Source organism: Uloborus diversus, chromosome 3 (assembly GCF_026930045.1).
Source record: "Uloborus diversus isolate 005 chromosome 3, Udiv.v.3.1, whole genome shotgun sequence".
Lineage (NCBI taxonomy): Eukaryota > Metazoa > Arthropoda > Arachnida > Araneae > Uloboridae > Uloborus > Uloborus diversus.
The window spans coordinates 157,969,313-158,102,616 of NC_072733.1; the positions used below are offsets into that span (position 1 = coordinate 157,969,313).

The window sequence follows — 133,304 nt, forward strand, 5'->3', positions numbered from 1 at the left end:
TTAAGTACTACTGAACAACCACACCGTTGAAATAGTTTTATAACCGTACACAGATAAGGCAAATCATAAATTCAAAAGCAGAATAGAAGGATCAACAGTCGGGGCCCATTCCTTTCTGATTCAAAGAACCCCGTAAAATTTGAATGGTCCCCGACTGTTGATCCTTCTATTCTGCTTTTGAATTTATGATTTGCCTTATCTGTGTACGGTTATAAAACTATTTCATCGGTGTGGTTATTCAGTAGTACTTAATAACATTCTAAACTACTGGATTTATACATTTTTCTTTTTAGTTTTTTGGTTTTTACGTAGTCGGGTTTTTTGTTTTTATTTAATAATTTTTTATTTTACAGTTTTTAGTTAACTTTTATTGACTTAGTTATTATGATTATAAGACGGTACATTTTGTAACCTTGTCATTTCATTGGGAGAGTTTGTTTGTACCGTGAGGTTTATTAAGTAACTTGCGGTGGTCTAAACTACTGATAATTAGTCCCTCTAGGGACCTAACTCGGTTTAAAGCTACATGGGCTTGGTCTTCGGCAAAAATGCGCGAACTTAAGTCAAACATAGCAAAGCTATATAAACAGCCTGTATAACTCATGATGACGTGAAATCGGAAACGTCGTCAGTCAAGTCTTTCTCGCAAAACTAAAAAAGCCTCTCAAGAAAGTACACGTCGCGAAACTCAGTCCCTCAAATCAAGGCAAAAACAACTGCAACATGTGAGAAATGAAAATCGAATGAGTAGACTCTCTTTCATTTGGTGCTTATGGCACGGGTTTATTTTCATGAGGACTACAATCTGAGTGTCTTGCCTTCGTTACGCATAATATATTTTTTATTACAGTACAGAATACATATAAAGAACACATGAAAGAATTTACATCAGAAAGAGGGGAAAGTACATCCGGAGCGAGGGTGTCTTGACCCACCGCCTCAAGTGGGAGAAGCAATCTCTTAGACCACTCGGCCAATGAGACCCCAATTAGTAGAATTAGTAAACAAAAAATTTCAGGCAGCGAAAACTACCTATGTCGCACGCTACCTGCGTGCGCACAGTGTGCAACACCCAACGTGCGCCGATCCCAAACTGACAAAATATGGCAACTCGTTGTTGATATGGTGAATTTTGATAACTATCATGTGTTTAGTGACACTCCCAAGGTTGAGACAAATCGATTGACGTAAGAATTATCAAAATTGGCCCAGACGTTTAGCCTGCAGAATGCCATATAGGAAGACACATACATACATAGACTAATAACACATTACTCTTCTTTACGTCGCGCACGCGCAGTCGGGTAAAAAACGCAAAATACTTTTTTATGTAACATTTATCAGTGATTTATGCTAATATCTTTACCTTCTTTTAAATATATATATGGCCAACTTCTATTTATATTTTATAATTATTATATTTCACTTACAGAAATTTAATTTTTTTCGTATTTATAGTACTTAAATACAACCTTCAGCAAAAAATAAAAGTACTTATGTACTTGCATTGAATGACGAGTAAGTGAAATAATTTTAGTCCAAGCAATGGAGATCTATTTCTTAGCGCAAGAAAAACTTAAATAGAGAGAAAAAGAAAAGAAAATAGCTTCAAAACCCAATTTAAATTATGTGTAAATAAATAAATAAATAAATATATCTATCTATCTATCTATCTATCTATCTATATATATATATATATATATATATATATATATATATATATATATATATATATATATATATATATATATATATATATGTATATATATATATATATATATATATATATTTTTTTTTAAGACATACAAAATTTAAATTATGGGGAAAACAATTGATGTTGCTTACCTGAAATAAGAAATATTGCAAAAATAATCTGGTTAAGAAGAGAAAAAAAATCCACCCTTTCTTCAAGAATTAAAAATTTCCCTGAGTTTTCTTCTGAAATTAAAAGTATCTCTGATTTTTTCAGGTTTCTCAGTAAAGGGACACCCCTATATTAGTACACAAGTTTTAATCAAAAAATAAAAGAACTATTGTTCTGTGTTTCCCTGGGCAACGTGAGGTCATGTCAGCACGTTCTGAAACTAAGGAAGCAGCCTTAGCAGACTACCGGCTAGTATTTCGAGTAGTTTATGTTTTACAAATTTTATGGAGGGGGGGGGGAGGGGACTGTTTCTTGGCCTTGACTCTCGGCGGCCCTGGTGTGTCCAAATATTTATACGCATTCTTCAGTAGAAATCTATCCAACTCTCACTCTTAACAACTGTAATCACAAACAGTTAAAAGATTCTAAAAAAACTGTGCACATCCTTACGCAAGTCAAGTTTTACGCTACTTCTGATCTTAATGCGTTAATAAAATATTCGGAAGAAAACACCGCGGAAGGAGGTAACGTAGTGACGTTGTTCAACGGTAAGAATTTGGCGGCCTTCTGCTGGGATTAAAATGTTTTGGCGGTTTTTCTTTTTTCCATGCCAGTATAAACAGTAACTTTGTCGAGGTCATGGGACGACATAATTTTCGCGGCTTCTGAATATGAGTTATAAAACAGTTTATGAATGAAATCAATTATGTCAGAGTGACTAATCTTTGAGAAACAGAAATTGTTAGCTAATAGTTGTTTTGAATCACATTTCCTTTAAATTAAACTTTCTTCTGCATCCAATGAAGTATGAAGCATGAAGTTCTCAACCGACTAAGAAATGTTAATAGTGATAAATTTTCAGTTTTGAAAGAAGAGAAGTCCGTTCGAAACGTAGTGTATTTTTTGTGTCCCCTTGCGCAAGACGCTGATATTTTTTATTTCTCCGGGCTAACATACAGTTGCGGATCAACAGATTACAGGGGGAAAAAACGAACGTCTATTATTAAGTAAAAAATAGATTTTACTTGCCTGTGTGCACATTTTTAAATCAACAAAATTTCCAATTAAATAAACTTCATCTAATTTTATGAACAAGTGCATTAGATATTATTATCTAACAATTCATGTTCTTATAAACTAAAAAAACTATGACTTTGCTAATTATAGTTCTGTAAAAAAAACTGTTTTCTTCTATTTTTCATTTTTTTTGATTGTTAGAGTGGTATAACTAAATATTGAACAAATTCGATAAAACTTTTTGGGAGCTCTAGCTGATTCAATGGGTAACACTTCCATTGCATGGCAAAACTAATTGTATAATTAATTTTCAAAATTTGTATTTTTTTTTTTGGAAAATAAAAGATTTTTTCGTTTTTGTCTTTTATTGATGCCAAAGTGGCACGGCTTATTATTAAATAAAACTATTGCGTAACTTTTCCTCACTGTGCCGAAACTAGTTTTGAAATTATTTTTCAAAACATTTTTTTTTCTTTTGAAAATCAATAGATTTTTTTCACTTTTTTTGGTGCTAGAGGGACGTGACTAAATACTGAAAAATTGATGAAATGCTTTGAAAGTTCTAACAGACTTGTTGCACAAGTGTCCTACACTAAGCCAAAATTTTATAAAAAAGATCTTCCCACCCTATTAATGTAAAATACATAACCATATATATATATATATATATATATATATATATATATATATATATATATATATATATATATATATATATATATATATATATATATATATATATATATATATATATATATATATATATATATATATATATATATATATATATATAATACAATCTGGTGACATCATTTATAAAATATGGAACTATTGTATTGATATTGGAATTTCTATTTGTTTACTTTTCCCTACGTTATTAAGTTAGTTGGAAAATGCCGTTTTCTTCCTCGATCGGAAGTTTAAAAACGCAATTAAAATACGTGTTTGGCCGTGGTGGCCTGATCGGTATTGGCGCCGGACTTGTAACTGGAGAGCTCTGAATTCGATGTCAGCCGGTCGAAGATCCTCCGTGTTCACTGATGATGACTAGGGCACATTAAATGTGTTGTGGTCATGAAGTCCTCATCGTGAATCAATACGTCGGGGGGGGGGGGTGCTGGGTCAGGAGTTGTTCGACTTCTGGATTGGTTCTAAATTTCGAAATGTTGATGAGAGACATATATCGTGTGCTGTCTGAGCCAATTCGGACTTCCATCTAAATGATAATCGTTAAAACGGAAGTCGTTCCTCTCTGTCTTAAATTGACTAGAAATTTGCTACTCGGGCTCGGTTTACCGAATAGTAACACCAACAACAACCACAGAATATTTCATGTAATGTACTAGTAACCTTTTTCGGCGAAAAATGTAATTTTGATTTTATTTCCGAAATTGCGCCTATTTATTTGAGTGTATTCCCGAGATGACAAGTGAACGCATCACCGTCTTTTGTTCCAAATAAAAACTGTAACAATGATGCATAAGTGCAGAACATTTAATCTGATGATTTAGACGAATGTAATAGTAATTCACAATCAAAAAAGGAAAAATTAAAAAATATGATGCTTTTCATCAATTGTCCTTGCATAACATATTGAGCTACTAAAACTACAGTGAGGCTTTAACTAGACTTGACGGTATTTTAGCACGCAAACGAGCGATGCCCTTTCCATATCCCGTTAACCTGACTGACACAGACGTTGCGGTAAGTCTGGTTTGAGTCTACCTGTTTTTGAACATCGTTAACACAAAATTCACGGGACTATGATATTTATTTCATGTTAACCGAATTTCATCTCATCCTGTAAATTATTAAGTCATTGTTAACTTACGGCACCAAACAAGTATTTCACGGAATGCGATTTCGTGTTAATGAGAAATTAGTATTTTTCGTGTCCACGAAAAATACTAATAGTTCTTCAGGTTCCATGATTCAAACAAACATTGGAGAGCACTCACACAGAACATATACGATAGGAAAAAAAATAACCATAATAATAACAATTATTACTTTTAAACAGATTTTTAAAAAAAATCAGCATTCGTGCAAGGGTTCAGCCACGGGGAGTTGGGTTAAAAACTCCTCCAGAATCCCTGGTTTTAAGCTTTTTTTTCCCAATTCTAACATAGTATTTTATTTACAAGTTGAGACTTATATAGACCCTCCCTCGGGAGGCTAATTCTGGCTGCCCTACTGCATCAGCGTCTATTGGAGAATTAAAATCTTCTTATAATGTTTATTTATGTTCTAAGAAGCAAAAAGTAAGTTATGTGCAAAAAATTAAGTAACTCTCTCCGTAACCTTACCAGTGGCAAAGGTAGTGATTGATTGATTGATTGATTGGGGAAAAGGATCAACTAATTGTAAACACTTTTCTTTTCACACAAGAGAGCTGCAAATGATAGATAGATATAACTTTTTATGACGTACAACTTTTGGTTTCATTCTTTATTTTTTTCCCCTCGCAAAAAGTAAAATAATTTGCGTTTTTTAAACGAAAGGAGTGAATCAAATTAACAACCTTTTTAAGTATTTGATAAAAATTGTTTGACATCATATTGAAAAAAATACCAAAGAGTTTTTTAAAAAGAAACAAAACCTCTGTTATATAACTAACAGTTAAAATTTCCAAAAAATATCAGCCAATAGCTCAGAACTTTATTAAAAATATCTATACAATATAAAAGCTTCGTGAACATATTTAAAAGTTAAAGGGGATGGTAATAGTCATTTTAATGCATACAGTAAAATAGCAATAGGATTTTATTTGTTTACTAAGAAAATACGAAAACAATACACTGTGGAAAAGTTCTGCATTAATAGGTCTTTATCATAAATAACAGAGAAATTAAGCTCGTGTAATTGATGTTTTCTGAACACACAGATGCTTAAAACAAATACTAGATCTAAAAGTGATGCGTCAAGCAATAGGCAAAAAAGGGTAGTATTATAGCACACACACACACACACATAGACAACGGTGTTCACACATATTTGCTTTTATGATAGCATATATATGCGTTTCAATTCCTTTCGCTGAAAATAGAAAGTATAGCAAGTAAAAAGGAATTTTGTTGCGAAAGTAGTGTGTGGACAGTGTCGGTTTGTGAAAGAGTTTATTTATTTAAGCGTAATGATTCACACTCGAAGCAAAGATTTATGTCTTGTTTTGACAGATTAAGGTCACTAAGGCACACGGTTTAGCCATTATTTCGGAAAGAAGCAAAAATCTGTGAGTCACAATTTAATTACATCTGTGTTGACGGATCCAACAATTCCGAGGCCCCGATCTCATGAGGTTTCAGCACGTGCCTCATACTTTTATGCGGTAATATGTATTATGTGAACATTGTTAATATTTTAGTTGGAGCATAATACACTTGGTAAAGGGTCGGGTGAATTTAAAGGCAAAGGAAAATGATTTTACATTTTGTAAGAAAACATATTTTAGCTATGAAATTTCCATGAATGTTACTTCACAGCAATTGATGATTTTTTTAAACCAGATTCCAGAAATAACATCAGAGAAAGGTAAGAATTTTTTGAGATACATATATTCAGTCCGCATAATCACAAAAATATATTACAACAGGAATGATTTTAGAGATTTGCGTGTGTTTGCACCCGTCTGTCGTAGTGTCGCAGCTATGACCGAGAATATGGAGTCGAGACGGGTACCGTCGGATTCAGAAAATTCTAGGGGAGTATTACCCATCCCTGCGATACTCTAACTAACGAATGTATGAATTAAAAAAGGCAGTTAACTTTCTTTCGCTAATTTGGAGGTGAAAAAAAATCTTTGAACTTGCAAAGTTTTTGCACCAACCAAAAGCGCTAATTTTTCTGCATAAACTGAAATTAGTTCTAAGCTAATTAGGAGCATTAGGAATTTTTTCGGACGCAATTTGAGTTTGTGCATATTTGAGTTAAAGAAGAGCTAAGGCTCAGTTCCTAATTAGCTTGCTGGTTAGTTAGGAACTTAAGTTGGATTCAACGTATTTATGCTTGGCCATTCTTCTTCTCCTTTTTTTTTCTGTTTTCCTTTTTTCTCAAACACTGTTTTCTAACTCGGTTTTAAGGGATTGTGGTCCCTTATTTATTTTGTATTATTTTTAAGTTTTACACGCGTTTTTTGCTATATTTATAGGGTATACTAGATAACAAAACAGAAGATTATATATCTGGATTAGATTGCGAAAATTTTCATTTGACTGCCCAAATATTTTTGGTAGTACGCCAGTTGGCTGGAAGAAAGATGTCATTTATAGTAAAGGGTGGCGTTTGTCTTCGTATTCGTTTTTTCATTGAAAAAAAATGTCGCATGCGAGCACACATCAAGGATACTCGTGACAATGCTTTGGTAGTGTCTGGTTCAAAATACACCAAATTATCTAAAATCACTTTTATTGCAAATTAATATCTATCATAATACAACATAAACTTCTGGAAAAAAATTTAACATTTATGTTTCAATATTTATAGCTTTTTCAAAGGTTCCAAGACGGAGCGATCAATGGGGTATACGCGAGCAGTATTTATGGAATAAATAAAAGCAAAGTTATTCCATTTTCTTCACTGAAGTACAATGTATTAAAATGGATATAGGAGTAAGACGAAAGAACTGATTCTTTATTTCCGTGTCGTTTTAGCGCGGAAAAGCTGCGCTTCGTGGATACTTAACAAAAAAAAAAAAAAAAAAACGAAAAAAACGAAAAAAACGAAAAAAAAAAAAATGAAATCAGACTTTATCCGATTGCGCAACGAGCCTGAAATTGGAAAAAATGGAGACTTTTGCCGTTTCTATGTGATTTGTTTACACTTTTTCCTCAATGTTCATTTTTTTAATGCTAAATGGCGGAAAACTTGAGACTGGTCAAGTTTTAAAACTCACAAAATCATTATTCAAATAGGATAATATATTTCGATCCCGCAACAAGCTTAATATTAACGAAAACGGCCCTTGCATCCAGCCTAAAGAATGTTCTGCTCCAATCGATCCTATTGCCCATTATTTAAAAAGGATTGTGATAACAAATCCGCGAAAATACTATAAATGCTTAGAAGTCACACGTTTCACTTCGTTATAAGCGCCTTCGAGCATGATACCCTCAACCCAGCTTTTGATAGCACAACATTTTTTTTCATTCATTTCGTTCTTTGTATCTACACATGATTACATACCATACATTTTACAGCTTACTTTTTAATTATTGAGTTTTGACTCAACAAAACATTAATTATTATTCAATGTCATTTGATTTATAAAAAAAATACTTACATACTTTATTATTATTATTTACAAACTGGTGGTTGAAGTAATGACATTTTAATTTATTTTTTTCTATTTTGAATAATTATACACATGTATACAATGTTACAGCATATTTCACGTGTCGATAATTTTCTCTTTTAGCATAGAACTAGATAACCTTACAATTTTTATAAAGAATAAAAGTCTTAAATTAAATGGCGACTCATAATTAAAAAACTAATTTAAAATGAAAGTGCTCCAAAATTATCCTACTCACCACAATCTACCCTCCTATTTTTTTAAAAAATTTCATGTCTAGTTAGCATAATGTATCTTTATTAACAATAATATGGAAATTGGGTCAAAGGAATTGAATGAAATATTGAAATTATTTTCGGAAAATATGTAAAATAGAGAAAAATAATTCTTCTCTCAGAAATAAACTATTAATTATTTCTGAAGTAGAAATTATAAACGATAAAAAAGCTTGGAGAAATTGATAGTGTATTACAAATGATCATCATGATCATTAATCGGTCGATTATCAACAGCCAATTAATCAGCAATCAGTAATCAGCCAATCTGCTTATCGGCGCATCCTTAAATGCTTTCTCCATACTTCATTAAGATATCATTATATTTTATTTTTACCGCCCATAAAGTTCCGTTGAAAATATCGTATTTTTGAATTATAGCTTGCAAACGCGAATGCTTTGCTCGGGTAAAACTGTAGTAATATTAGTAATAATAATAATAGTAATAGTAATAATAGTAATAATAATAATAGTAATAATGATAATAGTAATAATGAGCCATAGTAATAATAGCCATAGTAATAATAATAATAATAATAATAATAATAATAATAGTAAAAGTAGTAGTAGTAATAATAATGATGATGATAATAATAATAATAATAGTAAAAATAGTAGTAATAATAATAATAATAATAATAATAGTAAAAGTAGTAGCAATAATAAGAATAATAATAATAGTAATAATAATAATAATAATAATAAATTAATTAAAATAAAAATTCCATTACAATAAAAATAGTTTACTTGCAAACTAGTCACTGCTATGTAAATACTAATCTATAACTCGTAATGAGTAAAAACCTTCATTATTCTATCTGTACACATGTAACAACAATTATTAAAATAAACGGGTTGAATTTTCTTTCTTTTGTATGGCAAAGAGTAATAAGTTAGGATTAATGTCGTGCGATGGTTGGCGCAATACAGTAAAACGTGTTCAGACGGGCACGCCGTTCCTCTGTCCCCGTCACCCTCCTGGTATTCTTTAGAAATTCACTAAAATGAGGACTGTTACAACTGAATCCTGGCACAACCGTGACCAATCTACCTTACTATACCGTTTGAGCACAGGTAAAATCATTTGTCTGTATTTTAATTTAATAAAAGATGTTTTTTTTTCATGATGATGATGATGAGAAGAAAGTCGAGAAAGATAAGATTAATGTGTAAAGGATGATAAATAGTATGAATAATGAGAAAAAATGCCAGGAAGAATAAAAAAGAAGCAAGGAGTATATTTTTTTAAAATTGTAAGGTATTTTTGCATACAAGCAAATCATGAAACTCAGAATAACAAATTTATTAATTTATATGAAAACGTTTTGTAATTTGCTCATTTATTTGTTCTCATTCGTCGTCAGTATTGCAGAAACAAGAGAAAATTAATGCAGATTAAAGTTAACAAAAAAGGTGTTAAGCGATATCTGGGAATATAAAAGTGCTACTTCTTGAGCAAACACTGAGTTCTGAACGTCACTTATATGTGCAGTTACATTAATGTTTGTCGAAATGGGACTATTCGGCGAAGCCCTTTCGATACCGCCTTTACGGCGCAACCGTTTTGGAGCGACCGTTCCGTTACGAAACCCACTTCGCTCAACCTATTCGAAAATCTACTCATTTGTACATATCACAGCCTGAAAAGAATAGTGACACAACTCAAAAAAGCACGTTTTCGGGAGCCTTTTTTTTTAATTGTTGCGATTTGTAATTTATCGTTGTTTCTCTCACAACAACTCCTAATTATAGTAATGCCGCTTAAAATCGGAAAATTTTTTTTTTTTTTGTACATTTCATGCAGTTTTTGTGCTAGCCTTTTAGGGTTCCTAGAAATTTTAATCAAATTTAGATCAAATTAGGTGTTAATCAAAGATGCCATCTACCGGCAACTTTTCTTTCTATGACTTCGTGTCTCATTCCATATGAAATATCTTTTTTCTTTAAAGTATTGTCAATTAAAAATCTCATTTTCGGTATTTTTTCAGTTGTTTCACTATTCTTTTCAAACGACGATATGTAGGGATAAAGGGTTTGAACTTTTTTTTTTAATTTCTTTATTTTTCAAAAAATATTATAAATTTCGCATAGCAAAACTGTCCTCAGGATTGACTAGTCCTTTCTTTGTGTCGTAGATATTTCGGAGATTAAATATATATACCTTTACTTACTGCTATTTTTTAAAAAAATATCTTCAATTGTTCACATGTTCCACTGCAGGGCGCATATATCTATAAGCCTGTGCGGATATGAACAAGGTTAAAAAAGCAGGGCAATAAATCATCATATTTCCAACGAAAACTTATTAATAATATGACAGTTTTGCTTAGATACCAATTACAATGAATGATTTGTAACTTGTACTGTATCAATAATCAGTAACCTATACTGCGTCAGTACAGTAGTGTGTCAATAAGAAAATATTTTTCCCGAAATATATAACCTTGCTCACTATCAAGTTTTAAAGTTTCGTAGTATGCTCTTACCACTGGATGAAAAAACTAATAGGACTACAAAGTAAAAAGAATATTTTATTATGTAAGGATTATTCTTATTATATATTGCTTTTAAGCTTCATAAAGAAGATGATGTATTAATAAATGATTTTTAACTCGTATTTTTGATTAACGTAATATATCTTGTGTGTATCCCTGCTAAACTAATACAATATATTTCAAAGAAAAACGACAATGAAATTGAAATCTTTGCATTAGTTTATAAAATCAAACATAGAAAATTAAATTAGATAATCTTAAGAAACAGCCTATTTTTTTTTTTCAATCAACTATTTGTTTCATTTTGTTTTTTATGTAGAATGCTCGTTTGGAAAAATTTATGTACAGGAATTTTATTATAGCATGTAATACATATTTCATTCTATGAAAACAATTGTCTGCAAAAATTTAGAAGAGTATCCGAAAATATAAAGATAAAAAGGTGCAGATGTGGGAAAAAAATATTTTAGTAAAATTAATTTAGTATAATTTTTGCTAAATAGTTATGAAAAATAGCTTTGCTTTTTTCCCATAAATTTTTATTAGTATTATTTCCCAAGTATGTGTAAAACGAAATTAAACGAATATATAATATACAATCACTTTGAATATTGTTATAGTTACTGAGATTTAAGAGAGAAAAAAATGTTTTTAAGAAACTTGGGGTTGGTTGGTCCGGTTCATTCTGTCCCACAAAAAGTGGACCAACGTACCCCACGTTCTTGGTCTCAACAAATGACATAATTTTTCTCTTTGAGACTTTTTTCTTTTTAAATACAAAGAATTGTGAACTAAACAAACTTACTTCAAGAAAAGAGTTTAATATTTTTTTTTTTGCAATCTTATTCAAACCTATTAAAAGAAATAAAGTTGCAGTTTTCTGAAAATTACTCAGCACTACTAAATTAACACTTTCTGGAATAAAATTTGTTCAATATAACTGTACCATGTGATTTCATGAAAGGATTTGTAGGGCCGTAGTTGCTATTTGTTAGTTATAAATTTAAAATAATAATAATAATATTAAAATAATTGAGACCGATCCATCGTGCCCCGCGGCTCAACGTGCCCCTTCTCCTCCTACTGCCCGAATTTCTTCCTGATTGTTTTTTTTTTTTTTTTTTTCTGAACCAATTCCACCGTTTTTAATCAGAAACTACAAAACTTTGAATTTATGGCACAGAAATAGTCTGAGCGATTCTCGTCCTTCGACATCGAGCAGAAATTCGGTGCTAAAACTGCTCGTTGACGAACTTCGCTATTGGAAGCAGCGAAACAAACTTTACGAGTTGCTGTTCTTGTACGTAGCCACTCGATACCGAGCAGTACAAGTGAATATAACTTTTTTTTTTTTTTTTTTGACCTGATCCGCGTGTGATTTCGACCCAATCGGGTCTTAATTGCTTATTGCATTTCAATCAGCACATGCAAAGCATAGCGTCGTTTGTTTATTTATTATATTCAGCGAATGCGACGTGAAATAATCATGATTAAAGCGATACAATTAGTATATTTTAGATTTTTCTTCCCATGAAAAAACAATTTACTCAACTCTTACCTTACTCATTTCAACTCTTACCTTGTTGACTTCACATTTTTTATCAGTTAATTGAATTCATAACAGTTGAAACGCTATCAATCATTACTTTCTAATTAAACTGAAATATTCCAGATCAACACCATGAAGCACAACTATGCGCAGTAGCAAGATATACTAAAAATGATATTTAGAAATGATAATTATATTTTTATTTAAATATATTCTACAAAAATATTTTGCAATTATCGGACTTCCAAAAACTCCATTTGTTTTTCTTATCTGTTTTTTAAAAATAACAAGAAATGAACTGTTTTATTGCGCTGACAAAATTTTGCAAACGACAAGAAAAAAAAATGCGGCAGTAGAATAATTCTATTCGCAACTCCAGAGCTCGAATACGCTACCTTGCGGTGATTAATAATACTAAAGAAAAAGGTAATACATTCCATTCCACGTGTTTTCTTTGGGGTAAATTACAGGCTTCAGACAGTTTGTGATGAAATGTAATTTCAGAAGAATAGAAAAGAAAACTTCCCACAAACACGATGAAAAAATACTGTCATTCACTAAGCGTCAAAGCAAGTTATAAGTTACGGCATGCGTTTGTTTTACCTTTTTCATCCACCATTACACAGTGGCTGCAGTGCAACTTATAGTTGTTGGAGTTGCGAATATGTTTTCATTTAATTACTTTAAATTGTCAGACGATAATTTTCACATTGCTAAACTTTTAAAAGTTCAAAACGGAGAAAGGCAACAAATCAGTTTAGAGCAGAAAAAAATATTCGTGAATTTTATTTGGGAAGGCAGAAAAAAAAAATTTCACACAAGAGCGTACTAGTAAAAAAAAAAAAAAAACTGCCTCCGGGAAAAATGATCCAGAATTCGTTTCTGACAAATTAAAAGTTTTCGCAATCAAGAATTACAGTCAAGTGTTCAATGTATGTTTCTAAAAGTTGTAATATTACACAAATTTCAGTTTTCCTTTTCATGTTTTCTATTTGCTTTAAAAATATCATAACAAAAATTATTTTGTATTTTAAAGACTTCTATGGAACCAACTAATATTTATCGTCTGCGCAGCATTGATTGTTTCATATTAATTTATATATTTATTTCAGCTTAAATTTCTTCTGTAGCAACCCTAGGTTTTGCTTATTATCGTTTGTTGCTAAAATTTATTATTTTACTATCTTATAAGAAATATTAACGCATGCAAAAATGATTGATAGTAAATATTCTCAGTACAAGTTGAATAATGGATTTACTCTTAACAATCTAATTTACTTTATGGCGGATTCTTTACATTTTAAAGCATTTTTTGGGGAATTAGAACTTGGAACATGTCAAATTAGCAAAAAATTTCCCATCCAGCATTCATTAGGATTTTTTTAGTGTGATTGAATTGATTTCATTTTTTGCCAAATTTCTTCAAACCAAAGAGCGAGAAGAAATGTATTAGGAAAGAAAAAAAAAAAAAGGATAGGACATCAACTACAGGGCAGTTCATGATTGCTCAAGAAAAAGGTCAAATTGTGGGAGAAGGTTCGTACTTTTATTTTTCTAGTTTATTTTATCCAATTCTACATGAAATCATTCTCCCCTCTCCCCCCCCCCCCTTGTTTGGAATCTTTTACTCATCTGCTCCCTGATAATATTACATTTTCCTATAGCTAAAATATTTTTTTTCCAGCAAGCCATTTTTTTTTTCGTTTTGGAAATTCATTTCGCGTAGGTTGAAATGATTCAGATTGGTTGAAACGTAAAAATCTTCTGGGGGAAAAAGTATTACTGCAAGTTAACTATAATTTCAGACATCGAGAAAAAGCGCAATTTATCCTAATCCGTCATTTTATTCTTTTTATTTAAAACAGAAAATTAAAACCGTGCATTAATTATTCTAACCCCTTTCAAAGTATCTTCCTTCACCTCTTCACATTTAAAATCGCAGTTACACCATTCGACAAAATTCAGCATAAATATCAAAACTCTCCAAACAAACTAAATCGAGAGCTTCTTTGACTACCGAGCAGTTGAATTGAAATCGACTATAAATATTGGCTTTATTTCGATTTGGAAGGCCCTTGTGAATTCGATAGCGATTTCGCGATGCGAATCGGTTGAAATTGATATCAAACCAAGTTCGAGCGGTGGTATAATGGGACTGGTTGTTAATGTTTCTTTAACTGTTCAAATATTAATTAAATAAATAAACAAACAGCGTTGGCCAAAATACGACATTTTTCTTAAAAGATACAGAAAAACATTGTCCTGGAGGGGGGAGGGGGGGTACAGATGCACAACGTGCAATTACGCTTCTCCTACATCTCTTCCTACTGAAGTTTTTATTTTGATCTTAATTTAATTTATAAACGTTCTTTTTCTTTTTTCAAATCTAAAAATAGTTTAATGATTAGCTTTTTTGTAAAAACGAAGTTCGGACAAAATACTAAAATATAACTTTTGATGAAGTTAGGAAGGGATATTTCCTGTATTATGTAAAATAAAAAAGAAATATAGAAATAAATTGTAGCATCTTTTCAGTTGGGTTACTAGTCGCATGACCTCTTCAGTCGTATTTACGAGTGTGCCAAAGCTCAATTCGTATTTGTCAACATTTCTCCCAGAAGTTGAAATAACTAGCAAATTCGATTCAGAAAATATTTTTAAATCTTTATTAGTAACGCAGTAGTAAAGTTAAATGAAATATATTAAAATAATCGTGAGATATCTATACATTAATGTATGAATTATGTATAGCTGTTTATAATTGATAATTAGACGGCATTTGTCGTAAAAACTTTAAGGTTTAAATTGATTTCCGAAGAAATTGTTATTTCGAGAGGATGTTTAACCATAGAATTGCTTTTCCTGTTGGAAATTTTTAACGTGAAAAGCCCTCATCACCTAACGACCACAGGATGAGTTCCCCAAGAGTAGACAGAAAGCCTGGAGCAGATCAAAGAATAACCGCACATCCCAAAAGCCAGACAGTTGTTAGGGTTGCCATTTTTAGCCGATATTTTATTGAGAAAAACGGCGACTACTATTGCTAAATGCACTTTTCTCAGTACATATAATGTTTATAATTATTTATTAAATTTTTTGAAGTAACCAAAAGTGTTCAAAAAACTTTAAATAAAAATATATTTCCATAAACTTCTCGAATTGGAAAATGGTTTGTATGACGCAATATGTAATTAATTCTGTTGCGCGTTATTAAATTATGTGAGTTAAAATAAATTAAACTTGCGAACTTAAAATTTAATTACCTATTGGATATTGCGAGAAAAAAGAAGTTAATTGTTTATGTTGAAAAATTTATAAATAAAATTGATTGCAAAAATTAAGTTTTATTTTAAAGCAGAAAACTTTTAACATGAATGTATTTTGAAAAATGACGTTGTTGACTTTTACTTATTCATCACTTAGTCATGCCCTTTTTTCTGCTGTACGCAAATTAAAAACAATTTAAAAACAATTCTTATTTTTAAAAATGTAGTTTTTGGTTACATAATATTTAAATTTTTCTTCGGTAATAATTCTTACATATTTTTCATTATTTGGCCTTGGCGGGACAAACTAACAAGGTATTCAACCTGATAATCTCAGATTTTCATGAAACTTTGATACCTTATTTTTTGACATTTTAAATTTACAGGGGAAAGGAGCACATGTGAACTTTTTTTTTTTTTTTTTTTTCATTTCTACATTTTTCAAAAAATAATATCTGTTTTTGGAAACAAAAATGTCCTCCTGTTTATATAGTATTTTAGGTGTTTTTTAGTATTTTTTTAATAAAATATATTTTTAGTTACTTTAAGTACTTTTAAAAAGTGTCTTCCACATATTTGCATACCTGGGGCACATATGAACAAAAGTTTTTTAAAAAAATGGCTATAATCGTATTTCAAGGAAAAATTTTGGCATAAAACATAAATAGATGCTAATTAAATGGAATGGTTCGTAGTATATAGCGTAAATGACTAGTTATGGGCATGATTAAGGGGAATTTCTCAAATTTGAATTGTTGTTTAACTGTGATGTTGCAGTTCTAGTTTATGGAAAACAGTAATTCTCACGGAGGTAGACTTAGAAATTGCACTTTTATAGCTGTGAAAATTTCCTTTTTTTTTTAACCTGTGATTTACATATGCTTTTTAAATAAATTTGAATATACTGGTTTGACCAGTTATGGTTACACTTGTTTAGTTACGTGCATACTAAAAACTTGTAATGATCATGAATTATTTTGAATTCTGATTTATATCTGAATTACATCTGAATTCCATTATTTTCAGGAAATACACAAAAAAGTATTCAGTAATATTAAACCCTTATTTTCGTACAATATAATCCAATTCAATTATCTTGACGATTCGAGAAACATTAAAACTAAAAAATGACAAATAATTGACAAATCGCTTTTTAAAAAAATTGCCTGCACAGCAACAACAAAAGGAAATAAATAAATACAACGAATAGAACTATACTCTACTGCTGCATTTTTTATTTATCGTCTGCCAAATTTTGTTTATGTTTTATCATCAATCCTAAATAATAATTTTGAGTAAAAATGGCCAAAACATCAATTATAGTCATACATGCAGATAACTAAAACAATCAATTTTAATTAGTTATCGGCAATTTAGATTCTTTTAAACCAAAATTTTGAATTGTTTAAACCGTTTGTTGAAAAATTAACCCCGAGAAGCTTCCTACGAGCTTCAATGGAGTATCAGTAAAGCTTTTCGTACAATCAAAATACGCGTTACCTCCAGATTGCATGAAATCAATCTGTAACATTTGGACGAGATAGATTAAAAAATAAAATCATTTGCTTAGAAATAACAAAGAGCTTCCAAATTAAAAATTAAAAAAAAAAAGGTTAAAAGGCTCGTGAGAGCTCTCTTGGCCATATACCTAACTGCTTCCGGTTATACATTGTTTCCGACTTCTATAACTCTAAGTTATCAGTTCAAGGCAGGGAAACCAATTTTTCGAATGCGGATAACAGATAAAGGAATACGTGATTTTCCTTTTAAGTCCCCAAACTCATACCACTACATCATAAATATATTTCATTAAGATTCTCTTAGCAACGTGAGAAATTACCGACGTAATTGAAGATTTTAAAGCCTGGCAGCAAAATAGGTTGTTAAATAAACACAGCTTTTAATAATTATTAAAGATGCTTAAAACCTAAAGAAGGTAACATACCTATTGTTATCTACTAGAAAATCGCCCGTCATGGTATGACGAGTGAAAACTGTCTCTACATTTGAACGAAGCAATTGTCTGTTTGATGATATTTTTATAGTTGACATTTTAACCCTCACTCCAGTGGATTAACCCTAAATTCCAGTGGATAGCGTTCATTGTTGAACACCTTTTCGTTTCTTCATCCCCCTGAAATGACGCAGTCTTACCAGTAAAACATTTAAGTGACCGGATTCAGTTCAGCCTTGTCAAAATAAAGTCTTTCCCTGCATGTCAAACATTACCAAAAAATATTATCAAATTATCATGCCGTTGAGCGAATTTCATTGTTGATGACGTCAGGAGCGTTACTCGATCATTCGCTATTATGTATAAGAGGATTTTGAAGGGTAATCATACATATTTCGGCTCGTATGTAAGTCTATAAATAAAGAATAAGAACGTCAAATAGCACAAATTGCATACTGAAGACATATGTTTCGGCATTACAAATAACGCCTTTTTCAATGCAAAAGAAATGAGCTTATGAATGAAATGACATCCGACAAAAGACAAGAGCCAGATAAACACTAAAACTAGATAAAAACTAAAAATAGCGGGTTAACCAAACACCAATTCGAAAAGTATAAAATAATAAAGAATTTGTAGAATAGTTTCTAAGCTGCCTGCTTCGCTGGCTCTTGGCTTTTGTCGGATGTCTTTTCGTCCATAAGCTCATTTCTTTTGCATTGAAAAAGGCATTCCTTGTAACGCCGAAAAACGTGTCTGCAGTAATCTGCAATTTGTGCTGTTTGACGTTGTTACTTCTTATTTTCCTTTTAATGTACAAGGGGTATTTATTCAACTTATATACAGTCAATGTTTAGTTCATGCATATTACATACAGTTTGACCTTTCCTGCAATTTCATTTTAACTTTTTATCTCTGTAACTCCCTTAATCAAGTGTAAAATGTTGAAAATTAACAAAGTACTATTCCAGCGAATACGAAAGCCAAAAATGATCGCTTTCCCCGAGATTTCTGTATTTTTTTTATTTTTTTTTTTGTAGCGAAAATGATGCTGATAAAACGAATCAAGCTTCTGAACATTTTAGTTAGTTTCATTTTCTACTTTCTTTGGAAGAAAATTTTGAACAACGTTATTCCACAGGATTAATGAATGACTTGTTTCAAACATAAGTGGACTGCGCTGTCGTTGAAACCCCCATAGATTTCCCGAAAGAAGAAATAAAGAATCCGCAAGAACAATCGTTAAATAGAAAATGATTTAGTGCTCGTATCATACAGAACACTAATGTGGTAGAAATATAAATAACTGTTTTTATTTTTTCTCTCTTGCTTCGTTAAAGTATTACAACAGCGCTAAAAATGCGTAAATATCAATAAGGTTAGAAACACGTGTTTTGGGTTTCAGACACGGGGGTTACAGACACGTGTTTTGGGAATGTCAACATTAAATAGTGAATGTTGACATTCACCAATTTTGGTATTTAGCTGTAACATATAGTTATCTTGATTTTTATAGTTCAAGAATGTACGTAGAGTATTTGTATACATTAACGTAAAAAAAGATTTCGTTGCATTGAATTTTGGGATTGTTGTTTATTTCCCTGATTTTCTGTCATTCGTTGATAGTTGCTCTCTATTTTATTCTATGGCCCTATGCAATTTCTAAAATGGTGCATAAATACATTTTCAAGTGGACTAAAAATCTGTAAACGTTTCCAGCTGAAATTTTTGACATCTAATCACTATCTGTCCGACGATTTTTTTTTAAACCAATAATACAGATGCAAATCATTTTTGTTTCAGCAAACACTTGTTTCAGAATTAAAATTCCAAGAAGAGATTTTTTTTTTTTAAAGTGAAATGAAAGAGAAAAGTAGTAACGATAAATGCTTGATTTTACTGTATTGGGTTTTAATAAAACGAATCCATGTACGTAGCAGCCGTGGTATAAAGGTAAAAAACAAAACGTTTAAAAATGTACCAACATGAAATTTTCTCAATTCAATTTTGAAACAACGGCAGAACCAAAGGTCTTGAAAATTTGCGTGCTGTGAATTCTTATGCAGATAATAAATTGGATACAAAACATATGCTGCCATTTTAACTTTTAAAGTTAATGCTCATTTTGTTACGAGGATGTTCTCTTCTTACAAAATGAATATCTATAGTTTTCAAATAAAATTGTTCATGATCAATTTCAAAACTTGATTTTTCTAATTCTGGGAGGAAGGGGGGAGGCCACACAAAGTTCACAAAGGCTCGCAAAAGGTTCTTTCCTCTAGTTGAAATTTAAAATATATTTTTTTTTAAGTAAAAATACTTTTTCATGCTTACTGTAACATAATTTTTATGAAATGAAAATTGATTTTAAAAAAATGTTATTCGTCATTTAATCTTTACTAATAATAAAGCTGAAAGTCTATGTCTGGATCTCTGGATGTGTGTTACGCGCATAGCGCCTAGACCTTACGGCCGATTTTCATGAAATTTAGCACAAAATTAGTTCATAGCATAAGGGTGAGCACCTCGAAGTGATTTTTCGAAAATTCGATTTTACTCTGTTTCTATTCCAATTTTAAGAAAATTTTACGAGCAAGTTATTACAACTTGAACAAACAAATTACCATAATGTGGACTAGTGGACGAGCAAATTAATACAGTAAATTGGGGAGAAATTCATTATCCATTATTTGTAAATATGCAGGCGAACCAAATGACATTTGAATTTTTATACTACGGGCAAAGCCGTGCGGGTACCGCTAGTTTTGATATAAAATGAGCCCCGTTCTAATTATAAATAAAGCGGAGAAAAATCTCTCAAATCAGTCTTCCGCAAGGAGAGGGCGGATTTTCTAGGGAAGTTAGTCTGATCTGTGTTCGGCGTTTATGTGATCAATTAACCTGTTTTATGTCTGACGCATGAGAGAGTGGATAGTTTTCCCTCTGGGCTTTTATCTCTAACAGTGCTTTTCTCCCTAAACTGGTAGTACCTTCTTAGAGAAAACAATGAAAGGGATATTTAAAAAATATTAAATCATTGTGACATACCTTGAAGAAAAGGTGTCATTCAATATGATCTGCCCACAGAAGTAGAAGGACAAAAATTTAAAAACATTCCCTCACACATAAGTGTTTTAAGTGTACATATGTTTAGGAGGTTCAAAAATTTCAGATGTAAGGATGGATGGCGTTGAACGAATTAATAAAATTGATATCGTGTATTTCTTTGGAATCAGAAGATAAGTTCTTGGAAAGAAGTTTTGCTGTACAATTAAAGAAGCGTAAAAAATAGCTTTTGGATGATTCTTAAATAACATATGTATAATCTTGAAAAATATAATAAATACCATAAATATATCTTCTTCTTTACAAAATTTCTATGCATATTTTTTTCTTTTTACTAGTTAAGTATATAAAAGGGAAAAATATCTATTTCAAGCTAAATTTATTTTTAATTTCATGTTATGACCCGAAGATTGATTTTATAATTTTTAATGAAATTATCTCTCTACTGAAATGTAGCACCAATAGCGTTACCATTTACTATTTCTCTTATCTATTCTCTTTTTCTCTCTCTCTCTCTGTCTCTTCCCTTTTCTTTTTTTTTTTTGCTAATTAATTAATTTATTTTGAATGCAATTATATTTCTAATAAAATTTAGGATCGATATCGTTATCATTACAGTTTCTCTTTTTCTTTCCTCTCTCTCTCTCTCTCTTTTTTTTTTTTGACTCCTTTTTTTCTTTTCTTTTCTTTCTTTTTTATGACTTCCGAAACTAAGCAAGGTCCTTCTCATACAAAAAAAAAAAAAAAAATGCCTCAATGCGTTAGGATGTGTTCCTGCAGCATTTCCTGTTGGCTTATCTGAAGCGAGTTTACGTTTTTTGAACGATGCTCTGAATTTGACATTTCAGTAGAAGCCCAGACTGAACAGGAAGAGGCCTCTGTTTTCCTGACCTATCTGAAAGAATCGCCAACTTGTTGATGTCATTTTCTATCTGGCAACCCAATAAGGCTGACTTTAAGCATCTAAGCACACTGCTTACACTTAAGTGACTCCCTTTTTTTCGGGGTATTTCTTACCTGACGACAAAAGTGACGTCAGATAGTGACCAAATATATAAAAGGTCAATGAAATATATAGCTTTTTAAAAACCTGAGGATATTGATCAAAGGAGATCCATGGCCTGCTATTTGAAGCATCATTCAGCAAATGGACATTTTAAAAGTTCTGTCATTTTCAGCATCTTTCAGTGTTCATTTTAGTAAGTAATTTTCCTGCCTTTCTTATGGTAAAGTATTTTCATGTTAGCATACCACTTAATAAACTTTTTTTCCCTATAAGTAAAATTTTTCTGTGAGAGTTACGTGATAGTTACCGGCTGTTTTGCCAGAGTAAATAGTAACCGTTATATATATGGTTTCTTTCCGAATGAAACGAGCTTGCTTTTGAAATTGCATTATTTTATTTCAAAGAGCTTATTTATATTTTAGATATCTAATTTAATGAATCGATGTATTACTTAATCAAATTTTAGTATTCGTTCCAAAATGGTTAAATTTCTAAAGTTTTTTTTTTTTATGAGAGAGTCAATGTTTATCATACTGACGGAGAATGGCCGGTAATAGAAAAATGCAGTTGACATATATAAATTCATTTGAATGTTTTCCTTTGTTGCACGCGAAAAAGTTTTTCAAAGACTTTCTGTCGAACTGTTCTTGGACTATATAACTTATAAACAACATCACAAATATTTTTTGAGGTAGATTTTATCTATAACATAAATATAATATGCTTTTAAACAGTTTTATTTTTCATATTTGAATAATATTCTTTCACGTGAAATCAATACGAAGCAATGTTTATCAGATAAAATCAATTTATAAAGAAGCACACATTTCTAAGACTACATTACCATTTTATTGATAATATGTTCAAATGAATTTTTGCCGCATTATTTCAAAAAGCATTTCACTGATTGTCGCGGATTTTGAGTGCTCCTTAAAATTTACGAACGTAAAACTGATTTTAATGTTTGTCATGGTATTATATGTACGCAATTTATATGAAATGTCGTTTGCCACAATGTTCTTGATATTTTTATGATATTTTTTGTTTAAATTAAAAAACTGTTAAAGCAGTGCGCAATGCAATATCAAAATTAATCATTTGCAATCATAATCAACAGTTTATTAAGATATACTGACTGCAATATATACGTGTCGTAATATTATATTTAGCTTAAATTATGATATTATACTTAGTAAATTGTTTTAATCAAATACTAATTCTCATTGTTTTCATTTTTGTTACTAAAACGGTAATTTTAATTTGACTTAATTTTTTTATTTCATTTGAAAACAAATACAGAACAGCTAAATGATTAAACATAGTTGGGACATTCCACTGTCACGTGTGCAACAAAAAGCCGCTTAAATTTCATTAACATTTTGTCATATCTCTTAATATTTAAGTTAAACAGGAGTCAGCTTTTTTTAATCTTTACATTTGATACAAGGGGATACTCCTGACACAGTTATATTTTTATTAAACAATTTTGTTACTTAAAATTTAATTTATTTGCATGCGTCACGTGCGGGACATCCAAAGTCAACCTCTTGTAACTTGCTTATGAATTAGTTAATATGTTTGCTGTTTTAATATATTAATGTTAAAATAAATTGTAGATTTTGAGAGCAAAGGTTCCAATGTAAAGGAAACATATCTAATTTGTTGAGAAACACTAGTTTAAACCATTGAAAAAATTATGTATTGGGCCATTCCATGAAAAAGTAGTCACTTTGTCCCGCGCGTGACGATTCATATAATTCATTAAAAACTAATTATATTTAAAATATTAATGACGAAATCTTTTGCTTAAAAAATCACACATTCGTTTGTAATTTGTTAAGCAATACATTTTTTATCATCATCCTTTTAGATTAGTATTTTTAATGAAATATATGAGGCGTCACCTGCGGGACAAAATTACCATTTTCCGTGGAATGGCCCATTTTTGTTTAAAAAACTAATCAGACAGAAAAAACGTACATTAATAACGTATGAGATCCTGTGTTTAAGTAACTTCTCGTATGTTCTTTACAGCCTTAGAAAAAATAATAGTGGGAGGATATGGCACAACCCTAAAATGCGAAAAAGTAAAAATGTATTTCTCAATAATATTAATGATAGTAAACAAGTATTTAACTTACTCTTAATGTCTTAACATGTTTATTGTATTTTGTGGAATTATAGATCATAACGTTTTCTAGTAATATTTTCTCAGCAGTTTCCCATATGATCCAATAGTAAGAATGCCGAATTAAACCGGTTGGATTAACTTGATGGGAAGTTATAGACCACTTCGCCCTCGTAAAGTGGCAATTCATGTTATTAAATGCATGAGCTTCATCTTGAAAGGGTGGGAATTGAGAAGAAAAAGGTGATTTCAATGATGTTTCAAATTGTAGCCTTCACAACAATAAATACGAAGAAAAAGTGAAGCTATGTTTCTGAAATAAATTCAACTAATTTAAAATATTGAGCGACTCTTACTAATTGTCTTGTTAGCGTGTTTAACTAAATCTTGTTTGACAAAGATCATAATTTCGAAATTTTACCCCAGTACGATTGTTAATTTTATAGAAAACATAGTTTTGCATGTACAAAAAGTCAACTCAAATTTAGTTTTTCGTTCCGAAGATTTAAAAAAATTCGTGTTTTCATAGAAATATAAAATACCATAGAAATATAAATTATGTTTATAAAACGTGCGAGATATTTTTTAATTGCATCATAAAAATCAACCAATTGTATTTTATCGGAAAACGGTATGAATGATGGAATGTCATGATTGAACTGTTGGCATAACGACAATTTAAGTCGATATCCTGCGCAATAAAAGAAGATCTTCAGGTCGAAAAGATTTTGTTTCAGCGTTTACGAAGAAATGTTTGCAAGGATTAACATGTCATTATATTTTATAAAAATAAAATGCTTGCTTTAACGGTTGGTTTTTAATTGCCAAAAAAAGTCTTTTTTGTGACGCAACAAAGATATTTCTTGGTAAAATAAGATGAGATGGAAAGAACCACTGCCATTAGAGCAAAATAGAGACAGAACAAAAGAGAAAACTGCGGTAACTTCTTTGCGGAACAGAAACATGTTCGGAAAACTAAACCACCATCGAAATAAACATATTTTTGCACAAGTTCGCACTAAAAAAAAACTATTTTCTTTTTGTTTGTTACAAGCAATTGCAGACTGGTTTGCCCTTAAAAAGCTACACTTGTTAGTGAATTAGCGACGTTACCAAATAAACGCAGGTTAGTTTTTATGCTGCTCTGCAAGGGGCACCGGCGCTACTTTTCGATACATGCCGAGCTCGATCAAAGCTTCGTTAGTAACGCACGAATCGCAAAAACATTGCATTATACATTTGCAACGTTTTTGTAATGTTTCAAATGCATGTTTCGTGTTTTTTTTTTTTTTTTTTTGCTACAGGGTATCTTTTTTCAATGCAAAAAAAAACTCTTGATCGTTTGAACTATTATTAGTTGAACTATAATTAATATAAGTATTCATATGTGACTTTGGTTTAGAGCTCAGAACCTTAAAACTTGTGTTACATAGAAAGGGGTGTTCTTTGAAACTCAGAAACACATGTATTACACAATAATTTCGCAATTTGCAACTAAGGCAAAAATCTCTGAAGATCGTTGACAAACATGAACACGTAGTAATTCACAAAACGTTGACTTTCTAACTTATAGATTTCACAAAACAAAAGCATTTTAATTCTCCCCTGTAATTTGTGATAAAGCAGAACAAAAAATACTCTTGTGCGTATTGTGGGCTTCATTTTTCTTCAATTGCTTTCAGTTTTTCATTTTGCAACGCGAAAGCGCGACATGGGATAAAATATATTTTAAAGTCTGCTTTTGTGATAGTGGACAATTTTAGGAAAAGCTGTGTAGAAGTTTTAGTGCTTTAGAGTGCAACTGAATAAAGTTAGAGTTCTTTGTTTTTTAATGATAAATCTTAGTTTAAAATGCAAAATTATTTCGTTGCCTTAGTTATGCTATTTCTGAACTCAATTTTTCTCTGTTTTTGGGGTGATATTTTTAACATATTTGGAAATACAGTCCGACCTTTTTAGATGATTTCCGGTGGGAGGAGTATTGAGCTATTCCCTTCGTTAACATGGGGTGAGGAAAGCCGATTTGCATTGTCAATAATGACTTTGGGCGTTGGGCAAATTTATGAATTGCTCCTCTTTCAACTCAAACATGAATGAACTTATCCAAATTCAAGCGTCTTGTTGTCAGAACTATACGATGCAACGGAACTTATTTCTGTGTTTGGTATTTTCAGAATGTACTAAAGAAAACAATCCAGAAATAAAAGAAGTAATAGCTAGACAAAAAAAAATCTTTACTTGCTTTTTTTTCTTCATTACTTCTCGTGTAAAACTAGTCATTTTGAGGCACAAGGTTCTATAAATGGGACGACTTTTATTTTTCAATGTGTAACAGAATATATGTTTTCCCAGATACAAAGTAAACTTGATGTCAAGAAACCTGAGAAAAAGGCCCTTTATAAGAGATTTATTTACTTTAATTACAGCAATGAAACTTCAGCGCTTGCGACCGCCATTGAATACGAATGACGATAAATTTTCCTCGATCTTTTATATCACCGTTCTCCCGATTTCATGAAAACAATTCCGATAATAACTTTCGTGTTTTGAATTCAGAACACGCGAAAAGTGGCTCCTCTCTAATGACGTATCACATTAACATATAAATTAGCATTACGCAATGCCTGTTTGCGCTTTTATTGAAAACTGGCAAAAAGAAAAGTCGATTTAAAGGCATTAATGAACTTCACTGTCACTGTTTCTATTATAGCTATATCATTCATAGAAATAAAATGTAATTGTTTCGCTCATTCATTCAACTGTCGTGGTTGATGTTATAATTTTGGGGTTGGTTTGGTTTCCAATTTAGTAAAACAAGTTTCCTGAAAGTAGTTTTGAAGATTTAAAATTAAACATGTTTCATTAAAAATTTAATTCTTTAAAATTACAGTCGGGCAATTCCAAGCCAATGTTACCTTTCTAGCCTTTTTTTTTTTTTTTTTTGTACTTTTCATTGGTCGCATATCCTTTTTTTCCGCAAAAAAAAAAGGAAATTTTGTGAAAAACCATTTGCTAAATTTCTTTTGTATTAGGTAAGTAACAGATTTATCAGTTATTTTATACGTGGCAATATTTTTCTTAAAGTAACTATATTTATCTAGTATATCGTCGTTTCAGAACAACAGTAAGGTATCGAAACCCAGGAATAACAGTGAGCTATTTTACTCTTGCTATGGGGCGACGATATGTCATCAAATGCGATGTACCTCAAATGCAGAATTGAAACCAATTTGGTGAATGGCGAAATGGGGCATCTATTCCTTCTCCATGCCATTATTGAAGTGAAAACTTCTTTAGGCGAGTTGGGCATGTGGGAAAAACCAATCATTTGGTGATACCGTCACCTCACCGACATTTGGAATAAAGCGCATGTGCGTCTTCTCTCAGTTCCTTTACTACGTTTGTTTCGTTGGGAACTGCGAACTTCAGTAGCGCTCTGAGCAGCGCGTGAGTCTCATTATCCGATTTCTGAGTAAGCGTGAGTACGATCCTCATCCGGGTCAGTGCATTTCTTCTCCAGAAGAAAACATTTTTAAGCTTATACAGTGGCTCCCAAAAGTGTTCGTACACTTTGAAATTTTTTAGTAAAACACCAAAATAACGCAAAACTGAATTCGAATATGAAGTCCAATATTTTTCCCATCATTCCTATGTCATTCTAAATAAAACCCTGTAGTTTTTTCAAAATATTGACGAATCTTTTATTTTGAAATGGGTCAAAAAACAAAGAGACAGAGAAATAAAACGCCACAAAAGACTTCGTACACTCAAATATTTTCGAATAAATTCATGATTAAAATTATCATACGTCGTTTTTTTTTTTTATTATTTTTGCATTGTGTTGACCCTTAAAAGTCATTTGACTTTAATTTTTTGTTCATTTATTCCTTAATATTGTGCTTATTACTTTAAAATGGCTGGTATTCGTAAAAAGCCTCAAACCCCATTCGAAATTTTAATTTTCTGCTCACAGTAGCGGTAAATTGGTTTGAAATGTCTCAAAATTAGTTAATTTATTCCATTCTATAGTAAAGTGCTTGATAAAATACTTTAAAGAAAAGAATCGAACTGAAAACAAGGTAAGAAAAATTCAACCAACAAACTTGACAAAGCGTTGATCGGAGATCTACAGTTAAAAAAAAATTATGAAAAATACACCTTTGAGTGCTGTAAAAGTTTCTGCAAAGTTAAATGAAAATTTTTACATTTAATTTTCACCTAAAATCGTTCGCCAAGTTCTCTGATTAGCTGGATTAAATGGGACCTCTTCTCGCAGAAATTTTCTTGACCGTGCGAAAAACAGAAAGCTTACGCTTTTCGTCGCAAAATCAATGATAAATAAGCTCAAAACGTTCTGATATTACGCCTTACTCACCTATAAAAATGAATTCAACATTTTTGGTTAAATTGTTGTATAATTGTAAATAAAAGAAAAAATTAGGAACTTAATCTTAGGAACTTAACTGGACCAGTTACCCTAGTGAAAATGACCAGCTTTTACCGCCTTAAAGGCGGTTTTTGGACAGGCGGCAAAAGACGGTCAATGCCGGCTTTGACCGTCTTTATCTCAGATGGTAACGACCGGCTTTAACCGTCTTAAGACCAAGACGGTAGAGACCGGCTTCAGCCGGCTAAGGCAATGAAAGCCGGCATTGACCAACTGTTACCGCCTGCCCAAAAACCGCCAGCTTACTATACTAATGACAAGGATAAAGCTTATGCAAATAACACAAAAGGTTACAGTTTTAATGCATCTCACAAAACAATTCCTATTTTACCCTGCCTAAGTATATGATTTTTACTATTGTATTTTAAGATTTGAAGAAGATGGATTCAAATGCAAAGCGGTTATATAATCCCAAATATAATAAAAAACAAGGTGGTGCTTAGGGTAATCTCATACAATACTGAGATTACATACAACATTGTGACATTTAGCAACAATAGATTAAAAAGCAACAACTAAATGCAAACAGGACACTTAGTTCCCCCAATTGGGGGAAAATATACTTTAATTTTAAAAAGAATGTAAAAAAAAATTATATTAAGTTTAAAGAATACAATAAATACAATTTCAAAGCAATCAGATTAATATTACTTTTATACCAATAATGAAAACACTAAAGAGTTTAGCTTGCTGTTGTAAGCCAACAGGAATGTGCAACAGTTATTTCAGGACCTTCTAACAACGGTCGGAAAAATATTAACAAGACAGATTTAGACACTGCTGGTCGGTTGGTCGGTCTTTGAATTTGCCTACAGAGCCGAGCTCTTTTACCCCAAAACTGAAGGAAGTAAATCTTTGTATAACGCAAAACGCCGAAGCTACATTGCGTCCCCGCGAACGGGGCAGTAAGTTAGTGAGCATTTCTCACCGGAGGAGGGAGTCAAGCGCCCGAAGGGAGCAGCCAAGCTGCATCAGTACCAAGTCATTCTTAGGGATAGGGGAGCTTTTCTCCCCAGGGTTGCGTAGGGAAGTCAGGCAGGAGCGCATCTTCATCTGGGGGCACCAAGGGCAGTCGAGAGTTCTGGCGGGATGAGCCAATCCGCAGTTGGTGCAGAAGGGACCTTTTTCTTTATTGGGGCAGTCTTGCAGTCGGTGAGGGCCGGCGCAGAAGACGCACCTTTCCGTGATGTAGGTGTAGGAGCAGTGCCCCTACCTTTGGCAACGGAAACATTGGAGTGGGCCACGACGGGTATGCAGCTTCTCCAGATGGGCGATGAAATCCCCGACTTTCATTTTTTTCGTAAAAAAATGTCCTCTTCTCTGCTTTCGAGTTTCCTGAGATGTACGCAGAAGATGGGGAGAGGGCCTTTCCGGTTGATGAATTGGAGTACGTGAATCACGTCTTGCTGAAGCTGCCAGAATGCAGATTTGATATCCTCCTGGCCAATGTCAGATGGGAGTCCTTTAACTACGACACGGGTTGGAGGGATATAGGCGATGGTTGGGGTGTGGAAGTCGATAGCATGATCTTTAGCGTAGTTCTCCACTTCAACTTGGCCATTTTCGGAAGAGGGGGTAATGATCCTCCTCCCTGATGAAAATCCTCTTCAGGGTTCTTTTTCTTGATTTCCTCGATAACGGTCTTAGGATTGGCAGCGTTGATAAGCACGACCGGTTTTCTTTTCTTTTGGCTAGAGGCGCCGCTCAGCTTTTGGTGAAGGATCTTGTTTTCCTCTTCCAAATGGGCGACCTTCTTGAGCAGGATCTCTGCCTCCTGGTGCTGCTGTAGTAATATTTTCTGGGTTATGCATGTGTCTGAACATGACTCTCTTCAGTAGTACCGCATCTCCTTTGGCGATTTCGTCGTAAGAAACTTTTTATCCTATTTCCTGCAGTTACGAGTTTTTGTTTTAAGTCCTTCAAAAATTGCATATCATGACTTGTTAATAGTCTCACCTATTCCTGACCATGCGATGCCTAAATCCTTGTATGTGGCTTCGAGTGTTGGGTAGTCTTCCATCTCATCGTCGGAGTATGCTGATGTAAACGAGCAATGGCTTTGCGAGTCATCATTCTTCGTCATGTCTTGGCTGGAATTACTGCCGGCGTGAAGGGGAAGGGACGCCGCGGTCACGGGGGAACTCCCGTTGGCCCCAAGCAGGGCCTTTTGGTTGTTCTGCCCCTTCGAGATTTTTCGTTTCGCCATCTCAGTAGAGCATGTCTTCCTCAGATCAATCCTGTCCTGAGTGTGTGTGTCGACTTCAAATGAATGATGAGTAGACACTGCTGAGCACAGACCTTCTTTATGTACAATAGAGCTTGAAAATCCAAGGTAATTGGGGCTCATTCCACCTCGGGTTACCCGGAAAATTCCTTCAAATTAATTTTTTACCCTTTTCTGATGACATAAGGAGTAGCCACTTTTACTTCCTTATAGAAAGAAAAGCAGTATTTTTGTCGTGAAAAATTATCACTGAAATTTCAACATAAATTTTGTTTTTAATTACCTCTAATTGAATTTGGGTTTTTTTCCACAAAGTCTGTATGTATGTATTTACCCGAGCATATTGGTAGGCAACCAAACATATATTTTGACCGAATCCATTTCAATGAGTGTTGTCATAACGCTTGTATCTGTGTGCTTGTGAGCATATATATTTATAGACCGCAAACGTAACTGCACAGCATCAAATGTATCTGCGAACGGCGTGCGTCTATATTATTTAGCTATCATGCCTGTTCCCCATTGTAGAGATATGGGTGTGTAGAGATTGAATATATTTAAAAAAAATAACTTTACAATGTTCGATAACGATACAGTGAAAACAAGCCGTTCTGTGACTCACACAAGTTGGAAAGTCAAATCTCCATGCCGGCATGCCGTAGACACAACATTCTATTTTTGCGGAAGAAGTAGGAGTAGGTAATTACCTGAAGGAGTACGAATACTCGGGAGAGTGTGGATACATCACCGCAAATCTATAAATTTTAAATTTGTAAGGCTCTTCAACAAAATTGTTTCAAAGAAATGCTAATGATTTTCATGGAAAATAATTAAAATTTAAGTAAGAATATGTTTAAGTTTGAACACAAAATAAAATGTTGCAAAAGTTTTTATTTCTTTCGCCATCTTTTAACTCAAGAAAAACTTAAATGGCATCAGTTTATTTATTAACGAATTTGTTTGTTTACGTTTGCTCTTCATGGTTGCTCGGCTCGTTTGTAGACAACAAGCAGCCCTGTAAAGAGAGCTGTGAAAATCATACTGCACTAATAACATTTAAAAATTAAAACTAAATGTTTTTTTGATTTACCTTTGTCCTACAATAATTTACATTGTTTTAAAATATAAATAAAAGTGTTCAAATGCTAACAAGCCTCCGTTTGGTCTTGTAGCCCTTCACTGCACTATCATATTTGATGCATAATTTGTTTTCTCAGTATTTTGTCTTTTTCTAAATGCTGTGTTAAATTAGGAACATGAATGCATGCCTAAAAATCATTATTTGAACCACATTAAGTGTAGTTGACATCGATAGTCAGTTAATTCTTCCTGTTGCACATGTTGACACATTTACAAATTTTTTAGCATTTAGAGTCTTACCTCTTTAATGGTTTCATAAACTGCTTATATGATTACATATCATAAACCTCTTCGATGAAATATATTACTTACTTTATAAATGCAGTGAGTGATTTCAATTTCAGGTATCGAAAATGTGATAACATCCCTTCTTTAGAAAATGCTTTTAAAAAAAAATCCTACCCAAAAGAAACTAGACAATCACAATCTGACACTTTTTTGTTTATTTTGGGGAAAAAAAGTAATTTTATTTTTTATCCATTACTTATAATTGGCATCTTATTAGTTTAAATAATGTTTTATTATTATGTTTGCAGAATAGTGAAAAAACAAAGAAGTTATACGAACAAAAATTTTAATCTTATCGCTATCAATATTCTGCACGTATAATATCATAAAAAGTATGCAAGTATGCAATCAAAGTTTAGTTGCCGTGGGCCTTTTGACAAGAATTTCAATATTTTGTCTGATTTGATGGTACCGAATGGAATTTTTTTTTTGTATCATTAACCAAATTAGTATTGCTTGCTTGATCTTTCAAATTGTCATCGGTACTTAACTGTAGATTTTCCTCTTTGGTACAATGTGGCATTGAGCAATGACAGCCTTCACCAATTGGGGTGAAAGTTGATACCGGCTTTGATCAAGACAGTCAAAGGCTGTAAAGGTGATAGAACCATCTTGCCTGAAGCTAGTACTGCCTTTGACAGTCTTCAAGTTAGGTGGTCAAAGACGGTACCAGCTTCAAGCTGAAGGCAGTACCGGCTAGCAGCAAGACGGCTGAAGGCGGTACCGGCTAGCAGCAAGACGGCTGAAGGCGGTACCGGCTAGCAGCAAGACGGCTGAAGGCGGTACCGGCTTGCAGCAAGACGGCTGAAGGCGGTACCGGCTTGCAGCAAGACGGCTGAAGGCGGTACCGGCTTTTTTCTAAGGTGGCAGAAGCCGGTCATTTTTACTAGGGTAATCAGGGCGTTGAAGGTGTTCTTCTGTGAGGGTGCATATCAGCATCAGGACTTGGTAGTTTGGAATTTTTTGATGAAATGATGAATCATGCTGTTAATTTAAATATTTTAAAAACTAATTTAAAACTCTTAGCCAAAAATTTGGTTATCGGAAACAACTTTGCTTTTTATCAAGATAACGATAGGAAGCACACGGTTTTCAATGTTTGTGTCTAGTGAATCAAAATTTGTTCTAAAGTTTAGAATATACCCCTTCAATCTCCAGATTTGAACTTAATGTAACATATTTAGAGATATCTGGAGACTAGATTACGAAAATACGGCTTTGAAACGAAAATAGAGCTAGAAACAGTAAGACTCGAAGTGTGGTTGAACACTTACTCAGAAATTACGCAAAAAATAGAAAGAAAAAAGAATGAAATCTATTTCCAGACGTTTAAAAAGTGTTGTGGATGTTGAATGATATTCTACTAAATAATAACTTAATAAAAAGTTAGATTATTCAATAATATGTAGACATTTTTGAAAGTGTACGAAGACTCTTGTGAGATAAAATTTCCGGCACTTTTTGGTTTTTGATTTTTAAAAAATTAAGTTTTGATATTTTATAAAAACATTTTCATGTAGTTCTGTTGAAAATTGATCATAGATCTTATAATTAAATACCTATTCCGAAATATTAATTCTAACCAATGGATAGGGTCCTACTTCATTGAAAGTTGTAGGTGTATGAACACTTTTGGGAGCCGCTGTATAATAATTTTGAAGTGAAAACTGCTTTAGACGCTTTGGGCATTTTTTGAGATGGGAAAAACAGTAATGTTTCTCATATCGGTGATACATGTCTTTGTCGTTGCCACTCTGCAAATGGACAGCTTATTGTAATGGTTGCTGTTTATATTTCACCGGCAAAGTCTACAAGCGCAATACAAGAAGTTTTGAATGGAAATTAATTTATTTTCACTAAAGACGCTTCTGCATTACTTCAAAATAAAACTGGGAAGAGCTTTGATGATTTGCCAATGATTTTGAGTGGGGATTTCAACATTAACTTTGCAGACGATAAAAATCTACCATTAATTGAATATTTAAACAAAGAATTTGATTTTACAATATACAATGATTGCAATTTTAGCACAACGAGATATAAATCTACAATTGATGCATTATTTACAAGATATTTAGATAGATTCGAATCCAAGTTTTTTACTTCCTATTTTAGTTACCGTAAATTTATAGTATCAGTTTTGAAATATAATGATAATAATAATAATGATCAGGGCGTAAAAAAATCATGATATTTATAAAAAAAATTTAAAAAAAAAATTGTTTTTTTTTTCCATTTAAATCTTTTTTTTAAGGCTTTAGAAACTTTCGTAATTGATTAATTTATACTTTTAAATATAAGTAAACTTAAAGTCGATGTTTTAAGAACTTAAAAACAATTAAATTTCAAATAACACGTCACCAAAACGTTTTCATATCATCATGGAAAACCAGTTTAATGCAGCTGCATATGCTTCAAATTAAACTTACAATAGATTGCATAGTTGTAATGTACATACACATAAATGCATAAAAAAGGGCAAACAAATCGGCATTTGGCTTTTGCGTAATGTCTTTTCATCCATAACTCACTTTTGTTTTCTTTTTTTTTTTTTTTTTCTAAATGAACTCCGAGTTATCTGACATGCCCAAGCCCATGCCTGCCTAATTTTTTTGACTTTTTATGTGGTTTGGAAATAAAATTGAAAAATGTCTATTTTATACCGGGTTCAGTTTTGAACTGAATCAAATTAGTATGTTTTAGAGAGAAATTGGAATTTTCATGTAAAATAAAACAGTATTACATGAAATAACATTTCAGGATGACATTCCGCCTGGAAGAAAAGTACCGGAAAGTCATATCGGTGCATTTCGGTGCCGGTACGACTAATACTACACCCCTGTATTAATTCACTTCATAAACTTATTTCTTAACATTTAGATTTCTCCTGTAACTGAATGCAATAAATGCAAAATTATTTGTCTAATGAACCGCATTGGTTTTGCAGGTATTTATTAATTAATTAATTTATTTATTTATTTTTGATTAGATACAAAGTCATTGACACATTCAAACAAGTTCTGCTTATTTATCTCATTTTATAACCAGGAAACACTCTTGGCAAATCATGTTTCCTACGCTGATTTTTCGTGAAATTTTGGAATTTTTAAATCGTCTATATTTTTCATAAAGCATTTGTACGTGTTTAGTTACTTTATTAGCATTTTGAACCAAATATCAGGGACCAAAATTACAAAGTGGTCTGTTCCTATTTTATTAAATATTTTAAAACATGAAAAACCTGAAACTGATGATGATTATGATAATGAATAAATTTTCATATCCTTACGTGTAAAAGTTAATCTTACGTTTTCGATTGAAATACATATTTTTGTTTTACAGTATAGTTATGAGCTAATTTTGATTCATATAATCAAATCATTACGAAGAGAAAATGTTAAGTAACTACTTTTAGGAATTGTTATCCATCTGAAAAATGACAGAAATAGTCTAAAATTCAATATTTATATGAACTTTTCATTTAAAATGTAAAGCATTTAGGATTATTTTCAAATGCAAAAATTTAAATACCCTTCACAGAATCAACATTCGATTATTTAAATTTATATAATCAACAATTAGGGGCCTCATTTATAATTATTTCAATATAAAAATCTTTACCTCACACTCACGTGAGTCCAAAAATTGCGTTTATTAATTCATTGTATGTAGAATCTTATTCCACATTGAGTCATATGAACATAATCCTAAAAAAAGCCTTTGTTTCAATTTACCAGTATCAAAACAGCGCGAGTTCAATCCTTTGTATGCACCAAGCAACCGTTTTCCGTTCTCCTGTAAAGTAGCGCTCATGTGACTGACGTTAGTCTGGCTATGATGTACAAAAAATGATGATAAAAAGTATAGTTAGTGAATCAAGTAGTGTGCTGTAATGTATAATTTCAGCTGTTGGTATTACTGTAATGTTTTCTCAAAAGTTAACTTGTAGTAAAAGGAGTCTTTTTGTTTTGTAGCATAGAAATAAAGAAGCATTAATATTTTGAAGCCAGTTAGTTGATGGAGAAAACGATGTTTTATCACAGAATAATGATCAAAAGAGTATATTATTATAAATTTACTGCACTACAGAAATTCTCACGCTAACCCATATTTTAAGAAAGATTTATCTGCTGTCTCTTTACGTTTTGAAGAAAACAAATTGGATTAAAAGACGTGCGCATGAATTGATATCGACCATAGGAAATTTGGAAAAATTCTGGTAAAGCAAAAAAAAAAAAAAAAGGGGAATTTAATTAGCATTTTGAATTGTTTTTCTACTGAGCTGGGATGAAATATTGAAATCCTTCCTCTTTTGTTAATGTACATAAGGAAAAACAAAGAGTTAGTGTATGTGCTTGCGCATCGGCCGGCTCCTGAAGCGATGGAAGGTCCAGCAGAAGTACGAAAGTTTGTTTACATGCACCTTGAAACAAATTCAAATTCGTTCTTTTTTATTCGAATTTTGAGCAAAATTTACTGTAAATACGTTAAAAAGGGTATTTTGAAAAAAAAAACCCCTAAGAAACAATTTATTAGCTTATGAGTTCTTTTGCATATTATGCAGAAAAATGAAATTTTTAATTTTTGCGTCAAAACAAGAGAACTTTTTATTAGTATTTGAGGGTATGTATCGAAACAGTTTTGCTTCTATACGGTCCAGGTTCTCTCAGAACTAAAAAGGCTTTTCTTTTATAATAGATATAATGAAAAATATCGAATACAGCAAAAACTAATAGCAACCACCTTTGATCCACCCTTTTGGATTGAAGCTCACATAAAAATTAAGAGACTTTATAAGATTTATTCTGAATACTAATATTAGGGGCAACTTTGGAACTAATTCTGAAAATATTATTTAGTTACAAAAGGGTGGTGCAAAACATCCTACAGTTACTGGATTGTCGAGGTGAAGACAATACTCGAACACCTACCTCGAACCTACGTTGGGAAGTTTTTTTCCCAGGAAAATTTCACTATGTTCTACGTTTAAAGGAAAACAAAATTATTTTTTAGATCCTTTTTCAGTAATTGGAGTCGCCACATTTTTCTAATTGGCCTTAATATGCCGATATCTGTATTCTGTTTTTCCTATTTTCTCCCCTTGTTTTTCCCATTCATCTTTTTCTCTCCCTTTCTTCATTCACGCACTATTTTACTTAACTGCTTTATTCTCAACGTTACATGTAATATTAGTATTTTGTTTTTGTAATTGTAGCACAGGCTTAGTAGTATATTTCATTCCATTTAAATTTGTTTCGTCATAATGATTATAATAATATTTTATACTTCAGTGTTATGTTTTTTGAGATTAGAACGCAGTAAAAGGCCTAACATAAATATGTTCACAAAAAGTAAGATTTTGTAACTATACACATATTGCTGAAATAAATATAAACCACGTTCTTATTCATTTAAAAAATATGTTATAAAAAAGACGTTTGATAGAGCAATGAAATAACTGTAGTGGATACTGAAGACATGTAGTGTTAAACTGTTCCTGCAACAGTCGTGCAGTACATTTTTTTCTTTTTATATAATCACAAGAATCCTCATCATTGTGGAAAAGAAAATTCTTAATTTAAATAGTGGAATAAAATAACTGTTGTTGACATGGTTATGAAAGTTAATTGAAGCTATGAAATCGTTCAGAAATATTTCTAAAAAATGAGCACATAGTATGGTTTTTCTCTTAGTGTTATCATAGGGACCATTGTTTTCCACGAAAAACACATTTCTTCATCCGAAGAAGTTCCTTCTTGGTAAAAGTTCCGCTTTCAATGTGCAATCGAAGAAGTGATTTACTGCAGTGATAACGTTGGTGTCGTTTTGGTGGAAATTCCTCCATGAGACACCCGCGTCGAATTCAGCGATGTATTCTGAACCAGTGTTTACTAATATTGCTTTAGTGTATGAATTTAAATTAGAGTTTAGACATAGTTTTATGTTCGGCTTTTTTTTAAATTCATTTATTTTATTTATTTATTTTTTTTTTCAAAGAGACAACTTCTGTGTGTGGCTATATAAAAATACAAAACGCTTCACTTTTAATAATCTTTATAAAAAATAGTGAATCACACAAAAAATTGTTAGCTTCCATATATTCTTACAGTTAGCTTTTGTATTACCTAAATATACATAAAGATGTAGATTGTACTATGAGTTGTTGAAAAGGATATTCCAATTTATGCGAAAACTATTTTATGTACGCAAAATGAAATTATCATCTCTATTTTTATATCGACTACTAACATTACAAATTAGATTACAAGGATATTTGTGTGATAGTGTGCTAATTTCTGCCTGATTTAATTGCGTTTGAAAGAATTTAGAAAAAATAAATAACTTCTTAAACCTAATATTGAAATAATATTAAACCTAATATATAAACCTAATATATTAAACCTAATATATTATTAAACCTAATATATAACCTTGTTCAAAATAAATGAAATTTTTATCTTTATGCTGTGAATAGCACACAAAACACTCCAACGAAGTTCTGCAAAGAGCAATTAGAATTGCAAATACGTGTTTCGATATTAAATGGGACAAAAAAAAAATGAATTTATGGATGAAGAGACGTCCGTTAGTCGGATGTCTCTTCGCCTACAAGCGCAATTTTTATTTTATTTATTTATTTTGCGTTGAAGAAAAGAGTTCTTTTTAGTCCTACAACTTTTGCCTGCAATATAAATTGCTATTTTCGCAATTTCAACGTTTTTTTTTTTTTTTTTTTTGGTATTTTACTATTGTCCAAGTGAAGCTCGAGACTTTTACTTGGAACTAGTCGCAGGAGATCTTAAAGTATGTTTTGAAATGTTTTATGCAATAAATTGCATAAAACAGAAAAGCGTTCATAAGCGATGCATAATAAAGTAATCATGAGCCATCACGGGTTCATAATGGAAAAAATCGAGTCTCTTCCCGATATCAGATTTTTTTGTTAAACATTGGGAAGACCAGATATAGTTGATACGCATTTACATTTTGATTTTTCAATTTTTCTTACTAATGTTTGCGAAGAAAATACTATTTTCAAGTAGTTGACCAGTAGTATTGTGCCAGAAAAGTTCCTATACGATAAGCAATGGATGATTAATTTCTACTTAAGCGTACATTGCTGTGGGAAAAAAAGCAAGATCTTCACATAGTAAAATGTATACATTTTCATGCATGGTTTTATTTATCTTCCGAAGAATATGTATTCTTCAAATCTAAAACCTTACGACCGTTTAGATCCAATTCAATTTCAGCTCATACGTTTTTGATTTTCGATGTCTATGGTCTAGACTTAAAGAACTTAATTTATTTCAACAAGACAGTTTTAAAATGAATTTCATGCTCACGCTTGAGCATGAAATGATGCAGTTTGAAAGTTGACTTTGTGAAAGAAAAATTTAATATTAGAGCTTGGAAGCATCGATATTTCTTCCGCAACTACTTTAATTGTTCTCAAAACTATTGATTTAATACTGATTTTACTATATATTTTTTAATAAACTTCATAACACAGTGAAAGAAATTTAAGTTAAAATAACTTGCATAGATTAGTTATTAATGTGATTTCCAAATTTCACAGTCATTTATCATTATTTTATTATATTAGATATCTTCAGTAACTTTCAAGAGCAAAAATATTTTTAAAAGCTCTTGATTTTGAAATATTGAGTCAGCTACGGTTTTATTTCAACAAAACATTTTCTCATACATTGTTCTATGGACAGACCTGTTGATTTGTACACCAGAAATATATTTGCTAAATCGTCCCTTTAATCTCATGCAACGCCAGTAACAATATCTAACCAGACAAAACTATACTTTTGATTGAAACTTATGAAATGTATGAATGAATCTTTATATAATATAAGGGCACATAGCTTGAATCTCCTTTCCAACTATATGAAATTAAACAGCATTTAATTTGACGAGTATTTACAAAACATTATTTGAAACCAATAATTTTTTAGATATTGTTTTTCGACATTGAAGTTAAGAAAGGTAGTAATTAAAAAATTGAAATGAATCATTAGCCAATTAACTTAAATCATGTACGAATAATAAATAAAATCTAAAATTTACTGAAACCAAAACCTCTAAACATCATCATCAAAACAATGCATAATATTCACGCATTTTAAAAATTAATCCTTTACTTCATTCATGCTTTGCCATTACTACCCGAAATTTTTTTTCTGAAACTGTGTATTTAAGATAATGACAAAGTTTAGTCAATAGTCAAAAAGGAAACGATTCCTGTATAAGGAAAATTCAATTAAAGTTTCCAAGTTTTCACAGCTTTTCATTTTACTTCCAAATTTTCATAAATAAAAAATATTTATTAGAGTATAAATTTTTATTGAATCTAACTGCGCAGTAAGCTGTTATCCAAAAAAATAATAATAACTGCGTCTATTGTAAATTTAAGAGTGGAAAGTCTTTTTCAGATCCGAGGAGTTTTAGTGTAAACTTCTTCACAGAAAAAAAAAAAAAGAAACTGCACCACGTTTTGTATATCCGAATCCATCTTGGCATAGAAATAACAATCACGACCGAAACATAAAAGGAAATATTTTCCGCAACTAATCTATTTTCAGAAAACCATGTAGTTCAATTCAAGCACCGTTTGTCCTTGAAAATGTTTTATGCTACTCCCAGTTAATCGGTGATTTATGAAGTTGTATGAAAACGTAATTAAAAGAACATATAAAAGCAATGGCGTACTTGAACTTACTCCTTTCATTGTGAAACTTATTTTCGCATTATTTCAAATTTTTCATATTTTTTGAGAAATGATGTCTTGGGCATTGATCACTAAAACTGATCAAAAAACTGATCAAAAAAATTTTTTTTTTTCCTCAAAACCCTATTAAAGTTGAATCAAAACTTTAGATTTTTAGTTTATCTTTGATACATGAAAAAGTTTTAATGCCGTTGTAATTCATTATGTTAGCATAGTTTTATATTTGCAGTTTAATACATTTTTCACTAGTAGAAAAGTATCATCAGTTTTATCATAGTAATAAACCTGCTTTCAAACAAAAAGCATGGCGCTCTCATATTTATTTATGTTTTCGTGCGATAGCATATATTTTTTAATTCCACACTTAAAATTCTTATCATGCCAACTTCGGAGGATGTGTATTAAACCAACCAAACTAATACTAAGTTTAGTTTAAACTAAGATTCAATAAAATAAAACAACAAATGAAACGGAATTTAGTGCAAACGTTAAAAGTTTCAGACCATGAAGAAATAACGGAGCTAGGCAGATGTCTTCTCCTTGAAGCTGAGAGTGCCAACAAACTGGTAGACAAAGCACACCCTTGTGAATATTAATGGAATCAAAGCAATTTTTTTTCAAAATCACCTTTATTTACATTATTTAATTATAAATCACCACTTAGTATGCCCCCCCCCCCCCTTTTGTCCAGCACTATTTTCACTCCATGGGCATAAAGTCAACTAGAGATTTGCATTTTTCTTTGATTTCTAGATCTCTAAACCATGTTTTAGCAAATCACAAATCATTTTTTCTTTTGTTGTGCAATCAGATTTTCACTCAATGCCACAATGGCCTGCCTCTTCCGTGGAGAAATATCCATGGCTAACAAAAAGATAAAAAGTGACCGGATTGAGAAAAAACAGCAAAATGTGTAGAAATTTATAACACTTAAACAAAACACAATATTTATGACAAAAAAACGTGAGGTTATAGGGCCTAATCACCTGGTAGGCTAAACAGCTGTTATAAACAAAGATTGAATAACCTAAAAATTTGAAAATTAAAAATTCCCAACTTGATTTCATTAATTCGCACAAGGGGTTTATATCGTGCGATTCAACAGCGAACTCTCGCTGCTGAGACAAATTTACGTTATCTACCAGTTTGTTGCCACTCTCAGCTTCAACGAGATGACATCTGCCTCCAGCTCGGTTATTCCCTCTCCCAGACTGATGAGTCCATAATAAGGCCGAAACTGCAGTCTCTGGATGGGATACCCGGGAGGTCGTTCCTTAACCTTGGCTAATGGGTGGTAACTTAATACTTAATACCTCGTAAACTGTTTTGAAATAGGTGAAAAGAACAAATATGCATGCATATGTTGATTGTCAGTGGTTTATTTGCAAAAAACCAAAGATTAAATGTATGTGCTACTGAAAATTTCACAAAACGTAAAAAAAAAGCATTTGAAAACTTCATATACATGTCGGTTAATTTTGTTTCTTTCGCTTTGGAGGATTTTTCGTCTTTGAGTAAAGTGAAGCTTCAGTGGCTTTTCATCATTGTCAAAGCGTTACGAAACCAGAGCAAAAAGGGAGATTACTGGAAGCAGTATCCATGCTTCCGTAACTGAGACGGATGATTTAGACACTGATATGCATGCTTCACTGATTCAACCTTTGAATATCTAGGAAAACGTTACTGAAAGAAAAAGTAAGGCAAGAGATCATGATTAACGTGTAAAATGGATGTAAAGATGTCGTTTAATATGTAACTAAGAATACTAAAACCATTGAATTTGATGATCTTTTGAATCCTTCAGATTTTTTTTCCCAAATATGAATTAGTTTTAAAATAATAGTTTGTCACTATGTCTTAATTTAAATGCAGAATATTTTTAAAAAATATCTATCATTAGAGTTAGTTTTGTACCTTACATTTCTCTTATGAAATGCTTGATTAATTTCAGTTTTAAATAATTTTAATAAGTGAAATAATTTATCAATCCTCAAACTTAAAGTGAAAACAATGATTTTAAACTCAATCCTATACCAGATTCACCCCCCCCCCCCGTAAATCAAAAACGGTATCCAGCTGATGTCGTTTGCATAATGTAAATTTTAATGCAGTATGCTTATGTACCAAAATTCAGATTGTACGTCCCCATATGGCAAGCAACTTACGTCTTTCAGTTTTTTTCTTACCCTTTTAATTTTAAGCTCTTGGCGATTTTAAATAAATAGAGAATTATTTCTTTTTTTATGATTTATTTGTAGCATTCTGAAATTTAAATGTCAAGTAACGTGAACGATTTTAAATTATTTATTATCATTGGCGAGAGATACGCGATATGTTAACAATTATATTGGCACAGTCGGAGTCGATTTCAAAGCACTTATCTGTTTTGCGAACGAGAGGAGAGTTGAAACCTATAAGAATCTCATAAATGCTTCCTGTGTACGACCTCAAAAAAGACTTTTTCTTCAAAGTTTTCTAAAAGTCTATCTTAGTGGTGCTCAACCTACGGCCCGCTGATCATATGCGGCCTACGAAGACGACCCGTATGGTCTTTTCGTTACGTTTAATCAGTGGTTGGCACTACAAGGAGCAAATACTGTTGTCACTACATTTTTTCGTAGTTTGTAGTGCAGCGCGTTAGTTTGAAAAAAAAAAGTAGTGTGGTGAGAGTAGTACTATACAAAAAAAAGTAGTTTGTAGCGATTCTTGGAAACTACTTCTTACTTTAAGTTAACAAAGTTCAAGCGAATCTCAATTCTTTGTCGAAATGATTCCTTTTTTATCTAGACCTATGTTTCATGTTTAAGCTAGACTTTTTAGATTTCTTCTCGTCCTTGTTTAAGTTTTTTAACTGCATGAAGTAAAAACAAAATAAATTATTAAACAAGAAAGTAACGAAACCTAAGTAGAAAGGAAAAAAATAATTTTATAATAATAACCAACCATACATAATAACTATAGTGAGCTTAATATTTGAAGTTACAAATTTGAGAATTGATAGTATACAGTTAATTAGAAGACTGACTAACCTCAGATAGGTCTCTAAGGATCCCAAAAAGCATAACACTTCTGTTTCGCTTGCGAAACTGCCTCCCCCCTCCCCTGGACCCCTTATTGCAGAGAAATCCTTGTAATTTCAGTTAATCAGCTGTGTCGGAGGAGTTGAGCTACTTTCTAATGTGAAACGGTAGGAAGCGTTTGTGTCTGACATAAGTTTGTTTCCTTGCATAAAACAAAGAAGAGTTTGAAGTAATGCTTCAAATAATCTTTGAATAGGTTTTAGCTTCATTCTCACAATTTTCTGAGAAAAATACCCTTGAAAAGAGCCTCCCCTTAAAAATGCCAAAAGCGCAGTCTGCGCCATGCCTTCCCCTCAAGTGGGCACCCCTAAAGGAGGTTACATGCCGAATAAATGCAGAATGAAACTGGGGGGGGGGAAACAGACGCTTGGAAACACTAGTAATAAGGTTTTAATAAAATGTTTACATTAATGCGAAAAGTTAAAACATAACTATATTAAAAGAGCACAAATAAATATTCACAAAAAAAAAGGAGGAAACGTAAAAAATTCTCCCCAATTTGCTAAATCTAAATAAAACAAATTTACAATTTGAAACAAGAATTGCAGAATTTTTTTTCGGATTTACAATGCCCCCCCCCCCCCCTATTTTAAACTTTAAAAAATGAACTTATAGATAAGACGCTATCCGACAAATGCTAAAATACCCTTTATACCTTGCTGTTTTCGTCAAATGCCTTTTCATTCATAAGTTCTACTTTCTTTCTATTAATAAGGAGGTTTCTTGTAACCCTGAAACACGTGCCCGCAATTGATATTGCTATTTTTGAAGCTCACTGCATCACCTCATGATGACGTCATCACCGTCACGGGACAGTGATGACGTGACCCGCCAAGCAGCCTATCAGAAGCAACCATTCGACGGACGTAGATACATATTACATATATATGAGATTTTAATAATATAGATAATACTTTTAACTCTCAGGTATCTCTCTTTGAGCTGTTTCTTTCTGCACAAAGTATAAATACATGTATATAAAGCTTCACAAAGCTATGTCTCAAAATAATTGTGAATATAGAGTTCTCAGGACCTCTTAACAAGAAGCCAAGAAGCACAGTAAAAAGCAAGAAAGTCACAAGAAGAAACTCTAAACTTTTAAACAGCCATGTTCGATACGTTCAGAAATTTTGACATTCCTTAAATTTGTAAGAGGCAACTTTTAGATGTATATAAAGTTTTAAAAACTGAAAAAAGTGTTTTCAAAGTTCAAAATTCTGGGTGTTTCATTGTTTTCTTGAAATGCAGTAGCATAAAATTTCCAATGAAAACCTTGATTATTCTCTTCAAGTGAAAACTCATGTTTCGAAATAAAGGCCACTGCGAAAGTGACTCTGTTGTCTCTTTGTGACCCCCAAATCTTACCTTGTCCTTCTAACTTCAGAAACATTCCCACTTTACTATCGTTTATGAAGTGAAACATAGTAATCTCAAAATTATGAATCCTCATGCATGGTTGAGTTTTTCATTTTTGTGTTCTAGCAGTGTGCTCAAAGAAGCAAATGAAAGGTAAGAACGATGAATCGAGCGAAGTTGAGATGATGATGTATAAAAGGATAAGTTGATTAACGTGCATGAAAATATACAAATTTTGTAAATTTTCGTGAAACGTATGATGCTAAGAACGTTTCTACGAACCTAGGACTCATTTAGGGAGATCAAGAGTGGTACTTAGCCCATCCCGGGCTTTGAAAAATTAAAAGTATTTAAGTAGAAGGTGAGTGATTTTTTTTCGTCATAGTATACATTGAATATATATCTCCAACCCCCTCCCCCCACCCCCACCCGGAAACTGGAAATGAAGAACCTTACAGAAACCAACTTACCGACGAAAGCTCTCAAAGGTTACTTCGTGGACTCACTTCACTATTGTTCATTTGCAATGTCAATTGAGACAGTGAGAAGCAAAAGGATGTAAGTGCCAAAATTAAAAATTTGGAGATAACCAGTACAAATGGTATCTCCAAATGGTACTATATCTTGCCCCAAACCTCTCCTCTATTTTGGGGCAAGATATAGTACTAGTAGCCCTGGTAGATGCAGTTTCCAGAATGATTTATAGAAACTTTTCAATGAAAGTGCACCTAGGAGCGAAACTTTAAACGCGTTTTACTCAGAACTTGAAACTGTCCACTTACATCCCCTTGCTTCTCACTGCCTCAATTACTCCTTATAAATTACCATTAAGTTTCTTACGAAATCAAAATGCGAATCAGTTGTGTGCTTGAATGGGAGAAAATGCTATGCCTGAACCTTGACCTTTTGTTTTAGTCTCCTGAGTTCAATTAAATCCGGAAGATTCAAATCATTACCCCCCTCCCCCCGAAATACTAAGAATTACCGTTCCCAATAAAGGTCGATTCCCTCTTTATGTTCAACGCGTAAGATGCAATACACTAAAAGGTTAAAATAATTTTGGGGGACTTTTTTCAAATGGAAAAACCGCAATATTCCGAGTAAGCCACCATTGTTGTGAAACAATGCTTATGCAAAGGTTCGGAGGATTCGGCGGGAAAAGCTAATTGTGTAAAACGCTGGAAAGTTCTTCCAGTCATATTGTGGTTATGGTGGCGGTATTTATGCGTGAGGAAAGTAAATATCCGTAAATGTCAACTTTAAAGAGTAAATAAATGACTAGTTATGGGCATGGTTAAGGGTTTTTAGGATTAAATTAATGAAATTTGGACACAAATGCTGCAGTTCTAGTTCATGGAAAAAAATAATTCTAACGGTGTTAAAACTTTGAAATTGCGTTTTATAGCTATATATGATATCGTCACCTCAAAGTAATAGTAAGATATCTTCGTGTTATTTTGGGATTAGGTATCTTACTCTGAGCTCTAGCTCTGAGGCGACGATATTTTCATTAATTTTCAATCAGGATTTTCATATATTTTTAGAAATAAATGGTTTTGGACTAGTTATGACCCCACATTAATTTTCAATCCGGATTTTTATATGATTTTAGAAATAAATGGTTTTGGATTAGTTATGACCCCACACGTTTAGTTATGTTTATATTACAAACTAGTAATATTCGTTCCAGCTAAATTCAATTATTTTTGAGAAATACACAAAGAAAGTACTCATTACGTACTATTATTTATATATATTTATTTTTCTTTAAATATAATCTTTTTAGTAAATATTTTTCATTGCAAATTGGCGCTACCAATAATGTAAAGAAGTACTTCCTAAAAAACAGTTATGGGCATCATTCGTTAAAAAGTGGGATCTTATGATCAAAACTAGCATTAGCAGTTTAATTTAATTATTAAAGTAACATATTTAAGCAAAAAAAGAACTATTTGCTAACTGAATAATAAGAAAAGTTTGCCAAAGAATTAATTATGCTTATGTGGTGTGCCCATAATTAAGATATTTAGTTTTATTTCACTAGTTACAGGCATGTTAGCTTAAATGGGTATTAAATATTTTAATTAATGGAAAAATTGTTCTTATGTGATAGAAAAAGTCGAGGAATGAATACTTACCATTGAAACAGCTATATGATCGTCTCGATTTTAGTTTCATTGAAAAGCGCAGGAAAAAGTTGTACGCATTTAAATAAGGAGAAATCAATTTTAAATTCGACGTTTGAATCGTTGCCATTTTTGCTCAAATCTGGACAAATAAAATTATTCAACTATTTTTAGGCTTTCCCGATAATAAGGGATTTAAACATTTCCCCATCTGAATTTACTTTATTTACTTATTTATTTATATTATTTATTTATTTAGTGTTATTTGATGTCCATTTGTTTGTTTGTGAATCCTAGGAATGGTCGCTAAATATTTTATTTTGAAATCGGGACCTAAAATTTACTGTTTTAATGTTATTTCAGAAAAGTCTTGGCTAATATAAGTTTTCATTTTAAATATGACTTTTGAAACTGTCTGTGCCAGATATTGATTTTATTTATTTATTTTTTATTTATTTATTTTTTTTTTCAATGAACTGAGTTTAGGTGAATAAATGCCATGTTGTTGGCATTTTTATATTTTCGCTCAAATGTGGAAAAACAGAATCCTTCAACAGTTTCTAGACTTCTCCGATAATGGGGATTTAAGAATTTCCTCTTTGTCATTTAAAATCTATTTGGTTGTGCAACCTAGAGACGAACACTAAAAATTTTATTTATTCATTATTTATTCATAATTGAAATTTTCATTACTGTTATATTAAATCAAATCGAGACACAAAATTTACTGTTTTGATGTTATTGAATAAGCTGATGTGAATTTTGAGGAACATTCAACCTTATCGCCAATGGGGAACTATAAGGAATATTGTCCTTTTTCGTGAAGAAACTTTTTGATGCTGTTTCTTCAATCTTAATGCATTTTTTAAAAAAACTTTTAGACATTTTATTAATGCTATTTCAGAATTTTTCTTGGTTCTGAGTGTCGTTTTTGGAACTATTTACCCTATCCTGGTAGAGACTTTTAAGCGATTGTAAACTTTATTAGAAAACTATTGCCCTTACTCTATCAGGGGCTTATAGAAACCGATTTCCTTATTCTAACGGGGACTTTCAGGAAAGTTTTTTCTTTTTCTAAAAGAAAGTTTTGAGGACTAATGTCCCCATTCTAATTGGATTTTTTTAGGAACTTTTTTCTTTATTCTGACGAAAATATTTAACGAAATCGTTGATCTTATTTATGAATCTTTGTCCTCAATCTAATTGCGGTTACTAGGGATTGTATTTCTCACGCTAATGATTGTTTTTTTTTTTCTGTCTCCAGATTGAAGTCGGGACTTTTTGGGAGTCCCCCTTAATGGTAATTGTAATCTTTCTTTTCAATGAAAATCCATAGGTTCTGTTGACGACACTACAGGACTGTTGTCTTTATTTTAATGTGATAAACTTTGTTATATTTCTCCCAATTTATTCAGGAGAAATTTTAAAGCATGCGTCGGGCAAGCTCAGTTTCTTTTCCGTCATGGAACGGTGTAACAATTGCGGTAGCCCATGCAGCACATTTTGATCGAGATTGGGATTTTTAAAGGCAGGCAGACAGTTCTAAAATAGGTCAATTTTAGAACTGTTGACCTATTTCTTTTAGTCACTAATGTCCTTATGCGACGGACAATTTTCAGGGACTAATGTTCTTACTGCAATGAGGTTTTTAGGAGCTCTTGTCATTAATTTGAAAGGAAAGCGCGGATTTTTGTTCTAATTGTACAAAATATTTCAATTAAATTCATTATTCTTTCGGTAGGGGGATTTTCACTCGATTCTTATCCTTCACTATGTGACCAATGAAATTCATTCCCTCCAATTACATATTTTCGTCTACTTTTTTTTTTTTTTCATGTATAATTATAGTCTTTTTTTTTTTTTTTTAACAAACCTAAATTTGAGAATTTTTTAATTTTTCTGCTTTTTTTATTGGAAATTTCGTTCGGAATGGATAGTGGCAAGTCATAATTTCATTATTCAACTTTAAACGCTTAGTTACGGTGGTTTTAAATGACTTTTAAGAGTACTTAAACTAGATGTTTTTTGCTTTGAAAGAGGGACTTTTGACGGGCAGATGACGTCATTATTAAAAATTAATATTGATAGGAAAAAATATAAGGTGGGTGCGCAAAGTAAGACCGCGTGACCAACAAGGTCATCCCCCACACTCCTCGCAACACACATGTTTTAGAAACAGTATAGCAAAGATTCGTTAAATCGGGATTTCATCGACATCAGCAAGCCTAACTGATGATAATAAAGTATTATCAACGAGCCAACAGACAAAAGTGCAGTCAAAGTTATTACAGAAGTGTCTCGTCTAGCTCTCCTGTTCTTATTTCACAGTAGATTTTGTTTCATCATGTTGCGCTGTAGCTTAATAGCATTTAAAAAAAAGTTGTTAATTGTTCTAGACAGCCTAATGTATGTAGTAGATAAATTTAAAAAGGAAAATATATTGTTGTGTATCGTCACTTTTTTCCAATGATTTGATAACTCTATAAAAGTAGACTATAGTGGGCTCTGAATTTAGTAATTGATCCATCTTCTTTCTACCAAGTAAATATGAACATTTTGATGATGTTTTTGAGTTTATCAAATGCGGTTCAGTATGTTTTTCTATTGACAATTGGTTTTCTATTGACAAAATGTTTTCTTTTCTTTTCCTCCTAAGCTTGATAGTATTTTTTGTCATTTTTTAGAGTTGGCCTTATTGGGGATTCGTGTTCCGAAAAAACCAAATCACTTTTCTTCGTTCAAGCTGCTGAAAAACACAATTGAAACTTAAATGTTTACACGAAAAGTTTTTTCTTACTTTTTTATAAGTCATGTGATAAGCCAATTGAATCCTAAATGAGCAAAATATTGGGCCATGAACCTTAGGTGAGCCTTATTTGGCGCACTTACCTTAATATTGTAGGGGGGAGGCAGAGGACTGCCAATTTTTTTCGACTACTAAACTTTGACCAGATCAGCGTCATAGACTTACCCGCCTACAATTTAGCACAATGGCAATCAAAACGTTCACGGGGACAGGCACCATTGCATTTTTTCAGTATAAAGGAGAGTAAAGGTTCACCTCGACCTTTTCCAAAACTAAAAAGATAATTTAAGATCCACAGTTCAGGTTCGTTACTACCTTTCCTCATGTTTTTTTTTTTCCACACATGAACGCAGGAGCCAGATTCAATCAGAATCACGTATAGCATTATGCATTATGAATACATTCAATGTTCCAAAGTTTTAAACTGCAAAGCAACTTATAAAAACCAAAATTTGACCAAAAACACGAGAGTAAGTTTCAGGCATTAAACGCACAGATTCATTTAAGACGGAAACAATGATTTACAAATGTTTTCGCATAACCGTAAAAACGTCTTTCTGCATCTGTTTAAAAGCTAGTTGACTTTTCCGGCAAACTCGAGTAAGAAAAATTGAACTTGACGAAATTAATATGCAACAGAAAAACAAAACAAAACCAGAGTTAACTGTTGTAATTACAAATGAGGAAAATCCACGGGGCTTAAGTGATTGCTAAGTGGCTTCTAGTTTTCCTGCCCACTAATCATTCTGGCAGACAAGGGATTTGATGACTGACCGTTGTTTTCAGTGTCGGCTTAGCGGGGAAAGATATTGAGGGCTCTCTAGCGGTTTTTCCCACATCTTGGCTCTGCTGCCCTCAAAGCAAGTTGACATTTTAATTTCATTTGTCTTAGAAATTCCGTGATTGGTGGCTAGTTCCGGCTCCTTAGTATGACCTTCGAAGGATACTTTCTTTTGAGGGTCATGTTTGAAAGGTTAGATCAATGAAGCGCGTATATTCCATAGTTTGTGATGTCACCGTTTGCGTCCTTGCGCACGGACCACTACGCAAGTGAGCTAACTTTTTCACCGCTTTAAAAAAATATAAAAAACAGCTTCGCGCTCGTGAGATAAGCAGAGCACTGAGTGAACGTTGTTGTGTGAGAACTACAGAGTGAAGAGAGAGCTATTGTTTCTCGGTGAGACTGAATCAGTCGGTTTACAGCGCGTCATCGAGCAAGGAGCTATCCGTTCACTTAGCTCTTTTGACATACCACCTGCTGCTGCATCCTTAGGATTATTCGCCATAACGTCCATTCGCTCACACAGTTTGCCCGTTTAAAAGAAGTTTTCTTTTGTTTTTCATGCTTGTGGTTTAATGCTCGGCTGAGTTTCGGCTTTAATGTGGAAAATGCGGTTTTTTTCAAACAAGTGAGTTTTTCTCTGCAAGCGGTTGAAAGGGACATGTCAACACGATCCAGGAATTGCCATTTCCGACGGGAAATCCAGCTTTTTCGTTTTCAGATATAAATAGCAAATTTTTCCAAAAAAAAAGTTTCTTTTTAATCCTGTGGAGAATTCGGGTGTGGAGTTTCGGTCTGTGCGATTTTGGCTAACGGTCAAATAAGAAATCTTTATCAAAGCATTTCAATTGATTGTTTCGTTTTTGCTCTCCAGAAATGAATCTTTTATTCACTAGAAAAGTGACTTACATATATTTGTTCAACCAGTTCAAGAGCTTGTGCATGCAGATTCCTTTTTGAGTGCACGCTACAAAGCGAAATAAATAACTTTTTCAAATGTAATACATTTCAAACTGTGCTTTACATACTAACGTTAAGTGGTTAGAAGGAGGCCAAATTGCGGCCGATGCTTATTTGGATTAAGGCGCCCCCTGTCGCCGTAGGTGAGTACATTCATTCATATTTAAAACAAAAATGTCTTACACACCTCAATCAGTTTCTTAGTTATTCGAGACATTGTTATAGTTTAGACTTTAGAGTTTAGCTTTGTTTACAAATAACCGTGATATTGCTTTTGCTGTTTCAATGATGCTCTCAAAAAAGAAAAAAAATGAATAGTCGTTGTGGTAGAATTAACTGCCAAATCAGGAATTAACTCTCATTAAATATTTTTATACATTTGGAAAATCAAACAACTTTATGAATATATTAACCACAACTTCTTGGTAATCAATACTTTTTAAAGGTTCCATACCTTTTTTAAATGTAGACCTAAAGTTTTATCAACATAGATCACACAACATATTTCCTAAACTATATATTTGTATTAAAATGTGACCTCAAAAATCACTAATAGTACATCGTTTCATGATTGCAAAATCCTTTCTTTGCCAGTCTCAGAAAAATTGCCTGGAGGAGAACAACATTTTATCATTCTTTAAAATATAATATTTTTCAGAGCTCATACCAGTGACGTATCTAGGATATGACTGGTAGAACAAATATCATAGTCACTACTTGAACAGAGTCAGAAAACTATTTTTAATAATATGCATCCAGTATATTTTTCTACCCTTCGTATTTTACTTGCTAAGATTTTTAAATATCTATGTCTGCATCACATTTTTTTTTTTAAATTCCTCCCAACCCCCCTCTCTCCCCGAATAGAACAATTCAAACATTTTCTGACCTCCCCTTTCATGGTTGTAGAATAACACTTAGTGCAGTTCCGACTCACACCAAAACTTAAAAATATATATTATTCAATGCAATTAGCATTTTAATAAATGCAGTTGATAAGTTATTGTGAGATACTTCGCGTAAAAGGATAATTCAACTCTTAAACCATGTTGCAATTAAGTAAAAGTTATGAAGAATGGAGTGTTTTTGAGTGACAGCTGGTCTGTTGTTATTACTTTTCCTAAGTTCATCATTTTTCTCTTTAAAAAATTTGAAGTAACCTTTCAAGCTCTGACATCCTACATGATTTGATTTAGCCTTGAAACGGGAAGTGTATTATGTGTTTCTCTTAATAGATTACATATAAGCAAGCAGACATGAAAAATGTTAAAAGCACTTTTAAAATGTTTAAGCTTTTGGTTGATAATAAGCTCGTTTGAAATAGTCGTGCATATCCGGTAGACTTTTTGCAGCAATCTAAAATTAGTACATCAATATTAAAACTTTCTTTAATATTTTCATATGAACTACCACAAGATCTCGTTAACTACAAGATTGCCATTGACGTTTAATTTTATTTGCTACTAGCTGTATCCGCACGGCTTTGCCCGCTAGTAGAAAAATTAAAAGGTCATATGGTTCGCTTGTATATTTACAAATAATGGATGATGAATTTCTCGCCAATTTGCTATGTTCATTTGCTCGCCAATGTTACGGTTCCACGTTATGATAATTTGGTAATTTAGTCGTCCACGTTATGATAATTTGCTCGGTAAAATGTTCATTTTTTTTCTCCTCATGTAACTAAAGTGAACATCAGTCTCTTGAAATTTATTTTTCGTTTTTATTACTTATTATTTTAACTATTCACACCATCTATTTACTAAAAAGATTACTTTAGTAAGCATAATTGGTAATGTTATTACTGATCATTAGCAATGAGATTGCTTTGCCTCAAATTAAAATGGCATCCAAAAAGTTATTTTTATTGAGCTTTCTCATAACATACTTGTATGATCTCGGGCATAATGAAAGGTATTAACTTTCTGGGATTTTTCGTTGAAAAATATAGAAAGAGAAAAAGTGATTTGAAAGATTTTCCTACAATCAAATTATTTTTTTAACTTTAAAATGTGGCACTGTTTTGTATTAAAATTTGTTGTTAAAACGTCTCTTTTCTTAAACACAGAACTGCTTGCACATTTCACTTAATAACTTTTAATAGGTTTTGTTAATGAAATTCAATTTATTTATTACTAAGTACAAAAATAAATTGTACAATTGAATCACCTCTATGTAAAGTGAAATAAAACCTTTAAATAAACCCGCAAAGAAATTACAAATACAGCTTCATTAAAATACGATAAACATTGCACAGGTACAAGAAAAATATCTTACATATATTAAACTAAGTTAATTCTAGCTTAATAGGCACGTTATAATTTTTTTCTGAGATACACGGATCCAACCTGCAGTTATAACTGCCTCTTAATTTAAAGTTTTTTAAAAAAAAGAATGCTTTAGAAACAGGCGTAGATATACATAGCAGTTTAATTGATGTGAAAAAAACAAAAGAATGTAATTCAATGCCAAGCAGTTCTTCAACTGAAGATAAATTATCTCTTTAGCTATCTATAAATACAAAAATCAAATTTTCGATTATTAATGAAAGCAAAATATACATAAATGAAAATTTCCCTGGAAAATATTACAACTTTTGAATTTTTAATATTATCATCCCCTGATTATCCATGAATTATGATGGCGTTGCAACCACGAAGGAGAACAAGTAATTGAAAACAGATAAAAATCAACAAATAAATCCGTTTAAAGCACTGGTACTGATTAGGATGGTTGTGCATTGCGTTATGACTTCATTAGCAGTATACTTAAATTTTTATCAAAATCTGCTCTTTTTCCCCGGTTAAGAACTTTACCTGCAATTCAAGGGAGGTTTTTCATCGGCTCGTTTGTTACTGTTACAAAAAAAATTTGAGCAAGCTATTTGAACGAACTCAAAACACTAAGATGTAAATTAGCAAAAACGCTACTCAGACTAATTTGTTCAGAGCAGATATGCAGCTAAACATCACTTGCTTGTTGAACCTGAAGTACCATAATCAGGGTCAACTAATTGCTAGGCAAATTATCTTCTCGTGTTTTTATGTCCTTTCTCCTACTTCCTGCTGATTCATGAATGACCAGGTCAATACTACCGATGAGTACAGACCACAGGTTAAGCGGCGTGTTGTGGATGAGCGGCTTGGGTAATTTCGTTGACAGTGAAAGTGCTTTTGAAAGTAAATGAACTCTGGATGTGGTATAATTGGAAGCAAGCTAAAATGAGAACAAGAGAAGCTGTCATTGCATAGAGGTCAAATTCAAAGTTAGTGGACTACTAGTTTAACAAGAGTAAATCATAAACAATGTTTTGAATGCTTAATGAATTTAATTAAAGTTTTTGTTTACTGTAAAAGGACTATAGAAATAAAAATATTTACAATTCACGATGCATTTTATAAAGTTGGATCCAGTTTCGTAGATGTGTCATTTGCACGTACATATTTGAACTATTCAGTCAGGAATTTGTCCTCATGGTTTTGCTGTTGCCAGGTTATTGTGCATGTGCAGATATAGTTAGAATATTAAGTTAAGAAAAAAAAATCTATGTTTATTTGCTGAACTTCGTTTAGCTTTGACTTTTCAATTTTTTGCATCTATAATGTTAAAGAAAAATAATTTTATCTTTGATTAGATTTTAAGGCATTGATTTTTTTCTCTTGAAAAGAACGACAAATGTCTCAATACCGTTCCATTAATGTATAAAAACACTGCTAAACATTATCACGCATTGTAATGGTTTCCTAGAAACTAGTTTGTAAAGAACAGTTGAAGTGTTTTCTATTAAGAGAAAAGTTAAAAACATTAAGAGGCTCCGGGACACAAAAATCGTCAAAGTTTGCAATTCTTTTTTATAATCATTTCAAAAAGTTCTCCGTTTTTTTCTGCTTAAAAAGACGTTTAAATCTTGTTTCTATCTTTATTGGAACAAAATATATATATATATATATATTTTGGTGCGTGCATTTAACTGATATTATATTTAGTTTTAAAACTTTAATCGCGCTTTTCTCCATAATGCAATTTTTCCTGATTTTTTTCATTCAAACTCTTATAAGTCAAGAACTAATAAAGATGAAGTAATCAAATTTGGAGCATATCTTTTTCAAACAGTTCACTTTAATTTTTATTCGGCAAATTTAAAAGAAACATTTATTGCAAAAAATTTGATTTAAAAATAAAAAATAAAAAAAGTATCTTCGAATTTTTCTTCAAATATTTTCTATTTTAATTGAATTAATATTTTTAAATCGCCGAATAAAAATTAAAAATTAGATATTTGTGCATAATTTTTTGAAAAAAAAAATAAAAATTGACCAAGAACATTTTGAGTTTTAACGATTTAAATCAACCCCATTTTTTAAAAAAATTATAAATTTAAATAAAAAATATTTTTAAATATTAAGGTTATGATTTTGCTTATTAAATAGATGGTGAATCAATGCAAAAAATAATTCCATAAAAATCTCTAAACTATAAAATTTTCTTCTTCATAAGCACAACAGCTTTTTACAGGCTTTGAGAGAAATACAAAATATTACAGTTATCTTTTTTTATTTCCTTATTTTAAAAGAGTCTATTTTACATTTTTTTTTTTTTTTTTGTGTTAATATCAAGAAAAGGAATCACATATATTTTTTTAATTATTTATTGGTGTTATACATTTTTGTTTATTTATTATTTATTTATTTTAAAAACGGCACGTTACAGAAAAAGACGCTCCAGTTACAGTGACATGGCTAAAATAAAAATGAGACAAAAACACAAGTCAAAATATGAGTGAAAACAAGTATAACATTTAAAAAATACGAAAATCTAGCTTTAAAATCAGTAAAAGCACATGATAAAAATGTACATATATTTGTTAAAACTTTATAAAAATTTCTGCGAGCAAGAATGTTTATGGTAACTAAGTAAAAAAAATGTCTTTAATTACAGGTGATTTCCCAGTCTTATTTGGTGCAAAAAAGCCCAATATAGTTGACTATAACTTTGCATTACAGTAGACCCTCGTTTTACGCGGGGGTTACGTTCCACGGAAATGCCGCGTAAATCGAAACCGCGTAAATTGAGACCAAATACCAGTGTTAAAATAGGAGTTTGGTTCCGTTGATAACAAAATACTTCATTCTGGTGATGACTAATTGTACAATAAGTTTAATGTGTACTTATATCGACTTTCATGCGCAACATGCATAAAGAAAACAAATTAATTTTATGTCCTGTTTATAAAGATTATTTGTCTATGATAGTTTTTTGGCAGTCATTAAGAATTATTCTCTGTAATTCTTTGCTGAGCATTGACGCATCCATGATCACTTGCGTCATTTCCATGATAGAATTTTCCTTCACTAACAAATCAGAAAAATCATTTCTATATTGTCTAGGAATGGCTCAAAATTTTCAAAGTGAATGTTTTTGGTTGTGCGTCACCGACGTCAGTATTCTCATTGGTTTTGACCTCCTTTGCCACTCCTATAAGCTCTTCTTCCAGTGAGTTCTGAACTGTATGAGTTTAACAACTTTACTTCTGGAAAGAGCTCTGGAACCAATGGCATAAAATGTCTCCAGTGGTCCGAGCTCGATTTTTAGCCCGCCAAAATGCAGTTGATTACGCGTAATCTGCAATCTTTAGGTTTGAAAGAGGGGAAAATTTTATCTGTTTGCATTGCTGCATCCGCGTAAAATGAAATAAAGGTGTCAAATCTTAAACCGCGTATAATCAAAACCGCGTAAAATAAACCGGCGTAAAACGAGGGTCTACTGTATTTAGTACATCCAATTTCTTTATCGAGCTCCTTTGATCGAAGAATGTAGCTCAACTTATGCCGTGAACCAAACAGTTCAAAAGATCCAGCACTTGTGTTTACTTGACTTTTTTGAAAGTTTTTTTTTTTTTTTTGGTAATTATCATGAAGCTGGAAAAATTGAAACTCACAAATAAAAGGTTCAAATGAGCCAAATTACAATTCCCCTGAAAGTTGATTATTGCTGAAAAAAAGCTTCGATAAAAAGATCAAAAGAGCCGAATGTGAATCAATTATTAACAAAAATCATGCACGCTCCTTGAAAGATCATTACTACGGTATGGAGATTTTTACAGGTAAAGTTTAAATCTTGAATGTTAGCCTCTTTCCTTACAGTGCAAATGTCTTATGCCAGGACATGAAACTAAAAGAAAACTCAAAAGACAACCTCTAATAAGAAGTTTTGTGAAAAATATTTATGTTTAAAAAATACCGCCATTGGAAACAAGTTTCATTTATCATATGCAAAATTCGAGCTATCAAGCATTTATTTATTTTATTTATTTTTTATTTATTTATTTATTTATTTTTTCTGGTTTGAAAAGGAAATTTACTTTCAGAACTGCTTTTTTTGATCCGAAGAAAAATCCTCTGGTTTTCAAAGAATTAACAAATGCATTCTTAAAAATATTTTTTTAAAATCCATGTGAAATACTGTCAAGTCCCAAAATTTTTTGCCACATTTAATGATACAGGGTTAGCATAAAAGAAAATCCCATTTTTAAAAGTTTATATTTCATAAACTATTACACTTGGCAGTATAAATGACACATAAAAATAAACTGTGTAAGTTTTTTGTTAACGTGCGTTACTATTTAAATATGCTCGTTCCGCACTAGCGCAACCAGAAATTCCTTCTGGAAGGGTTTTTTTTTTTGGTCACAATGGCCTTACACGTGTATTAACTGCTATATTAGGATTGGAAACAATGTTAAAACCAAAACCACTGGGTGGGAGTTTACCCTAAAACCCCCCACTTCGCTGTGCCACTGACATTCCGCATTGTCCGTGCAGGTGACAATGATTTACTCGATTATACGTGTTCGCCAGTCAAACCTAACCAAATGGGATTTTTTTTATGAGATTTCGTCAAAAACAGTGTTAATACACCACCATTGCCTACAACATTGCAAGAACTGAAAGATCGCTTATGTGTACAGCAGCGTTTCTTAAATTGCGTTCCGCCGAACCCCAGGGTTCCACGGAGCTCTCTCAGGGGTTCCATGAAATTTGTATAATATCTTTTCACACCTTTCAAATTTGTCACTTAAAAAATCGACAAAAATAACGCTTTTTCAAAAATACATTTAGTGTCACTTTCGCATCTAATCTAAGCACCAACCATCTGGGATAGCCACTATGGGAACAATTTTGCAATGTCAACTGAGACAGTGAGAAGCAAAGGGATGTAAGTGGCAAAATTAAAAATTTGGAGATAACCAATACAAATGGGAGGTGAACCCCTCTTCTGTCTTGGAGCAAGGGATAGTACTAGTAGTCCTGGTAGGTGCTGCTTTACAGCATGATTTGGAAAAAAAAATTCAATGAAAGCCTACCTAGGACGTTATCTTCATAGTCGTTTTACTCAAAACTTGAAAGTGTCCACTTACATCCCTTTGGTTCTCACTGCCGCATATGTGTAGCATTACGAAAAATTGACAGTGAAACACTCCAAAATGTATGTTATAGATGGTAGCGTTACGATGGTAGCGTTAAATGTTCGATGCACATACATCGAACATTTGTGAATAAAAAAAAAACTTTCACAGTTTATTTTTACGTATCATTTATGCTAAGTGTAATAGTTTACGAAATATGAATTTTTAAAACCGGGATATTCTTTCATGCCAACCCCGTATTTGTAATCCAAAAGTCAAGGGAAAAGGTAAACTAGTTACAAATAAGTGTTTTGTTAAAATGTTGTTATAATTATGATTAAGAAAAAAAAGATTTGTTATCTTAGTTTTAATATAACATTGTATAATTATAATGGAACAAGTTCTGTTCTGTAATAAACTTGAAGTATTTTGGTATTAAATAATTATTTTTAGTGAAAATATTTGAGAACCAATTTCGTTTCATTCAAATCATTTAAAAATCATTAAAATCTTTTTGTTCTATTTTTTTAAATGCTTAATTACTGCGTGTTTTTTTCTATTCTAAATTAAGTAAACAATAACTCATTTTCTGTGAGTTAAACGACTATGCTGAAGTAAGGAAGAGTTAAGGAACCATAAGTTAAGGAACAAGGACTTAAAATCTAAAATCCATGTTAATAAATTAAATCTTATTAAAGAAATACAATGAAAAAAATAACAAAATGACTGATAGAAAACTCCATAGATGATACAAAAGTCAGTAAATGATAAAATTGGAACTGTTTATTTTTTCCATTATTATTGTTTTAAGAAAGAATCTCCTAAATAAAAATATAATGTCTTTTCCAACTTAATAGTTACAGAAAACATACTTTATTGATCAAATACTACGGAAAATTAAATCTTTATCCTAACATATTGGTTAAAAATGGTTTTGTTCGAAATATATGTTTATTCTATGTAAAAAAATAAGTATTTTTTTTTAACTCGAAAATTCAAAAATGAATGGATTATTTCAAACTTTTCTTTTGTGTGTTATGTTTTATATAGGGGAGGGTGGCTCAAAGCGGGTAGGCCTTTGTATGACCCCCCAAGATATGTAAGCGGCGATGCATAGGTATGTCGTGTTTACATGAACACCCACCAAGTTTTAGTCAGTCCTAGCGAAGCAGCAGTGAAGCGGCGTGACACAACCAGGCTTAAAATTTAAAAAATGATACATTTTTTTTAAAATGAAGTTTTGTAACTTGTGATGAGTCGAAGACCAGCGTACTTTTTTGATTGTCAGTAATATTACCTTATTTTGACACCATCCACCTACATTTCATTTGCTTCTTTTTCAAATTTAAGGTCTTAATTATAGAAATAAAAAACGTACCTTCGGGCAAAGCGGGTATAGGATTTAATCATATATTTGTTTATAATTTCTTGATTCGAGTGCTGACTTAGATTTTCTATTTCAATACGATAAGTACAACTTTAAAAAGGTATTTTTTTAGGATGGCAATTAATTAGTCTATTAATTTAATCAGTTATTTCTTTATGTTTTACAAACAAAAGTGCTGTCTTTAAATTGGATAAGTACAACTTTTTTATATTTCTTTTTATAATGGCAGGTAGCTAGTCAATTATTTTAATCATTTATAACTTCATATTTGATTGGCAAATGCACCAAATCACAATTAGTTAAGCTTACCCGCTTTGGGCTCCCTGATAGGGCAAAACGGGTTTTTCGAATGTTTTTGTAAAGTTTGATAATAAATAAATGCTGGGTTTGAAATAATACAAAAATAACTTTATTTTGAAGTTCAAGAACCCTGCTGGAAGCGATAAAAATCCAAAAATAACTTTCAAGCGCTCTTCGAAAACCTACCCGCATTGGGCCACAATCCCCTATGTTTTGCAATTTAGTTTTAATAAATTGATTTACCTGCTCGACAAGCAAAATGTATTTTATTAATGATATTAGCAAATTTTTATGGTTTAGATTGTTGTTATAAATTTTAGATCATCGAATAAAAACTATAAAATCTTTGACGCCAGGATTTTAGGTGCTAAACAAGCTATTTCTCAGTTTATGAGAAAAATTCAAAGTAACATGACATTTGAAAGATTATTGTTCTGAAGGAACTAGCTGCCAACGTTATTTTTTAATCGCTTAGTTGACCTGATGCCCGGGATTAGTGGGCCTCTGGTTATAAGCATTTGTTTGGGGGGGGGGGCGTTGTTTATTCCGCACTTTAAATTAGTTCTAATATAGCATTAACTTTGTACTTCGAATTATGTAATGCTGAGGATAAATACTGAGGTCCAGTTAACTGACTAGCCTGCTTGATACACAGCATTTCCTCGAGTTTTTTCAAAGGTAAAAATAAAAAAGAAAGAAAGAAAAGAAAAAAATAGTGGCAGTGCCATTTAATCTTTTGTGAGCCTCTTTACTCTCATATTTGGAATCTCTTTTTGTAAAGATTATGTCAAAAAAACTAAAAATTTTTATTTATTCATATTGGGACTGAAATTGAGCATTCGAAACTTTTCTGGAAAAATGAGTAAAAATTGTAAAGGATTAACTCAAGCAGTAAACTGAATTTTCCTTTTATCCTTTTTTTACCTGCTTTGTGTCCAGTATTCGTCATTTTTAAGAGCTATATGTAAATAAATGTCTAGGATCTTTTGATTGCATTGTCTGTTTCACAATTTCTCAAGTTATGTCGTTCTATCGCATACTGCACTTTTAAAATTTCAGACCAAATTCCATTATGCAATAAAAACGCTAACAGTACAGGCCATGCGTAAAACTTGTCGATCAAATCCTTAAAAAGTAGTATTAACAATCTATCAGAAAACGAAATGCAAATGTAAAACACATTGTCCTTGGAGAAATAGTTAAATTAGTGTTATGATTTTTGTTTTCCTATAGTGGGATGTCGCTGGGGGTGTTGAAACGTTGCGGTGCGTGCCGCATAGACAATAGGTATTAAATTTCCAGATGACAACTTTAAAATGACTGTTATCCAGTATCCGTGTTTCTGACACAGGGAATTCAGAAAGCCGTATAAAGTCAGTATAGCTGCTCATTATTTTGGAGGCAAAAATTGACACTAAAACTCCGGAAGTTCTTACTTAATGGAAAAGTGTATCGCTCGTTTCTAACAAAATACTTAAAAGGATTCACAACATTTTTATAGTTACCTGTTAAACTCATTACAAGCTATTCTATAGCAAAAGTTTCTGTAATTTAATTGAAACATTAACACATATTGCTGAATAATCTTATCAAAAGAATTTTTGATGTGGGGTTTGTTGTAAGGAATTTCCACCATAAGGACTTAAATAAAATGCTTTACGCCAATTAAGAAAATTGCTCTTTGTATATGGCCAGAAGAAGGATATGAATTTTTGCTTGAATAAGCTTGCGTTTTAACGATTTCTCTTTTTCACATTCCTTGCATTAAGATGAGATTAAGCAGTTTGGATTCCCAATTATGAATCCTTTATTTTTAGTCAGGCCATATATTAATTTTTAAATCCGCTATTTCTTTTTCCATTGTATTGCATCGCTTCCTCGCCGGAAAAATTCGCTGTAAAAATTTGAAACAACGAAGAATATAAAGCAAGAATATTAGTACGCAACCTGGCATAAGAGGTATTTCTTACTGTTTGAAGTTTTTCACAAGGAAAATGTACTTATTAACTGACTAAATTTTAATACTACTAGTATTTATGGAAGTTAGACTTAATACAGCCTCCTAGCGAGTAGATTTGTGATTTAAGCTTGTTTATTTTTCACGAACTTTGCACTTAAGTGTGATGATGAAAAACACCATTTCTCTTGTTACCTGTTTAGTTTCAAATAAAATTTATAATTTGGAATTTGTTTCAACTACAAGAAAACATAGTATAGAAACAACAAGTTTTTATTTCATTCTAAAAGAAATAATCTAAAAGGATGTTTAGGGCTAGGGTCTAAAAAGATGTTTAGTTCTGATAGTGAAAGCGTTTATAAACATTTGGCTGTTGACTTAATACAGTATCCTAGAAAGTTTATTTGTTATTAATGCTTAGTTTATTTTTAATGAACGTTGCATTTGAGCTTGATGGTGAAAAACACCATTTCTTTATTAACTGTATAGTTTCCAATTAAATTCATAATTATAAATTTCTTCAACTTCAAGGAATCCTAGTATAAAGAAAATAGAATTTTTACTTTGCACTAAAAGAAATAATCAAAACGGTTTTAGAGGTTAAAAAAAATCTTAGTTCTGATACTGCAAGAATTTATGAAAATTCGGCTCTTGAATTAAAACAGTATCTTAGCAAGCTTATTTACGATTAATGCTAGTTTACTTTCTATGATCTGTTTGGGAACAACCATTGGACATGTTCCTTATTTAGAAAATTTGACTTAAAACCTTAATCGGGGAAATCAAATCAATCTCATTTTTCTATTTTATTTATTTATCTACTTTTAATTGAATTTTTATTCATTAATTTCTTTCTCTCTTTTTTTTTTCTGCTGTTGTAATGTTTTGAAAAAAATATTCGCGCATTAAAAATTAAAAACGAATAGTTAAGTAACGTCTTCGAGTGTCAGATAAAAAATGAAACTACATTAATTGCTTGAGAAAATATTAAAATAACTTTAAGGAAAAAAGTCATATAAATATTCCTAGTAGCTAATTGACTCATTATTAAAATAATAATAATAATTATTATTATTAGTATCATTATTATCATAATCATCATTATCATTTTTATCATCATCATCATTATTATTACTATTATTATTAGCACCATCATTATTTTTTTATCATTTGTTTATTATTTATTATTTCGTTATGACTGAAGCTTGCAACAAGAATCATTACTTGAATCTCCGTTTCTGATGAAAATATTCCATATTACATCGAATTAAATGCAGCAGAATAATTTATCAGTTTAAAAGCTTTAAGGGATTTGAATTTTTCAGCAAACATTGGATGTTTTAAATGATTTTTAGGTAGTACAATAAGAGTAAAGAAAGAGAAAAATAATGCAAATTAATAGCAAAAACAGAACAGTGGTTTAATTAAAGAAAGTCGTAATTAATAAACGTCAATAAAGTCATAAACGAGAACGAAACTTCAGTTAAAATAGTGGAAACAATGAACGCGCGGAGTCATGAAAGTGAACTCTGAAAAAATTTGAATGGAAAATTTTATGACATGAGTTGAAAGTAAGGATAACTTATATGCGCAAAATATGTGTCTTCTTGTAGTTTTGTTAAACTTGATACTCGGAATACATTTGTTGAATCTGAATTATTTATTTGATATGAGCAAGTTTGGAAGTTACATAACTCGTATTTGGATTCTTTATTTTTACAATATGAATTATAAACATCTGACACTACAGCATCATTTGTTTGATTAAATAATGGTCAAGATCAGTTCGTTATAACAAAATATTTATTCTTTTTCTTTACTTTTATTTATTTATTTATTTTTTTGTAAAACTTATTTCAGATTCTTTGGGGAAAATTCGTGACGTGCTATGTATTAAATTAGTGTTTATATTTTTACTCCACTACTTTATAATATTTTTTTCTTTTGAAAATATAATTAGTTATTCTATCTAAGCACGAGTACAGTAACGTTTCGGACACTAAAGAGTAGATTTATAATGATTTTGCATATGATTGATATATCAACTAACAAATCTAATAATAAAATATCGATGTGTAACAGTTAGTCGAGAAAAGAAATGTATAGCCAAAATATATCTATGCCATTACGAAAAGCATCGATATTTTATAAATACATATGCAAACAGAGCCAATCTCCTACCTCATATACATCATGTTATGACAAACGAGGATTTCCTTCATTTTCAAATAAATGAAAAAAAAAGTGTTCCTCTTCATTGGAAATATTTATAATGTTCTTGATCGTAACAATTGAAAAAAAAGGTATTATAAATAAGAACTCATTAGTAAAACAAAAAATCAGAATAATAAAAATTACAATTATTATCATTCATACAGAATCACTCGGAGCATTAAAACAATATTTCATTCATCGTTTATTTTATTTACTAAAAATTAATAAGGTAATTATGAGAATAATTTGGATATTGAGCATGTAGAAAAAAGTAATGTTACTTTCATTATGATTTGTTTATTTGATTATTGTTTCCACTTCTCACGAGCTAAATTAGGAAAAAGTTACCCTATTTTTTAACAAGTCTCTCTTTTGAACTAGAACATTTTTACGCTTATTTCATTTTCTGCACAAAAGATGAAACATTATACATAGTTAACGTTTTTCAGAAAGGTGTAATTTCGTCCTTTAGCATTCGTAGAGATGCAATCTTCAAGAACCTCAGTTTCACGGGACGGTTAATATATTCAAATTTTCTAGAAATTAATTTTGAACACATGATTGGGAAAGAAAAAAGAATGAGATGGTAACCGAGTCGACTAAAAAAAAAAAAACTGCGTAACAGTGAATGCATACAAAAATTCTCAAGCAGTGGCTGGAACTAAAGTATTCCAACTAACGAAACTACTGTAGTAGCTACTTTTTTTTCGTAGTTAGTAGAGTGATGTGCTACTTCTTGAAAAGGAAATGAGTGTATTGAGTAGTTTTGATACTAACAAATACTAGTTCGTAGGGATTCTTGGCAACTACATTTAATGTCAGTTTTCTAAGAAACGAAGTTCAAACTCAACGAGTGTGATTGGTGAAAATTTAACTTGAGTCCGTCAACGGACTCAACGAGAATACAGAATTGCCAACGAACTTCACAATTCTTTAGAGGGAAGTTGACAGAGATTTCATAGTAGTTAGTTTCATCTACTTCAATGAAAACATTTTATTTCACCGATATTGTCTGTAGATCTTCGCATTTGTATTTTTTTTTTTTTTTTTTTTTTTTTTTGCTCTTTTTTTGTGACTAATGTTTTTCAATCCTTTGAATTATAAAAATAGAACTTTAAAGCAAAATTCGTCTCCTGAAAATAGCTAAGTAGTGGCTACGTTTCGAAACTAGTTTGTTGTCAATACATTTAAAAAGAAATAGCTATAGTTAACTACATTTGTTCTAAAGTATTTGGAGTAGTAGTTAACTACAAAAAATGCAGCTTTTCCTACCACTGATAGTTAAGTTAGTTATGGCTATCTCATTTTACTTTTTAATGCTAAAAGTTAAAATCGCAAAATTCTGCAGCATTGAAAGATCAAATCAAGTCTTTGAAATGGTAAATGCATTTTCATGCTTAATATTTTCATTAAATAATAGCCTCATAAGTTGTAATTATTTTTTTAATTTAGTGGAAAATCCATACAGGTGGACACTTGAAATGATCTTTTTACCATGTTGTATCGGTATTACTCTGCTTTGTATTCAGAACTCGAAGGACAAGGTCATAAGAAATGTGACACTATCATACGACGCTTTTTTTTTTCTCCTTCTTATATTTTATGATGTGGACGCTAATTGAGATTATGTGATATTTTAAAGTACTTTGCGCCATATCCGCACAAGGAAGTATTAATTACGAACTTCCGGCCTGATTTCTGTGCCAATCTGTCAAATGAAACTCAGTTAAACATAGTTCTAACAGTTGCGAGTTCTTCGGGGGGCAAATAACTATACCAGCTAATATAAATTAAAAGACATATAAAAACACACATTAAGATGTAAAGAAAAGGAGAACGCCTTTATTCAGGTAATTGATATTTTTAATTATTTCAGATCTGTATTATCTGTATTACTGAACATGACGTCCAAGCAAAGCATTGTAATACTTGGAATAATTTTGTATCTCCCTTTTAAATTCTTTCAGTCACTGGACCTTGTTTTATATTAGGCTCACCTGATTGTTTACTTAAAAAAATTCTTCAAATAAACAGTTAGAAGAATCATTTCTTTAACATTAAACAGTATTTGAAAAAGTCATTTCCTTTCTTCAGAAATATGACATTTTCTCTGAAAGCTTTAAGAAATTGTTTGTAAACATAACCTTCCAGGTTACTTTATCAGGATTTAGTTTTTAAAGTTTTAGTTAATTTTGCAAAAAAAAAAAAAAAAAAAAAAAAATATTTCACTATAAATCTAATAATTTGTTTTAAAAAGATCCTCTGTTGGTGTGGGGGGAAAAAAGCGGATCATACGGATTACGTACCTCACACATACCTTACAAGTTAAACACTATTTCAAGGTATCTGGCTACATTAAAAACGTGATTTTTAGGCACAAACTTTTTCTAACTGCTGTAGTAATCTTTATATATTTGAATTTTGAAATACTGTTTTGTTTTGTCTCTAAGTTAGTTTAAAGAAATATTTCTGCAATGCTATTTAAATTACAGCAATTTTTGACTAATTGTCAGCAGTCGAAAAGAAATTGATTTTTTTTTCCGATAACCGGAACTTGAGAATTTAAGGTGGTTTAGGGGGAAGTTTTCGGCATTCCTTTTCCGATTTTCAGTAATATAAGGTTAAGCACATATTTTGTACTTAGTAAATTTATGAAGCATAAATTGGAAGCAGCTTGAACTTTGCTGTTTCCCTTCTATGTTTATGATTGTTTAGTCTTATTACATCTATTCGATGTTACATTGCGGATTTATGTTTAAATTATTTGATTGATATTATTTTCTGACTTTAAGATGACTAGTTTGTGAACTTAAGAATTCTGATTTATATTTTTGTATATAAACAAATGAGGAATGACAAAAATTTGTATCTCGTAAAAGAAAGTTTTTTTGGTAATAGTTCAACCTAAGCTTCGATAGAAGTTAGTGTGATTGTCAGCGGAAAAAAAACTGAAGAGTTTCACTACTGATTTTGGACAAGATCTTATAAGATAATTAAAAAAAACTAAATCAGGAAAAAGCAGATTTTTTTTTCTTTTTCTTTCTTTTTTTTTAAAAGCAAATGATTTTAGAAAATTCTACTTTTTTTTTTTTTTACATTTATAAAGTATATTTAGATATTTTTAAAGTGAATTTCAATTAATTAGGATATCAAATACGTATTTAAAAAAAATTCAAATATTTTGGTAAATTTTAGAATAAAAAATCACCGAAGGTAGTCTGAGTCCTCAACGTTATCAGTACAAAAGCTCAAAATACAATTGAAGTTATAAAGGGAAAATTAAGAGCAGAAAGTAAAACCAGCCAAAGGCGGATCCAGCTTTTGGTTTTGAAGGGGGGTCATTATTAAAATGTGACTTCAGAAATTGAAAGGAGCCGTAAGGATTACATTCATGCACAAATAGGGGTTCTGATGCTTTCCCCGGTAATTTCTCAAAATTGAAGTTCCCAAAACTCAGATAAGGCGATCTTTAGTAGCGTAAAGGAGGGAGGGGTTTGGGGGGGGGGGGCATGAGGGATGGTTCATGACCCCCCAGAACCATCCCTTGGATCTGTGCTTGGTGCATCGTGTACATTATGTCATGTTCTTGTAATTATACACCCCTTGTGCCAAATTGAACAAACGTAATCAAGTTGTCCGAATATTTATAATTTTCTAAATTATTTTCGATATTTTACGATTTTCAAATCAATACCGAAATTACGTATTTTATTTGTTCAAAAAATCGTTCTTAAATTTAAAAAAAAAGGTGACCTAATTAATGTCGTCTATTAGAATGGGGGGATCGCCAGTTTAAGTAAGTTCATCAAAACTACATTATAGACTAAGTAACTTCTAAGAATTTTGTTTTCGTGTAATTATGCTGGTATGGAAATAGTTTTTACCAAGTAATTATTGCAACTAATACATTAGTATTTGCTCACATTGATCGAATGGTCATTTTCAACTGGAATGTGTCGTTATAGTGTGTGTGCGCTTTATGTATTTCATTGTTAACCCGGCAAATTATTATCTGGAGGACTCCAGGCTCACTGGCAGCTAAAACAAAAGAGCATGGTCTCGGTGACCTTTGAAAAACGAATGACAAAACCTTAGCCATAAATTAAAATTATCAACATACAACCTTCAGTTGCTTGTTATGGTAAATCTCGCTAAATCAGTCCCCGGAACTCAGTTGTGACAGACTTGGTTCAAATGCCCTCTGAAGCTTTCAAATGTCACTTCAATGCTGAAACAAGTTCACGTTTTATTTCATGAGACCATCTTTTATATTCTTAGTATAAAATTACTTTAACCGAAACATTTCACTTTTTTTTTCTATTTTTACAGGTATCCTTACGATATTTCTTATTCTACTGGGCACTTCAGCGTCTGACGAAACCAACCTGATTCCTACACCTGCTACAGCTGCCCCTACACCTCTGGAATCACTTCTTACAACAGCTAAACATGAAAATCTCGAACTGCATACTGTTCGTCTCGACCAACTGCCGTTTGCACGTAACATTTTGAATCCGTGCGGATCAGATATATATAGTAGGACGCCTATTATTCAGGCGGCAGGACATAGGACTTATTACGCTAGGGAGTTTTATAACTTGCTGGCTCATTACGGCAAAAAGTATCAGCAGAAAGCACAGCAACTGCTGAATACAACTGCGGTAAATAGAATATTTTATTACAGTAATTTTTCATATAACATTAATTTGTCTGTAAATGCAGTGAACGTTCTCGAAGCGACCACCTCTCTCAATAGCTACCTCCTCAAATAGACCAAAATTTGATGCAGCGAAATACTCACCCACATATCCTAAGTTGATTTGTCTTCCATTAAAGTAACCGTCGAGTCGTTGCATAACTCCTTTTGATTTTTTTTTATTTTCAAAATAATATTTTGTCTGTTTTTCAGTGTGCAATAATACACTTAATTCATTTGACTGAACTATATAGGATGCAACATGTTGTTAGCGTTTTGCCTCCCTTTAGTTTTTAGCGTTTTCAACAACCATTAATATTTTATAAGCTTACTCTAGCTTATTCACTGATATTACGAATCTGCATCATAATATGCTATTTCTCACCAAATTCAAAAGCAATGCTCTACTACAGCTTTGCCTTCGCATTTAAAACTCTTGGTTGTATGATTATATTCACGATTTGATTAACTATGCGTACTTCCAACAAAAAACTAATTCTCTTAAAATGTGTTACTTTAGTAAATGTTTAACTGTAAAACGGTTAAAGTTTAATTACAAATAGCTACTTCGTATATATATATATACATATATATATATATATATATATATATATATATATATATATATATATAATATATATATATATATATATATATATATATATATATATATATATATATATATATATATATATATATATATATATATATATATATATATATATATATATATATATATATATATATATATATATATATATATATATATATATATATATTAATTGACTTTTTATCAAAGTTTTTATCAATCAAACACAAAATAAACAGTCGTAAATAATTGTCTACTCTTTGGGTTAGTTAAACTTGCAAACCCTTTTTCAAGGATGTAAATTATTATAACGTACTTCAAAGCAATGTCTGATTATTCTTTGTATTCTTTTGCAATACACAGTCCAGAAGTTAGTTAACAAAGTATTGCAATACTTTTGTTTAGATGTAAGATCATACAATAATATTAAAACTTTGATCACAATTTTAGCAAAATCTATAAAATTTAATATACTTATCGGTAGTGAAACGTGTATCCCTTACATATTTTTTCTTTTCCCAATATGTACGCATATAACTAATTGAGAACCTCTGATTTTGATCGATATTTTAAAGGAAGCACTACATAATATCTATTACAGGGTCTGAGATATTCAAAGATATTAAATATGTATGACAATGAATATGCTCCATTATGACCTCTGAAATGTGAGTTTTGAAAAGTTAAATGAAATGGTTCTTCGAAACAGAAAAAGCGATATGCATTAATCTCAATATCTTTTTTAACAGTTGTCTACAATTCGAAGCGTAGATATGTTGCGGTTTGCTGTATTAAATTTTTAAGACATGTTTATTGTGATTAGATTTCATTACAATTCGAAGCGTAGATGTGTTGGGGTCTGCTGTTTCAAAGTTTTAAGACATGTTTATTGTGATTAATGTACATTATATGTGTTGGACATTTGAAAATAGAAGTCAGCTTTCTGCTCTGTTTTTCTCAAATTTAGACCGAATTCTTATTCGATGCAAAATATTTGGGCCAAACGATTTTTAAGTAATGTCTTAATTTATTTAACATGTTTTTGCACAGCGTGCATATTTTCTAACTAAATCACTCATTTGTCGAAACATGATACTTTTATATGGATTTTGAATTTTGTAAATTATACCCTATTTAGAACACATTCGTTACAAATATACTGACTCGAAGATTCGCGAAGCGTTTTTTAAAGGTTTCATTTAGCTCCCCCTCCTGCAACAAGGAATTGAACTTGAAAAAGTTCGGCAGAGGGGTGATTCAGTTTTTTTCTGTTTCCCCCAAAGTTTTTAATCAAAATCTCTTTTAAACTTTCTCTTTTCACAATTTTAAAAACTTATAAAATTTGAAATAATGCTTAGTAATTGTTACGAAGTCACTAACATTATGCTAGTACCTATTCAAAATTAAATCAAAGTTATGAAACCAAGTCTTCACCATAACAGCATCATTGAGAAAGAAGATTCAAGGTGAACCATGAGATTCTGCAGTTTCGTACAAATTGAAGAATATTACTAACCAAGCTACTTCATTCAGTGTAAACAGAATGTTTCTTTTAATGTGTAATTTCCAAAAAATAAGTTTTAGTTGAAAACACACGTTTAAAAAAAAAATCATACAATATTTTTAATTTTAATTTCTTTTTTCTCGTACGTATCAATTTATACACCAACTTAAGAAACTAAAATCATGTGTGCATTACTGAGACGTACATTTAGAAGTTGAAGTATATTCAAAATAAATTCATATTCATAACATTTAAGCAAATTTCTAAATAACCCGTTCTTATGCACAATGGTTATAGTTTTTCGTCGTTTTGTTTTCAGTCATTGTAGCTTTCAAGCGCAGTAAGAACTCTAGCCTGCAAAAATCGGTGTGTTTTCGACCTTTTGGTAATTTTTTCTTATGTATTTTTATCGGTCAGGCGTCTTCAAAACAAACATATTTTTTTTCTCTCTCACAATTTGTTAACTGTTCGGCTTACATTTTCCATGCATTGTTTTATCTAAATCAAAACAGGTGAGGGGTATGGAGAACAGAACGAAGGATTAAAACTACTTTCATACGCATTAAATACCTACTTACGTAGCAGTAAAAACCAAATGTCTACTGTTAAACTTTAAATGATATTACCATCAGCGAAGCATTTTACCTTAACTTCCTCAGCTTGTATCGGGGAAATAACTTGATTTCTCCCCTTTTTTTCAAAAGATATACTTATTTAGCTGCTCGATACACTGAACTTTCAGAGACGCCAATTTTTTATTCTATATATTTAATATATTTTTATCGATAATCGTTGACCAAAACATATTCAGCAACTCAGTAAACAAAATGTATTTTCAATACAGACCTACCCCAATTGTTGTAAAAAATTTCAGAAAGCATTTGAGATATTTTATTTATTGTATTTCTTTACTCTTTTCATATAACATCATATTTTGTGATTTCCCAAGAAACAATTCCCCACGTATGTCAAATAGAAGTTCTTTCCACACATACAGTGATCCTAAATTTATAAGTAATTAATAGGAATAGTACATATTCTCTTGTGAAAAGTTTTCAGTTTTTCTGTTAAAAAAAATTAAATTTAAACGAATATTTCAAAAAGCTATGCGTTGAAAAAGTTGCAAATATAAAACTCAAAATCCTCGAAAGTAGTTCGATTACCTCGATTACTTGTTGAAGTTTTGTAATTTGTATGTGACTTTTCTTGGAGTCAAATGAAGTAACAATTATACGAGCCATGAATGATAGTACTTGTTTATAAAGTAATGAATTTCTAATGATAGTGAAGAGAGAAAAAAATGTCCTTTTTCAAAGCTCATGTCAAAGCTCATGCATCGTTTCACGTTACGCTGCTTGGCGAACAGCAAAAAGAAGAAAAAAAATGTGGTACCAGGGTCAAGTTCAACGACTGTCTGGAGCACCTATTCTTTTGCCTAAATTATGGTGTGGAAGTTAACTTATCCTTTCTACTTTTGTGTTGCTACCCAACAATATATGCGCCGGTTACATACATTTCTTGGATCTAGTTCAATCGCTTCTCACTTTTCGGCCCCTTCAAAACAGCACACTAACTTAGATAACAACACATTTCAATTCCGGTCGTCTCTTTATTATAGCTGAAACTTTTATTACAGCTGAAACAAAACTCTTTATTACAGTTGGTTTCTTGATTTGAAAGAAAGTATTATGCTTCTTTTAGGGCTGCAGTCTTATTGTTAAATTTTAGCTCAACTTTTACAAATTACACAGCATTAAAACAATTTCTGTATTGGAGTTTTATCTTTATGATTTGATCAGTGAGATTACGATCATCAGTTCTTAAATTTAGTTTTCAAAATTCAGTACAGTTTGGAATTTATTTACATAATAAAAGTTTCTAACTTGAAATCTAGCTAAATCTCTTCTCACATTTCATCCCCAATAGTAAACTAAGTTATATAATAACACATTTTAATTACGATCTTTTTATTACAGCTGAAACTCGTATTATAGCTGAGACAAAGTTCGCTATTGCAGCGGAATTCTTGATTTAAAAAAAATATGTTTCTTTTAGGGCTTCAGCCGTATTGTTGCATTTTAGCTCAATTTGTGCACATTACCACAGCATTAAAATGATTTTTGTTTTGGAGTTTTATCTTTATGGTTAAAATTTAGTTTTCAAAAACCACTACTATATGGAATTTGTTTCTAAAATTATTAAAAAATTTAAATCATTTAACATATTTCTCGAATGAAGGCCACTTATACTTTCGCACAACGTTAAAAACTTACGTCAGTACATTTTTTTGCACATTAAAATAGTCCATTTTGAAATTTATCAGTTATTAAAATAAGGTACAGATGTGAGTCTTAAAAACTTAATTTAAAGAATTACTTGAAAGTAAAATACCTCCTCTTTTGTAATTGCGAGTTTAATAAGCTTAACTTGGAGAATTTTTTGCTTTTGTTTCAAAAATCATATGCTACGGAAAGATAGAGTATCATTCCACAGAACTCATTAGAAAGTCTTAAATGGATCAGCAACCATAAGTTCTGTTTTGTTTAAAATCATCACAATTTCTAGTGCTGACCTATAAACAACCATGTCAGAAATTTTGGATTGATTTGTTGAGTGGATAGGAGTCCAAAGTTTCGTATATTGGGGAAATTTCTTTTTAGGGGGCCATCCTATACATTCTTTGTATGTCTTTCGAGGATACTAGGAACAGCTTTTTCAATGCGTACCTACTGAAAAAAAGGGCTCCTTGTAAATTCAAAACCTGAGTGTGCAATATATTTTGTGTGTCACATCGCTGTTCTTTCAAATCATAAAAGTCAATGTTCGAATAGTATTAATATTTTATTATAGAAGAAATGAACTTGATATTTATATGCCAATTGTCTATGGGCACACGGAGTGTGAAAATGAAGATAAATTTCTACTTTTTAGTCACCACTCAGTTGCAACCACAGAGCAGATATCCAGAAGAGATAGTTTAGGGTGACTATTTTCTATCCCAAAATGAAACAAGTTTCTGTTTGATCGTCAAGCAACATTTTTTTTTTTTTTTTTTTTTTTTGACGCTGAATCTCAATAGAAATAGAATGCTTTTTATATATTTTTTTTCCACTAGAACTAATTTGTATAACTCGGGTTGATATAATTAAACTAATGATCACCAATGCATTATCACGCCAAGGGTATTGAGCAGATTAGTCAAGTGATAATGAAGAAAGTGACAGTTCTTAGAACTTTTCTCGTGATTTCTAAATATATTTATACTCCCTGATACAGGAATTGTTTGGGTATAAAAATTCTGTAGACATATTTTATTGTAACAATAAATGCTGATAATCGGCCGATTAATCGGCAGGACCGATTAATGATCATGATGGTTTTCAATACTGTACTTTACTGGTTTTTTTTTTTTTTTTTTTTTTCAAACTAATGCTTTAAAATTTCATTTAATTTCTGTAAGCAAATTTTCATATTATTGCAAATAAAGATAAATTTTGTTAACTAGACATGAAGATTCAAATATTTAGTTAGTTGCCTGTATTCAGCAGACTCTTTTAACTTAGTAGCTGTTAGAAACCACTTAATTCAAGAGTTTTATTTATGTATTTATTTATTTTATGAAAGGTATAAGGTAATCCCAAAACACCAAGCTAAAGGTAGGACGTTGAGAAAAGTATTGACATTTGAAGTATGTTGCAACATTGAAAATACGCATATTTATTCAAAACAGAGAATTAAGTTACATAGACAAAATTTAGACACACGGCAGTATGTCAACAAACAAGGGTTAATATTAATTCAACCATCAATAAAAAAAATTTTTTTTTTAATTAAATCTTGTAAATGAAATTTTTATAAATCAAATGATAACTCAAATAATGAAATTAAAGTGTAAGGATTATTTAATCTAGGAGAAAATATCTATGAACACATGAACCAGCAAAAAATAGTTTATGTTCTGAAAATGCTGAAATATTCAAGATTTTGCATTACAATTTAAAAGTGCACGGAATTCATTCTTCATAATATTGTTGCGTGAACTTCAGTTGTGATGATTAATTTCATTCAGTTTTATGCAAATTTTGTATTGTTTGTTTTTATTTTTGGCATTACACTTTCACGCTGCATGTTATAAGCTACATGTAGTACACATATTGCAGACAATTACATTCATTTATAGTTAATAAATTTATTCATCTTCGTTTCTTGATCAAAAAATTCTGAAAGATTTAAAAATGATTAAATAGTGTTAAAAGAATATTTTCTCCGCCGATTAACCGGTAAAATTTGGTCGATTATTGCCGATTCCCGATTGCTGCCGAATAATCGGCGCATCCCTGATATTAATCTTCATAAAATAAGCACAGAATTTTTTTTATTGTTTGTCTTGATTATTAAAATGTTTAGCTTTAATTTCAATGGAACCGAGCTAAAACTAACAATAGTAGCATTCACTCACTGACCTATGAGTTTAGAAACTACGGTTTTAGAATGGAAAAGAGATACATAGTATATTACATAAATTTTTGACAGTAAAAAGAAAAAAAGAAAATTTCTATTGAAACTCACGAGTATCCCATCATGTTTTTTTTTTTTTTTTTTCATATTATGTGGGACTAACTAATAAATTTAAAACACATACTCGTACTTTTTTCGAAAACCAAAAGAGAAGTTTTTGATCTTTTTTAAGTTGGAGCTATTGGAAAATTCATATTTTCACATTGTAATCACGCTACATATATTAGTTTAAAGATTATAAAAGACAAAAGAAAAGTATGTCAATTTGAGGGATCTGTGTCATCAAGTTTTTGATCAACAGCTGCTAAAATATATCAAAATATTGTTACATTTTTGTCATTTTTCAAACAAAAATTTTGATTTTTTTTTCTCTTCATCATAGGTACGTTCAAAAAACAAAATTACTTGAAAATTGACCTTTTAAGGGCCTCAAAAAAAAAAAAAAAAACTTTTGTTTTTGCGGATTTTTTTTTTACGGAAAGATTTAAATCCTTATATATATAACAGCCAATGATCAGGCCCGCCGTAAGCGGGCGTGCAAGGCGTGCGCCGCACGCCTGAGGGCGCCAAATTTAGTTTCAGCATGCTAAATCGAAAAAAAAAATTAAAAAAAAAATTTAAAAAAATCAGTTTTGACTTTCCAAAAAATTTTGTATGCTCAAAACGCCCCCCCCCCCCCCCCGGCCCCTCATAGGAGACCATTCAGTGCGAGAAAATTTAATAATAGCAAGAAAAAGGGCTCGTTTAACTTCACTCTTTTAGTACCACCTGTGGTCAGTGCTCAATGGAAAAGCATGCCGCCCCGTTGAGACATCAAGTCAAAAAGGTAGTGATATGCGGGATTGGGGTGTGAAGTTACATGGCTGGTCTTCTAAAGCCCGATATCTTCTTCCCGTAAAAGCAAGGTAATTTTTAACATATGGTCAGGACAATCCGAAGATAGGGTGGGGGGAGGGGCGCCAAGAGATGAGAAGGGGAGCCATAAACTGAGCTTCTACTGGGCATTAAAATTTAGTTTTCTTTTTAGCTCATTATATTTAATTTTTTCATGCAAAAATAAAAAAAATTTGATGTGTACAATTATGTTATAATTAAAATCTGATATTCTTAACAATTAAAGCGCGAAAATATTCGGTACTTTTCCATTATACTCTCATTGTTGTTGTTAGCGTGAGTTTGACAGCATTAAAATAAGGCCAATGTTTATTGGCCACTGGATTATTTTTGTTTTACGAGTAAAACCAACTTCCTTTCCGTGTGAGTGTGTGGAGCTAACTTAAGAGCGGACTGGTCTTTCAGCCCATTGCGGGAGGGTGCGCCCTCCCACTTGTGTGCCCTCGAACCTCACCACCTACGCATTTTTTTTTTGCGGTCTCGGTTTTTTAGCGCCCTTTAAACTACGCGCCCTCGGGTTTTTTTTTTTTTTTTTTTTGAGCCTTCGAACCTGTGTGTCTTCGTTGATTTATTTATTTATTTCTAATTTGCGTGCTTTGGGAGTCAAGGCCAGCGCCCTCTTGAGGACCCAGTCCACCCCTATATGTACTGTGAGGAAATTAATTTATTTCACGAAATGCATCTGTTCCTTAGCAATAGTTGAGCAATTTATGAAAGCTTCGTGGGAGTGCCTTCGGATTTTTGGCATTTCTAATTTTGACCGTCTACTGCAATATGCGTTGACAAATATGTATCTTTTGAGCCCTCCAGGAAAATTTTGAAATGATGGACGTATGTGATACATAAGGTTCGAATTTAATGCAACTTTCCAGGACATTTGACGAAAATCTGCCCTTCCAGAAGGTGGGGGGAAGACATGTCCTAGCTCATTGGAGTCCGGACGCCAACCGGGGATGAGATAAAATGTGTTTCACAATTTCCAGAATTCTTTCTCATGTCTTCCGTGACAACAATACGGCCCGGATAAGCTTGAAGGGTTGGATAGATGTATGCGTCTGAAAGGATTTCCCTGAGGCTCGGCATCTATCGGCGATTCATCCACGGTCCGTGAAAAATGTGGTGATGATCCGGGAACGTGGCCTGAAAGTATTGATACTCATAATGCGAATGCTTTGGTAGGTCGAGGTCCTCCTTGTCGTGGTCCTGTTCAGGTACATAATCACAACTTCCCCATCAATGACGCTGCTAGAAAATTTGCTGCCAATTATTACAACAGAAATCTTTTAAATGGTGAGAAAGTCAATTGAGATTGGCTTGTTTTATTCCATTTTGAAAGATTCAGTTTACTGTTTCTGTTGTAAAATTTTTGGCAGCAATTCAAGTAGTTTTAGTGATGCAAAAGGCTTCTCAGATTGGCAGCATTTATCATTAAATTTAAAAAGGCATGAAACAAGTGTTTCCCATAATCAAAATGTAAAATCCTGGTACAAATGAATAAGATGTTAAAAACTAAGACAACCGTAAATCAAATGCAACTGAGGCTATTAGATTCCGAAAAAAAGTATTGGTACGATGTGCTAGAAAGAATAATTGTAGTCGTCAAATTTTTATCGCGTCAACGTTTGGCTTTTCGGGGTTCATCGAAAACATTATATGAACACAATAATTGATTTTTTTTAAAAAAGCAATAGAAATGATTGCATCTTTTGATTCAATTATGCGGGAACACATTCTTAAGATTGAATCCCCCAGGTCGGATTCAACTCGTATGGCTCATTATTTGGGAGACGACATTCAAAATGAAATCATCGATTTACTCGGCAGGACAATAAAAAGTTATATTTTGGATAAAGTAAGAGAAGCGAAGTATTTTTTCATTATTTTAGACTGCACACAGATGCAAGTCACACAGAGCAATTAACAATAATACTGATACATGTTTGCTTAAATAATACAAACAAAAAAATAGAGATATGCGAAAATTTCATAGGTTTTTGTCCGATAACCAGTTTTACTGGCGAGGGTCTGTTAGATTTTGTTTTAAAATTATTTTCAGAGTTAAAACTTTATATTCAAAATTTGTGTGGCCAAGGATATGATAATGGCTCTAATATGCGTGGAAAACATATTGGATTGCAAAAGAGAATTTTAGAAATTAATAGCCGCCCATTTTTGTTCCTTGTTCAACTCTTACTTTGAATTTGGTAGTCAATGATGCAGCAATGATTTCGCACGAAACGATTAATTTCTTTGATTTGATCCAAGAAATTTATGTTTTTTTCTCTTCATCTACAAAAAGATGGTCCATTATTTACAGATATTCACCCGATATAAAACTAAAACCTTTAAGTGCTACGCGATGCTCAAGTAGAATTGACGCGATCAAACCTTTGCGTTATCACTTCGACAAAATATTTGATGATCTGCTGGAGATATCAGAAAATTCTTCGGATTGGAACAGCACTACAACACACAAAGCTTATTCACTTGCATTAAGCATGCAAAATTATAAATTTATATGCTCAGTTATTATTTGGTTCGATGTTTTAAATAAAATTAATTCATTAAGAAAAATGATGCAAATGTATTTTACCGTGCTTAAATACACAAATGTGTATAAATTTGTTAAAAAATTTAGTAGCAAAATTTAAGGAATGTCGAGCAGAAGAACATTTTAAAGTAGTTTTAGAGGAAGCTACCTAACTAGCTCACGAACTCAACATTGCAACCGATTTCCCGCCTGTAAAATCACTCCGTCCAAAACGAAAACCCAAACAATTTGAGTATGAATAAAGCGACGAAGTTCTGTTAGATCCTAAAACCAATTATAAAGTAGAGTTTTTTTTAAGAATATTTGATCAGACATTAATTTCTTTAAGGGGTCGATTTGAAGAACTACAAGCGTTTGACGATGTGTTTGGCTTCTTCGGTAGCAAATTATTTAGCCGCACAAAAGATAAATTACTAAAGCATTGCACTGATTTACATTCCAAACTAAAAGACGACTCAAGAAATGAAGCAGACACTGACGGCGTTGATTGACTTATTTGATGAGATTAATGCTTTAAAACTACAGTTTCCATATAACGAGTCTAATGATCCACATACACTCTTACAATATCTCTTTACAAACGAATTAATTTCAACTTTTCCCAATACAGCAATAGCATTAAGAATCTTATTAACTCTGCCACTTTCGGTTGCATCAGGTGAAAAATCTTTCTCGAAGTTAAAAATCATAAAAAATTGTTTAAGGTCAACTATGCATCAGCAAAGACTTAGTAATTTGTCAATTTTGTCTATAGAACATGAAATTTTAGACAATTTGGATACACAAAAATTAATAGCAGATTTTGCGAGCAGAAGCGAAAGCAAGAAAAGTTCAATTTGTGTAGGATGCTGCATTAGCACATATTAGCACACAAGTCCTACAAATAGTATCTCCCTCTCTTTGTTCTAGAAGTGAAGTCGCATTCGTTTTTAGGCACTACTTCCACTACCTCACACTATAAATTCTCCCCTTTCCTGAACCAATCTGTTTATTACAGGTGCTTTACTTTAGCAACGATCTGAAAAAAGACCAAAAAATGTGCCAATTTCTGTGCAGGTATTTTTCATTTCTTTTTTTCTTTTTTCTTTTTCTGAAAAATGTCTTTTGCTTTGTCCATTTCGCATGAAATAAGGAATAAAACGTTGTGTTTTCTTGAACGAATTTGACTATCCGAAAAAAGTAAGAGTTACTGGGAAGTTATTTTTCTTTGTATAGCTTGTATTTTTCATTTTAAATCAAAAAATGCTATTACTTACTCCATTATGTTTTCTACTTGATATGAGTATGGACTCCTTTTCTACACCCACTCATAATCATATTGGTTTTTGTAACTGTTTTAAAACATTTTTAGTGGGTTCGAAACTTTGTAATAGAAATGTAGTATAAAAAAAGTTCTCAAAATAAACATACAACTAATTACTGTACTCATTTCTGTTACTGTTTCATGTCTCACTAATTACGGATCTGTTTTTCATATTTTCAATCATAAACATATTGCTCGCTTACTAAGCTTATAACTTGCTTATTACCTTCATTGCCGACATTTAATCTCCGAAGTTATTTTATACATGTCAAGCTCCCTCTCCAGAGAAATATTAAATAAAAAATATGACTTAATTTTATTCTTTTTTTCTTGAAAAGTTTCATTTAAGATACTGAATCAACAAGTTGCTTAAAGCGTTACGTGCTAGCTAATCACCAAAATAAGCTAACTGATGGAAGAATCTATAAATTGCAAAAGTGGCAAAGTGTCATTCATCTTTTGCTTTCTCACGTAGCAATAAAAGAACAACTTATGTGTCTCGTGTGTAAGGAAGCACAGAACATGGAAATTTTTGCGCAGACAAAGATATTTCTTTTTGGGGGGGCGGGAGAGATCGCTGGGTAAATCAAGCTACTAAGTTTTTTTCAACCTACTTAAAGAAAAAATAAATAAATAAATACAAAATAAGAATAATAATATAAAAAAATAAATAAATTTTCTTGATCTTCGGGGGAGGGGCCGAATATCCCATGATATGGGGGGGGGGTCGACCAAAATAGGTTTCGCACGCGGGCGCTCAGACGTCTAGCAGCGGGCCTGCCAATGATCGAGTAATGCTCCTGACGTCATCAACAATGAAACTCGCGCCACGGCATGACAATTTGATAATATGTTTTGGTAATGTTTAACGTGCAGTGAAGAGCTTTATTGGGACAAGGCTGAACTGGATCCGGTAACTTAACTGTTTTACTAGTAAGACTGTCATTTCAGGGGATAAAGAAACGAAAAAGGGGTCAACAATGAATGCTATTTACTAGAGTTTAATCCATTGGAGTTAGGGTTAAAATTTCAACTATCAAAATATCACCGAACATGTTATGGCTTCGTTCAAATGTAGAAGCAATGTTCACCCGTCATTAGTGTTTAAATATCTTTAGCAATATTTTACACCAAATGGATTCTCAAAATTAATTGCAAAATATCTGTTAAATATTTACAGAAAACCGTTGTGCACTTATGTAAAAAGAAAAACCTGGTCAGTAAGTAATTTACGAAAGAATTATTTGGGGGGGGGGACAAGTTGAGATCACCAATAAAAACTATTTTGAAATGAAATTTAAAGATCTTTGTTTAGATTTTTAAATTAACAGTAAAACAATATTGGCTCAATTTTAATTACATGTGTACTTTCAAAAATGTTTTTAAGGAACTATTTCCACGATAACATTTTCCAAATTGAAGTGGAAAAGATTTTTATTTTATTTATTTATTTATTTATTTAGGAGAATTTACATAATTGTGCATTTCAAGAAGTAAATGACCTTCCAAACACACCAACACTTGAACAGCTACAGGTGAGAGTCAAAAATTTTCGTATTTATTTTTATATATAAAGTATTTTATAGTTATTGATTTTTCTTTTCTCTCTGAATCTTATACGTCCACAGATTTGACCAGAGGTCCTAACCTCTTTTCACACAGTCGGATTTACATCACTCGCCTTAGTTCACTTGGTGGCAAAAATGGTTATCTCCGTTCATTTCGAAGGTCTGAGAAAGAGACCTCAGCAAGCAAACGAAGCTTACCCTTTTTGTTACCAAGAAAGCTTAAATCCCTGATTCACGAGGAGTGAAGTGAATGAGACTGAATGAAGTGAGGTTGGGATTCTTACACTGACACTATTTATATACAGATATGACCAGGGGTCCTTATCTCTTTTCACTCTCGGATTCACTTCACACGCCTTAGTTCACTTGGTTTAAAAAGAAAAAATTAAAAAAAAATAAAAAAACCGGCAATCTCGGTTCATTTCGAAGGTCTGTGAAAGAGATTTCAGCAAGCAAACAGATATTAATCTTATCCTTTTTGTTGCCAATTGAACTAAGCCGCTGATTCTCGCGGAGTGAATTGAAGTTGGAATATTAGGTGTCCATGGACATGATTTTAATATATTTTACTGTTTAAGAAATATCTATACCATTTATGTAAGATTAAGTACCACTTAATCTGTATTGTTTTAATAGTTACTTCGTAATTAAACAGACAGAGAATTTTATTAGATTTATTTTATAAGAAACAACTCTATTAACTTGTGCAGAAGCGTGATAACTTGCTTAATGGTCACATAACGGTAAAGGTGCTTTCAGTAGTTCCATAAAACAAGTTTTGCAAATTTATTTATTTTTTTTTATTTACTTCGTATTTTTTTTTCCTTCTCTAAGTATTTTTCTATGATCAGAAAAACAAAAATATTAAGAAATAATTAAAAAAAAAAACTGCGTTAAAACCAAAAAACCTAAAAAGAAAACAATAAGTTCAGAAATTAAAAATGTTATTAAGTACTACTGAATAACTACGCCATTGAAAAGGTTTTTTAATCGATACACACATAAGACAAATCATAAATTCGAAAGCAGAATAGATGGATCAACAGTCGAGCCTATTCTAATTTTACGAGGTTGCTTAAATGGTCAAAAACGAATGGGATAAGATGCTTACTAGGACTTTATGATGCACCCACCAAAGAGACTTCGTTAGATAACTATCGGTATATTCGCTTTTCTAAATCAGTTACAAAAAATAAAGGAGTAAATTTATGTTCCCTACCCCTTACTTCAAGTGTAGCCCCAACAACATTCATTTCGTGTTTATTATCATACAAAGGCATGGTTTGACAACGAAATGAGCCCCGAGGAATGGTGTTGGATTATGAAAGATAATATGCTAAATCGAATAAGAACAACCCATTAAAAATTATTTTCTGTACATGCAGCGAAACTTGCGACAATGGGTGTGAATTTTGTAAGTTGTAACTTCATTGTTCTCAAGCCTGTAGACACCTCCAAGTCGTTCCAATGGAAAGAATCTCTGAAAAAAATTATACAAGTGGGACAGAACTAAAAAAAAATAATAATAATAAGAGATGGGTGTGCAAGATATTGAACATTCTTTCTATGATTAATAAAGTCATGATGATTCTTTCGTAATATAACTTTAATAATATTCTTGTTTTCAGTAATACTTATATTTACAATAAAACTCTGTTAATAATCTATTTTTAAAATTGATCGTTTTAAGCAAAAAGTTCTTAAATTGTTTGAAATATGTATAAAGCTATGGTTTTATTCGATTGAGTTTAAAAAATACACATAAAACAATACGTCACTTGCCTATAGACTTCACATCAAATTCCCCCCCCCCCCTCGAAAAAAGGAAAGATGCGTGCAAAAAACAACTGGTATCTTTTTAGCTATCATTAAAGAAGACAGAACAAACATTTGTATGAAGAGAAATCTGAGTTATTAACTGTTTTAAAGAAAACTTCTAAAGATACAATGAAACAAGTGTTTCCTGATCTGTTTTAAAAATTAGTTTTTAAGCAAAAAACCTTTTAAATATTTGTAATATCTACTTGATTATGGTTTCATTCGAATCAGCTTAAATATATACTTCAGAAATTATAACCCCACGATTATAAATAGCAAAGTTGAAACTTCTTCTCCCCCCCCCCCCAAAAAAGGGAGTACAGCAAAAAGTCAGGGACTTTTTGAGATGTTGTTCAAAGACATACAAATCTTTTTGTGAAGAAAAAACCTTGGGTTTTAATTTTTCCAAGTAAATTGCTAATTTTACTGGACTAATTCATTTCCTATTGCAAGGAAGAGCGGAAGGAACTTTACAAACATACAAACGTTCTTCCATAAATTATGCTAACTTTTTTACAAGGCTACTGTTAACTAGCGCATTTTCTGACCGTGTAAACGAACTGAAAACACAGGTGTTTCATTCTTTGGACTAATTCAACATTTTTATAGTGAAAAAAAAATGTTGAAAACCAACATACAACTTTTCTCGCTATTTAAGTAAACTTAAAAGGCGAATTTTTTTTGCGCTTCTTATCGATGTAAAAAGAAGCTCTAAAGCCTTACAACAATGGAAAACATTTCTCAAAAATTGAGAATACTGTGGAGTCCTGCGGGGTGCATTGATGAAAAATACTTGAGAACAACGATTACATTTTAAAACATGTTAGTGGGCTTTTTAAGTGACATTAAATCATTCAGTTTTTAATAATGGAATGAAATGAAGTTTAAGGAACTTTCGTGGGCCGAACGGAGAAACGCGCTTGCTCCGAAAGCTGCCTTAGCACTGTAAATGCGATCGTGAGTTCCATTATTTTATCAGGGTTTTAAAGCACTATGCTCACGATCCTGTGTTATTTGTGAGGCTGGTCAGCTTCTTGTACAGTAATGCAGTAACCGACGTAAAACTTTCTTACCAATTGTTTTGTAAGCTGGGGAGACCCGGTCAACTTTACAGCTCAATGTAGAAAGTTCTGAAAGCTAATTACAATGTCAGTATGATCTCTCATAGTACCCCCTAGAAATGAAATAAAATATAACATTTTTAGACATTGGTACAGATAAACGATTTTTAAACGCAACGATCAGTATGAGTCTACTAATATGTCACGTAACTGTAGAGCTGGCATTTTATCTTTTTTAATGCGAAATTAAGGTTCACGGTTAAAACTATTTGTTTAAAGCAGAATATACAAGAAATTACCACCACTGGTTCCATTAAAATTAAAATGATGCCTTTAGGCCACTAATTCCGTTAACAAAAAATGCAAGCAGCGAAAACGCGTGCGACACGATTCCGAATCGGCAATATGGCGTCTGGTTGTTGCTATGGTTAATTTTGATTACTGTGTTTAATCACAGTTGCATGGTTAAGACAAATCGATTGATGTAAGAATCATCAAAATTAGACAAGGCGTTTAGTTTTCTACAGCACCACACAGCAGTTGTGTAGCGAGAAAAAATCTTTGGGGGGGGGGGGGGTAATTTTTTCTGAAGCTCTAGTAAAGCCATGCCCTCAAGTTTACACACACCACACACAAAGGACATTATAAACGAATTTCTTCTTTGAAAATACCTTGATCAATACTGCCGTTATAAGAAAGGAAGCCCTGTCTCCAAGAGAAAAAAATGTTGCCCAAAACAGGAAAACATAAGCTTTTATACCGTCATAATAGCTACTATATTAAATAAAATTCTTTTAGCTCTTAAACAGAACCCTTCAGGTTCGACTGAAAAAATGATTTTTTGGGGCTCATGGAGGGGTTCTGACCCCCCTATCCCCCCCCCCCATGGCTACGCCACTGCCACATAGTAACAAACATACATACATACATAGACTCATAAAACACATTCCCTTCCTTTGCGTCGCACACGCGCAGGCAGGTAAAACACCCGTCAAGAAATTACACGTTGCGAAAACTCGGTCCCCTGAATCACGACAGAAACAAACGCAACGTGTTAGAGATGAAAATCGAATTAGTAGACTTTGTAAACAAAAAATTCAGGCAGTTGAAAACGCTACCTGCATTTGTCGCACATTGTGTCGCAGGTAGCTTGCGACACGTTGCCTCGCAGGTAGCTTGCGACACGTTGCCGAACTGTCAGTATGGCGACTGGTTGTTGATATGGTGAATTTTGATTACTTTCATGTTTTTAGTGACACTCCCAAAGCTAAGATAAATCGATTGGCGTAAGAATCATCAAAATTGGTCAATCCGTTTAGTCTCTACAACGCCACATAGGAACAAACATACATTCATACATACATAGACTCATAAGCGTCGTGCACGCACAGTCGAGTAAAAAGTTGGAATGAAAGAAATTTCATAACGGAGCAGAAGTTTCACATGAAACATACAAGAAGAAAAGCTATAAGATGTAAGCTATAAGATGATAATTAGGGTTGTAATCCCATAGCTTTTAATTTTTCTCTTTCGTGTGAATTGATGAATAAGTGAATGCGCTTCCACTAAGAAAAATACGAGGAAATGAAGAAAAAAAGTGCAGAAAGAAAGATAACTGCATTAAAAAAGACAGGAAGCGTGGCAGACCGAAAGAAAAGGAAGATCGGAAGGGCTGTCGTGAAAAGCAAAAAAATAAATAAATAATTAAAACAAAGTATGAAAAGAAAATTTTAAAAACAAACAAATAACAATAATACACACACGCACAAAATCAGAAAAATACTGAAAAAATGTTGCATCATTTAGAATACTCATGACGAATTTGAAGAAAAGGATGAACAGTAAAAAAATAGGACAAAATTTTAACTCATGCTGCAAAAAATTACACGCCAAGTAGAGGAATCAGGAAATTTCTTAGGGGGCAAAAGATAACTTCAAATGAGCAAAGCAATACTGATACTGGTTCAAGACCTCAAACAATATTAATTTCAAGCAAATAAGTGCCCCAAACACACATGAGCTGCTTGTCAGAATGATTGCACGTAGCATATAGACATATGCGGGGAAAAGTCTTCTCCTGCGGCCTGTGCGCTGAGAGTCAAGAGACTTGTTGTATAATTTTCACTGTCGTAAGAATTGACGGTGAGGTACGCCAGTTAAAGGGCACAAACTAGTCCAACTCCTTCGCACTAAGGTAAAAATCTTGTTTAGCTGAGCAATAGCATTTGTTCATGTGGCATAAATTGAAGAAAGAAATCACAATACTTTTTCCTTTAAATTACCTACCTAGGGGAGCTTTACATGTCTTTCTATCGATGTGCTACTAACTTGAATGTTAAATATTTGAAACACAAGTTTATTTATTTATTCATTTTTTTAAATTAATTAATACATTTATTTTGCATTTATTTTAATTATTTTTATTTATTTATTTTTACTTATTTAATTATTTATTTAATTATTTATTTTATTTATTTATTTTTATTTTGTTTATTATTTTTATCTGCTTATTCATTTTGAAATGTTCTTTTTTCTCTTTTCGAACTTCCAATTTATGTAGTTGATTACACCATTTTTCAAAAAATTATAGTCTTTCGTAAATTTAGGGATATCTTTTCAGATTTTTTATTCACAAAAAGTATCAAACGAAAAAAAATACTGATAAATCGGAAGACTTTGAAAGTTACACCGTTATACATAAAGCAATCATCAAAAACTAAATTTTCTATGCAATAAGAAATGCTCATAACTGTAGTATTAAATGACACATACAGTCAAAACAAATTTAATGCAGAGTGTCCGAAAAGTCCTTTGACGCAATTTAAAACACTTGCAGAAATATGTAGACACTCTTTGATCTTTTTTTTTTTTTCATTACCTTGTCATTGTGGTATCAGCCTAGTATTTAGCACAATGAAAGAATGGTGTTGATGCAACATTTTTTTTTTTCTGAGCAATTACGATTGCTAATTGTTTTCACTTGACCGTCCTTGATGTCCGGTTCCTTTTTCAACCCCACCGTCCTCTGCAGGCGCGGCCCCTCTGGTCCTGAGCACTATCCCCCGGAATCCGCTTGTCCTGGTCGGTGGCGTCCATGTCCTAAACACACGCACTCATACACACACACTCACGTACATACACAGTCACTCATACGCGCGCCTTTACACACATACACACCAACGTGCAATCATACAGGTCTACGCACACACACAAGCCTACACATACACGTACACAACTATACACACGTAACCTCCCAAGAGGAGGAGCAGGTTTGGTGGGACAGGAGCCGTTTCTAGAAACAATAACTCCAATCAGTAGGGTCCTGTCGCAGCTCGTGATTGCAAAAAACATAATTTTAATTCAAAATTTCAGAATTCAATTTTTTCTCTTTTTTTTCAAAATTTTCTAAGATGGTATGCTTTGAGATATTAAGGTCAAAAGTCCCAATGAATGACCTTGAAACTTAAATTGGTCTTAAGTCATATAAGATATAAAAAGAAATTGTCACTTTAGCCCATGTAGGGCATGTATCACTTGCGCTACGTACTTTTCCACTTTTGTTTAAAAATACAAATTGACTGCCATAATTTTAAAAAACATAATCTCAGTACAAGCTTTATTATAAAATACAGAGCACTTTCTGTATGTACTGTGTTTTTCGAAACAAATTTCCAATTTGTTCTGAAAAACCTAAGTTACCTAAATTGTTTCACTTTGCCTCAAATTTCCCTACTACACAATTTGAACCAGAATTTTATAAATGTAAAAGATAAATATGAAACTATCAACAGTCTTGCTTGTACATGGGGAGTTCGAAGATTTCGTTTCTGACTAGCTGTTAGAGACGTTTTCTTCTTTCCTCTTGGCAAAAAGATTGCTTGTAAGTAGAGCATTAGAATTTTTAAGGCCCTGGTTCGTTCATGATTACTTGATTAAGCATTTATTACTGCCTAATTTCTTTAATTTATTTTAGCTTTAAATAAAGAATGGAGTTCTAGACTTTTTTAAAGCTAATGTTGAGTTCGCTTTGTTTTTTTTTTTTTTTTTCTTTTTTTTTTTTTTTCATATCTTACTACCGTGTATTTGTTCAAGAACTGATTAATAATTAAATGACGAATGAACAACTTAACCACAATAAAAAAATTGGGATGCTTGAAATTCGATTTTTACAGAGTCATAAGACAAAAAATACGTTTTTAGACGGCTTATACGGTTGTAGGGTAGACCGGGGGGAGGGGGGGTTGCCGCCACCTGGAGAAATGCCGCCACACCTGATATTTGAGTCAAGGAAACACGATAGCCGGCCTTACTGCTCCTGAACTGTAGCTAACGATACTAGTATCAATGCCCCAAGTTGATGTCAGCCATTGCGAGCGTTATTTTGTTCTTATAGAGACGAACGTTGTTTTGAAGAAGTTTGTTCTTATTTTTTCACTTTGAATAAGCTGAGGTATGTACATTAGATGCTCCAATGGCTGCATTTGCTATGAGCAACCTTTAACTAGATATTTTAGTATGTATTTTAATTAACAATATTGATCACTTCCGTTTGTTTTTATGTCTTTAAAATCTATATTTTTCCCATCTTGTCCGATCGGGGTTATGACTTATGACGCCACCTCTCCGGGAATGATGCCGCCATGGTGCGGCATTATCCCCGGAACAATCTTTCCACTGTATAGGTTAAAAGCAATTTTTTAAAGGAACGAAAATGCGCTCTTGTAAACTGTGCTTAGTAAAAAGAGTTACTTAACAGAAGTTAGTCTTAACAGAAGAAACTGGTAAAGAAAATAATCTTGTAAATGCGAGCACTACGTCTGAAGGTGAGTTACTGGATGTAGCACCTTGCTCATCAAAGGCCGTTCAGGAAGTGTCTCAAAAAACGTTTCTTCAATCGCTAGAAAAGTTTTCACCAATTCCAAAATTGGTAGCAGAACGAGAGGAGGAAAGTTCTAAAAGAAAATGCAAATCGTCAATTCTAACGGGAACCCCAATGAAGGCAGTTTTGGAAGAAACAGTAGGTATAAAAAAAAGAAAAGACATTGAAAAGGAAACAAGCCGAAAGGAAATCTGCAGCAAAGGTTTTGGGAATGTTCATCAAAACTGCATCCAAGGCATAGAAAGAGAAAGCAGTGACAACTCGGCAAAAGAAAATGAATAAATCTAATAAGAAAAGGGGCAAACGACTTTTTAGTGTTGAAATCTCTTCAGATGAGGAGGACATCGACGTCAAAATGTTTTGTGACGACGACGAAAATGATGACCTTTTGTATCCATGCGATCCAAACGGTCAACTTTGTGCTATATGCAATAAATATGGAACGAACGAATTACGATACAGATGCACTTGCTGTGCCAAGTGAGTGCATTCAGAGTGTAGCTATGCTAAAACAGCTGAAAACTACATTTGTGATTTTTGTAAATTTTAAGAAAATCAGATGATTTCAAAATACTGTTTTTTCACTCGTATAAACTAAAAATGTCATTTCTTTTGCTTTTCAATTCCTATGTTGTAATGCTAGTTGCATGTAGGAGTTTCAATAAATTTTCCTTCTTAGTCTTTTAGTCATATTGGCTAGTGGCGAGATTACCCCAGGTCCGTGACTGGATTACTCCTGCTCCCTGGGTAATAGCACCACAGTGCAGAGGTTGACAAATTGATGATTTATGACTATTTCTTTTATAGGTTTATTAATAACAAATTTGTATACATTCTTATGATAGCGTACAAAAATCCAAAAGAAATATAAAGATCTAGCTCATAAATACGAATTTTGATGGTGATAAAAATTGAAGTTCCTTAAGGTGGCGGCATTTCCCTGGTCTACCCTATACCGATCGGAAGCACTTCAAAAAAAAAAGGTCCAGATAAACACTAGATTTCAGGGAATCGAGGACATTTTCAACCTATTAAGGCCTGTTTAGGTGTGGAATAGTTCGCGAATATTTTTAAATGGGAATAGTTTCCCACTACAAATTATAAAATACAATAAACTCCTGATTATTCGCGGAATAGTATGGCACGGTAGCCGCGGTTAAGCGAAAACCGCAGATAATCCGAATAATTGGTCAAAAATGATATTACTGTATACAATAGCTAAAAAAATGCACTCACACATGCATTTAAATAATAGCTGAAAACGTTGCTACATTACATCTACTAACATTAAATGTAAAAAATATATATAAAAGGTAAAAACAAACAATAACACAATCATAAGTTCAAAATTTATTTAAAGACAATTTTTAAAAAATGTGAAAAGACCCGTAGATAATCCGACCTTCGATAATCGGTAGTTTACTGTAATAATAATGTTATGCTGAATGTGTGGTTTGAACTTTTCCAGCGAAGTATAGTTTTCAATGTAAGAATAGAAGTTGCTAATTTCTAATTTTTGTACTCTTTTTCCTTTTCAGAACATGACGAACGAAGAAGCTCTCAACAGTATTTATTCATCATTGACAATGCATTCTATGTATTCTTATTTCATTCACCATCAGTTCGAAACCAGTGCCAAACGCTGCTCCGAAGACATCAGAAATGAGAGACATCTGGCTACATCATCAGCAAATTTGGCGACAGAACAGAAAACACTAGCTTGCATAATAAAAAAAGCTATATCGTTTTTAGGGTATACTTTCCAAGAGAATGAAGGTCTTTCAAATGAAACTCTCACGTCAGTGAACGTATGCTCTCGAAGAGCTCTCAGAGACTGTCAAGTGCTTCGCAGTGTCAATCATTCATTGTCAACCATAGCAATTTATGCATCAAATATCACGTCATTTTAATTTATCTTGATGTCTAATATTTCAAATATGCTGGTCGTATTTGAAGCATTACACTATGAGCTGTTTCAAACACATTGGTGTCATTTTCCTAAACATTTTTAGTAGTCTTTTATTGTGTTTGTATCATCACTGCGGTTTCCTTGCCAATTTTACTGTTGGTCGGTCCTGTATGTTACATCACTCTCTTTGAAGTTTGTTTCAAATTAATGTTAATGGAACATACATCAATTTGTGAATGGAAAATTTTTTGTTCGCTGAGTATGAGTTTTACTCGAGGATCTATTTTCCTACTACACTAATCAATTTTTATTTTGTTCTTGGTAAAGTTGAGATCTTGTTAAAACCGGGATTCCCGTAAATGAGTTCCTGCAATAATTTGAAGTACATGTAATACATTTCTTAGTTTTCGGTCATAATAAAATTAATTATTCAATAAGTTTTGAACAAAAATGACAATCTTAAAATTAAAGTTTTTTTTTTAATATTTATAAAAATTGTTCTTACCAATTTGGATGTTTAGAGCTTTAAGACAGATTTTTTGCTTTGACTGAAAAGATACACTATGTAACGAACTTCATTTTAACGCATCTTTCGTTGTATTAACATGTTTCGTTTCGATACCTATCTCATCTCAACTCATAACCGTCACTTAAGTCAGTGAAAACAAAATACTGTTGATCTCTTTTCCTAGAGAGTAGAAAATATCTCGCTTAAATTATTTTACAAACATTGTCGACAAAATATATGCTGGCATCACTAGCTCAAAGTGAGAAAGTTATTTGCATGAGGTATCATGCAAATAATTTAAAGCTGATTTTATATTATTTGCACGACATCAAATGCTTGATCATAATGTAACTTTCACTAGCCTTTGGTTTAAACTGTACTTTATAGAGAGGTGTTATGACATGCTTGGACCGTCGGAGTATTGTAATAAATGTACTTGTGCCTTTCGAGAGACTTTTTTATCTCTTCACAGAAATGAATTGTTTTAAAGCATTTCTTATTCCAATTGTTAAATTCATGGAACATTCATTTTTGTGCAGCAAAATGCGCTGCATTTCTGTGTGTAGTTAAACTCTACATTAAACAATCTGTGTTCCTTTTCATCAATTGAAGAATTAATTCTTAACTCTGCATAGCAAGGTTGAATAGCCCAGTATTTCATTATGAGAATTGTAAGGTAGCTAGGATTAAACTTTTTAAAAGTATTAACCAACCGTACGCATTTTCAAAAAAAAAAAAAAGGAATTACGTAATTAACGAATTTCTACAAATTTTGTAACTGCATAAGTTTACACTAATTTCATACTATAGATGCTCCTATCATTCATTTCAAAAAGGATGTGTATAATTTAATCTTCAGATATGGTTTGTATTATTAAAATAAACATATTGCGTGCTCTAAAAAGATCTTTACCATTTTAAACATCAATAACAAAAATTCTAATAGGTGAAATGAAATGTAGTATGCTGCAAAAGAATAAAGAAGGCTAAGATATTTTATTTTTTTCAATTGTGTATGGTATATACGTTTTTAGGGAAAGGACACAATTAACAATCCTCACTGTTACACTGCAAAAGTTAAAAACACCTGGAGTGAAATTGAGTACAGACTCGAAATATTTAGGATTGTTAACGGGGAGCTCACGTGCAAATATATTGAAGGAACAGCAGAACTAAAATTTTACAAAGAATCGGAGCCGGATTCCATTCGGATAATAAAATATTCACAAAGTTGAACTTTTTTTTAAGGATATATTTTATTCAAATGTATTTTCTAAATGGCAGAGAAAAAGAAATAGTTTTCAATTAAAAAAAGCTATAAATCAATAAATAAAAAAGCATCAGTTTTACATTTGGATGCCTCAATTGCCAAATCAATTAACTCCACTTAAAAAAAAAATCCTTATTTCTGCTTTAATAGTGCTTTATCAATGCTTAGCATGTGAATTTATATTAAAGTTTTGGTTCAGTACATTTCTGACCATGTGATGCAGAAAATGTAACATGAGGTCCTATTTACTCCTATGGATAACACCATCATCTTCATAATTATTCTCTACATTTTGTTTAGTCGATTTGGCAATTGAGGCATCCATTTAAAGAGTATCACAAGTGGTGCACATTAAAAGCCAATAATAAAACTGCCCTATGAGACAGTTGCTAACCATCAAGATAATGTTTGCTCTGCGTATTCACTGCGCGCGTAAGGAAGGACAACAGCGTGTGTAGAGAGAATTGTTATTTTGCAAAACGCAGCAAAACTCTGTTTTATTTATTTATTTATTTATTTTTTTAAAGTTCTGCAAGCATTTTGGATAATCAGCAATTCGGATAGTCATAGTTCAGATAATTGGAGCTCTACTGTACTGTTTGATAAAATAACATCTTACATTTCTTCATTATTTAGCAGCAAACTTCATTTCATTTCACCTGCTAGTATTTTCCCATTGATACTTGGAATGAAGATGATGAAGGCTTTGATATTTAGAATGATAGATATTTCTCGGACATGCCTTACTCTGGTTACTTAATCAAAAGTCAAGGACATTTTTTATCACGAAGCTTTGAATTTTTTCAAGCTAAATGATATTTCGTGGCGGATACGCATTGCGTGATTAAAAATTGTTTGTTTACTATTTGGAAAAAGTATAGTCATTTGAAGTGTTTTATTTGTTTGCACGTGACTCTCATGAAGGTTATTAAATAACATCTTTCACTGATTTTTTTTCAAAGAATTCCAATCTGTTCTTCTTAGCAATATTTATTGATATAACTTCCTTCCTTTGAAAAGAAGATTTCCTTGCCTAGGGCATCGTGGTTATAGGAAACCCACTCACACTGAACGTTACTTAAACTAGCTATCAAACCAACGCATCTAAGGAAGAAAACATGAAGATGAGTCAGTGAACCTGAACATTTAGAACAAGAAATCAGACACAGGGACTCTGAGAACAAATGGTTATACCCCAGCCAATATCAAAAACGCTTTAAAACCTTACTAAAATCCCTAGATAAGAGCTCAAGAGAGTGAATTTAAAAGCAGGGCTTTTGACCCTACATTTGAAAAAGTCACTGATCGCTTAAGGAAGCTTCTACAAAAGCAAACGTGATGAGAAGTTCGTAACTGCAACATGCCTTTCGTTCAGCTAAAAGGATGCTAGAGGCTTCCTTTCCGCTGCAGGGGTGCATAAAATTTCACGAGACTATTTTCAAGTTTGCCTAAGAAGTATTAAAACTAGAATTAAAAAAAGCATGAGAGGCACTGTCATTTGAAACCTTCTCGAAAGTCAGCCATTTATGAGCACTCTATCGCTACTGAGTACCAATCTTTTTTTCAATAAACTCAAGTACGGTTTACTGATATTCATTACTTTGTCACTTAAACTATTGAAGTATCCGCTGTTAGTTCATGTAAAAAATGAAAGTGCTCACTAGTACAATAGAATTTCTATACAATATCAGTATAAGCATGACAAAAATATTTTTAGAAACGTTTTTAATCGTAAAAGACATGTTTTGTAACAAAATGCTGGCAAAATTCAATAAATTTCAATAAATCTAATGCAATGATAGTTTTGTTGAAGTTAAAAACTATTTGACTGTCTTATATCTGTGTCTTGTTTTTGACTAACTTTTGATTTCTGGGTTCAAAAGTTGTTTCGAGTTTAGTCTATCACGTCAAGTTTTTAAACTACATAGGGATCAAAGCGACCAGCTCAAAAATATTAGAAATTTTTTAAAAATATAAGACATCTATACATATAATAAAATAAGATGTTTGTGTGTGTGTGTGTGTGTGGCGCGCATCCCGGGAAAACGGTAAGGTCTAGAAAGATGAAGTTTGGTATACAGGTGTAGTTTTTGCTGAAATTGTGCACCACGGGCTTCGACTTTTGATATTTTAATTAGAAAAAAGTTATTTAATGTTTTATGTGATTTTTAGCACTTTTTAGTACTTTTAACCTCACAGACCCCGAACCAATCACGCCAGACGAATATTTTTTGTACTATAGGGTCGGAAATTTAATTTTAAATATGATGAACAAAAACATTTTAAAGATAGAGCAGTTTTTGTACTTTTTTATGAATTTTTGAAAAAACCTTTAATTTGCATTCTTTCCTGGGTTTTATTTTTTTCTAATATCATCCTGCGAGAAGTATCAAAGTCTCATTTCTAAAATTTAAGTTGGTAATAGTAAGAACATTTCGCCCTCTTCAAAAGAAAAAAGTTCTTAAAAATACGCAATAGTTTTTTTTTTTTTTTTTTACAATTTTTTTAATGCTGAACACATCACGTCTTTCCACGCATCGGTCGAAAAAAAGCGTTCTTCAATCTTTTATGTCCCTGACGTCACTATTTGGATTTAGATTCGATATTTAGGATGGAATCTTAATCGCAAACAAATGTTAATCTTCTTTTTTACCTTTTACTCCTACATTTTATGAAGTGATGACCACGTGTTTTTCCGGCAATGCTTGCTTTTTTTCTTTCCTTTTTTTTTTTTTTTTTTTTGTTTTATTTAGGGATTGCATTTATTTCTTTTTCCATTCCCCCCCCCCCCCGCCCAAACTGGACGTTTTGCTGTATCTATATTAGACAACATTTCATAGTTGTGCGCATTTATTTCAATAAAAACAGCGAGATTTTTTTTCTTTGTCAAACGCTACTTTTTGCACACAACGGGGAATTTTGGGGATAACTTTTTTTTTTGCTCTACTTGAATTTAAAAAAAAAACGATTTTTTGAGTGATCTTTATTTTTATTAGGAAATGGGGGGGGAGGTTAAAATAAATAGATATGGATAAGAAAATTAAGGGATAGATCGTAAGGGTAGATAGCCGCCGAAGGCGGCAATCTTGGCTTAAAAATGTGAAGGGCACAAAAAAAGATAGAGATGGATTGACTAATACTGCTGTCAAATTTATTTAAACAGCCGCCGAAGGCGGCAAACTTTAAGTAAAAAGGTAAATGACAAGTTAGCTAAACAGCCGCCGTAGGTGGCTGCTTGCATAGAATGGCGAATGGCGTAAGAAGGCGAACCAGCTGGTCGCCGCAGGCGACTATGATGAAATAAGATGTTTGTGTGTGTGTGTGGCGCACTTACCGGGAAAACGGTAAGGTCTAGAAATTATTCTATTCAAATTAATAATAGTATAGATATAGATTGATTAATACCGCCACGAAATTTATTTACGCAACCGCCGAAGACGGCAACCTTGGCGTAAAAAGGCGGACCAGCTGGTCGCCGCAGGCGGCTAGTAAAGAATAAAAAAGATTTTAAGATAAGCAGCAGTCATTAAATTTTTCGTACTTAATATAAGAAATTACCTTTTTGTGTTACTGATGAACAAGGAATTGTTATGGTCTTTTAATTTTTTTTACTGTGAGAATAAAGTTGACTTAAATTTGTCACAAAGGATAATAATATTTTGGAAATGAAAAACATCAAAAAACAGAATTACGTTATGGAATCTCGTTTCGCTTAGGCAATTCTTAAAAACTGCAAGCCTTGTTCTAGTAGAACCTTCATGTGCACCAAAATAGGTTAAATGAAATTTTTGAAATTTATTTACTTCCAGTTCACTAACCGTAATTCATGTTTGTTGCCGGGTTATAAAAGAATTTATCGATTAAAGGAATGTAAGTGAGGAGTTTTGAATGTAGCATTGAGCTGTCGAGATTGTTTTACCTAGAGCAGTTTTCAATTGTCTGATGTCGTCAAAGCACAAAGTCACCGCTTCCTACAGAATAATTTATTGTCAACGGAAGCAGCAAATAATTGTTTTTCAAACAACTGCGTCACGACCTATGCTATTGTTTATCTTTCCCTGTCTCACTTACACATCAAATGTTGGAAAACTGTTTTTCGAACAATCGAGCATAATAAAATAATTTTCGACGTTAATTTAAGACAAGTACTCACGTAAAGTCTGCGAAAAATCGCCTTTCGTCGCGATTTCTTGTGAATAAATAACGACCTCGAACTGGACAGTCACTTTTAAAACTGAGTATCACCTAAACATCTGTTACAGAACAAGCGGTCTTTTGCTGTCTTAAGATGTTAGCTTCATCTCCCAATTGATTTAAAACCACATTGAAGAGCGTTGAGGCAACTAGTAGGGTAAAAGAGTGAAAAAATGTAGGTTTAATTAACCTCGAACTGAACAATTGCTTTTAAAACTGAGTGGATTGCCCAAACATATGTTACAGAACAAACATCTTTGCAGTCTTAAGATGTTAGCTTCAACTTCTAACTGATGTAAAATCTCATTGAAGAACGTTGACGCAACTAGTAGGGGCAAAAGAGTAAAAAGATGTAGGTGTGAGAGCTCATTGAAGGGCAAAAATTCTTCAAAGTAGTATGTATTTTAAAGTGATGCATCAAAAGTAAGAAAAAAAAGAAATTCATTAAGTCGGCTCCGGCAATACTCAAAAAAACACTGCGAGGCATTTTTTTCTTTTTTTTCAAAAAGCTTCCGATACCATTCTTGATGGAAACTTGCAAAATACTGAACATGACCACCGTTTTTTGCCCGTCACCCACCACTTTTTCGGGATAGGGTCCAACTTTTTTTCCAGTTTTCGGAGCAGTTTCATAGCCATTATTTTTATCTGGAGAGGAAGAGGGCATTACATTAGCCGATGATATTTTTACTCAGGGGTTATAGAAGTGAAAAGTTCAAAAGCATGAACATTTGTAGCAAGAAGGAAGACTCGTGGGGGTATTCCCCCCCCCCCGTTTTTTAAATTATCAAAAGCGATCTTTCTTTCTGGATTCCTTCATCAAAAACGATTTTCCCTTGATTTCACTATATCAAGAAGTAATAAACAATGGCGGTGATGTATCCCCAGAAATATCTATCCTTAATGTTATATGGATGCCTCACTTGCCAAATCGATTAACTCCATAAAACAAAAGTCGAGAAAAGTGATGACGAATAGTAAAATATAGGAGTGAATAGGCCCTCGTGTTACATTTTCTGCTACCACATGGTCAGAAATGTACTGAACCAAAACTTTAATATAAATTCACGTGCTAAGCATTGATAAAGCACTATTAAAGCAGAAATGAGGATTTTTTTTAAAAGTGGAGTAATCAATTTGGCAATTGAGGCATCCATATATTATGCATACTTAATTTCTTTTAAAATCTTAAACACATCCGTGGATGTAACTTCAATAAATATAAATAATACGAGAAGGTTCTTTACTGAAGGTCTCTGAAGAAACTCATTTGCAACATGAGATTTTTTTTTTTTTTTTTAATATTACAACGTGTAAAAGTTTTTTTGCACATGGGGCTCATAGGCAGATACTTTGGTTTTGCACCGTAAAATAAATAAAACATAATAATACAATATAATTGTAGAAAAAATTCCAGAAAAAAAGATTGTTTTTGATGATTTTTTAAATATTTTAAAGAGGAATACCCAATGGGTATCCCAACTAGCTCCAATGCTCTTGCTTTTGAACTTTGCACCTCTCTAGCCTCTCAAGAGCGTTAGAATTAACTACTGCTCCTTTCCCCAACAAATTTTAAAAAATGGCTATGAAACTGCGGAAAACTAAAACAAAATGGGCGGTGGTATCCCCTAAAAGGAAGTGGGTGGTGGTGGAAAACAGTGGTCATATTTGGATTCAGGGGGTCATTTTACATAAGAATCAGCAAAAATGGTGTCAGAAGCATTTTGAGAGGGGGTTATTTTGCCGTACAGTTTAATTGATGCAATAGCAACAGCGACATTGCATCATATTAATGGTGCCAGCCGCCAGAGCGGCTAGATTAGCCACCTTCGCGGGCTGTCAAAAAAAAAAAAAGAAAAGAAAGAAAAGAAAAAAAGAAAGAACTTAAAAGCATTAAAACTTTGAATTAAAAAAATCGAAAAGCTGATGAGATTTATAAATTAGCTCATTTGAACATGAAATAGTACTAAGAATTATCTATTCTTTCTTTCTTTCCTTTTTTAAACAATTTTCACCAATATTATTTGCAAGAAAGGATTAAAAAGTTGAAAGGATCAAATTTTTACAAATCGACAACTTGAAAAGTGTAAATAGAAGCAGTCATAATTTGCTTTAAATTTTACATCGACATACAAATACATAAAATTGATTAGTTGCTCAAAACACATTTGACATATAGGAAATAATTTCAAAGAAACGTATATTTTGTAGGATCTAATTAATTGATTTTGAGCTTCAAACAAAGGGTCCGGACCTGAACACCATCCCCTTTCTTACGCCACTAATAAAATGTTTTTTTTTTTACTTGATTTGAAAGTAATTTTCAAAAATCACTACAACTATTATTTTATTCCATCGAACTACTCGCCACTCAACCTTTTTTTTTTTTTTTTTAAGTAGTGCCCTACGCTACAAACTACTAAAAATGTAGCTACTACGTCGCTACTTGTAGCGCGCTACTTCCGACCACTGAATCAATCTATGGTTCAACTGTAAAGTAAAATAAACAATTCACAATTGGGTGGTTTTCGAAAAAAAAAGGGTAATTCTGTTTTTTGGTATGCATTCTTTAATGCATGAAGATCATATCTCAGTTGGTTAAAGCATCGTGCTAAAAACGCGAAAGTCTTTTACACCACTGGATACTGGATTTGTCGTTCTTGAAAGACTTATTTCCTTCGAGTTGATCTTGATTCAATTTCCAAGAATATACAATCTAAACTCGTTGCAGGATTCTGCACCACCGTTGTACTTGCACATTAAAACCACAAAAGAAAAAAAACTTTTATTTGAGCATGGCAAATCGCAGTATCATGAAGAATACATCTGAAGGGTGGTTTTTTAGCGGTGCTTTACTAATACTTGAAAAACTAAAAAAGTACGGCAACAATTTAATATCAGTTTCACCGCCATCGGAAAAAATAAACAAACTCATATTGTAACTTATTTTAGAAAAATTACCGTCAAAAAGATCAGATTTTTGAACTACCGCTGTCAAGTGCGAATACTTCCTACGGGTCATCCAGTGAAGTAAAACAAGCAATTAAAAATTATCTGCTGCTCCATTTTCTTCTATCAACACAAATATGCTTATTTATATATACAAATACAAATGTGACGACCAGCAACAGGCTCTTGGCCCAGCTAGGCTGGTCCTAGTCAATTTATAAGTCCTCAATGAAGATCAATGGCCTTCTTAAAGCTATCCACCTCCTTGTTCATTACCACCTCTTCCAGTAAGCTGTTCCAAGTGCCCACAACCCTACTCAAGTAGTACTTTTTCCTTATTTCCAGGTTAGCCTGAGATTTGAATGCCTTAAAACAATGACCCCTCATCCTGCTTTCGGTGCAAAAATTTAATCCATTTATGGGCTCATAACTGTTTGCATTTATTATTCATATTATTATTGAAGCATCATGATATTTTCAAAGTTTTTGTGACATCGGAATTTTGAAATTTGTCATTCAAATTGGCATTTTATTGATAAATAAATAATAATATATTAATATTATTAAAATGTACTTATGCCGGCCACCATGTCTAGTGGTCAGAGGAATCTGACTGCGACGAGAAGGTCCCGGGTTCGAGTCACCGCTCCGGCATAAATGTACTTAATCTCTGTATGGATGTGTTGTGAATGGTTACCTATCCTATAAACAGGTCCCTACAGCATATGTGTACTGTGGAAGTCGGACTTCAAACCAAACTACGGTACAGTTGGAAAAGAGAACAGAACACTCCAAATTGTCAGCCTAGCTGGCACAAGACAACAACGTATGTTATTATTTATTTATATATTAAAAATAAATAATATATTTATTAATTTCCCATAAAATAATAAATGTCTGAACATTTTTTATAATCGAAATTCAAAAGAGGAAAGTTACCACTTACGACGTAGTGGCGCATAATTCAATAAGCCAGATTTAAAATGAAGAGTTATAACACATTTTAATGCTTTAAATTTTTAATGCCATTTTCATACCAGAAGAAGGTTTTACATTTAAATTTAATTGTTCAGTGAAAAACGGGATTGACAATAGAAGCACTTTTGTTTTCGTGGACAGAGGTCCCCACAGGGCGCAAGTTGCGCCATCAAAATGGGAGGGGGGGAGGATTTTTTAATTCTTTAAATTTATTTATTTCAATTTATTTTTTTATTTATTTTTATTCAAATTTTTTGTTTTATTTTATTCCGTTTATATTTTATTTCATTAATTCATTTAGTTTGTGTGTAAGTGTGGTTGTGTATGGGGGGGAGGGTTATTGGCATAGCGCAGAACTTTTCTGATAAAATAATAATAACAATGACAATTTAAAGATAATAAATAAATAAATAAATAAAAATATTTTGAAAAAAATAATTCAATTAAAAAGGAGATAAAAAATTAAAAAGGGAAAGAGGGTTTAGATTTTTTTGGGGGGGGGGATTTGCGCTATTGAACTATGGGGGAAGGACATCCCTGTTCGTGGACACAAGTATTTAATCACAAGCACAATGTTGCCGACTTTTTATTTCAATTAAAATACGTATTTTGATCTGCTGCTTGCTACTACTGCAGTACGAAAATAGTTTTGAAATTTCCGCGGCTTGAGTCTCATTTATGCTGCCATCTACTGGCCAACTTTATAAATAGTCAACAAAAGCTTTGTTTGGGGAGGAAAAATAATAGGGATAAATTCAGCATTCATAAATCAAACTTCCGATTAAAATATTGGAAATAAATAAAAGATGTTGAGAAACTCTTTCCCCCCCCCCTCTCTTTTTCGTATTTTACTCCTCAAAATCAGCAACAAATAGAGGCAGGTGAAAAAAACTAATAAAACATGCATTAACATCCCTACTAGCAAAATTTCTTGCATCAACCTTGACAGATCTTGATATTATACTGACGGCGTCAATATTGACGTGTTTCATACTGCATAAAGCTTGCATAAAGATTAAAAAGCAATATTACAATAACAACACGTATGCAACATTGCATTCATCTTAAAATATCAATATTGATATCACCTTACAATAACAACATTGCATACATGTTGTCGCCGTCAAGATGATATTGATTTCATGCTGTCGCCGTCAAGGTAATTAGTACACAATGGAACAGGTGGACCTTCGTTGCTACTTGCGCATGCGCACAGTTCTTTCTACCCAGCATCCCTCGTATTGCTGGCACATTCTTCCTGCTTCGACCTCAATCGGTTCAGAGGTGCTGCACGTGGCGTTGCATTCTTTTAGGCTTCGTTAAGTTGGTTGCTTAGTTATTAGTCTGGAATAGTATTGTTTTAGGAAAAACTTATGAATGACTGATAACTGTATTTGTTTATTAATATAGTACTAAACAAGTCATATCGCAGACGATGTGCGATCAATGTTAGAAATGGCGAAAATAACTTTTCTCTTCCCTAGACTTTGAAACAAAGGACCTGAAGCTCAGAATTTCGTATTATCACTTCAATCTCACGTAAGATTAATTTTATTCAATGGTATTTATGTTATTCTTTAAGATAAATTCATATGTTTTGTCCATGGGATATTTTCAATGCTGACATCTATTTGAAAATGTACTTATTTATTGTATTTATTTATTATTTTGCTACCTTTACTGCTATAAAAACTTCCGCAATTATTCCTAACTAAGCATTTTATGTCTTTATAATACAATTAGAAGCATGAATTTAAAAAATAAGTCAAGTATTACGCAAAACGAAGAAACTTTCATTTTTTAAATTAAATCGCGAGTACTATTAATATCTTTATATGAATTTCCGATCAGATGTCAGCTTTAAGAAAATATTCTCAGGCTAGAAAACTATCTTGAAGAATAACAGAAATAATTAAAGAATGAAATTTAATTCTCGAGTTTGAAGTGAAAATAATACAAATAAATAAATGGATAAAACACCTTGCAAACGTGCTGATTTCATACTGTCATGTCAGTGTATCCTGACATTTTCCTGTCATATCAATACGTATGCAATATTACAAAAGCAAGATCATCTTGCCTACACCTTGATTTCATGCTGTCATGACAACATCTTGATATTATCCTGTCATATCAATACGTATGCAAGATTACAAAAGCAAGATCATCTTGCCTAGACCTTGATTTCATGCTGTCATGACAACATCTTGATATTATCCTGTCATATCAATACGTATGCAATGTTACAAAAGCAGCCTACCTTGATATTTTCCTGATATTATGCTGCATACACCTTGTCAGTCAATATTGTGGCAGCCTGCTGACAGCATAAAGGGAGTAACATAACAACATTGAGGCAGTATTAATGCAAGATGATTTTTCTTGCATGTCAACCTTTCTGCAATACTGAGGCAAGATATTTTGCTTACTGGGATAAAAAGAAAATAATTACAGTCGACTCCCGCTACAACGCCATCCGACTTACGCGAAATGGCTATAACGCGAATTTTTCCCCGGTAAAGAATTTTATTCCCAACGCAAATTCTTCACCCGCAACATGAAAATTTTCCGAAGGGAATCGCGGTTTTTTTTCGTGAATAGACCTTCATCCCTTTGACATCGCTGAGGGCGGAAGTTCCTACACCTTACTAGTCTAAACATCGCTTATACAAATAACTACTCCTCATTTTCCATTTATTTTTTTCATTCTATATGGTAAAGTTGATGAAATATAATGACACAGAGCGCTGTTTCATTTAAAACTGAAGATAGAAGGAAAAAGAGAAAAATTCAACAACTATAGTGCATTTGTTTTTCTTACTACATAATGTACGTACCGTAGTGGTTTATTTTACGTCTTCCTTTCCCATTGATCATTGACTTTCTGCATCGTAGCAGTTTTTTATGTCAAATAAAACGGCTTTTTTTTTAAATACAATAAATAAAAATTCAATTTTTTGTTTAAGAAACATTAATGTATAGTTAAAAAATGGTTTTTAACAGTTTGAGGTGGTGTTTATAAGTGTCTTTAATCGTATGGGTATGTTTATAAAAGTTCTTACACATACCCTTTTCCACAACGCGAAATTTCAACTTACGTGAAGGGTCTTGGAACGCATCCCTCGCTTAAGTCGGGAATCGACTGTAAACTAGTTTGTTGTTTGTTGATAACAGTAACGTTTGAATTTTTAAAATTGCGATGGAAAATATTTAAAAACTCATAATTATTATTAAAACGTTGAAAAGAGAAACGACTGTTTTATCTGCCTAACATAATAGTTTGCATTAGAGAGCAATCTAAATTAAAGGAAAGAGAAAAAAAATGCATTACTTACAATTAAAGTAAAAGCAAATTTGATTAGTTTTTGACTACCCATTTCATGTTAAAATCATTGAATCGATGGGAGAAAAAAATAAATTTGTATCTTTGCAAAATCAAGTGATAGCAACTGTTTTAAATGTCAAATTGAATGATGATAATCTTAACTCAAAGCTAAATGCTTTTAGTAGAGCACTTAAATGTTTTAGAACCTAATATCCTAATTATACTGTTGTTGAATATAAGAAGAAAAGTTTATATTGAAACATTTTCGAAATAGTGATGCTTCTCAAGTCATTTTTGTGATTTATTATATAAAACTTTAAGTTAATAGTTGTCTTTTCATCCATAATTATGGATTTGCTACCTATTTCGACCCCATTTGTAGATTGCAGCAATTAGTGTTTAGTATACCATATTCCGATACGCAAACTCACCATAGAATTTAAAACGCAGAAAATAAAAGAGTCAGTGAAAACGTTTTCTAAAAAGAAATGGAATTTTAAAGAGCTTTATGTTAGCAGATACTACACGGTGGCACATACTCCGCAGAAGAACAACCTACTATAACAAATGCAATTAAGTGTTTTTAAAATTAAACTTAAAATAACAATTAAAAAATTTTAGAAAATTTAATTGCCCATTGTGAACTATGATTGAAAGTTGAAGAACTTTTTTTCACACAAACAAGTTATTGAAGCGTCAACAGTGTGTTTTATTGCTATTATTATTGTTAGTATTATTATACAATGCAATTTAAACTTACCACGAAAAGTTTTGCAATGAGTCCATCATTCATGCTGCCATCTAGTGGCTAGAAGTGCAAGTAGTCTGAAAAAGTTAAATCTGCTTGAACACACGACAAGTGCTAGCTTGTTTTTCGTCCTACTGTAAATTTTTACGATATAAATTGAAAAAGAGTGTTTTATATAATATTTTAATGAAAAATAAACTACTCTCTGGACCGAGTTGTGCTTAAAGATGTGGGAAGACCACTGGTTATTGGCAGGGCCGATGGCAAGGGGGGGGGGGGGTGCTACCCCCCCCCCCGCCCTCCGTTTTCAGAAATGGGGCCTCCAATTTCCCTTAAGCGATGCAACAAACGAAGAAATAAAATAGTAAATATAAATGAACAATTGAAATAATAGTGACAAAAAGTATTTTTTCTGTAAAATTCGAACGGAAAACGTAATTTTAAAATACAATTTAGGAACATACATGATTTTCTTTTACTAAGATTATTTCACAATTGCGTTCTTGTAGTTTGAAAATTCAAAATTTATTGGGGGATGACCCCGAGTCTCTTCCTCCCTTAACATCACTATACAGATCTTCTAGATCTGCGCTTTACAACTATCTTGAAAATTTTCCGGGGCAGAGCCCGCGGACCCCCACTCCTCAACATAATCAAATATATCGTAGGATGGTATTTTGGGGGGGAGGCTATCGGACATCCTCTCCTCTTTATCCCCAACTTAAAATTTAGTCTAAATATGCGTTTTTATGTCTTCAATTTCGAAAAAATGCCAGGAGGAAACCCCCCGATACCCCTTATTTCTGATTGAATATTATTCTTACGATTCAATTTATATTACTAGTACTAAGGTCTAGTAATATGATTATCCCTGTAAATCAGAAGCTGAATCTTCTCTTTCTCTGCATATTTAGAACATGCGTTTGGAACAATTAAAGGGCCGCCAAATGCGTACCCCTTCCCCTTTTTACCTAGCGACGGCCCTGGTTATTGGTTTCTTTCAGGACCCGATAAAGATGTCAGGGGGCCCATGGTCAAATAATTTTTTGGGGCACCCTGCATTCAAACTTTACAATTTTAGCCATTAGATGAAACAACTTTTGTCATTGATTGAAACAAATTTTGCCATTTGGTGGCCCCTTAAATCATGGGGGTCGCCACGGCCTAGTCGGCGTATTCAGAACCTGGGTTTCTTCTGCATTTCAATAATCCAATAGTCGGTTCATGGTAGGCTGATTTTTAATTCTCTGCTGTTTGGGATGTTTGGTTGATCACCTCGTTCTCAGTCAGGTTCTTAAAATGACTTTTCTAAAGCTCATGAAATTGATCAAATAATAAATTAAATTACAGTATTGAGCCAAAATGACAGTTTAACTGTGAGAGTTTTAAGTACGTTTCTTTTTTCTTTTTTTTTTTTGAAACTTAATTCTTTCTAATGTTAATTCAGGAATTTCTAAAACAATTTGCGTAAATGCAGCCAGCCGATGTGTCAATAATTTCTGTTTTAATATGGAACTTTTTAGTACAGGCCCGGATCTATAACTTTTGCCCCCCCCCCCCCCTCCCCTGCAACAGAGGGCCTCTCTCCAAAGGTCAGCAGTGTATATTTTCAATGTCAATAGGCCTTTGTGCTAGTTTTTTTTTTTTTTTTTTCATTTTTTTTTTCAATTTCTTGGGCTCTTTAAGGAGCCCCTCCCCCCCCCCCCCCAACACTGCGAGGTATGGTTACGTTAGCTCAAATTATTCCAATAGGTATAAAACTTATGGCTACTCTTTCTATTACTCATTATGCTCAATTTTTATGTTTTACGAAATGTTCGAGGGGCCGAAGCTCCCATTGATTAGGGAAGTTTGAATTCAGGTATTGGTACAATTTCTTATTAACTGCATCTAACCAAATATTTACTTCATTAGTTTATTGAGTGCCTCGCTATAAACAGAGCAAAGACCGTTATCAATGAAAAGAAAGAAAATAGGGGTCGTATACTTTAGCCGAATGAAAAAAGGGGTTGTATATTCATTACGGGAAACTATTTACAGGTTACGTTCCTACAATAATTACTATTTACAGGATTTGTAACAATATTACAAGTTGGCAGCTATGCTATTGATTACCTGGGTACTGAGGTACCAAATGTAATGATGTAACTACACACCCTGCTAGGAAAGGTTTATGTACTCTTTTTGTTAAGCTTCAGAGCCAACAAAAGGGATTTTAACGAATCTTAATAGAACCACTGTTTTTGATACTTTTAAGGAAAAATGGTATTGTAACTAGGGTAATATTGGATAGGCAACATCAGGCAACGGGGTTTATTGAGATACCTAGTATAACAGCCAAAGGAGTTATAAGGACCAAATACAAATGGTACTTAGGAAGATAGATATAGATTCAGATTGATGATGTATTTTGGATTTGGACTTCTTCATGCACATTAAAACGGCATCTTGCTTTTATGGACGTCACTAATGATTCTACCTGCCTATGAGATTGAGAAGTGTTGTGAGCACTAGGTTTGAACGCCTTGGTTAACATGTAATCAAACCTTGGGATCATGGGCGGATTTATGGGGGGGCAGAGGGGGGCAATGCCCCCCCCAGTTTTGGGAGGACTTTATGTAACAACAACACACCTTCCAAAAATTAAAAAAAAAACGAAAATTATTATTATTATTTCTTTTTTGAATAGTTCAGAAGGGCATGGATGGATTTATAGGGGAGAGGCATCGGGGGCAATGCCCCCCAATTTTTGGGGGACTTTATATAGTAACAACACATCTTCCAAAATCTTAAAACAAAAAAAATCATGGCTTTTTCTTTTTTGAATAGTTTAATGAAAATGAAGAGAAAAGCGAATGTCCTTTTCTGATGGGAGAAAAGAAAAGGATGAAAAAAAAATGAGCATTAAATACAAATAGTACAGCTCTCACTGGAATGCTGAAAATGTGTCTAAATTCACTATTTTGGACTGAAAACCATTTGGGCAAGTATATGAATGAAAATATAGGCTAAACAAGCTATACATTAAGCCGCAACACTTTATAATAACTGACGATTATTTTAACAAATTAGAACCTAAAGCAAAAGGAGAAACTCCCCCCCCCCCCCCATCTGCGCTAACAGAACGATCTACTCGTTATGATTTGTGTCCACATTTAAAGTATATTTGTGCATAATATTTGTTCTTAGTAGATTAATTGGCCCTTGAGAAATTCTAAAAAACATAGTTTTTTTCCTCTTCTCTCTCTCTCTTTTAAGAGAGAGAGAGAAAATAAATACTATCATAAACTGAATAAATTTTAGTTATCTGAGTGTTCTGATTAAATAAATCTTTTTACTTAGAGGGAGAGTACAATTTTACTTACTTTATAAATACTGTTTAAAAAGTAAAGTAAGTCATAATCATCTAAGTCTAAGCGAGACAGTCCTTGTCATTATTGAAATCTAAATAACTGAGTCATCAACAGTTTTGGAAAAATTTATTAAAATTTTATAAAAGTCAATAAAAACCTAACAAAGATCTGTAAAGTCGAAAAAATCTTTTAACCGTAAAAACTGACGAATTTTCATAAAAATTACAAAAAATCAAGCAAAAATCTGCAGGTAAGAGTGAATTACAAACAGGGCTGAATTTGCCCATAAGATAAACAAGCTATTGCTTAGGGCCCCTGCTTTGAAGTGGATTCCTAACTCCCCCCCTCCCCCCGCCCAAAAAAAAATGCATGATTTGTACCTTAAAAAATAGAAATTGCTTGAAAAAAACTAATTTCATTTTTAAGGGCTTGAAAACATTGAACATTTGGAAACGTGTGGCTACAAACCTTAAATTTTAAAATTTCTAACAAATGATAGAGGGGGAGGAATGCCAAAATATGTCAAATTCAGCTCTTTGCACCTCCTGTATTAAAAATGTAAAAATCACGGTTCTCACGTTTGTAACATATTGTTTGAAATAAATTTTTGTAACTCACATATTTCATATCTTGCTCTTGTTTCATATCTATTTATTCAATCCCGAATGCATTATTTTGGGCATTCTTTTGGGGGTCTTTCTGGGGGTCTTAATAAGTCAGGATTTAAAGTTTAGCCAACAGTGCAGCACTGTTAGTAACAAGGCCAATAAGATGCTTGGGTTTATCAATAGATCTATTTTAAACAAATCTAAAGAAGTTCTTCTGCCCTTATATAGAAGTTTGGTAAGACCTCATTTGGAGTATGCTGTTCAGTTTTGGTCTCCTTATCTTAAGAAAGACATTAATGTATTGGAAACGGTTCAAAGGCGAGCTACAAACCCTTACGAAAATGGTTGATACAGCTTAATAGAATTCTATAGAAAATTATATAGAAGTCTATAAGAAAGTTCCTATAGAAATTATTTTTATATAATTCTATAGATATCCATATAGAACTTGAGGATGAAGTTTCTATAGAGAATTTCTTGTATAAAGTTCTATAGAAACTGCTATAGAATTTGAGCATAAGGTTTCTATACATAATAAATTCTATAAAATTCTATAGAATTTGTTCAGAAAACTTCCCTTACTGTAGAATTTTGTAAAAAGTTGAGAATTCGTTCATTTTGTTTACAATTATAGTTTTTATAAGTGTTTATATAATACTTCTAGTTTAGGAAGCCTAAAAAGCCCTAATTAATTAGGAAGTTTAATCCCTAAAATGAAATGGTTTAATTCCTAATTAATCTATTTAATTTTAAGAATAATTGTTTTAACAATTAATTATTTGTTAAGGTCATATTTTTTATTACAAGGGCGGATTGCAGTATGGTCTTTAATAATAATACTGTTGCATTTTGTCATAGTTCGATGAAAAAAATCAAACTTAATTAAATAAAAAAAATATACTCATAAAAGATTAAAAATTATTTATTATTTACAATGTTTAAGTTATTTTATAGTAATAATAAAACTTCTAAACATTGAAATTAATTCTAAAAATGTGAGAATTCGTAAAAATTCTTGTCAAGGTTTAGTAAATAAAATAATCAAAGTTCCAAGATGCAACTCCGTATTTTGTCGCGAGAGTTTGCCAAAAGTATTTCTCTCAATGTCTTTGCGCATGCGCCAGTCTGTTTTCCCTTTTCTGCCCCGAACGGCGCCGGCGATAGCGTCCATCTTGCACGTGCGATCCTCTAAGCGTTTTGCGATGAAAATGGCTGAACCATGCCGAATTCGTTAAAAGTATGTATTATTTTTGAGTTGTTTTGTTATATTTGTATTTTTATTGTTATATTAAACAAATTGGGAATGAAAAAACTTATAAATAGTACTTATAAAACAAAACTTGAATTTTAAATCCAGAATGAACTTCATTATGCATCGGAAATAGCATTTGATTTTACTAAATAAAGCTCATGACTGAGTAATGACATTAATTTACTAGTGATTTTTGCGTTATAAATTTATATGTAAGTAACAATAACCGAAAGTTTGGACGTGTTAACTTTGTTTTTTTTATAGTGATAGGGGTTTTAATATTTAATTAGCACTCCCAAATAGTACCACTGTCCAGTGTTATGAAGTGTCTTTATCTAACAATAATGTGTAATCGTTGTAATAAATTGCTGCACCTCATATTTTTAGGCATAATTTAGTTTTGTCAAAATATATTAAATATGTAAAGTATTGTCATTGTGTTTTATGAGACTCTTAATAGGATCTAGAGGCTGTATAGGAAGATCTATATAGGCTCTATAAGAAGATCTATAGATACTCTATAAGAAATACCTGTAGAGAGTTTTATAGAATTATGGCCCAATTTTCCATAGGGCAGCTCTATAGAATTCTATAAAAATAACTCTATAGAATTCTGTAAGAAGTATATAGAATTCTATAGAACTAATTTTATAGAAACCTATAGAATTTTTCTCTATAGAATTCTATAGAAAACGGCCTATAGAAAATTGGGCCATAATTCTATAAGACTCTATATAGGTATTTCTAAAGAATTTTTTTATAGAATTCTATAGACCATTTTCATAAGGGAAGCTAATAAATGGACTTTCTCACTTAGACTAGGATTCCAGGCTTAGAAGGCTAAAAATGTACAGTCTTGAGCAAAGAAGAGACCGAGGGAACATGATTCAGTTGTTTAAATTTATTAAAATGAAAGATGTTACGGGGCTAAAGTTTAGCACTGAAAACAGGACAAGGGGTCATTGTTTTAAGCTATTTAAATCTCAGGCTAACATGGATGTTACGAAAAATTATTTTAGCAGGGTAGTGGAACCTTGGAACAGTTTACCGGAAGAGGTGGTAATGAGCAAGGGAATAGATAGTTTTAAGAGGGCCATTGATCTTCACTGGGGATTGTAAATTGACTAGGACCAGTCTAGCTGGGCCCAGAGCCTGTTGCTGGTCGTCACTTTTGTATTTGTATTGATTGCTTTTATCTTACTTCTTCTGCATATTATCTGTCTGTTTAGCACGGGGAAAAATACACATTACTTCTATTTCTTTTCGTTTTCTGCCCCACTTGCAACTGAAGAAAAGTTGTTATCATGAGAAATCTATGGTTTCTTTTTTCTTTTAAATTTAAAATAACTATTTCTTACAAAGTTAGAACAGGACTGTAAAAATTTACATTCAAGTACTAAAATATCAGACTGGAAGGTACAAATGAAGTGGGTTAAATAATTTTATTTATTCTAGAGTCCTTGAAAATAATTAGATAAGTCTTTGAAAATCCTAAGCAAAGTGGACTCCAATTACTTCCACACCATATTGTTTATCTAATTAGCCAGGGGAGAAAAATGATACACTACCTCTATTCCTTTTGGTTTTCTGCACTACTTATAATACAAATACAAATGTGACAACCAGCAAAAGGCTCCGGGCCCAGCTAGGCTGGTCAGAGTCAATTAACTAGTCCCCAATGAAGATCAATGGCCCTCTTAAAGCTATCCACCCCCTTGCTCATTACCGCCTCTTCCGATAAGCTATTCCAAGTGCCCACAACCCTGTTAAAGTAGTAGTTTTTCCTTTTTTCCAAGTTAGCCTGAGATTTAAACAGCTTAAAACAATGACCCCTCGTCCTGCTTTCCCCGCAAAAATTTAATCCATTTACATCTTTCATTTTGATACATTTAAATAACTGAATCATGTCCCCTGACTTTCCTTTGCTCCAGGCTATACATGTTAAAAAAAGGTTGTTGTAATGATAATAAAGGTTGTTGTAATCTATAGTTTATTTTTTCTTTCAAACTTAAAATGACTGTTTCTTAAAGTTTGAACAATACTGTACAACTGTATAATACTTATCAATTTCTATGTCTGTCCAATTAACCTTTATAAGGCTTTAATATGCAGAATTTTATATCCATTTTACAAAATTTCCCCGGACCCCTAATATTGGAGATATTCTATTTCCCACTTAAAAGGGAGCCCTGAGTCACTCTCTTGATACCAGCTCCATCTCTTAACGTCAATTCGAAAAGGACAGCATGAAAACACACATTAATGAAAACGACACACAAAAAAGTAAAACATGGACTTATGCATCACAGGAAACAGACAAAAGCATGGGAGTGGGGGGGCAATAAAAATGTTGCTCAAAAAAAAAAAATCCTGCCGCCCCCCCCCCCCCAGGAACTTAGTCCTAAATCCGCCTATGCTTGGGATATTCATGACATTCCCATCAGGTTTGCTGATTTTTGCTTCAGCTACTTGTTATTTTTAGACTATGTTTGGGGTTTTGTGCTATTAGTCTCCAGTAGTAGTGCTTGGTTCTGTTGAGTTTAACTTTCTCATGTTGTATTTCCCAGTTTGATTGATTTAAGGTCTGTGATGTTAAATTTTTTTATAGTGATTCAAAACACACTAAATTCTAAAGTCTGATCCCAAGGCTTACAAATTTGGGATCCTATACCCAGGGCAGAATTTCTATTGAAAGGATTACAGGAGCATTATGATTTCCAGAACTTATTTTCACAGGTAAATAACCTGAACTTCATCTTATGTGTGTAATAATGTTGAAAAGAAGTGCAGGAGATAAGTGCCCATGCAAATTAATCCTTGCCTATACTTTCTACAAAACAATATACCAATATCTATAAAATGAGATATACTAAAAATATTCTTTTTCAAGCTATTTTTACATTTGCTTTTGTGACTCCATATGATTACAAACAATACAATTAAAAGAGTCAACTTAAACTATTTTTTTCGAAGATCATAAGAAAGAAAGGTTACCGTATTTATTTACTGCAAAAAAGGTAAATATTTCATTCTCAGTAGTACAGGCATACTTTAGAGCTGGTCCTTCCCTTTTTTTTTCATTTGTTTAGCAAATCTAGAAAATAAATACACATAAACAAAAAAGAAGAAAAGAAAAACTCTACACACAGGCAATAGGGGAAAAAAGAAAAAGTTAAATGAATTTTTAACATGCAAGTAGTAAAAATAAACAGTAACAAAACAATTGAATGTTGAAATGCTTGGAAGGCAAAAAGCAGGAAACAAAAAGAAAAATTTGCAGAAATTTCAGGACAAAATTCACTTCTATAGGACGTTTCAAGACACTCAATAGATGGTCCCGGTGAGACTCCTTAGACTTAACATAGGCTGACCTCTCTTTACTCTGAACACTCTATAATATGAACACCCAGTATTATGAACGCTGTTTTTACCCCTGTTCAATTATTACTCCTCTCAAAGCTGAACATGTTCACAATCGATACTCAGAATTTTCTGCGAATCAAAGTTAGTAAGCCTGAAATACATTTGGAATTGGGTCATTCCATCCGAAATGAGCAAATCAGCTGTGGCTGACATGTCACAGATTTCAATGAAAATTTTTATTTTGGTAAATCATACATATATATGAGGGAATGCAAAGTATGGAAATTTAAAAACTGTTTGTTGCTTTGTTATTGAAATTATAAGTTGATGCTAACGCTAAGCCTAAATTTTCAGAGTTCATGGCATCCAGTTTGGGACTCAATAACTCCGTAAGTTATAAACATACACTAAAAAAATAAATATTTCCACATTCTATAAACAAATTTCTACTAGGAAAGAGGAAAGTAACATTTATTCGGAGCTTTATTTGACTCTGAGATATTAACAAAGATTGAAAACTTGCCAATTTACTTCAGATTTCAAATCACTCTTCTAGCTCTTCGAATGAAAAAAATGACAGCAAAAAGGAATCAGATTGAAAAACTATCTGCTCTACAGGGTTCATACTCTATTTGTATGAAAAAATTCCATGACTTTTCCATGACTTCAATGAAAATTTTCATTACCTCGTTATATGAAGAGAATAGCACTATTTAATCTCAAACATGATAATATTTTGAAATGAGCATTAGCAAAACGTCTAGTTTATGAATGCCACAGCCTCATTGAAGCACTTACTCGTAATGGAAAAAATATAAGTGTACACTTAAAAAAACTATTCATATTTGTCTTCATCATATAAATTTTCGTAAAGTAAAAATGCAGTGAAACAAATATGATGATGCTTAAATGTCTGATATTTTTTTTAAAAACAGGCAGAATGATATTGAATGGGACAAAGGTCATCACTAAGTTTCAATAAATTTGCTTCAAAAGTTAGGGTCTGGTGGGGGAAAGTAGTCAATGGGGTAAAGTGGTCATACGTCAAATAAATCGCTATAGCTTGGAAATAAATGTTCGAATGAATGTGAAAATTTTAGTTTAGAGTAAGACAGTCAGAAACTACATTTTGAATACAAAATTTTACAACTGGCAAAATTTTATTCAGTAAAAAAAAAATATTTTGCGTCAATATGAAAAATTTAAAAATCTAAACACCTATTTTAACTTCCTTGGGAAATTTTGTTTGTTAGAATTAGGAACAGATTGCCCAGATAGCATGCTCACTTGCGGCAAGTTTGATTTTTTCTTGATATTATCTTGTTGTGTCAAACTTGACGTGACTGGTTAGCGGCAGACTTTCAGCAAGTTGGGCGGCACCAGCGTAAACTACTCTTGCAAACGCTTGTTTGATGAACACTTATTTCAATCTGGACACCCAGCGCATGCGCGGTAGTACATAGTCTACGGTTCGGCGCCAAACACGGAGAAGCAAGCGAAGCAGGGAGCCATGATGGATTGACGAAGTAAGCTGACGTTGGAACAGCAGAGAAAAGGTATTTATTTGGCAGTTTAATATTTATTCAAATGCTATTTTCTTTAAATTGTAATTCAGAAGAATGCACTGGTGTTTATATTTTTTTACTATCACGATTCACGTCAAAGCATTTCTTTGTAGCGTAGCACATGTTTCAAGCTCAATGTTAAGCTTTTTAAACTTGATGTTTATGAATAATTTTGAATATATGCATACAGGATGGCTTAAATGCAGTTGGTAGCAATTTTTATTTGACAGATTTTATCAAACCGCATGTTTTAATTTGATTGACTGTCGATGTCTTAGAAGGCCAAAATAAAGTTTCAAACTCGATCTCAAATATACGTTAGGACTCTTTTTTTTTTTTTTTTTTTTTTTTTTACGTTATGTTGCCATATTGAATCCTTTCTTTAAATTAAAAGTAAATTACCTCATGCAAATAAAATGAAAATCATTCCTAAAACAAAAGCAAACCAATAAGTATAGTTAATGGGAAATTTTGTTTATCTGCAATTTTGCTAAACTGATAACTTAACACTTGACCGTCTGAGAATGTTCTCTTACATTAAAATTAAGTGGAATGTGATAATGTTACAAAGTAACAGTTTGAATTTTTTTGTACTGTGGTGATATACTACATCAGTCAAGAAAAAAATACCTCTGAAAATCAAAGCATATGATAATACAAGCAATTTTCCAAAATTGATACTCAAACTGTAATGTTTTATTGTAAGTCGAAAATTATTTTTGGTGTTATTAAATCATAAGGTTCTTGTAATTAACATTTGAAATATTAATTGGGAACTCCGAATATTCTGTGCAGTATTTATTTAATTAATATTCAGCTCATTTTTATTTTTAATATTTTTCACAATTAGTCAAGTGCATGTGGGGCAAAGTGAAATAATTCATTTCGTTTACTTATTCAGTCATTTACCAAATCACTTACGTATTCATCAATTAACTAATTTTTCCTTAATTAAATAATTCACTTATTAATTCACTCGTTCACTTATTTTCTTATGCATTCACTCTCTATTTTCACGCATTTATTTTCTTATCAATTAATAAATTAATTTATTTATTAGTTTATTGTTTCATTATCTTTACATTTAGTGAATTATTATTTATTTGATCATTATTTTGTTCGAAAAAATTTCTCACAATCAAATAGAAAATATTTCATTTTTAACTTTGTCCCATGAAAAAAACAAAAACGGGAAAAACTTTATACTTTTTCTTGAAGGCTAAATTTTACTGCCAATAATAAAAAATAATGTTTTAACGCAAGTTTTATTTTTTATGTGTAATGTTATTTCTTTATATATTGCAATTTTCAAAACAAATTTCCTATTTCTTCATTTTGAAAAAGCTCAGTCATCTTAACCATTTCGCTTTGCCCCACATTCCCCTACTATTTATTTTGACTTGTATTTTATGTTTTATAATGAAACAGTTCTTGAATCAGGTGTAATTTTTTGTCTGATTAATACTATACGACAAATTCAAATATTTTTATTAGTATAAAATTAAAAAAAAAACTGGGCATTCCGATATGTTTTTTTTTTTTTTAACAAACATGCCCAGCAAGGCATGTTAAAATTTTTAAGAATTTTGTAGCCCTGACCTATTATTGAATATTTAAATTTGTTAAAGTTCTACTTTAACTTTTACTCTTGTTAAACTTATTTAAGGTACCATTGAGTCTCGAAAATCAGATGTAGTTGGGGCTCATGCCTCCTCGGATTACAACATAGCAAAATATTTCAATTTTCAGATGTTAATGAAAACCATTTCATTCTAACTAAAAATGTAGCTAAAAACATTAAGCACCTCAAATAGAGCACAACCCAGAACTTTTAAGACTTTTGTATTTTGAATATTCGGTTTGTCTGCTGAATAGGCAGTGTACTGAATACGAACTGGATATTCAGTGTATCACTAAAGCGTTAGTTTTGCTTCAATCTATATATTAAATAAAATTCATAATTTTGTTAATTCATTGCGAATTGTATTCCTCTTTGGTCTTTACCAGAATACCTGGTAAATTTATCCATTTTACCACCCTGGTAGTGCCGACGAGAGGCCATGTCAGCTTAGTCGGAAACTGGCGACCCGTCCTTTGAAGGGGCCCGGCTTGGAATTGCAGTAGACAAATTTAACAAGCTAAATGGGGGGACGGGGCCCGGCGATAAAACCGACAAGTGGCTTGCCTTAACTCACGGCTGCCTTGCACCCTGGATCAATCGTACCTTTTTTTTTGTAAAAACTTCTTGACAGAATAACTACGAATATACTATTTGTTCTTCTCATTGAAAGAATATTTTACATGAAATTAAATGTATGATCTTTTGTGAAATATTGATTATAAGCATTTCAAATGAATGTGTTTTCTTTACCAGTCTTCAATCCCAATTTTCAAAATATTGGTGTATATTTCATTCAGTATAAATTTTGCACAAAGTAAAATACTGCCATTATTGTTATCAGGGACCCTCTGTTTTCTGACAGGAACTTCAAATTTTACCGACTGGTGAAATATGGTTATTCACACTTGGGGGGGGGGGGGAGAGACTTGTGAACATGGCATGTTTTACATAACATTAATCTTGAAAACATCTCAAACAATAGCAGTCCCAGTACTCTATCTCTTGGACAAATATTTGCAACAATGAGATTTATGTTTCTCAGGTCGAAACTTCTTCCTTTGAGCAGCTGTTTTATGTAATTTCACCGTTTTCTTTTACTTGTGAAAACATATTTTAAATTGCTTAATCAAACTTCATTATTGCAAATCGTTATTTTGTTCTTTAAAGTATGATGCATGTCCTGCATTTTTTAATCATGTTCATATGTGTCCCAGGCCTGTTTATATGTTCTCCCCAAAAAGGGCACATGTAAGCAATTAAAGACATTTTTTAAAAAGTTTATGACACAAAGAAAAGGCTACCTATTGAATCTTGGAGATATTTTGGTATTGCGAAATTGATAATATTTTTTTGAAAAAGAAATGTAAAAAATTATTCCCATGTGTCCCTTTTCCCTCCTACAACCGATGAAAAGGAATATTTGGATATTTAAAAACTTGCAATTTTATCTCCAGATTTTCCAAATCATCAGCTAAAATTTGCTGATATGGGATTTTGACTAATGCCTCCTTTCGGGGCATTCTAATTTTTATAAATGTATGTAGTTTTCTTGTGGCAAAACTTCAAGGAAAATGCAGTGCACATATAATGACATACTTATGTGTTCACTTTTTAATTGTTTTGATTTTGTTCTTGCTTTTGTAATCAAGTATTAATTCTACTTTTTCCTCCTTTTTTCGAAAATATCCTACTTTTCGACACTGAAAATGTTCTATGAGCTCTGTAAATTTCATGCCATCTTTCTAGACATGTTTGTTGCACAGCATGATTTAGATTTGCACTGATTATTGTTAACTATTTTGAGAAGCTGTTTTAGAGAAATGATTTAAAATTTAAAAGCATTTCCTTGAAATCTCTTATACCAAAGAAAAAAGGAAAAACATAACTTTTGTGTTTAACACGAGGCTTGAAATATACCTGTGCAGAATGATTATTCTGATAATTATTGTAGGATTTTTTTACCTTTATCGAAACAAAGTTTGCTTGAATAATTTCTTTTTTGCCTGTGGATTGCCAGATGATTTCATATGTTTAATATATGGCTTTATTTCGGAATTCAAATTAAATTGAATATATAGCTTAACTGTAACTTAGTTTAGCTTCTAGCAATAACTTGTTTTTATTATATAAAATATTAGCTCCATTAATAATATTTGTCTCCAATTTTAAAATTAGTTATATTTCCATAAAATAATTTTAGTTGACAATTTCAAAATAGTATTCTTGTTTGTTGACTTTACTTTGAGCTATGGTTAAATGTATTAGCAAATATAGCATGTCCTATTGTTTATTCTTATATTTTTTTTTTGTAGCTGCTTGTCAAAGGGTGTATAAGGATATATGGCAGCTGGCATCAAGAAATAATGTGAGTTTTTGAGTACAACATTTTTATTAATAAACTTCATAAATAGGATTTTTTAAAGCTGGGTTGTCAGGTTTTTGACTAGTAACAATCTTTCGCAGTGTAAACTCTTGCACCTCTAGTCAAAAATGTTTACCATATCTTAGTAACCGCAACCTGTCATATTTCCCAAGTTTTATTGAAGGGCTTTATATAAAGCATTCAGCAGCAGAATAATTACTTCCCCTCTTATTTGCTTTCAAGGTAAATATTCATTTTCAATTTACTTTTAGGAGTCAAATAGGTGTGCATAGATAATACTTAAATGTATTTAATGTTTGGCAAAAAACACATAGAGGTAAAAATGATTTTTTTTAAAAATAAGTGCTTTAATTATAAATACTTTTAAGTTAATTGGACTGACTAGATAGTAAATAATTGTGAAAATAACATTAAAAAAGAATATCATGCACTTGTATATGAGGTTAGCTCTTTTTGAAAATCTTATATATACATCGCATTTAGCATGTAAGCTAAATTAATGCATTTCGGCTATATCAAATATATATGCTAGCTTGAATTTTTAAAGAAAAGGGGGGAAAACACAATTTTTGAGTATGCATTGAAAATCTGATTTTAAACTTGTCATTTCATTTTACTTCCTGCCAAGTTTAGACCAATCAATTACCCATTTAAAATTTCAGCAGGATTTATGACAGCTATTGCAAGTTTTTAATTTGTATATTTTTTCAGTAAGCTTTTGTTCGCAAGCAAATTTGAACGATTGGAGTTTTTTAGTTTAAACCGGTATTGTATTTCCGTCATGTTTACAAACCTAAGCTTGTTTGGAAGTAATAAATCCTACAATTTGTGTGGGGAATGCTACAAGTAGGTGTTGACAAGTCAGGATTTTTGCTTTGAGGAAAACTCACCAATTTATGGGGAATGTGAAGGCTGGATTATGCTATTAAACTATCATTTCTAAATTTTACTTAAAACAAAGTATGTCTTCTTTCAATCAAAGATTTTCAACAAACGTGAAATATTCAGTACTAGTGGTACCCGCACGGCTTTGCCCGTAATAGAAAAATTAAAAGATCTTTTGGTTCGCCTGTATATTTACAAATAATGTATGGTGAATTTTCTCGCCAGTTGACTTGTACTCATGTTACGGTTCCACGTTATGATAATTTTGTATCTCGCCAATTGGCTTGTGCCCATGTTATGGTTCCACGTTATGATAATTTCGTAATTTACTCGTTCATCTTACGAAAATTTTGTTCTAAAAATTGGAATAGAAAAAGAACCACTTCGAATTTTTTGAAAAATCGCTTCGAGGTGCACATCCCCATGCTACAAACTAACTTTGCCAAATATCATGAAAACCGGCCGAACGGTCTAGGCGCTATGCAGAGATCCTGACAGACAGATGAACTTTCAGCTTTATTATTAGTAATTTTTTTTTTAAGTTTGCTGATACAGTGAAACCTGTGTAAGTTGACCACCTGCGGTGCATTACTTTAATGGTCAACTTACAGAGTTTGATTTATATGATAAGGGCTAATTCCGTGCGTGAAAAAAGCAGTCAACTTAAGACAGGTGGTAAACTTACAAGGGTGGTCAACTTCACAGGTTTTACTGTACCTACTTTTAGTTATTCTCTTAGGTGTTTTGTTAGGTACTTGGTGCTTGGTTAGGTTCTTTCATACATAATTTTCATCATGTTCACCAACAATTCCATCAATGTTAAACTTAATTTTTATTATTATTTTCATACTTTAGGTGAATTAAATTTTGAACTTCCATATGAGGCAGTGAGATTGCAAAACTCCGTAGCTCTGCAAAAAAAGTTATTTTGCTCCGCATTTCACAGTCGAGCGTTCAAAAGCATGAGGCATGACATAGTGCTTAAAACTGTCTTATTAAGTAAAAAATAATTATTTTTATGCTAGTGTTTAAAATGATTATTCTAACTCAATAATAATTTTAGATAAGTTTTTGAGATTTAAAGTTAGTTTTTTGTTCAATTTTATGCAAAATACCGAGCTGCTCCTCAAATTCACCACAGATCAGGGTTGAGTTTTGGACTGTCTAAAACTGGTTTCGGACAGAACAGGCGTTTTTTACCGTCCAAAAATACACTAATCTGTCAAAGTATGCTAAAGCTAAAAGTGTAATCAAATCAACTCATATTTACTGCAATATTAATCATGCATAAATAATAATAAGTTTTAATTAATGAGTATTTGTATTTTCTCTGAAAGGTTCATTAATAAATATTTTACTTAAACAAATTGCCCATAACTCTATTATGCAAAAACTTCCTCAGTAACAGTTGGTAGAGTTACGAAAAGAAATTCACTGCACTACCAAGACAACTAGTTTCAGTTCCATTTATAACTCAGAAAAATGTTATTAAATGTAATTTTTTGGTGGGAAAAAAAAAAGAATATTTTTTTAATGGTTTTTGCGTTCAAGTTTTACATGATATTTTAAATTTTTTTTAAGATAGATTGTTACGATAGATAGTATAAAGAATAATAAATTGATTAAATACATTCACTAAAATTTTAAAACATGTGCATTTTTTTTAAAATTCATATTTTAATATAATATACATTCTGTAACTATTTATTGCATTTCAGTCAATTATTAAACTATATTTTGAACACTTTCTTTTGCACACGTGCATAAATGCCAAAAAGTTTGGTTACTATTATGAAACAAAAAAAAAAAAAAAAATGCGTACAATTTGGAATGTTTAATGATGAATTCAACTTCTATGTAACTAGATTAGAATTAGCTGTATCATTCAGTTACGTATATTTTTATACTTGAATGTTCACCATTGAATGAATATTCAATATAAAACATAACTTTGATGCATTTTGTTCTGTTTTTGATATTTTCTCACAAAATAGTTTCTCAAAAAATGTAGTTTTGGACAGGACGGTAAAAACCGTGCTTTTTACTGTTGTGTCCAAAATCTTGCCAACCCTGCTACAGATGCTTATCAAATTGTTTCTCCAAGGTTGGCAACCCTAACCCTGGAAGGTGCTGCTGTACAGCATGACTTTAAAAAAAATCAATGTTAGTCCACTTAGGATGTTATCTTTAAAGTCATTTTATTCAAAACTTGCATATGTCCACTTACATCCCTTCGCTTCTCACTGCTTCATATGATGTACTTCTAAAAGAAACTTCGCACTGTTTATATATGCTATCATCTGAAAAATTATATTTTGGTACTGGGATTTTAAACTATTCATATTAGCCGAGACTTGTTCATTCTATTAGAAGGCTTAATCTGCTTTGCGCCCAGAGTTTAGGGATCTGTAAATCAGTTCCTGATCTTGTAAAAATGATCGCTTATGTTAATGCCACAGGACCATACTGTTTTAACGGGTCTAGTTTGCATTTCAGTGCTGGCGATTATTTTTGCATTAAATAGTTTTGAGAATACAAGGCTTAATTTTTCTTTTAAAACATGTTTCAAAAGTGAAAACGTCTCCAAAAGTAATAAAACTTACCAGCAAAGATTCTTCATCATTTTTAATAGAAGAAAAAACAGAAATTGTGTGGTAACAAAAACTCTCCATTGAAAAAAGATTTGAAAATAAATGCAAATATAACATTAAAAATATATTTCTCTTTAAGTTAACATTAGCAATTGGTGGTTTTCAAGTAGCCCCTTTAATGCAAGTAGGGTTCATAACTGGGGAACTATAGTTTATGCCTGTCTTTAAGACTACTTTTAGCAGAATTCCTTAATGAAAGTAAAACTTATAATTTTTCTACAATGCTTTTTTTTTTATTTTAGGACACAAAGAAATGAAGAAAAGTGTGAAGAATTGATGTATTATAATATTCTGTAAATACTGTTGGACAATTTGTTTGTAATTATTGTTAATAAACAGTCTGTATTGATTTATTATAACTGTCTTTTTAAATTTATTTTGTGTTTGCTGAGGATAGGGTTACCACAAAACTGAACAGTCTCCGTAGAGTAAAAGTTTATTTAATTGATGCTTGTGCCATATATTTATATCATAGAAAAAAAAAATCCAAAAAATAATTTACTAGTAATTTATCCTCCATATAATTTAGTTTGAATTGTACAATTTAACAAGTATATTTTATTAAAATAATAGCAAAAATTAACATTTCTGGAGAAGTCTACTGTATCAATGCAGTGTTATTCAGTACAACTTGTACAATTTGACTTATACCTTACTTCCTGTGCTCAAATTTGTTAGAAGGTCGCTATGAGACCGTGAACTAAATGCCAGTTCAATATCCAAAAACAAATAAATTTATTTAATAATAATATAATGTTACGTTGAATTTGGGATTTGTTTTGTGTTCATCTGCTTGATAATCAACAGTTCTTCATAAAATTAGATGAATGTATGATCACACATTAGCAAACTTTTTACGCCTGAATCAGATCCTACATAGTAAATAATAAAGTAAAAAAAAAAAGTCTTCAAATTTACTTGCAAATTGGGATTAAGTTTACCTGTATATAATTAACATTGTATTTACAGCATTCAATGAATGCATGAGAATTTTTGTTAAAGAAAAATGAAATGCCCTATGCAAATTTTAATTGGTAAATAAAGCTAGTACAGTGAAACCTGTATAAGTTGACCACCTGTGGTGCATTACTTTCGTTGTCAACTTAAACAAGTGTCAACTTACAAAGGTAGATTTATATGATAAGGACCAATTCCATGCCTGAAAAAAGCGGTCAACTTCACAGGTTTTACTGTATTACATTGTGTAAATTGGGATATAAAATTTTGAAAAGGTTTTAATCCTTTATTAAAAAACAAGTGAGAATTTGTTTAGAGAAAAACTTTTATAAAATTAGCAGTTGTTTAGCTTTGCGTTATAATTTCTGCAAATTTTCTGAAAACAAAAGTTTTGTTGTATCAAATTTTCGTGAATCAGATCAAAGGTACTGTTAACTTATTGCAAACTATTACAAACTTCTCTTGGATGCATAACATAAATATTCATTGTTTAATTTAATTACATTTTTATAGTGTAAAATATTTTTCTACAGTTATTGCTAAAACTAAAATAATTGTTTACTAGAAATACTAATTTTGAGACCTGATTTTTTTTAAAGGAGTGCAGTATTATAAATTCAAATTTTTAATATAATAAAGTTTGTTCGATTACAAATATTTCTGCAATGAATACAATAAAAGAATGCTCTAGTTTGCAGTGGGTTCACAATACTTTTTGTTTCAAAAAATGGCTACTTATTCACTAATTTGTGGAAAATTTGGTACAACAAACTTTTCTATTAGTTTGCAGAAAATTTTCAGAATTTGATGCACCCAAGCAAATTTGCAATGAACCTGCAACAGTTTGATATGACTTACAGGACAAACTTGCTGCAAGTTCAGTTCGTGGGGACTACAAGGCTTGCATCAGACTTGCAGACTTGTCACATCCATTTTGATGCAAGTTTGCAGAATTGCAAAGCAAGTTTGCTGCAAGCAAAAAAATGCTATGCAGATTTGATATGAACTGGTAGCAAATTTGATATGACAAAGCTCGGTTTGAAGCAAACTTGTCACAGCAAAGCTTCAGTTGCTTTGAACTTGCAGCAAGTTTGATACCACAAAAATGACTTTCCCACTGGTTTGCAACGAACTTGCAGCAAACTTGATAAGACTTGCAGGACAAACTTGCTGCAAGTTCACTTCGTGGGGAAAGCAAGGCTTGCATAAGCTTGCATCTCGTTTGCATCTGACTTGCAGACTTGTCTCATCCAATTTGATGCAAGTTTGCAGAATTGCAAAGCAAATTTGTTGCAAGTTTGCTGCAAGCAAAAAATGCTATCTGGGTGACTGCACAGGAAGCTTCCTACATGTCTCAAGAACTCTTACTCATTAGTAGTTAGCTGAATCTTTTTTAGGTAATTTTTTAGAACAATTTAAGTAAGATGGGGTAAAGTGGTCATAATATTAGGCTTAACGAATATTGTTCTTGTAATGTACTTAATCTTTCAGTGTATAAGGCAGATACAGATTAAATATTAGTTTTACTTAATATGTATTGTTTTTACAGTAAATGGGGTTAAATATACGAGTATATGCGTATATATACGCATAAATACTCGTGTAGGCACGTACATAGGCGTATTCACATAAATGCGCCAATAAATATGTATATAGGTATGTCCAAGTATTTTTTATCCATACCGCTATACATTCTACTAAACACGTATATGCTCGCTTATACTCGTATATACATGAAAACTTATACACTCAGGTAGACACGTAATATACGCAGTCGTACTCGAGTAGACACTTACATACAAGCATAAGAAATACAAGTATACAGTTTGAGTTTAAACTCTTGAGCAAATTATTAAAATGTGTTAGAAGGGAGGATAAGAAGCAAGAATCATAAGGAACATATGGTCACAAATACAATGCTGACGCGCTACATGCACGCAAAGCCAGAAACTGATGGATGCAAAAAAAGTCAAATTTATTACACAAAGACAATTTTACACAGCATTTTAGGTCTCAAGAAAGTTTTAAAGCGATTGATGAAATTTGCGGCCTGCAGCTGTAATACATGTGCGTCGCAATCATTAAGCACTCTCTGTTGCAATAACGAAACTTTTGAAGAACTTTCATAAGCCGCTGCGCCTTTGTTGCGATGCTACTACGTAACTTTTAACAACTGCTCTAAATATTTCTTAAAAACTAAAAAAGTTGGTAAAAGCATCTTTGTGCAACAAATTTGTGCCCTGCTTTGCATCCATCAGTTTCTGGCTTTTTGTGCATGTAGCGCGTCGGTGATTATTACTTCCTTATGATTCTTAGCTTCTTGTCCTTCCCTCTCACAACCCTTTGATTTTTGCCCAAGAGCTTAAATTCACTCTGTAGGTCGACATGTATATAAGCGTATATTCTCGTGTATACATACATGTACTGGTGTATACACGTAAACGTACGTATATACATCTATACAGGTATATGATTGTGTTTACTCCTATACATGCATATATACTCGTGCTTCCATATATATATACGTGAGTTGATACATACCCAAAGATGCACTAGATGTATCCATGAATTAGCTCGTGTATACCCGTATATGTATGTATGTACACTTATATATGCGTATATAGGTCTACTGTAAACATAAATACTCAAGTATGCACGTATTTTCTCGAGATACAAGTGCATACGCGCATATGATGTTCGTTTATACGCGTATATACTCGTATACACATGACACGTGTATACACGTGACACTTATGTACTCATGTAGACACGTATGCACTCCTGTAGGTTATCACGTATACATGCTTATGTACTCGTATATATGCTTATATACTCGTATATACACGTATACACTTGAGTAGGCACGTGCATGTATATATCTGATGTATACATGTATCTGCTCATATAGGAACGTGTTTACTCGTGTATAACACGACACGAATATATTCGTGTATACACGCATGTACTCGTGAATATACTTGTAGCTATAAAAAGAACCGAAATATACAAGTTTTAAGGTTATTTATAATGGTTTTGCATCTGTTTTCAACTATGACCACTTTACCCCATGCTATGACCACTTTCCCCCACCCCATGGGGTAAAGTGGTCATAAAAACATAAGGAAAAGAAAATGCTATAAAACTACTAAAATGAATGTTTTTCTTCCTGAAATTCAATGAACCGTGTTCTTTAATAATGCAATGTAAAATAACAACAAAAAAAATTGAAGTGTTTAAAGAATTTGTTGTATTTATTATTTACCTAAGTTGAAAACCTGCGATTTTATGACCACTTTACCCCACCAGACCCTACCTTTTAGTGTGAACAGTGCCTTTAATCATCCACGTAACTTGACAGTATTTTGGTTCTTTAAAGTAAAGCCACATAGTTTATCTTTTTATGTTTTTAAACCAGAATTTTTTTGAAAAAAAACATTCAGTAATGAATCAATCTTCTGATTCAAAAGTATATTTGTTTTGTTTACAAATTTGCATATTTTCAAATGCATATAAATTAATAGGTTCAGAAATTCCAGAACATGTTTAATTCTTGACATTGAACGTAGTAGTGGGTCGCATGGATTAGTTTTGCGTGCCGTATGTTGGGATTGGGATCTACTGTTTTAGAGCATTAGAATTCTTCTATTTCTGTATTCTATCGCCTGACTTAAGATCTTTATTTTCTAAAACATTCAACAAATTAAGATAAACTCTGATAAATTTAATAATAAAGTCCTTACGAGCGATGGAATCGAACTTGCATGCAATTGAATTGCTTTTTTATTATTTTTTTGAGAGGGCGTGGCAAAACTAAGAACGTGAAATTTTGCTACTACAGAATATGAAACATAAGAAGTGTTAAAAATAACAGAAAATTCAAAATATAAGTAATGTCCAGGCAATAAAATCACATCGCAAAAAATGGCAAGCGGCTGCGACAGAAGTGGATGCAATGAGATTTCAAAATTCAGATTTGATTTTTGGAACGTTCAATTTTCCACGTTCAATAGCTTTTATGTGCTATACTGTTAAATCACTCAAGATTACTAATGCTCTTTTAGCTACTGTTCCTTTCTCTTTGTCCAAGACATTTTTCCGTGACTTGAAATAAATTTCCATGACTTTCAATGAAAATTTCAATTTTCCATGACTTTTCCAGGTCTGAAATTCTGTTATTTTTTTTCCATGACTTTCCAGGATTTCCATGACCCGTACGAACCCTGGCTCTAATTTAGTAATTGTTTTTGAATTCCTTGATGATGAAGTCGTACTTTAAAAAATCAAAAATTTCCGAAATTTTAATTTTTTCCTCTACTTTAGATGCTTGTTTGAACATGAGGGAATACTCTTAATTTACTCTTTTTTTTAACGTAACATATTGAAGTGTGCTTTAGATAATACTAAATTTTAATCATTGGAATCAGCGTATTTTTGTTACTAAAGTAACTTGAACTAAGGTAGAATTCCATTAGTTACGGCTTTTTATTGTAAGTTTAGCAAGAGTTAACCATTTCTTTCTTGTTTCATTTTCTTGAAAGTATATTTATGAAGTACATGCTGAATTGTTTCTCTAATTATTGTGAAGTATATAATAGTCCAGTATGCATAATTAAATATAATTGTGCCACTGAAAGTTGAATTTTCCTCTCTACCCGTGGTATAGGAGAAAATAACTTTTAAAGTTTCAAGAAAACCTGTCATGTCAGCATGACTAAAAGAACATACCGAGTTTAAAGAAAGAGGACCATCTCATCCAATAGCATTTGAGATTGGCTATGAGTTAGAGGAAATTTGTTTTATCCATGAATAAGTATATTAGACGAAATACACCCATTTATTTCAACTGTCCAGCTGTGACGTTCTTTGAAACAAAAGAATTCCTTTGGTAGCGAAACTCGTTTACTTTAGTTATAGCTTTTCTGTCCAGAATAAAAATTGCCAGTTAAACAACATTTGCCACACAATGAATCTAATTTTCAATGGAAAGCAGATCACTTTGCTTTCTACTATCAATGGCAAAAATGCGTATTATAGCATTTTGATAAAACTATGGACTGCAAGATAATTTTCTCCTTCTGCCTGCTACAATCACAATTTTTTTTTGAGCAATCACGATTGCTTATTGCTTTCATTGGACCGTCCTTGATGTTGTGGTTCCTTTTTCAGCTTGGACACCAGTGCCACCGCCCTCTACAGGCGCGCCTCCAATCACTGCCTCCTGGAATCCGTTTTTCCTGGTTGATGGCATCTATGTCCTACACACACGCACGCTCATACACCCACTCTCATACACAAAAGTCTTTACACACATACACACACACCTCCGTGCATACACACAGGTCTACGCAAAAACACAAGCCTACGCATGCAAGCACGCCTGCACACACACACACAACTATACACACGTAACTGCCCAGGAAGAGGGGGCAGGCTTGGGGGGACAGGAGCCGTTTCTAGAAACTATAGCCCCTAATGAGTAGGGCCCTGTCGCAACTCGTGATTGCAAAAAACATAATTTGAATTCAAAATTTCAGAATTCAAATTAATTTAGAAAATTAGAAAGTTTTTTTTTTAATTTTATTTATTTAATTTTTTGTCTCATGAGTAAAACTTATCATATTTTGAAAGATAGGATCAATAACAATTTATTGAAGTACCCATATCTGTCTGGGAGATATGAAATCTTCATCGTTTCAGTTGAATTAACAATTAAACACCTAAATTCCTAGTCTCAGATTTATCTCAATCATCAGAGAAAGGAGCATATGTTTGAAGAGAAAGAGCTTACAGATCAGGCTAAATCCTACATCAATAATTTCATTTGTTTGTTGCATATATATATAGCAACTATTTGTGGCTGGGTAATGTTTTCTACACATGGATTTTATGCATCGATATCTTTTTAGATGAGTGCTGTTCTTATTAAGTTAGTGAACCCTCATGGACCATTATTATAGTTCACATGACCTATTAAAGATGATGTCTGGAACTTTTTGAAATATATTATTGAAAGAGAGAGAGATTACTATCAATGTCTTCAACTGGATTTTCCTACAAAAATTGAGCCACAAAATTGTAGCCAGATACAGGGTTCATACTCAATTCGGATGAAAAAATTCCGTGACTTTTTCATGACTTCATAAAAATTTTCATGACCTCATTAAATGAAGAGAATGGTACTACTTAATGTCAAACCTGCCAATTTTTGTAAGTGGGCATTAGCAAAACTTTTGCATGAATGCCACTACCTCATCAAAGCACTTACTTGACTAAAAAATATCTGTGCACACTGCAGAAACTAATAAGCTATAATTTGTCTTTAGCATATAAACTTAAGTTACGTAAAAATATAGTGAATGCAATATACTGATGTTTAAATGCCTAGTAATTATTTAGTAAATAGGGCAAAATAGTAATGAATGGGACAAAAATTGAATGAGTTATTACTAAGTTTCCGATCGCAAATTTACTTTTAAAAAAAATATTGCCATTTGGTGTCGACAGTGCTTCTAATCATCCATGTAACTTGACAGTATTTTCATTCATTGAAGTAAAGTCATGTTAGTCAGTAAATTCATTTTTCTGAACCAGCGATATCACAGCTGGAAACATGGATCAATTTTGCGAGCTGCACGTTGGGCACTACTGTTTGACTATTAGAATTTCCCTATTTGTATGTTCTATCGCCTGACTAAAGTCTTCATTTTCTAAAGCTTTCACAAATTAAGAACACACAATTACAAGTGGTTGAAATAAACTCGGATGCAATTAAATTACACTTTTTTAGTGGGTGTGGTAAAATCAGGAACATGCTAAGCCCACTACTACAGAATATAACATAAAAGAAATTCTAAAAATAATGGTGAATTCAAAATTAGGGATGTCCCAGCAGTAAAATCACATTACAAAAAAAGGCGGGCAAGTGTTACAGAAGCGGATGCAATAGGATTCCTAAACTCAGGTTTGTTTTTGAGATCGTTCAATTTTCAAGTATTATTAGCTTCTACATGCAATACGGTTAAATCATTCTAAATTTTAATTCTGTACTGTTCTTTACTACTGCCCAAGACATTTTTCCATGACTTTAAATACATTTCCATGACTTTTAATGAAAATATTAATTTTCCATGACTTTTCCAGGTCTGAAATTTGTTAATTTTTTTTCCATGACTTTCCAGGATTTCCATGACCCGTACGAACCCTGCAGATAGGAAGAACTTTGTAGAGAGCAAAATAAAAAACATTTTGATGCATTTGTTGAAGTTATTATTGCTTAAGATACAAATTTTATCCACTAATAGTTTTATAAATTATGCACTATGCCAGTACATATTTTCAAAAAATTGAAATGAATGTTTGTTATACTTGCTTTTGCACCATTTAGTTATATTTTTCTAGTTCTTTGAATTTTTGTAATTTCACATAAAACACAAAGAAAATGCTAATGTTCTGAATTTTTTTTCAAGCTTGGAAATCAAAAACCAGTTTCGAATTCCTTCAAGCAAATAGTAGAAACGATGTTCTATGCTCCTGCAAAATTTGAAAGTTGTCGAAAGTTTCCCTCATTTAAAATTTTGGGCCTATGTGAAGGGGAAAATCGCCACTTTACAAAATGTCACTAAGTTCAAAACTGATTTTAAAGACAAAAGGAGTTAAAATACAACTTAAAAAGAAGGTACTTCTTTTATGACACTTAGCATGTTATTGGGTCTCAATTTTAGCAAAGCTAATACATTTCTTAAAGTTTGAGATTAAAAAGTCAATTATAATAATTATCTTGAAAATTTTACTTGTATCAGGTGAATCGCCCTACTCCCTAGATTACAACTATATATAACTCTTATGTTTTGATTAAACAGTTGATAAAATACAAGCCTTCAAAAATGCAACATTTAGCATTTATGAGAATGCTGCTCAACTTGAGAAATTTTCAATTGCTTGTAATTATTAAAAAAAAATATATTTTAGAAATTTTTATTTAGGCATAAAAAGAACCTGGATACCAAATTTCATAAAAATCCATTACCATGCGGCCACCACGTTTTTGTGAATTTTGCTCATTTTGTATGGAATGACCCAATTTTATCACTATGATTGAAGGGCTTTAAGAAGAGAGAGAGATTTAAAAAAAAAATTCTGCTACTGAAATATTTCAAGAATCTAACCATTGTATCAAATAGTATTCAAGACCTTTAAAGTGCTATTACCTTCAAGCGAAATGTGGCTGAGAATCACTCTGAAATGTTCACTAGGATGATAACACGTACCTTGCATGAGAATACA

The 133,304-nt window shown here is 32.1% G+C and overlaps 1 protein-coding gene and 1 long non-coding RNA gene across 3 annotated transcripts; both read left to right on the forward strand.

Moving 5' to 3' along the window:
• The first annotated feature begins 6,258 nt into the window (after nt 1–6,258).
• LOC129218270 (uncharacterized) lies at nt 6,259–95,050 on the forward strand. 2 transcript variants are annotated; one of them, XM_054852497.1, is made up of 4 exons: nt 6,259–6,412; nt 69,451–69,782; nt 82,640–82,711; nt 92,041–95,050. In XM_054852497.1, the coding sequence occupies exons 1-4, from the start codon at nt 6,346–6,348 to the stop codon at nt 92,410–92,412; spliced, it is 843 nt and encodes a 280-aa protein (XP_054708472.1). In that variant the 5' UTR covers nt 6,259–6,345; the 3' UTR covers nt 92,413–95,050. The 2 variants fall into 2 exon arrangements, with proteins under 2 accessions (XP_054708472.1, XP_054708473.1); XM_054852498.1 differs by lacking the exon at nt 6,259–6,412 and adding an exon at nt 51,326–52,001.
• A 21,372-nt stretch (nt 95,051–116,422) lies between these two features.
• On the forward strand, nt 116,423–124,420 carry LOC129218036 (uncharacterized). The gene is made up of 3 exons (XR_008580279.1): nt 116,423–116,515; nt 120,458–120,510; nt 124,307–124,420. It is a non-coding gene; the product is annotated as an uncharacterized LOC129218036 (long non-coding RNA).
• The last annotated feature ends 8,884 nt before the right edge of the window (nt 124,421–133,304 follow it).

What these genes read in the sequence shown, in the direction of transcription:
- LOC129218270 (XM_054852497.1), top strand. Translation starts at nt 6,346, where the DNA reads ATGAATGTTACTTCACAGCAATTGATGATTTTTTTAAACCAGATTCCA. An exon ending in AACTGCTGAATACAACTGCG is followed by an intron (nt 69,783 to 82,639) that starts GTAAATAGAATA and finishes TTATTTATTTAG; the next exon opens with GAGAATTTACATAATTGTGC. An exon ending in CAACACTTGAACAGCTACAG is followed by an intron (nt 82,712 to 92,040) that starts GTGAGAGTCAAA and finishes TTTCCTTTTCAG; the next exon opens with AACATGACGAACGAAGAAGC.